The sequence below is a fragment of the Tachypleus tridentatus genome, chromosome 10 (genome assembly GCF_004210375.1).
Source record: "Tachypleus tridentatus isolate NWPU-2018 chromosome 10, ASM421037v1, whole genome shotgun sequence".
Lineage (NCBI taxonomy): Eukaryota > Metazoa > Arthropoda > Merostomata > Xiphosura > Limulidae > Tachypleus > Tachypleus tridentatus.
In genome coordinates, this window is record NC_134834.1 from 70,665,009 (window position 1) to 70,809,187 (window position 144,179).

Sequence of the window (144,179 nt, forward strand, 5' to 3'; positions counted from 1 at the left end):
CTTCAACAGGAACCCGCCATTTTTAAATGAAATTTGTTCATGTGTATTCAAACATCCGTAATCTTTCTGAAACGAAATATTTAGTTTCTAGATTTATATTCTGACTTTATTATGTTGTTTTATATAACTTCGACATCAAATGTGAGCTAGTTATCACCGATTTCTCCTAAAGCTGTAGAATGATAGACATCTTTGATCCTATTATCCAAAGCCTGAAGGCTCTTTCCACATCAACTTGAAGTAAACAATACCGTGTAAGATTTATAAAACCCTTGACTGGACAATATTGTAACAGATTAGAGTAATTTAAAATTATGCACGAGCAAAATCTTCACTATTATGCAAACAAAAGGTTTTGACATGCAGTGTTATATAAAGTACGGGTGGAGAAAGTTTGTTTGTTTTTGAATTTCGCACAAAGCTATACGAGGGGTGTCTGTGCTAGCCATCCCTAATTTTGCAGTGTAAGACTAGAGGGAAGGCAGCTAGTCATCACCACCCACAGCCAACTCGTGGGCTACTCTTTTACCAACAAATAGTGGGATTGACCGTACATTATAACGCCCCACAGCTGAAAGGGGGAGCATGTTTGGCGCGACCGGGATTCGAACCCGCGACCCTCAGATGACAAGTCGCATGCCTTAACACGCTTGGCCATGTCGGGCCGTGTGTGAAGGAAAACAACAGTAGAAGACACAAAACAATAATACATATTATACTGTTCTGGTCGTCCACGTATAATGCTTCAAGTAAACTGCAGTGTACTGTACTACTCTAAACCACACACAGGGAACAGAACATTACTCAAAATCTGCTGTATTGTCCATTTACTACATTTCATTACGCTACGTCTTTCAATAGCGCCCTGTTCTCTTTTCACTGAGAAATGATAATCAAGGTGGATGCGTCATGAATTGTTCAATTGTTCAAATTCGTTACGCTACAAAATATAGTTCTAAAAAACAAACTATCTTATTCCTTCTGGGAAACTGATATCCTATCAAACCTCTGATTAAGAAAGATTTAGGTTTTAGAAAATGAAAATAAAACAAACCATCATTGTTCGTCACGAAAAGCTTTAATTTCAAGCAAGTCTACGTTTTTCATCTCGCCACGCGATGAGCTTTTTAAATTACTTCCTTTGGTAAGTTGAAAAATAAGGCCAAGAAAAACTCCTGCATTTCTGTAGAAAATACGTATTGCTTTTTGTATAAACCACGTGGTGCCTGCCGCGTGGCTGTTTGCTCCTTTAAACTTGCCTGCTAAGAACTGGCTCTGAAGCTCGAGTATGCCTGACGTTGGGCTCGTGTCGACCGTCTCAGAACGCGCACAGTGTCAGCTTGTACTAGTCACGTTATCTGTGGACTCAGCAAGTGTCAGCTCTGTTGGAAAACTTAAATTGTTAAGTGCTGCGTGATAAAGGCTAGAGACTCTACTGGGACTTGCGAAGAAAACATGCTTGTTTGTATTACATTGTGCTGTTTGGTCTGGGGAGAGCTGACCTCTGGGTTGTCAAGTAAGTAGTGAAAACAATGTAGATTAATCCACTGTGAAAGAGGCCAAACACGCAGACCTTTTCAAAAAAGGTCACTCAACTAAAGGCTTGGTTAGTTATGATTTGTCTCTTTCGATGTTTTTTTTCAGCTAAATTTGTTTCAATGAAAGTCGTTTAACCCGAATTTTTATTATAAGTTATTTCGTTCATAAAACGTATTTTTCTCACATTCAGTCACTTATGCATAACATTAATTAGCCTCATTGAGCTATCTGCTATGTCCACAGCGGGGAATCGAACCTCATATTTTAGCGTTGTAAGTACCACTGATCAAATGAGGGACATATTTAGCTGAACTAGAACCTGAAAGAGCTAAAAATTATCTCTCAAGATAAGTTTAAGTAGTAGAGAATGATAAGCCATAAGTAAATTCTAACAGTGAGGTTTTAAAATAATATGAGCAAATAAAAAATAACATTTACATGAAAGTGATTGTAAAAACACTAAATTGCTAGTTATTTATAATGAATGGAAAAGGATAATCTAAGTTTTATTAACTGCGCTTCCAACAGAGTTGGGCCTGGCATGGCCTAGCGCACGCTTCGTAATCTAAGGGTCGCGGGTTCGCGCTCGAGTCGCGCCAAACATGCTCGCCCTCCCAGCCGTGAGGGCGTTATAATGTGACGGTCAATCCCACTATTCGTTGGTAAAAGAGTAGCCCAAGAGTTGGCGGTGGGTGGTGATGACTAGCTGTCTTCCCTCTAGTCTTACACTGCTAAATTAGGGACGGCTAGCACAGATAGCCCTCGAGTAGCTTTGTGCGAAATTCCAAAAAAAAACAAACAAAAAAACCAATCCAACAGAGTTTTAATACGTAGTAGAATACACACAAGTATATTGAATTAAGCTGTATTGTGTTTTTCATACGGCTTAAACAAAAGTTTTGAAAACTTCTACCACGTAAGTTTGCACTGTAATCACAATATAAGGCGTTTGTCGAGCGCATCGTAATTTTGTATAGATGTAGATAACAATATATTTTCAAAAACACCAACAAAATGTCCTAGTGGGACATCGGTAAGTCTTCGGATTTACATAACTAACTTAAGGAGTTCGATTTCCGTCGGTGGACACAGTAGATAGCCCGTTTTGGCTGTACTAAAATAAAACACACAATTTGAAAAAAAAACAACATCATTATCTCATAAGTTGTTTCTTTACTGATCCAATAAAAAATCGAAATGCAAGTCGTCTAGCGTCTATAAGACAAGGATATTTACATGATTCTAGAGCACAGATAACCCATTGTTTAACTACAAATAAATACATTTAATGATGAGAAGTGAACAGGAATATTAATTTTATGTGTGTTATAGGCTGTGTTACTTGTAAGATATGGGTGTGAAAATGAAAAGAAGTTGGTTGTGGTTACGTTTTTATTTTTGTTTCTTGAAAAAGAGTAAAAAAATGTTAAAATTACATAACTTGATTCTTACGTCTTTTTACCATTTGCTTATTCTAAAGAGAATGAGCAACCGAACCATACAATAAATTAATATATTTATATAAGAATCTCCGTCTTTAAGCAAATTTTAATATATATGATTGAACTGTATCACACAGTTGCTCAAAAACTGTATTTACTCCAACAATTCTCGAAGAAGAAGGATTCAGGTTCGAAGCTGTAATATTTAACACAGTTTTTTGCCGTAATATATTTAGAGATTATAATATAGGTCAATGTCATAAGAATAAAGATTTACATTCTTTAAATCGTGAGCAAAGCAAACAACGTCCATATTGAGGAGTGAAGTGCAATGTTCCAAGAAATGTGTCGCCAATGAGAGGTAAAGTTGATATAAAGATTGTCTTATTGAGTAATCTTAAAAGCTTGTTTGAGAACCAGTTGTTCCTTTACATTCACATTCTTTGCGCTGAAAACATTTTTGTTCGTGTCAAGAAATCTTAAGAAAAAAAACATTTTCCATCTTCGACTCATCTGGGTCCTTTATCTGATTGTGCGCGTTGTGCATAACGAACCGTGCCCTTACTAGAATATGTGGCTGGTGTGTCGTGAAATAATAATAGCTCACCGTGGGCTTCCTTAAGATGCATACAGCACCATTAGAAAGGATTTTGCAGAAAACCAGTACCCTACTAGAAATAACCTCGTCTTGCCCAATCGATGTGAAACCATCTTCTCGCTTGTAACTTCTTATGACAAAAAAAATTGTCTTTGTGAAGGTTTCCCGGGTGTGGAGATCTCCGAGAAATCTCCAGCTACATTAACTAACTTTCAACTTAGAAGTACAAATTCCCTTTTTCAGTTTTCAGACCCTTCTTGAAGTTCTTTTCAGAATTTTTTTTGGGAGCTTGAGTGGTTCATATGTTTGGCTATTTCTTCTATCTAAGGTCTTGGTTAACACTAGAAGTTAAAAAGGTGTATTTTTTAGTCAAATTCTTTCAAAATCGAATCATCCACGAATCTGAAGTTCTGAATTTAAAATAGTTCAGTATAAAGAGCTTTCTTACGCGTAAGAATACTTAAGATAATAAATCATAGCTAAAAATAATTCCGCTTGAAAAACTAGTAAGACAAATACATTCCTGCTAAACTAAGTACTTTATTTTACGTATATAGATGTAACATGCTCGAGTAACTTTTAAACTTTGTTTGTTCATAAACAGCTCATATTTTGAGTGGAATTTTTACCTTCATGATTTCTGTTAGTATTTAGACATATTTTACAAAAACTGAAACATTTAAAGAGACAAAATAACAACTACAGTGTTTAACAACTGCATTAACTAAATCATATGGGGCCAAGTCTTGATCTGTTTATGGAAATAATCGTATTGAAACATCACAATTGGATTTAAAATATTTGTAGCACTTAACTACTAGGAGGCCTTATGCAGTTTTAGTAAAAGTATTTTCTTCACGAGACCTGTCGCGCGATATCAGAAATAATCTAGCTCGTCTATAACTTGGAGTCTTATGTACAATGGCGGTTTGAAAGTCTACATTGTAACTCAGTTAATCTGATAAACTACTATACTGAGGGGCACACCACTCCATCAGCAACTTAGCTACAAAACACAAAGTGTAACAGAAGTCAAGTTATATCTTCTTCTTCATAAAAATACGTAATACCTTGGTTTCAAGTTAGTTAGTTTTGAAGATGTGTAACCTATCTGTTTTATTTTTCTAAAAATAATTAATACATATAAAACAGGTTCATCAGAGTGACATGATGATTAATTTTTAAGCTACTGTGTCAGTGTGTACAAGAAAGCCCAATGTCACTCTCAACAAATAGATAAATATTTTATCTCTATTTTATAAAACAAAAATATATATATATATAGCTTAGCACAAAATGAAAACGTAGTACACACACGCACACATGTATATATTATTTAAAAATAATACAGAACACATGTACAAATATCATAATTGACAAGTACAAAATTTGACAGAATATAACAGTTCGACTATATCATAGCTTTTAATCTGCACAAGTGACGATTAGAACACAAACTGTTACATTAAAATAAACGACTATTTACTTCTTTCTTAACGTTAGACCTTAGTACTCCATGTATCCTCCGGCAGGCGTATTCTCGGAAAGGTCGTATTTTGTACGCCCGTAACATGGTACTCCTCTTCTTCCAACTGATACTGACACCTAGTACTTATAAATGTTTATTTTGGCAATCGCACAATGTTACATATGGGTTATCAGCACTAGGTGCCTTTAATTATGAATATATTGTCAGTTAATGAACATCACCTACCGCCCGGTCTCAAGGTACTGTAATCGAATAATGTGATCTAACGGTTACTCTTATAGTGCACCGTGTGGAACTCGATTGTTATTTTCTTGTAGGCAAGGGGACGCGAAACACGAGCTATCAGATTTACAACCCGGCACACTAACCATTAAGCTATCCTAAACCATAATCGTCAATGAAACCTTTCCACTAATAATGAATAATTTTTTTAGCATCTTTACAACTTGCATAAAACCTTTTTACGTGTAACTTACTAACGAATATAAAGAAATAAATCTATATATCCGATCCATTAACATATATGTTTTTACATATGTAGATATAGAGATTGATTATTAAAAGGTACTATCTATGCAGTACAGAACTGAAATAAACCCAAGCTGATTTATATTGATTCACTTAATTCTGCGAAAACGCTAAAATTTCCGTGAAAGGAATCTTTCAGATTTAAGCTTCGAGGTTTAGCGACTGAAGCTTTTGTGTTATTTCAACCAGTCGTTCAAACTCATTCAATTCATCTCTTTCAAGTTATCAAAGGAAGCTTTCTTTTGTAAAAATCTGAAGAGCACAACGCCTAGAACACGAACGATGATCGTGGCTCATTGACACTGCATAACTATCAAGAATCTAGGATCGAAAAAGTTCCTAATTAAGTGTTTTCAATGGCTTTTCTCCCGGAAGGCTGTAGTCTATCCATCCTTTAGAAATGTAATTTTTCTTTTATCTTAGTTGTGTAACGTATGAAGGAGACTTGATTACGAGTTTAGCAGGTCAATTTTCGCTCATCCGCTTCTTTTCTGTAGCAGGTCAATTTTCGCTCATCCGCTTCTTTTCTGTAATCAACGAAACGTCGAGACCGAAACATCACTCCGAGCATTTCATGCGGGTGATATACTATCATTATAAAGTTGTAGTGGGTGATCCCCACGTATGCACGGACATCGATCCCTGCCTTGCAGGTGTCGGCTACCTTTCTTGGTTGCCCTTAAACACCGGTCGAGATTGAGTAGAATTAGATGACGTCATTGATCAGGAAGGTTCATCAAACAAACCTGAAACGATTATACTGGATATTCCTAGCATAAAAGTCTCACAACAAATTAAGTAATCAGTTAAACCTCGTTAAACACAGAGCTGAACAATGGGCTGTCTGTGCTCTCCCATCGCGAGTATCGAAACCCGATTATTAGCGTTGTAAGTTAGGCTTACCACTGAGCCATCGGGGACAGCTGATGCTGAAGAAGTACTTGCTAAGCCTAAACCTGAAGCTGCATATGTGCCGTTTCTTGCTTTTAGATAATTTGTGAAAACTTTGGAGTTCTTTTGTTCATTTATTTCACTCTAAAATGTTATTCTGTAGCAAAACTAGTGATATTAACTTTATTTTAGTCTAACACAAAATCGTTCTAACTGAAATAACATAGATGATGCTGTAAAATTGTTTGAATTACAAGGCTGATGAAGCAAAACTGTTTAATTCACAGAATTGATTAAACATAATTGGTTTAATCAAAATGCCTAGGAATACAATCGTTCTTAATTATGCAAACAGTCCCCATTCTTTCATCTTCGATTCATTTAATGTTGTCGAAATAGGATTATGTAAGTTCAACCTGAAGAAAATAACAACTAATTTTATAACCTTGAGAAGCTATTAGTACAAGAATCATCCACCATAAGTTATCTGGATTGCTTAATCTCACAAGAATAACTTGAAAAATATGGATAATCAGTTTTAATTGCAAGCCTGCTGTCACTCTACGTTCTGTTTTCAAGAATACCACGACCACAGTACAAATATGTCATGCTATATGTATTTGAAAATCTATTTCTAAATATTCGAACTGTACCAGAAGCCTTCTAAAGATACTTACAGAAATACAATAACCATACATCGACACTGTGAGAAACTCAACAGAGTTAAAGTTCGCACTAAAGGCTTATTATTGTGTGAATGTTGCGTTTAGAAGAATAAAAAACTCAGTCAAACCTCATGCACTCGAAATAAGATCCTCTTGCAGAGAATAGGACGTGTAATAAGAGCTCTATCTTTCTCTCCAACGGTAAATGGCACATTCTCAACTGCTATTATGAAAGTGTCAAAAACTTTGGGATAGCATGTCATGGGCGCGTGGACTCTTTTAAAGTAAAGACACACGTGGAAATAGATCATCTCTTTATTATAACGTCACTCATTAGAACAAGTTTTGTTTTTATCGTGAAGTCACACATCAGGTAACGTCTTTCGTGCAAACAGCTTTCCCTATATATTGTAACGTCACAGATGAGGACAAGTCCTCCATTTATTGTAAAGTAATACATGAGGACAGACCTTATCCCTATTTTAACGTCTCTCACGAGTACACAATTTTCTCTATATTGTAACGTCACAGATGAGGACACGTCCTCCATTTATTGTAAAGTTGTACATTAGAACAGATGCTTTGTTTATTGTAATGTCATACTTAAAACATATTTTGTCTTCATTGTAATTGGGGAAGATGAGGACAAGCTCTTTCTCTGTTATATGGTAACACAAGGGGTAGCAAGTTCTGTCTTTACATGTATGAGGGCAAATTTACTGTTTACTTTTCACAGGATATCAATTAAAAGAAGAACATCTGCACAGAGTATCTTTCTTGAAAAGTATTTATGAATATACTAAATAAAGATATATCCTTTTATAATTACAAAAGAGTAAAGTGACTTTTACTGTGCATGCAGGCCCAGCATCCAGTAAATTAAACAAATTAAAACTACAAATATAATGCAAATGAAACAAATACTAAACTAGATGATATAAAACTAAGTTCTAAGAATAACGTAAGTAAATAGATAACATAAAATAAAAGTAAGATGAGGATAATCAAATAAAAATAAAATGTTGTTTAAAGCAGCATAAACAAGTTCATTTGTTAAGAACAACACAATGGAATATCTGTGTTCTTCCCATCACGGGAATGAACCCCGAATTTTAGCATTATTATACCCCATACATATCATTGAGCTACCAGAGGACATTTATTCTTGCTTGCTTGTTTTACTGCAAAACTGTACAATAGACTATTAGTGCTGTGCCCGCCATTGAAATCTAACCCTGAATTCTAGCGTTGTAATTATGTAAAATTATTACTGAGCTGTTGAGAGACAAAATAGTTTGTTTTTTTTTCTAATCAGAAAGATACACAATAGGCTGTCCATGCTGTGCTTATTCCAGTTATAGGAACCCAGTTTTTAGCGTTATAAACTATCAGATTTACCACCGAACCACAAAGTGGCTAAATTAATTTGAAACTGGTTACATCTAGGGTCAAATAAAATATGTACAATAACTGAGAAAAAATTTCAAAATTAAAATTCAAGTCGAACTCAAGTTAAAAATGAAACTAGACTGATACGAAAACCAAAACCTAAATCAAACTAAAATCGGACTAACATGCATACATATTTATAAAGTATCTCGAGAGAGATGAAAAAAAAGATTTCTAGGCCCCCTTAGCATTTTTCCATTTGATTAGAAATTTTCAAGGGTTCTTTTTGGCCTTCTGTAAATCTTATATGAGTTTGGCGTTATTATCGCAAAGCCAGTAATTATCCCGGGTGACTTTTACCACCATATTCATTCATCTTAGAACTTATCTGCTTATAGTGGCTTAATCTCGAAGCAATACTTTCATTGGTCAATGAAATATCCCGAATCACTAGAGTTGTGGAACAAGACATTAATGTTTTAGGTATGCTGTACGAAAGCAATTGACAGCGGTTAATATTTTTTGAGGATGTGAAATAACAGGTTTTTGTAGAAGAAAAGGTGCAGATTATTTCCTTTTCTACTTTTTATATTGGCTTTCATGATCATGAAAAACCTTTTAAGAATGTCGATTTCAATGTTTCAAGATTTTTTTGTTTGCTTTGGACAACAGTCCTCAATTTTTTCAGTCAGGTATAGGATCTTTTAGTTTTTATATCAGATAAAAATATGGTAAAAGGGAACCAAGTAGTGACGTTAAGACTGGGGTGGTCGTGATTCGGTTCTCCTCCTAAAACCCAATAGTCTATGATGACCCATTTAGAATTGTCGGGTTAAATGCCAGTGAGGCTTTGCCACAAGCTTTCCCAAAAACACTTCACTTATCGAGGGGTTACGTAAATACTATACTTAACTGTAGGAGTGGTGAGTGTAAAAATGCACTCCCTTTGAGACACTGCACATACTGCTATATTATACAAATCCCCTAAATACTGTGTGTTTGACAGTGATCCTACCAATCAATGCTATAAACTGTTTTCAGTTGCAGAGATTTTCTTTCACTGCTTAGTTGCTAAGGCAAAGTTTTAATTCTAATACAGAAGCGGAGGTAAGACCAGCAAGTTGATTTCCTACATCAGATAGCGAAAATACGTCCACTACTTTATGAGCAGTAACCAGTTCATTTAACTACCAATAAGTAGTGCATGTTCTGTATCTTCTACAGTCTCTTTTAAGTTCATCCACACATTTATAATGTTACATAAAATTTTCTGCTACTGTCCAGTTCTTGCATTATGGGACTCTCCTGTCTTAAAACGTATCCTAACATACAAGTTTCATGTTGTGTGTGAGTGCGGATATCAATATTGCACTTGCAAGTTATGTCCGTGTCGTTCACTTGCTCTTCTAAATACTCTTGAATAATTACATTTCGTGGTTCACCACAAGTTGAATTGTCATTACAAATACATATTTTGCCATCTCTGCTAATATAATGGCTTTAACTAGTATTCAGTACTTGGACATTCAATGAAAATACGTGGTGTTTGTTTGTAACTGATTTACCGTATACGTTTATTATAATACCTACGCTTGTTTCTGCATAGTTTTCTTTTTTGCCTATAAAGTATATTGTTGGCTGTGTGTTGCGCAAATTTGGTCTGTTCTTGGAATTTCTAGAAGGTTCTTGAAAGTAAAAATCAACAATGTACTAGGTGCGTGTGTATACTAATGACTGACAGTATTATTTCCAAGTAAACTTTCGACAAACTCGAGTGATTTGTATTAAAGCAATGCGCCAAGACAAGAGATTATTATTATTATTATTCGTCAGCTATAACCAGTATGCGATAAGCCTAGGAAGTTACAATTGTGAGTAACACCTATTTATCGAAAAACTACAAAATTTGAACAGGAACGTTATAGATTTCGAACAGTACAAACCGTTTAACTTTAATTAATTACTTCGGACGTTAGTATTTCTACCACGATATTAAATATCTTTGCTGGAAGGAGTCAGCTTGTACTCGGTGTGAGACCAGGCAAGATAAAGACAGCGTTAGCTTAGGCGAGGCTTAAAAATATCAGCTCAAAACTAATTTGTTCGTCGCGGACCTGGACCATCGATAAAATATTCAGTTCTAGACCGGATATAAAACTCAATATAGCTTGTAAGTTTGTAAAACTCTTGCATATAAACCATCATCTGTAATAATTATTAGCAGTAACAGCTTTTTATAAATTATATTATTTTTGTGTTTGTATATTAAGGTGAATTTGTGTTAGAAAAAAGAAATTGTCTCTATTAGTCTTGTTGGTAAATAATATAAATTTGATACATATAATTCTGATTATTTTGAGATAGTAATACGTAAGATACATAACATAATAAATTGGGGATTCGTCCGAAATAAATTATAACACGTACCGTGATTTAAAATAATGTTACACTCTTATAGGATCATTATTTAACGTGAATCATAAATATACTTAATTACATTAAACATTTCAATGGCGTGTGATGGTTCACTCAGATAATAAATCTTCTACATGAAAATGAAGTTCTTATTTTGTCGTACAATGTTAATGATCAGAAATTGTTAGTATATAATGTACCAACACGGTTACATACTTCAGATTATGCTATATCTGTAACCATGTTGTTACAATTTCAATGTTATTTATATCGTTAACACAGATGAGAATAATCTAACAACAGTGCCTCAACGAAAAATGCTTCAAGTATTGGAATACTTTCTCAACTTGATACATCTACCTGAGACGTTTATAAGCCAGTGCAGACAGTGTTGTAGTTACCGGAAAGAAATTTGTCACGAAATATTGATAGCATGATGCTAAACCTAGAATGAAGTGATCTCTTAATTTTTTCTCAAACTGCTGCAGTTCTTAAAGAATCAACGTACTCTCCGTCTTTATAAACTTTATTTCGTTTCAATTCGCGTTAACTTTATCATGCCCAAATGCATCATATTGATCCACCTGTAATATAGTTTGGTTTATTGCACTGAAAATAAACGAATGAAAAAGACAGTTACTAGATAAAATATTTTGAAATTTCCGATGAACTTGCTACATATTATGTGGCTTTACCAAACAAAATATTTTATGTTCATCTATAATATTTGTACCTATTCACAACTTTAAAAATTCGTAAATACTTCATGGTAAAACATGTTTCTTTTAAGAAACATTTACAGATGTTTATCTTTATCGAAGATTTTGACTGTTCATTTTGAGTAAAATATAAAACTGTATTTTTAGTTTTGTCTGGATTAAAACAATACCATAAACAGTTTCACTCTGTTTACCATCATTGCCATAAAATAGCTCTTTCACAATAGCAAACTCTCTCAATAGTACAGCGCTATATTTTCGGACTTCGATACCCGTTGGGGGAAGCACAGATAGCCCATAGCGTAGTTTTGTGCTTAACTTCAAACAGGCAAACACAAGAGCAAAATCATAAGCAGTATGACTTTTTAGATTGCCAGTCAGAAGGATTATTTTAATATAGTAATATGTTTAAGCCTGTTATATATATACATATATATGTTTACATTTATTTTTAGTGTCTTTCTTTTTCCGTTCAAGCATTTACTTAAGCCAATAAAACCTAATGCAGTAGTCTTGTTGACAAAAGGATTTAACTAACACTATCATGAAAACATTTCCTTTCTAATCATACGAAAACATTATAATTCAAAAGATTTATATAACGATAAAGCAAGTTTTGTTTGTTAGCTTAAATAAAAGATCAAAACTTTCTTCTAACAAAATACTACCGTTGTGTTGGAAGTTGCCAGGGTTTGTACAGTTGCAACTAACAGAAAAGAAGTTTGTAATACGTGTTCAGGGCACTATACTATGGAAGTTTGTAATACGTGTTCAGGGCACTATACTATGGAAGTTTTAATACGTGTTCAGGGCTCTATACTATGGAAGTTTGTAATACGTGTTACTATGGAAGTTTGTAATACGTGTTCAGGGCACTATACTATGGAAGTTTGTAATACGTGTTCAGGGCTCTATACTATGGAAGTAATACGTGTTAATTGTAATACGTGTTCAGGGCACTATACTATGGAAGTTTGTAATACGTGTTCAGGGCTCTATACTATGGAAGTTTGTAATACGTGTTCAGGGCACTATACTATGGAAGTTTGTAATACGTGTTCAGGGCTCTATACTATGGAAGTTTGTAATACGTGTTCAGGGCACTATACTATGGAAGTTTGTAATACGTGTTCAGGGTATACTATGGAAGTTTGGTTCAGGGCTCTATACTATGGAAGTTTGTAATACGTGTTCAGGGCTCTATACTATGGAAGTTTGTAATACGTGTTCAGGGCACTATACTATGGAAGTTTGTAATACGTGTTCAGGGCTCTATACTATGGAAGTTTGTAATACGTGTTCAGGGCACTATACTATGGAAGTTTGTAATACGTGTTCAGGGCACTATACTATGGAAGTTTGTAATACGTGTTCAGGGCACTATACTATGGAAGTTTGTAATACGTGTTCAGGGCACTATACTATGGAAGTTTGTAATACGTGTTCAGGGCACTATACTATGGAAGTTTGTAATACGTGTTCAGGGCACTATACTATGGAAGTTTGTAATACGTGTTCAGGGCTCTATACTATGGAAGTTTGTAATACGTGTTCAGGGCACTATACTATGGAAGTTTGTAATACGTGTTCAGGGCTCTATACTATGGCTTCTCAAAACTGAGATGTAGGCAGTTGCATCACACCAGAACAGCCAAGGTTGAGAAACAGTTATTGGCTAAAATCGATAACATACACTACACCTGTATTGAAATTATAAGATTTAACTTGACGGTAATTTCTCCTAGCGGGCTACAAGTGTTGTATTATGACCAGAAAAGTTTTTAAAATTCAAACTTTTTTTTTTCATTCAGAGCTCGCTGAAATCAATATTCCCCCTCCCCCCAAATGTTTGTTTGAGGAATAGCTACCCGAGAGCTATCAGTGCTAAGGAAGGCAGCTAGCCAACATTACCCACCTACAACTCTGGTGCTACAGTTTTAGCAACGAAAAGTGAGATTGACTGTTACATTATAACGCCCCATGGTTGAAAGAATGAGAAATTTCAGCGACGATATTCAGTGGATCAGTCACACTAATAAATTTTTTTATTTATCTACTTTTCTGGTTAATGTTTATTTTCTATTTTTCTTTTAAATTCAATGGTGCAATTTTGTTTTCGTCCTTGAGTGAAAGAGCTAATTCACGTTACCCTAATTTCGATTTTTAGCAACTTTGTTTTTCTGAAATATTATTCTCAAATTTTCAGTAAAAGTCTAAAATGTGCAACAAATACTAAAATGTTATCTATATAGATGAGACAACGTTTCCATTGCACAACCCCATGAGTAGACATCACTCTCGAAATAATGAATTGCATGATATGGAATTCATACCATCCTTCCTGAAATGTAGTCTCAGGGCTACATTTATTGCTCAGATCGAGGTTTTAATACCTGGAAGCCAGATGTGATGTATTAAACCATTGAGTACTTTATAAATATCCATATTTTACCACTTGCAGCTAAATGAATAGAATAATATAATCGCTACGTATATTTGCTTACCAATTTTTTATGTAGAACTTTGGCAGGCCCTTTTTTTTCTTATTTGTGACAACTATTATATTAGACCAAGTACTCTCCAAAGGATGTTCTTTCACATCTTGAAGATGTGTTCAATCTCAGCACTGAAAAGAGTAGCGTTCATTGTGTGCCAAAGAAACGTGTATGAGAGATGATTTATCATGTACATATAACATACCTCTACGTAATGATGTATTACTGTTGTTCTGCTAGACGGATAACTGATCCTATAAACACATAAGCAAGCCTCACGAGCAAATCATCAGTTTCTATGTGCTATATAGTGTTTTCTGGCTGGTGTTAAGATTGTCAGTCATGAGCCTTCGATGCTCAGGTCGACATGTATTTGATTTTGAACATGGTATAATAAAAGTGATGCCAAATGCATGACTGGCCTGCATAATTCTTGAATCTGTTACCATGCCAACGACTATTCGAGTTGGAAAATAAATAGCCAATGCTGTTTGTTACCGATAAGTTCTGGAAAAATACAACCACTTGAATAGGTAACTGTTCGAGAAAGAATGGACTAATGGAAATATTGAAAACCTCTATGACCCTTTTCTCAATATATGTCATTGCAGACCATTTTACTTGGTCCCCATCTGGTTAGCGGTAAATGTTTTTTTCTACAAAACTGTAGATCGTCAACTTTGAAAGGTGTACCCCCAAAAAGAAAACCCCCAACAAAGTCTGAGTCAAGATTATAGATAATTACCTCTGCTTAGTGATTAAAAATAACAAGATAAATATGGATCTTCATCTCTCCATCTAGTTTATCACTATTTGCTAGCTTGCGTATGGCTTTCTTTGAATTATCTGATGCATGGTAATTTCAAGTAAGGTCTTGGTTGATCTAGTGCTTACTAGAAATTCAACTTCCCATTTATATATGTATCAAACTGATGTATATCAGATGAAACAACGTTCATTACTGTATGAACTAGCCAAGCCACCATTTCCATAAATAAAAATTGAGTGATGCACCTAGACAAACTGAAGGTGGACTCAGATTCGTTTCCGCTTATTTAATCTATACAAACAGTCAATCAACGACCTTTATGTATTAACTACAACTAAATCATTTCAATAGGAAAAACGATTCCATTATTCTCTTCTTTGTCAATCTGAACAAAGCGATCATACTAGCAATCCGAAGAAAGAACAAAATATTCCATCTCTCAAAGATCGCAGGAATAGTTCTAATCATGTCAACACAGTAAGCAAATAAAAGCCACATTAATAAAAAGTGCATACTTTAATAAATAAAACTGAAAATCAGCGACATTTAAAGATGCCACTACTTACTAGAGGGCTTAAAAATTTCTTGAATAAGAAAGCTGTAATATCATTAATATATTTGGTCCAGACGTGGCCCTAATGTTGGCATACAGGACTGTGATTTGAGAGCTCATGGTTTGCTCAGCATTTTGGAAACATGTTGTTCGTTATAAGAGCGTATTTACATTCAGGTATTCTATTAGCGTAACCTAAGAGTGGGAGCAAACGCTGCTGACAATTTGTTTTCCCACTAGTCCAGCCCTCCAGTGGCACAGTGGTATGTCTGCGAGGAATTTTATTACTAGAAAACGGGTTTCAATACCCGTGATGGGCAGAGCACAGATAGCCCTTTGTGTAGTTTTGTGCATAATAACAAACAAACAGTCCCTCTTGTCTATGAATCCAAAATTAAAGACGGCTAGTTCAAATAGTAGTTGTGCAGTTTTGCGCAAATATATGAAACAAAAATACAAAGTAATATAAGTGGTTACTAATTAGTAATCAAAGCTGTGACATCAATTGAAAGTCAGAGTGGTATTACTTCTAGTTTCCCTATGTCTGCAGACTCACATCACTAGAAACAGGGTTTCGATACCCGTGATGAGAAGAACACCAATAGCTCATTGTGTAGTTTTGTGCTTAGCTTCAAATAAATACAAAAAATTACTTGCAATGGTAATTATGTTATTATGTTTATTGATAAACAAAGCCGTAAAAGTGGGACTTAGTGGGAATTTCCTGGGTAAGAAAATATCGTGATTTCTAGAACAAACAATTTTTATTATTTCTATCTGGTAAACCTTCGTGTAAAACTAAGCAATGCTTTCTATTTGCGATTGAATTGCTTTAAAGCGTTCAACTAATACGAGTGGTTGAATATCTTATGTGAAGTAATTTTGGAACCTCACAACTTCGTTTGAGTAAATGTTGTCACGTCCGGCCATGATCTAAATGAAAACCGTACATAGTGAGAACAGCAGTGCTTGCAGTATGCAATGGTTGAACGAATATACGACAAGAAGTCTAATCTTGTTGACCTCATTTCCAAAATGACATTCTTCTTAATTATGCGATATACTGTTTCATGGATCATGTGGATATCTTTTGCTAATGAATTTAGTGCTCAAGCATGCTCACCTGTGACAAGGCACTGCTTTTTACTTACCACGACTATTTTGTATACAGTTTGTTGTACTTCCCTTTCTGGATAATTCCAGTTGATCCATATGCTTTTATTTTAATTCTATTAAGTTTAAGACTATCTCTGTCTTAGAAATAAGAACATATTTATGAAGTCAGTATAAAAATATTTTGTGTTGGATCATAAAAACAACTAGTTTTCCGTCGTAGCACTCTACCTAAGAAACGCAAAACAAGCCCAAAATGTAGTATTAATACATTTCATTCCACTGCGATTTCATATCAGTTGTTGTTGTCACGTGACTTGATGGTGTGCATATTCAAGATCGTTTTAATATAACGTATTTAGCCTACGTATAATCGAATGTGCAAAAAAAGTGTTATTTGCACTACCTGTGTTAATGTAACCAACATTGTGGCATTTAATAGATAAAATAGTAGATCACTAAGAACAGTAACCAAAAGCAAAAGTTGCTACACTCGATGGTTTAGAGAGAACTTACATATACTTGAAAATCCTGAGTTCGATCACTGTGATGGGTATAGTAGATTTGTGCTTAGCAACAAACAAACAAAGAAAATATTAGTAGCTTTGAATCATATTTTGGAAAAATGTTCATCATATAGCCGAGAAACACGTATCATCGATACAAAATAAGTTGCCACAATCGTAAACCTGCAAGAGAGAGTTTTGTTTTATGAGTTATTAAACAAGTGCAAACCTTATACAGGTAAACATTTATAGTACAAATATTTTGCTCAGAGAAATATGGTCGAGCGTAACCTACTAGTTAGAGTGCCGAACTGTGAATACAAAGGCTCGCGGGGTGTATTTTGTTGTCTTGAAATCCCACTATGTATATTAGAGCCGTGGGTACGTGACAAAAGTGACGGTCAAATCAAACTATTTGAGTGCAGTAAGTTGGTAGTGAGTGCTTTTGACCAGTTGTTTCTCTTTATTATGAGGACATTTTGCAAGAAACAAGAATCCAACTAAAACTTAATTTAAGATGTCAACAATCCACCATCCATTGACCTCGCAATTAAAGTAAGAACTTTGTCTCTTATGCTCTTGGCATGTTTTAAATAACCTATTTCATTGTAAAGGTGGTATTTTCATGTGGACCTAAAAAATTCTGTTGTTCCGTTGTAATTTGAAATACCGCCAATCTGATTTGTCAGTCTAGATTTCCGTTGAGCCTTTATGGTTGTTGCCACTCTTGAGATTATTCTAGAACAGAATCAGCTAAAATTGCCAACACTATCTGGTATTTTTTCTTTTACTTTCGCATCTAGTTTAATGAAATCATTCTATACTATGTCTTAATAGAAACAATTTATATAAGGGATGAAAGGCACATGGGTTGGTTCAGCAACTCTTATATGAATTTGTTGATAAGCAAAGTACTATAAATCGTCAAAATTGAAATATCCAAGCCAATCATCATCTGTTACAGAAACTTTACCTGAATCCATCTTCTCTGGAAGTCAACTTATTGCTAATGTTCAAGGAAAAAGCCAAAATCCTCCTCTATCTAGTTATTTGTTTCACTTCACCATCATTGTAAAAAGTGATTCAAATATACCTGTCGTCTAATTTCAAACATTGAGATAGATCATACTATTGTTATTAAAAAGAAAACTTTGCTCAGAAGAGGATTTTTTCTATACCATTATGTAACGTGGATACCTCAAGTTTAGCTTTCTCGTTTCCACTCTGTTTCGGAAAGTACTTTCTACAAATTACAATACAGATTAAACAATAAGTACAATAAAGTTACAATAAACCAAAGAGTCTTTAGCTCATCCAGGTCAATAACATTAATTTTTTTAATATTTTAGTTAATCAAAATTATCTTAAAAGTACCAAAAATTCATTTTACTGCCTTAAAAATCTATTGTTTAGAGTCAACCAAACATTCTTTTATTGGCACCTTAAATTTAGCTATTGTATTTTCATGTCTTACAATTTTTGGCGCCAAATAACAAAAATGATTATATGAGATTTTCTTTCTAGCTATTTGAATACTATATTTTAATCTCTGTATTATTAGGATACACATAAGTATTTATTTATAAGAAATAACTTTTATTCCTTTTAACCAATAAGATTATTTTTATTAATAAATATTTCATAAGAAATGCTCTTATTAACATACAACTTTGATAAATTGTTTCATTTTTATCACTATACGATTTGTTTTCATAATATTATTTCGTGATGAAAAAGTTTGCTTTAATGTATTTGGATAAGCCCCCTTCCCGTATCAAAATTTCAACTGTACGCGTGTGTGTTTTTCTTACAGCAAAGCCACATCAGGCTATCTGCTGAGCTTACCCAGGAGAATTGAACCCCGCTGATTTTAGTGTTATAAATCCGTAAACTTACCGCTGTACCAGTGGGGTGCAGATTTTAGTGAACTTCGTGTTTTTCCAAAATCCTTAGCATGCTGTTTCCAGCTAAAATTTTTATCATTTCGTAAACCTAAATATTTTGTGAAATTCATTCCCTCAAATTGTAAACATTTAGAATTATCATAATTTTTGTCCTTAATACTATGAATATACAACTCAAAGTTATTTTTATTCATAATCATTTTATATTTCTATTCAAAATATATAAATTTTAGCTAATAATAATAAATAATTTTCCAAAACGTATTTCCCACTATATGCAACTCGTACTTAATTTAAAAGTTTGTTTTATATTACTAAAAGTAAATATAATAATTTCGCAGTTTAACTTTATTCAGCATAAATTATTCATGTATAAAGTAAAAATTGGTTCAAGTACATAACCCTGTGTAACACCACATGTTTTCGTCACTAAACATTACATTAGTTTTATAGTCTGTATTTTTCTATATAAATAAGATTTAAAGCATATTGATGTAGTGCTTCCTATCCCAAAAAAAATTATATTTTATTTAATAATACCTGAAAAGCTCGCCCATGGCAAGTTTCGTTACCCATGGTAGGCAGAGCAGAGATAGCCTACTGTGTAGCTTTGTGCTTAATTACAAAAAAAAAAAAAGATAAACAATTTAAATAGAAAAAAATAGGAAGTACGAATGGGAACACCAAAAATTAGGTAGGGCGGGATAACATTGTAACACTTCATAGTTTTAGATAGGTTGTGCCCACTCCTTCTTCGTATGTTTTTATAACTTGGTAATTGTTCAGAATAAAAGCAAAGTTTATATTGCTAACTTTTTATGTTGGAAACTTTGTTTCAGCAATCAGGTACAGAAGCATTTAAGTAATTAAATCAGTGATCCTGATAAAATGCGTAACATCATAAGGAGGTGTTTGATGCTGGAAGTGGGACAGAAAGCTTCAATACTCACACTTTGCTTATGAAAGACATTATATCTATCATACTACTAAGAAATTGGCCAAAAGAATAGTTTCAAAAATATTGATTTTTGAATGTTTTAAATTTGTTAAGTATTTAGAAAGGAATAGCCACTGATAAAATTCAATTCAAGTCTATAACTGCAGCAAAGTTCAAAGTTCAAAGTAGAAACGAGTGGAACGATGGCCACACTCACTTTGAGCTTGCAGAGTGTCAAAAATCAAATGTTATATGTATAAAAACGGCTGGTTTGGGTTGAGAAAATATTTTATGTAGAGGAGCGAACAACGTTTCGACCTTCTTCGGTCATCGTTAGGTTCACAAAGAAAGAAAGAGGTAACTGACCTATAGCTGACCACATATTTGAAGGGGGTTGTGTAATTGAGTGTAGGATTGTACAGGGCGTGCTTAGATGTTTGATTATATTTATTAATATAGGTATAAAGGTGTTCCTTTGTATTGGTTTATTTTGAGCTTGAGTTGTTGTATAAGTAAGGCTTCTTTAATTTTACGTTTGTTTATGATAGTTTCTTTATTTAATATTTGGGTGTTTTCTGTGGTTATGTTGTGTTTATTTGATTTGCACTGTTCGAAAACGTGTGATGGTGACTTTTTGTTTTCTTTGAATCTGGTTTCCATTTTTCTACTTGTTTCTTCAATATAGAAGTCGTGGCAGTTATCACATTATATTTTATAAATAATGTTAGTGTGGTGTTTGTCAGTGTAGTTTTTACACAGTTTTACATAGACACAGTTTTTTTACATAGACCTTAGTTTTGTGCCTGGTTTTTGAATAAATTTGGTATTAACTGGAATGTCATATTTTGTTACTAGTTTTTGGTATAAAGATAAGAAGAAACAGTCAAACATTTATGGCATAAACAGAAAATGAAACAATCAAAACTTATATAAAAACATTTTTTATTCTATACATAAATTAAAATAATGTACAGATATTTTACTTCAGTGATGGTCAGTTTCATTATAATTCTAAAGCAATCTGGTTTTTACATGATTATGATTAAAGATGACAATGTTTTGTTTATACAACACTCTGAAGTTTGATCAAAGTCTAACTGCAGTATCTAACAATTCTAGATGACCTAATTCATAGATCATTCTTACTGCGCATATTCAGAGAAAGACCAGCACATATTAACTTGAACAAACTTCTGTACCACCCTTTAACTGGGTATGTCTCTCATCAAGATGAGAGATGGAACAAAAACATGGTCAAATAAGCTTAAAATCCATGGAATGGCCACTGTGGAATGTAATCTCAGTCCGAGTTGAAAGTTAAAAGAAGTTTACAACTCTTTACTTGAACTAAATACAGATAATTTTCACTCTAAAAATGTTGAAAGATAATTTTTGAATATATTACAAGCATATTGATACATTCATGTTAATTATAAAAGGATAAAATTTGCCAGCTTAAATTGCTAAAACTGACAAGTAAAACTGGTAATAGTAAGTTCATTGCAAAATTGTTAATCCATATAAATAAAGCTCAATGATAGTGTATATATATGTCACTGTAGTAACTCACTTAGTCTGCTTCTTATATCAGTTGTTAAGAACTTCTTTTAAATTGTCTTCACTGAACTGTTTTTTTAGCATAGCTGCTTTTGGAACGTTTGCTTGAAATAAGAAATTATTTATAACTTCTTACTGTACAACTGACATCCCTATCATCTATTATATCTTATCATTATTTAATTTTTATTTGTTGATTAAACTTTAAAATATAATTAGTTTCTGTATCTCAGAACGGCTGGTATGGGTATCAACACTTGTATTGATAAGCAGAGAACAACGTTTCGACCTTCCTAGGTCATCTTAAGGTTAACTTTCTCTTTGTTAACCTGAAGATGACCTAGGAAGGTTGAAACGTTGTTCTCTGCTTATCAATAAACTTGTTAATACCCATACTAGCTGTTCTGAGATACATTTTTATTTCAAGTGGGTTTCTCGTCATCAAGAATAATTAGTTTCTGCTTATCATCTAGGTCATGATATGTTTCATTCAGAAAGTTTTGACCACTGGACACCAGTAGAACAATCACTTCGATTCTTTTGGAGGCATTTGTGCTTTACAAAGAGAGTTAATATTCTAAGAACAGTAAAGGAAAATACGTTAAGACATTTAGATCAAGAACCAACAACAGAAAAATATAACTATCGATGGAAGATTTATTCTTTTGTCAATAAATCTCTTCGGGCCATCAATAAAAATGGCGATTTTATGTTTAACTCTAATGATCAGAAGTCCAAAAGAAGACATGTACGTCACGTTGTTGCCAGAAATAGACGTCATACCCAGGACATGCGTAAAGACACAGCGGTTCAAGGAAAAACAGCTAAACTTCAATGTCCCAATTACGAAATGTCCAAAGAAAAAGTAACTTGGTTAAAGGGTAAGACAAAACAAAGTTATATATTATGGACAAACATTTCTTATCTATTTACATTAAAATATTTTAAGATTATATTCAACTTCTTTTCTACACAGTTGTTCAGAAAGTGTAAAATCATGCTATAATTTTTTCTTCAGTGGGTGTGTTTATATTATGTTTAAAAAATGCTTTGAGGTAAAATTCAAAATACAAGCTTTAATTGTTAGTCTCTATTAATACCACAATTCTTTTAAGGAAAAGCAATTCTTTTTATTAAGTTAAAGGATATATTATGATTATTGAAGCAATGGAAGGTTAGTTTGTTTGTTTTTTAATTTCGCGAGAAGCCACACGACGGCTATCTGCACTAACCGTCCCTAAGTTAGCAGTGTAAGAGTAGATTGAAGGCAACTAGTCAAAACCAGCCACCACCAACTCTTGAGCTGCTCTTTTATCAATGAATAGGTGGGATTGACCGTTACAATATAACGACCTCACGGCCTTTAGATTATGAGTCCAGCGCCTTAACCACCTGGCCATCTCGAGCCTCCACTGTAACTTCGAGTGCGGTTTTTACTGATTATGATAAACTATTATTTATAGTGTCATTTTTTTTAGTTAAAATAGAGATTTGGTATGGACATTTCACATACTGAAAAATTAATGTTTGAGGGGTTGAGGCCATTTTTACTTACAAATTTGGGTAAAACGAATCTCTAAGATAGGGTAAAATGGTCCAACCCAATTCTCAGCTGCAATTCAAAATAAATTCTGCACAGCAGCTGCATGCAAATTGCCACTTAAATAAACCCTGTAGAGATCGAAAAGGTCATGCATTATGCGCAAGTTGCGCACTTTTTAGAACAAAGATGCAAGAAAACAGGGATATAGTACGAGGTAAGACGGCTTCATGCGAAGACTGTCTTACTCATAGCTATTCAGCGTTGAACAATCGCATGTCATAAAAAATCAAAGAACTTAAACTTCTTTTGGCACATTCAGTTGTTGAAAATTCCTCGTTATTCGAAGCCAACAAAACAAAATTTCCTGAAATATCTACTGCAAAATGTTAACCTTAGATACAGTTACTGAAAATCAAAAAATTTGAATCGGGTTTTGACCTTTTATATTCTTACCCATATATTTATGTACATGTCTGTTTTACATTGCTTTATTTTACGTGCTTAAGTTTACAAGATGTAGTTTTATTAAAGGAGTTGGATATTCAAAGATTTTTGTCCCTTCAATTTCCTGGTAACTCGAAAAGTGGAGATTAATCTATGTTTTTTAGATGGAGCTGTCCTTCCAGTCAGTCACCGACAAACAGTTGAGGTCGACGGAACCCTCATTTTGCAGGATGTGTCGAAAAAGGTTGACGAAGGACTGTACAGATGTCAATACAAGGTAGCAATAGACCAAGAAGTCAGTCACTTAATTCAGCTTAAAATCGTGGGTGAGTTTAAATATCAGATGTGATTTACCATCATAGATAGTACGTTTACTAAAAGTGAAGTCACCAAGTAATAAAAGCGTATCCTATTGTAAAAATCGCTTTCACTGGTTACACTTGTCAAATTAGAACATGGGTGATGTAACACCTATTGTGACAAAAGTCAGTTTCATTCGTATAGGTTGGTAAGTTTTAGAACACGAACGATATAATTACATCATACAACAAAGATCTGTTTCATTTGTTAACCTTTGGTAAGTTTTAGGACCTGAGGGATATAATACATCATATCGGAAATGCTAGTTTTATTATGTATCATTTTAAATTATAGATTACAAGTGAAATACCACATTAATGAATAAATAATATAGCATTTAACAATTAATGAGTTAGAATGCACAGATACCACAGCATACAAAACTATAGAAAGGTCAGTCATTGTCAATTATATTTTAAGAAGTTCGGATTATAAGTTACATTGATATGTAGTATTATAAAACCAATAGGTAACCTTACACAATTGGAAAAAATAACGAAATGGTCCATAATATTTTACAACTATTTTAGTAAACTTGAACTTCAGTTGAAAGAGTATATAACTGTTTTAAAAATTATTAGTAGTGAGTTTTCTCTTTAGTGAACTATCGATCAATAATGATTCGTATACAAGATTGATTAGAATGCTTTAGGACGTACACATATGAAAAGCAATAAAGCAATACATGCATGTATTGGGTCAATATCTGTGGTTTCCAATATTTTCAAGGCAAAGAATAGTACTATTCTGAAGCTTTAATCTATGAAGTCTGTGGATAAACCATGAGAAAATATGTACTTGACAATTACTTGCTACAGGGCTACTTATCTATGCATACAGACATTCAGAGTGAACTACTCTTCAATTAACTCTTCACAGTTGAGTGCCCGAATCCTCATAAAATTCAACTGAAGGCGTTCTACACGTTCAACTTCTCCAATTTACAGAATATCCACAGGGCAGAAATTGTGGAGAAGGTACACGTTCTATATACGTTAGATTCTTAAACTGTCGAACAATAAAAAGGTTTAGGGACGTATATACATAAAAATTATGATTATGGAAATGTGTCTACATGTACATGATGTGAACATATCACTTTTAAAGACACGAACTTGGTTATAATAACAAGGTATTTCTTTCTTCAGTTTGATATTATATTGATATATTTTCACACCCCCTCAGGTCTGATTACATAGGATGAGTGATTGGTAACGTGAGGATAAAAGTAGTTTTAATGTTGCATAGTACACTGTATATTTTTTCTTGAAGATATATGAATGTAGTTGTATTTCTCAACTTGAAAGGAGCAGATAGTGAGCACAACAATGGTGCTCAGATAGTTATAATATAGGATTTGTTTCTGTGCTGAGAAGGTTTTATAATACAATCTAAAATAGTCGTGATAAGACTTTTGTTGCTCAATGTAGACTAAGATGTTTCATGCTTAAACTTGACATACTCTAAGTTAATCCTGATACATGTTTTTCCATGTAATGTGGGCTGAATGCCTTCGTAAATACAAATTAAAATACTCTTGAGTTACAGTGTTCAGTTAGTTATAAAAAAGCTTTTGTTATATACAAATATATACTCTTGTTCTTCATTTGACCCTAATCCCATCTATATTTGGGGTCAGCCATTCATCAAGCCTAAAAGGTGAGGACGTTCGGTGACAGGATTCGAACCAGCGACCCCCAGACTGCAGATCAAAAGCTCTAGCCACCATTTCAAGCTTTTACAAAAGTTATCACTCTTTAATAAATCACATTCTTTTCATGTGTTTCATAATCTCAAACTGTACAAGTTTTATTTTTACTTTTTTTAAGCTTAATAAGAAGTTCTGATTTTTCTGTTACGTTATTTGTTTTCTAATCTAATTTTTGATTTAATAGGGAGAAGAAAAAGTGTATAGTGAACGTGTTTCTGTTTAGTAAACCACGAATATATATGGTTTAGCTCTTGGATAGGACTCTCTTATTGAAAACTAACAACTTGACACAAATTCATCTTAATTATCGTACATTGGTTGACGAGCTAACCTCACAACCCAGAGTCGATACTCTCATTATGCACAAGCTACCTTGTACAACTAAAGTGTATTATTTAAATTTCCTTATTCAAAATGAAGCACTTATTGATTCTGACAAGTACACTAGCAATAAAACTAAAACATTTGTAGGCTTGAAGTTGAAATGAGAAGAAAATTAAATAGAACAGCAGACTAAAACCTTCATTAAAAAAGAAAATCAAACTGAATCCTCTGAAACATCCTCACACATCTTTAGTAAGTGAGCGTGAACTGATTCTGTATTAGAGCTCCCGATTTCGCAGCGGGCGAAGTACTGAAGTAGTACTTAGTACTTATGTAAGCTATAAGATAGAAGTTTGTAGACTTAATACACATTCTTATACATTATACAAACTTAGTACACCTCTTTAGGTAAGATAGATACAGCATTATACAAACTTAGTACACCTCTTTAGGTAAGATAGATACAGCATTATACAAACTTAGTACACCTCTTTAGATAAGATAGATACAGCATTATACAAACTTAGTACACCTCTTTAGGTAAGATACATACAGCATCATACAAACTTAGTACAACTCTTTATGTAAGATAGATACAGCATTATACAAACTTAGTACACCTCTTTAGGTAAGATAGATACAACATTATGCAAACTTAGTACAGCTCTTTATGTAAGATAGATACAGTATAAAACAAACTTAGTACACCTCTTTATATAAGATAGATACAGTATAAAACAAACTTAGTACAGCTCTTTATGTAAGCTATAAGATAGAAGTTTGTAGACTTAATACATATTCTTATGTAAGCTAGCAAGTAAAGATACGGCTATGCTAACCGAATATTGTACATATATTTATATTCTGTCTTCTAGAACCCCCGGCTGTTTCAGAGTTTCACTTCTCGACCGACTCGGAAGTTGGCATGAGAATGAAAGTGATATGTGCCGCCAGTCGGGGTGATCCACCTTTCGATTTCACGTGGCTCAAGGACAGCGCTCAGTTAACAACGTCGTTAGGGTTAAGTATCCAGTTCTTCAGAGATTACAGTATGTTGTCCACTGACAACCTTCAACTGAAACACAGTGGCAACTACACGTGTCAGGTCACCAACCAAGGAGGAACTGCCAGCTACAGCTCTCTCTTGAAAGTCAACGGTAAGCACACTTTATGGTCATTTTAAGAGATAATGCAGATAGAGTTTCGTGATAAAAGTCAACACTATTTACAAACTAAGTTACAGTCGGCTACAGTTCTCTGCTGAAACCTAATGAATAACTGTATTGTGATTTAAATCTAGGGTCGTTTAGAGAGTAAATTTCCAATTCATGACTTAACTCCATTTCGTACTTTATATTTCCTATGTAGACCCTATATTACTATGTATACCACAAATAAAAATCATTTTCTTTGTATTCTCAAGACGACTGGTTAACCTGAAGATGACCTAAGAAGGTCGAAAGGTTGATCTGTACTTTATTTTAATTAAAGTTTTAATACCCATACCAACTGTCTTGAGAATACATTTTTACTTTAAGTGGGTTTCTCGTCATCACGATGCATTTCCTTTGTTCGTGGTCACACTGTTGTACTAAGTTGCGTTAATAAACTAAAAGCATTGAACTGAAAAGTAAGTGAGTCACCTCCATTACACTGCAGGAAACACAAACATATTTAATATAAACGTTGTTTTTCGGTAACTACAACCTTCTCACTTGTCGTTTTTGTTGTAAAATAATAAAAACATACAATTTACAAAAACTTCAACCTTTAATCTTATTGCTTTCTTGTACAGTAACAACGGAAGTTTTTCAGTGTGATTGTTACATTACCAGAACCACAACCTTTGTCTTCTTTGTGTACTGTAAATAAGAAAATTATTTTCATCACTGTGGTTGTTGTGTCACTTTTTTCTTGTTGTGTTTTATATTTTTATGTTTATTTTTTAAAAGAACGACAACCCTCTTATTGTTATAATACAGTAATAATATTTTTAAAACAATGTGTTTAAGGTGTTCATAACTTTTCTTATGTTGCTGTTGCACAAATATTAATGTTTTCAACCTAATTATTATTGTACGATAACAATATTTTTTGTTTATCGTTTTTGTTATTCTACAATAATAATAAAAAATGTTTATCATTATTATTGTTTTAAATAACCAAACCTATATTTTAAAGACGGCTGATGCGGGTATTAAAACTTTAATTAAAATAAAGTACAGAACACTGTTTCGACTTACTTACGTTATCTTCAGATTAAAAAGAGAGGATTTCTCATCATCATGAATAATTAAGTCTTATGTTTTTCCTTTGTTATGCTCTAATTGCATTATTTTTAATACGATTGTTCTTTTCGCAGTAACAACAGACTTTCAGTTTGCTCAAAAGCCACAGCGAAGTACGAAACTTTTGATATTTCCAAATCACAAAAGAATCCTAGAAGAGAGTCGATTTTAAAATAAACAAAACCTAATTTGTGATAAAAGTTTCATAAAAATGTACGGAGTTGAAACGTGAATAATTTTCATCCCAAGTCCAGCATTTGTAGTGCATTTTTACACGTAGAATTAAATAGGCGTTCTATTAGATTACTTCGCATTTTAGTTGATTGAGAGGTCACGTTCCGTTAGCATGGAAATAACCGGTATTAAAGCTAATGTGATTTTTCGATCAACGCTGGTCTTTCCTCAAGCGGGTGTAAGTGGGGATTGAACGTTTTAGTTTGACAGTAACAGTATCCCTGTGTGATATATCACCTAAAAAAAATGTATTTTACTCATTTATCTCTGTCCATCTCCAAAATCGATTGTTTGAAGAGTACTTTAATTACTTTTTGAAGATTTTATTCGTCAACTGGGTATGTAACTCTCTGAGAGTACCACCTTTATCTTACTGCATAATATTGGAATAATTTGAGAATATACAATGAGGATATATAGAATAAGTAAAGAAAAACCAGACTCTTTCTTACCATATCCTTCGTGTGGCTAGATGGCAAAGTTAAAGGATTATAAGGCTAAAATTCGGGGCTCGATCTCTACACTGGGCACAGCGCCGATAGTCTATTCTGCATTTTTGCGCTTAACAAACTAACAACCAAAATTCTTAAATCTGTTGCCTGATGATGCTTATTCTTACAATCTTATTAACTATCTTTAATAGGATCATATCATCTTTCAACAAGTATGATTAGAACCTGAGTAAGGCGGAAAAAATGCTTTTGATTCAATATTAGTTTCTTATTTAATTAATAATTTCTTTAAATATTAATACATTATTGTTTATTAATAATTTGTTTAAATATTAATACATTATTGTTTATTAATAATTTGTTTAAATATTAATACATTATTGTTTATTAATAATTTGTTTAAATATTAATACATTATTGTTTATTAATAATTTGTTTAAATATTAATACATTATTGTTTATTAATAAATTGTTTAAATATTAATACATTATTGTTTATTAATAATTTGTTTAAATATTAATAAATCCTCGGACATTTTGTTACAGTAAGTATTGGTTAAATATATTCTGTTCTTTTTTCTGCCGTCATTATTCCGGAGAACGATTCATTGTACTTTTGGTCGCATTTGCTGAGATGGAAAACTAGAGAAACCATGGGTAATAGGTAAAAGTGAAAATCCATGCTGTTTCAAAAATTTAAGGAACAATCAACTTCCTGTGGAATGGAAAGCAAATAATAAAGCATCGAAAACTAGTGCCATATTCGAGAAGTTTTTGAACAAATTAAACAAAAGAATGGAAAAAGAAAATAGGAATATTCTACTTTTCCTATGTAATGCAACTTGTCACCCAAAAGATCAAATTTCAAATGTTCGTTTAGTCTTTCTACCTCCATGTAAAACATCAGTTCTACAGCCACTAGATAATGGAATTATACAGTGTATAAAATTGAAATACAGAAAATTGATGCTTCAACATATTATTGCAAACATGGACGACTATAAGAGAGCATCTGAAATTACCACGAAAATTGACGTGTCAGATGCAATTGCAATTTTAAGTCATTCAGTCATATTAATACGTAGTAAAGTGTTTAAATATTAATAAATATTCGGACATTTTGTTACAGTAAATATTAGTTAAATATATTATGTTCTTTTTCTGCCGTCATTATTTTTGCAGTTAAATTAGATTCGTGATTTGTAGAAATATATTTTTCTTTTAAGTACAAAATTCAACTCTTTAAATAATTCTTTCGACAAAAATAAATTCTTATCTTCCATAATTTTAAAATTTAGGGAAAATTTACTAAATATCCTTATTTTTTAAGAAAAGCTACTAAATACCCTTATTTTTTAAAAAGTTGTTTGTTATGACGATTATAGTAAAATCCAGACTCTGATTGAGAAGATTGATGCAGATGATTTTGTGAACGCAGAAAGTTTTGTGAACGTTGAGAAGAATGTTTTAACAGAAACTGATGAAATTGATTTAAAATCTATAAGAGAGAGAGATTCAGAAGATGAACAAAATTGAAAAGATGGTGAGGAAATATAAATTCCTACTTAATCGCAAGTGTCAAGTTATATTAACGCTATCAAATTGTATGCAAAAATGAAGGGAGAAAATAAGCTTTATAAAAGGGCCGTAGAATTGGCGTTCTCTTTTAACCGCATGAGAAAGTCCATTAAAAACGAAACAGTTGAAATTGGACACTTTCTTGAAATAAATTTAAGATTTTGTGTACTTATGTATATTTTGAATGTCTACTTTGTTATTATTCTAATAAATATAAACAGTACAATAACTTTATTCACAAACGTCTTACTTCCCTTGAGTCAAGCAAGTATAAGGTTCTGCTCAAAAATTATATATAATTAAGGAAATACACGTTCACTGTCTAAGCCGGAAATTTTACACGGTGCGATTTCGCCTTAGACAGGTTGTACTGTATAACATCACTGAAAATTAGACGCTGTTCGTTTTCCATAAAAACATCCACGATTCATCAAATTTACAGAAACTTGTAGTATTTAGGTTACACACACATACATACATACACACACATATACATACAGAAAGAGGGAGGAGAGAAAAGTGAATTTTTAATTTTAATTCGATCTTGCTTCACAGTGTTACCATATTGTTTGCAGGGAGAAAAAAATTATGTTTAGAATTGTATAGTTACAATAATACACCCGTTGCGTTGTTCGGCGCTTAGGCTTGCAAACTTTGAATTATTTTAGCAAAAAAAAGTGATAAAAGTATGATGAGTTTTATTGTGATGTAATATTAAACAAAAGTTATGGTTAGTTCGCCACATTTACTTTTTCCTGTGTTAGATCTTGCTTTAAGTGTTTAACGCATTGGCGCCTGTTGTACAAAAAATAATAATAAGCGAAGAACCATATGCGTGACAAATAATATTATTAAATACAATCTTTCTTTTATTTTCTCCAGATATGTGAAGTATCACTTTAAATTTAAACATGTCAAGTATAACCGTATCATTCCTCTTTCAATCAGTTTAAGCATCAGCCAACTTTTTATCTAGTGAAAGAAATGTCATTCTATATTAAACGCAAAGCTCCAAAAACGACTATATACGCTTTACCCACTATAAGGATCGAACTCCAAATCGTAAAGCTATAAGTCTTCAAATTTCATGGGCTGCTATTGAAAGGAAAATTCTTTTCAATGTGATCTACACACTTGTACTCTCCGTTTTCGAATTCACACCAAAACGTGAGTAACGAAACCAAAAAAATGAAATGCTGCGATTTGTCTTTAGTGGTCAGGAAATTGTAAAAAAAAACTTCCCATTTGGTACACAAGAAAACAATAAAATGGATGTTTAATTGAATTTTTTATACACTGTACTATCACCAGATGCCACTGTGACAGTAACATTTTAAAAAGCTGGGGTTTCTGATTATTTTTCAGTTTAGTAACAAGTCGTTGTGACGTAACAACGTTTATTGTATTGTATATATTATTACACTGTCATACGATAATGTAACATCCATGAAATTTAATTTCATATTTTTGCAATGAGTGTGTGTGTTTTGCTATAGCAAAGCCACATCGGGTTATCTACCGAGTCCACCGAGAGGAAATTTACAATGCATTGAATACTGACCGTAATAAGGACGTAAGTTGAAGGGGTAGAAAATGTACTTGAACGTTAATGACAGAAATACAGAAACATAAATTTATTTCTTTATGAAGTAATAATTTTGAGTGGAAAAGCCAAGAAAAAGTATAGTAAGTTTCCTGTTATTTTTTTAGTAATTCTTCTTGAGAGATGGAGTAAAGAAACATATAAATGAAATTATTTACGTTTTAATCACACTAACGTTCTTGAAAAGAGGAACTAAGAAACACTTAAATAAACGTTCTACTCTTTCTTTCAGTTTAACTAAATTGAGAGAAACAGTCATGAGATACGTAAATGAAATTCATTCTCATTTATTTAGATCAATCCACGTGAGTGGAAGAGCCCAGGATTGTGGAAACAAACTTATATTTATTTTATTTACATTTATCTACTTCAGTGTAAGGAGCAACGAATCAAGCAGACACGTTGTCTTCTGTTTTATTTAGCACCTCCAAGTTGGTCTGTGGAACCACAGGACACGGACGTTTCGGAAGGAGGGTTAGTGAGAATCGACTGCAGCGCCAAAGGTTTTCCATCACCAACAATCAAATGGATAAGTGAGAATTTTGGTCTTCAAATGATAATTTGGCAGACGTACTTTACGACAATTGTAAAATGCAAAGTGCTGTAGCTGTTAAGACTAATGATTCTAACTAAAATGGTATCTTTAAAATATTTATAGTTAAAAAATTGGCAATAAACAGGCTATGAACTTTACAAACAGAATTTATTTCTTTGTTTTTAAATTTCGCGCAAAGCTACACAAGAGCTATTTGCGCTAGACGTTCCTAATTTACAAGTGTAAGACTAGAGGGAAGGCAGCTAGTCATCACCATCCACCGCCAACTCTTGCGCTACTAGTTTACTAAAGAATAATGGGATTAACCGTCACATTATAACGGCATCACGGCTTAAAAGGCAATATGTTTAGTGCGACGGGGATTTGAACCTAAGACCTTCAGATTACGAGTCGAGTTCCTTAACCACCTAGCCATGCCGAGCCTAGAAACAGAATTAAGTAGTTAAGAAAAAATTATTTTTTTATATTGATCTCTTAATAATTTAAGAACTCAAAACTGAGAGCTGTATCGTTTCATACGAGGTAATCAAAACTACGAGTACAAATCTCAGTTTTCACTGCTTTAGAAAAATAACTATAACGTAATAACACTTTACGAAAACTTCCCACTTTTGGATATCTGGGTTTACATTTAATGATATTTAAAACAATACACTAGCGGATACCTGGGTTTACATTTAATGATATTTAAAACAATACACTAGCGGATACCTGGGTTTACATTTAATGATATTTAAAACAATACACTAGCGGATACCTGGGTTTACATTTAATGATATTTAAAACAATACACTAACGGATACCTGGGTTTACATTTAATGATATTTAAAACAATACACTAGCGGATACCTGGGTTTACATTTAATGATATTTAAAACAATACACTAGCGGATAACTGGGCTTACATTTAATGATATTTAAAACAATACACTAGCAGATAACTGGGCTTACATTTAATGATATTTAAAAACAATACACTAGCGGATATCTGGGTTTACATTTAATGATATTTAAAAACAAGAAAATTAATTGCTACAAATTACAATAAATATGACTTTTTCAACATATAGTAAGTTTAGAAGCCAATTTTCTCCGATCATATTGTATATTTTCTTACTTAAGCATCTGTTAACATTCAAACATGAATCATTTCTTTCAGGAAAGATTGGCAGCAACCCAACTCAGCCACGAAGACATATATTATTTTACGTTTCAATGTATTTTTTCTATCACAATTAGTAATTCTTTAATATTTTTGCTACAAAGAATATCAAAATGTATCCTCGTTCTTGTCTTTAAGCCATTCACAAAACCTTGTCTTAAAGAAACGCCGATTTTACAGAGTCTTCCTCAGCGGATTACATCCCGATCTATAACAGCCATAAATACAACATCTTTTCCAATGGATCGCTACAAATCCGTCGAGCTAGTGACCGTGAAAAAGGATTCTATATTTGTGAAGCTGGTAATGGCATTGGCACAGACCTCAGAAAACTTATATATCTTACTGTTCACCGTAAGTAAACGATATTTTCTCGTTGGTTGGTATTGTATTTTATCGCCCTCTTCTTTTATTCTGTTTGGTGTTTTTTTCATGGTATATTTTATTATACTGGCAAAACACTTGATTGGCTGTTTTAAAATAAAATTCCTTTACGTAAACGGAGAGTAATCTGAATAACTTACAAAATGTTATTAATTACAAGCTTAATCTTATCAGGAAAACATAATATTATAATTTGCCTTTATTAATATTCATACAATAACATCTTTTTACATATTCATCTCATTATCATGCTAAGTCAATACAAAAGGAACTGGTCTTTGTTGTATTAAGTATTCATGGGTAAGACTGTACATCTTAATTGCTATTCTTAAGTTATATATATTCATTTCTGGTTTCTAATTTAAGGTATATACAACTTTTACGTTAGGTAATGAATCTACCGTAATTGTAAGATAGTTTATTGAAAGTACCATAACAATAAACAATGTTGTTAACCCGTTACAGTTAAATGTTCGTAGCGAACCAACCAAACAGTGAAGTTAATCTGCTGAAGTCATTCACAGTATAGCTAACTTATCACAGTTATAAAACACACAGAGAACGTATCGCATTTCTGAAAACAGTGCAGTGAACCAACCAAAATTATAAAACTATCTTGTGAGTCTACCTACCATAAACAACATGCGACGTTAGCATGTAAATCAGAAAGGCAAACCCAACATATAACCGCTACAAAATATTGTAGTGAACGTAAAATAGCTGTGAAATAGTGTTGTCAACCCAGCACAGCTGTAAAATACTATAACGATCGTAGCAAAACTGTAAAACAATGTACTTAACCCAACTACCCAACCTAGCCCAACTACCACGTGTTGCGACGATAGTAACACATTTATAACAAGATATAGTAAAGCAGAACAGATACAGGTAAATATAGTGTAGCTATAAACCAATGTAACCAACCTAAAACAGCTACAACATAGTGTAGTGAACGTTGCACAAATGTAAACAGAGCATGCAACATATCTTACGTGCAAAATAGTAAAATGCATTTATTCGAACTGATAAGCGTCGTATCCTTCCAAACGTAAGAAACAGTTTTATTTTGCTTTTGTTTTGTTCAGTTAGAGTTTCGTATACAAAATGGGTTTTTCTACTACTACTACGTCATAATGTTCTGATAACTCATACACAACTTATAAAAAATATGTGAAGACTTACAGCTAGTTTGGAATGTTTATCTGGTTTCATTCTCCTGTTAGGAATTAGTTTAATGACACTGTTTTCTTATGAAGCACAGAGCTGGCACAGGGAAACATTATTTTCTACCAAAGTATAAACAGGTGCTTTGTTTCCTTTTATGACAAAACTATTAATATTGTTTAATGCCATCCATAATTTGAACTTCCGATCAAAGGTAAGGTAAACCAGCCGGTAGCACCCTCTTTCAACTTTTTAGCTACTATTTTACCCATGTATAATGGGATTTACCATGACCTCATAATGTCTTTATAGCTGAAAGGACGAGCATGTTCGCCACTGGGTGTTTGTTCTCACGACCCATAGCTTGCGAGCCAAGCACTCAAACCATCGGACTATGTGAGGTCTCAAATAATGAAATGAAGTGTATTAAAATTTGTCAGATAAATATGGTAGAAGGAAACAACTACTAAGTTGCACATCTCCGGATAAAACGTTACAACCCATTTCTATAACTTTGTGTATACTTTAATCATATGGTACGTTGAATTAATAACAATATTGTACTTTGACATCACAGTGCAAGTGAGAAATAGAAATTGTTCTCTTTTCGAGTATTGACTTTTTTGTGAATAAAGTTATAGGAGTTTGTTATTCGACTAATTTCGAAGCATTTTAACTTTGATGACAAAATATTTTATCAAAAAAGGACGACACTTCAATAGCGATAAGCTGTTCATTCATTTTAATCTTAAGCCTCCATGTTGTTGAACTTACAAAACATTATTTTCTTAAAAATTTATTAACGATATTTTATAACTGATGATGTCTTGATTCCCGATTATCCTTTCATCTAGACAAACCAAGGTTCGACATTAAATTTAAGTCCCATGCTGCCAAAAAAGGAGACAGAGTAGTACTAAGTGTTACCGCTAGAGGAGACCTGCCTATTCAGTTTGTTTGGAAGAAAGATGGAGTGAAACTTGAAAATGATACGAGATATTTGTAAGATATCTTGCATTTAATTTTCTAATATCGGAATCAAAATACGTAGTTTTATTTAAACTTAAACTATAACATCATTAATTTTTGTATTTCTTTAAACAATTAATAATATTTCCATCTGTCTCATTTAAAATAATAACACTGTTAAAGATAAGCTGTTATGACGCAGTTTCTTCAAATTTAAATTTTCAATAATAATGTAATTAACCAACAGTTTAATTACTTTTAAATTTTATCCGTGCGATTTTAATTCATACTACTGGGGCACACTTAACCGAAACGCCTTGAATAAGGTCTTGTTCACACAGTGTGCCTTCTGAAAATGACATATAAAGCACTACAAAAGGATTACTATTCTGTGGTGAGTGTGGTATCTTGTATCAAAAGAAAAGAAAATTAGTATTCGTAGTGACGTTTCTTATAAAACATCATTAATCGCGACATCTTATGCAAAGCGGTAAACAGAATGTTTACACTGAATGACACCTCATATAAAGCACAAGACAGATTCATCAGGGTTAACAGAATAACTACACTGAATGACATCTCTTATAAGCAAAAACAGAATCATTAATCTTATTGAAATCTGTTATAAAGTAGAAAATAAAATGATTAAACTTAATAAATCTCTTATAATGTGATAAACAGAGTAACTACACTGAATGCGTTTCATATAAAGCAGAAGATAGAATCATTAATCTTAGTGGCATTTCTTATGAGCAGTAAACAGAATAACTGCATTTAATGACATCTCATATAAAGAATTATCAGAATCACTAATCTTAATAGAATCTCTTATAAATCAAAAAACAGAATTACTGCTCTGATACGGCATTTTCTAAAATGTGAGTGATTTCCTGAATGACATCTCACATACAGAGAAAAACAGATTCACACATTTTAAAGACCAATTCATATAAAGCAAAAAAACATCATTCATCTCAAATGACATCTCACATAAAAAAAAAGGAAAAAGAATCATTTCTCTGAATGCTGTCTCATATAAAATGAAAACAGATTCACTGTTTTGAAGTAACATTCATGTAGAATAGAAAACAGAAACACTACTGGGAAGTAACATCTCACAAAAAATAGAAAAATAGAATCACAGCTCTCATGTTGAATATAAACAGAAATACTGATTTACTATCCTAAAGTGACATTTTGTATGAAGCAAAAACATTGATATTTGAAATTTTATAATTTACTTAATATTAGAATTAAAAAGGCCAAATGAAAAGATGCAATTTTTTATATACTGCTGGCCAAAATATTAAGGCCAATGAATATAAGGAAAAAATATGCATTTTGCGTTGTTAGACTCAATCATTTATTTGAGTAGAGCTTCAAAAGATGACAATAAGAAAAGAGAAAATAAAAATAAAAAACTTTTTTAGCATTTAATAAGGAAAATGTGAACACTATGAAATTAGCCTAAATACTAGTTGGTCAAAAGTTTAAGATAATACTGAAACGAAGCGTTAATCGGTAAACACGTAACGAAATTTAGTCATTTGTGTTCAAGCATTAGCATTGTCAAAATCTCCTGTGTTACATTGGGTAAAAACATAGCAAAGGCTAAAAAGTTAACAGAGTTTGAACGTGGCAGAATTGTCGAGCTGCAACAGCAAGGTCTCTCTCAACGTGCCATCGCTGGTGAGATTAGGCGTAGTAAAACTGCTGTTGCAAATTTCTTAAAAGACCCTGAGGGATACGGACGAGAATTTCAAGTGGTCGGCCCAAGAAAATTTCGCCGGCGTTGAGCAGGAAGATTCGAAGGGTTGTCCGGCAAGACACCAGCCGATCGTCGAACCGGATTAAAGCCCTTACGGACGCAGAATGCAGCTCAAGAACAATAAGACGGTATCTACGCGAGAAAGGCTTTAAAAACCGTAAACGTATTCAAAGGCTACGCCTCCTACCACACCACGAAACAGCTCGGTTAAACTTTACTGAGAAGCACCAAACATGGGACGTAGAAAAGTAGAAGAAGGTTTTGTCCTCTGTTAAGAAAAAAATTAACCTGCATGGTCCAGATGGCTTCCAACGTTACTGGCACGATAAGGATATCCCACCAGAGACATTTTCTACACGACACAGTAGAGAAGGTTCCATCACGATCTGGGGTGCTTACTCCTTCCATGGAACAATGGAGCTTCAGGTTATACAGGGTCGTCAAACAGCAGCTGGCTACATTGGCATGTTGGAGAGAGCATCCTCGTTGACTGAAGGCTCTCGCTTGTGTGGAAATGACTGGATCTTTCAGCAGGACAACGCTGCAATCCACAACGCCCGCAGGACAAATGACTTTTTCATGGCGAATAACGTGATTCTTTTGGACCATTCAGCGTGTTCGCCCGAACTGAACCCCATTGAAAATGTTTGGGGTGGTTGGAAAAGGAAGTCTATAGGAATGGACGTCAATTCTAAACAGTGTATGATCTTCGTGAAGTCATCTTCACCACTTGGAATAACATTCCAGCCAGCCTTCTGCAAACGCTTATGTCGACCATGCCAAAGCGAATGTTTGCAGTTATTCGCAATGACGGCCGTGCAACTCACTACTGAAATATCTTGTTGTGGCACTTCCTACCCTGTTTAGGACTTCTTTTTGGTTTGGTCTTAAACTTTTGACCAGCTAGTATTTCGGCTAATTTCATAGTGTTCACATTTTCCCTATTAAATGCTAAAAAAGTTTTTTATTTTTATTTTCCCTTTTCTTATTTTCATCGTTCGAAGCTCTACTCAAATAAGCGGTTGAGTTTAACAATGCAAAATGCATATTTTTTCTTTATGTTCATTGGCCTTAAGATTTCGGCCAGCAGTGTATAACTGCTTGGAATGTGTGTTTTCTTATAGCACAGCCACATCGGGTTATCTGCTGAGCCCACCAAGGGAAATCGAACCCCTGATTTTAGCGTTGTAAATCCGTAGACTTACCGCTGTATTAGCGAAGACAACTGCTTGGGACGTGCAAAAGATACCGTTGTACCAAATCCAATGTAAGTTGGTTGGTATACACATGAATAGTTTACGAAAACCCTAAATTGTTTTCCCCCTGAAAAATTTACCAAAAGGCAGAAATTACAAAATTGTCCATATCTCTATTTGGGGCCCGCAAAGAGTATCTTTGCCCTAAATCCCACACATGCTGCTCGAAATATGGCTAAGTAATTAACCAAAACCTTTAAAATTACGAGCTTATTTAACCTTTTGACGTTCCTAAAATGACCAAAAATGGACATATCTCACAATTTTGTATGTATATAGGACGTATAAAAAAAGTACCTTTGTAATAAATTTCATATTAACTGGCTGAAATACGGCGGAGTAACTGTCAAAAAAAAACCTACAATCATCCTTTTTTGTGGCAGTTTGATCCCCTATAATTAATAAAAATTAGCAAGTCCACCATACTTGTTTGTCAATGAGTAAGACCTGTAAAAAAGGATCTTTGTGCTAAATCCCATCTAAATTGTTCAAAACGTGGTCGATTAAAGGACCATAAACCCCAAAATTATGCTTTTTTTGTTAGCTAAGAAAGACTCAAAATGAGTACATCTGACTTTTTTATGCCAATGTGTTGGGCACACATATGAAACTGTATCAATTTTCAACTTGACTACTGTGAATATGACCGCACAGAAGCCCAAACATACATTTATAAATTAATGAATGACCCTACAGAATTATTGAAAGGACCGAAATCAAAATAAATTGAAAAAAAAACAAAACGAGTCTAGGCTTAGTGGACCAAGGTATAACTTTACCAAATGTCAAGTAAATCCGCTGAGAAATGAAAGAATATCTGTCGATTGAAAAGTGTTTCGAAGGCGAACAAACAACAGCATAAAACAAGAAGAACATGTCTATCTCTGGAGACATAATGACAGCATGCATACGTGAACTGTCTCACAGTTAACGCCTTCTCTTTACCTTAAGAAACTCGTTCAAAACACATCAACGCATTCAAGTCTTCTAATCAAAATAACAAGGAAAACATTTTCATTAATATTTATTTTATGTAGTTTCATTACGACGAACCTATTCAAGAGTAAAACCAACTGTGAATCTAGCATGTTTCTGAGACGTAAGTCATATTTCCAAAATAAAATTTCTGCTCTTGCTCAAGCTTAATAATTAACAGTCGAATAAACCTTTATCACATCTATGTACATTCCTTCGTTGGCGATATAATGTTAATTTTGGCCTTGGTTATATAGCATTAAAATTATCACCAAAAATCAATTTTTGAGTTTAATTACGGCTCATTTCTGTCAGAAACCCGTTTTTTATTAATATAGGTGAATCTTCTGTTTAAAAATGTTTATTCTAAAAAGGAAATTTTGAAAATAAACCATGTAAAAGTAGGTGAAGTTTCTTCTGAAAATGACTCGGAGATAAATGATGCAAGATCTAACAATAATGATATGATAGAACAATGATGTAACTACTTATTTATGAAAGTCACTGTTCTGACGTGTTTGAAGTCGAACACATCAAAAGTGACTAGTATTTGTTGATTGACGGTTGTAATTTTAATAAATAAAGTTTCTTTAACTTTTCTATACGTTTTGTCGTTACCTTTGGGGATGATTTCTGTGCCTAAAACACTTAGGTTTTTAATAGTTTAGTTTATATGTTCAAATAATGGGGGGAAAATGTACTTTTAATCATGTTCTGAATTTCGTTACGTACAGATTTCTCTCTGTAGAAGTGTTTGCGACATTTACAATGTATTTTCTAAAACTAGAACCATGATAACTACAATTTGGTTTCTTTTTGGAAAAGTATAGATAGTTTCTTACCTTGTTATACGAGTAAAATGTAAACATTTTAGGAATTTATTTTGCCTCGCTAAGTTAAAACAATTATTTTTATGGCGTTATAAGCATAAGGAATGTTTTAAGGCATGGAGCGATAAATAGGTTTATTTTGGTTTAAGCAGAAATTTTTGGTTGGATAAGTACGATTTCATTAATTACTGTATATAATAAATAAAGGTTCGGAGAAGCCATTATCTAGTAAGAGAGGTTTAATTTGGTTGATTTCACGCATTAAAGAATTATTAGATATTACACTAATATTACGTAGTATAGTTTTAATAAAAACTCATGTTTTAGCAGGGGGACTGAGTTGAATCCCAACCAAGAATCAGATTTGTATGGTTTGGTTTCCGGAATAACGTGGTTAAAGATTATTGTTTTCAGAAGTAACAATAACTAGAAAATAAAGTTCTTTATTTATTTTTTCCGTAAATTTAATGCTTGAATGAATAAAACTGATGTGGTTAAAGAATAATCGTCTAAATTATTATCAATAATACTAAAACAGACATAATCAATATGACTAATTCATAGTGTTGGGACAAAATAAATATATTAAACATAATATTTTCAATAACTATCACAAATAAATTAGTAAGCACAGCAGAAAGTAGACTCCTCTCCACTAGCCCTTGAATACGTTCCAAGTTGAGATTGTTAAATTAATTTTAGCTAAATGAAACAATTTAAACAAAACAGAATTTGATAAGAGCTTGCAATACTGTATATCTGAAAGCAAGAATTCTAGTCAATCTGCGTAAGTTCCACAACAGTAACGCTGGTGTGTTAATTGGTCTGTTTGTTTAAAGTTAAGCACGAAGCTTCACAATGGGGTACCTGTGCTCTACCCACCACAGGTATCAAAACTCGGTTTCTAGCGTTGTAAGTCCGCCGGCATACCACTGTTCCACTGGAGTGGTGTTTTACTTGATAGTTGAACGAAAATTCTAGAAGTTGTGTTGACAGTTCTTACATTGTAGGGGGGATAGCTTCTATGGAGGTAGAAAATAGTTCTGTTGTTGATGTTACTGTCTTATTAATTCACCGTCTCTTACTTTTTCTAGCTACACCATATGTTACTTTGTTCTCCATTGTTTCATATCCTCCTAATGTTGATGAAGCTCTTTCATAGTTGCCATTTTTGCTCTTCTTGTACAGAATAGCTTGACGTCCTTCAGTTAAACTTGTGTCATATTTGATATAGGGATTCTCTTATTAAAATATAAGTTTTCTTGCTTAGCGATACCTGTGAGTTAGTTTTTTTTTAACATATTATGTTAGTGACATTGTCTATTTGTAGTTCGTTGACTTAAGTAATCCAGAGAAGTTTCCTTTATGGCTTCTAGCTCCATTCTTGTGCGACTTGTGGAAAGACTGTGTGCTCCACTAGCCTTAAACAGAATATTGTCATTCCAAAATACATCAAATGTTTAATCCGTTTTCTCACTACCAATGGTGTAGGAACCATGTATGGTTACGATATTAGGCAAATGTCTACCATGATCTTTAAAAACATGCTGGCAGATTTTTTCTGCTTCACCCTCTAACAAATCTCTACATTTTCTGTCTAGTCCACAGATTCTAACGGTGCAAGATGTTTATTTCACATGAAGTTGTCTGATATAATGTGGTGACCAATTATCTCACTGTTGGACTCATAACACCCATCGTTTAAGCAATTTTCTGCTTGATTATGTCTGCGGGATCATTGAGGAGCTGGAAAGTTCCAGTTGGAAATGGTAGTGGTTTAGTGATGGAATACATAAACTTTACACTGTATGACCTTATTACCTCTTTCAGCAGCATCACACTTACAAGCGAATTATTCCATAAGGAATGGTTAATGTATGTGTCGTGATCAATCTTAAACAGATGTTTTATGTCTTGAATTTAGGCCTAGGTTTCCCTGTTATACTCCTTCTCATACTGATCAGTCGAGATTTCCCACTGAATTCACGAACTCCATTGCTTCCTCTGACATCATTCTGGGCGCCGTTTTTTAAAGCATCGTTGATTGGAAGCAATACATTAAACATTCACTGTTCAGAACTCTCCTTTCTAGTCCAATCCACCCTAATGAAGTGACGAGGGGCTAGTAGCGTATTAACATGGAGTTGTACAAAGTTACGCAAAAACTTACAGAAAGGGCTATTTGTGATCTGTTCACCACGGGTGTAAAATTCCATTTTCTAGCAGTACAAGTCCACAGATATACCGCTTTGCCACTGGGGGTGACATATTCTGTTCTTAGTTCATACACAAAGTCTGCTCAAACATTTGCATTTCCTTCGATAGTTTTAATGCACAACTTGTAGTTCTGAAGGTAGAACGTTCACTTCATGATACCCGCAATGTCGATCTTGCACCTCTGAACGTAATGAACTTCTTTCTGGTTGGATAGTTCTGGAACTTCTATACGGTAAATGTGATAATCAGACACTCTCGTTCAATCATAGGATAGTTTTTCTCACTATCTAACAGCTTTATACTTGCATACGTTAACAGAAACATTCCGCTTTCATGTTATTGTAAAAGTACTGCCAATATCTGAAGCATCACACTTGACAAAGAATGGTTTGTTGAAGTTTAACATTCTAAGAACTGACGAGATTCCCAGCATGTTTTTAAATTTCTGGAATGCCACCTTGTGTGGTTGTTCCCACTTCATCTTTTTGGGCAATCCTTTCTTGGTCAGGTTAGCCAATGATGCAGTAATTTCAGCATAATTTAAGGTGAATTTCTTGTAATATCCTGTTAACCCCAGGAAATATCAGACTTGCTTCTTGGTCGTCAAAACTGGTGTATCTTATATGTGAACCATCTTTTCCTTTTCAATGGCTATTTGTTGGTACCCCACTTTATGTTCAATAAGTTAAAGCACAGAATATCCAATGTAGCACTTGGATGGCCTGATGATGAAGCATGCGGCCCTCTCGCCAGAACAGCTCTCTAAGACACTTCAGGTGGTCTTCCCATCTTTCAGTGTACGTTAGAATGTCATTCATGTACTGCTCAATGTTGGTGAGGTTGCACAGTATGCTCCTCATTGTGCAGTTGAATATTGCTGCTGAGGTAATTAATTTTAATGGCACCTGCTTAAATTAGTAACATCCACCTGGTGTCACAAATACTGTCTTCTCTTTAGATCACGACTCCATCGAGATTTGGCAATAGCCTTTACTTATTTTGATCTTTGAAAGAAACCTGGCTCCATCTAATTTTGTCCTGATGACCTTCAGATTGCCCATCAGTTCAGACTAAACCTTCGTCACAAGATTTAGCATAAACAATTTGATCCATCCCCCTTCTTCACGAATGCAATTGAACAGTATGCTGAATTTGTAGACTCAATGATACCATCTTCCAACCTTGCCTGAACTTCATGTTTTGTCAGATCTCTCATTGTGAAATGCATCTGACAGGGCTTCTCTTTGACTGGCTTCCTGGACGTGGTCTCAACTTTGTGTTGTACGCTTATTCCTTTCCTTATTGCCAGTCAATTATTCACTGAAAACTACGACTTTCTGCTTGACCTCGAAACGTCGATCCTTGCTGTTTTTAGTCAGATGAGACCTTCTGACTGCCTGGAGCTGTATATAAGCTCTTTCGAGCAACTTGACAGGTCTTTTCCAGTTGGTTTCTGAGATCTACACATACTGGTGTGTGTTTCTATGTCTGACTCTTCTTTTCCCGTCCATAACCGTTTTATTTGCATCAGACCTTCCACTGTTCTTCCATACAGTAACATGAAGGGTGAAAATCCTGTACTTGCTTATGGGACTTCTCGATAAGCAAAGAATGTGGCTGCAAACACCTTTCCCAATCATGTTGTTTCTCTTGACACATCTTTTTAATACGTTCTTCAAAACTGCATTGACCCTCTCACAAAGTCCAATACATTTAGGGTTGTATGGAATGGTAAAGAGATACCAAGTAATGATGAGTCTACACACTTCTTGCCTCACTTTTCAAGTAAACTGGGTTCCTCTGTCACTCAGAATTCCTCTCAAAAAACCTACTCTGCAAAATATCTCCAGGAGAACTTCTGATATTCTCAACGTCTATCTTCACCAGTGCTATTGTTTTTGGATAGTGTGTCACATAGTCAACTACTGTCAGTACATACTGATTGCTTTCGTCAGGTAGAGGTATTAGTGGTCTGATCAAGTTCAGAGCTCTTCTATGAGAAACATATCCCCTAATGGCGCTTTGGCTACCTTTCTTCCATGTATTGTTCTTTGGCAGATGCCACATGACCTGCATAATCCACTTACACCTCCAATTACTCTTGGCCAATGGAAGTTACTGGTCATTTTGTCTGTCATTTTATTTGTTCTTATATGTTATTAATTATTCCATTGATTTATGAGTCGACTTCATCACTTGAGACCAGTATTCTGTTGGTATTATGATTTGTTTAACTTACCAAGTAAGTTACCTTGATAAAGTGAGTATAGTACTCCCACTATTCTATAATTATCTTTCGCCTTTTTCATGTGCTCGACTTTCTCTCAGGTAGTATTTCAAAGTTTCTACAGTGAAGGGTATTTCTTCCGCGCTTCCTTCACTTTCTGCAAACCTACATTCGGGTTGTCGCCTTTTTACACTTACAGGAGCTTATGTCTTGTTTGCTCTTCTTTTCTTGAGATATTGTGGTTATAGTAAATATTTCATCAATCTTCTTTCTGTCAGATTTCTACAACCTTGTATGTTCCTATCACCAAGTAGTGTATTGGTTGCTTGATACATATGGCTTCAAGATCTCCTACGTAATATGAGTATCCACATTTATTTTTGCTAGGAAAACTTTCTCACTATCCCATCAATTAGCACACTCAAGCATATCTTACTTCTTGTTTGAGCATTGGATGCTAGACGTGTTTTCCAAGCTGTGCAACTGCACTCAGTATTTCGATGAGCCTCCACTTTCTTGTCCCCAACATAACCTTCACATATTACGATGTTTTAACACCTCTATAATTGTCACATACTCCATTTTAATCCATTTGCTAACTTGAGCCGACTATATTCGTGCACTGGTCAATCATACTTTCTTGTATCGAATCTGACGAGTAATCTTTATTCTTTTTCTCCTAGTAGCAGCATCTTTAGGCCCAGTCACGTTTTCTTGTTTCTTACCAGCACTATTTTTATAAGTAACTAAATAGCTTCAGCTGCTTTATGTTGAGGTTTCTGGTGTTGTTTTTACTGGTAATGGATTCACACTCTTTTATAATATATCCCATTTTATAACAAACATATAATCTCTTCTTCCTTCTAAATATTTACCTCTTGTCACCTCTGAATGACTCTTGCTACTGGTCAGCTTTCACTGAATTCGAATTGGATATTCTTGAACATGTTAGTTACGTTACCTCTTCGGACTTCCATAAGCTTCCCTGTTAGCTTGATCATCTTCTCTACGTCTTTTAGTGCTCTCTCCTTTAAGAACAGTGACATGTTGGTTGAAACATGATCACGAACAGTTCTCACACTAATAAGTCTGATAGTCTCTCAAAATTATTTTCGTACAGGTCTTGTTAGTCCATCTGGTGAAATATCACCACAAATATGCCACCACAAACTGAAAAACAGTTTCTCCAGTATTGGGTTTGACTCTGTTAAACTTCTCCAAAAACTTTCTTCAGTGAGCTCATACTATTTCAGTAAAACTACTTTAATTCGTCATAATCCATGGCATCTTCCGACGTCATGTCTCCAAGTTTAGCATCCATCCCATCTTTATGTTCATTAAATTTTGGGGGCTTGGATCAGCTGGCTCTGATTCCTTTGTTATTCTTGAGTCCTTCTTCCACCAGCCAAATGAGTTTTACCATTTTAGTTTGTGTTATTATTCTTCCTATTTCTAGTCTTTTTCTGTCGTTTGCTTATTTCTCTCTTTGTCCTCTCATTCTTTTTTTTAGTATTTCCTTTTGGGCCTGGCATGACCTAGTGCGTTAAGGCGTGCAGTTCGTAATCTGAGGGTCGCGGGTTCGCGCCCGAGTCGCGCCAAAATATGCTCGCCCTCCCAGCCGTGGGGGCGTTATAATGTGACGGTCAATCCCACTTTTCGTTGGTAAAAAAGTAGCCCAAGAGTTGGCGGTGGGTGGTGATGACTAGCTGCCTTCCATCTAGTCTTACACTGCTAAATTAGGGACGGCTAGCACAGATAGCCCTCGAGTAGCTTTGTACTAGCTTTGTGTAGTATTTCCTTTCATATTCTTCTCTCTCCTTTTCATTTTCTCATTTCTGTCTACGCTTTTCTCTCTCTAGATTTTGTTGTTGTTTAACAAATTTTCGTAGTCCATTGTCTTTTAACTTATAATGAGATCTTATTTATATCCATTTATCGAAATATGTTGGCATGGTTATACAGAATAATTGTAATCTTTACGGTATTTACGTTACTACTAAAGATGTACGCATATAGGTCGACTTGTTTCCGCTGTCGGTTACGTTTTCTTCTATCGCCATTTACCACTGTATATTCCTGAATGCGGCTCGGCAATTTTTAGATCTTAAGTTTTGTTTGCCAAATGTCAATTAAAGGCTTTTACTTATTTCTTAATACTATAAACATATAATGTGTTTTATTGCTGAGCTTAAGATTCTTGTACAATAGGTTTTTGTGTAGTGTAGGTGGTAAATTCGAAAAAAATAAACAATCACTTGTTTTTAAAATAATATTTATATTTGAAGCTAGTTAAATGTATGCATAACTATTTTTTACGTTAGAGATGATCATGCGCGTTATCATAAACACTGTATAGTTCTCTTAATTTTATCAAAAGTCCACTTAGGCCTATTCAATTGATTTACAATTTATTTTATTCGGTTTATTACTTAATCGTTTGCTCGCCTTATTCTAGGTATTAATAACTTTTACGCGACTTTCTGTGATCTCGACATCAATGAGTTACAAACATAAAGTTCGACTCTTACCAACTTTCCTAATAAACCTATTATAAAATTTACTTTGAAATAATTGTTTCTTACTCTCTTATGATCAAAACTAAATAATAATAAAATATTCACTTACACAATAAATTAATTGGTAATATCTATATTAAACAGTCTTTCATATTATGACAATCCCATATGCCATCCTCCTTGTTGCACACCAGCTGTGGTTTAACACTGGGACTGATCTCACCAGTAAGCTAGTCCCTGTATCAGATATGATCGCTTGTATATATATTAAAACTAAACTCATACTCAATCTAGTATTAGATCTATAACGTATCAAGTTGTATTTGTTACATTACTTTCAATTCAATTCCCACGAACTATAATTGTAATTAAAATGAAATATTAGATCTATAAATAACACACAGTAACATGATGCTTATGACTATGACTGAACAAGTAGTAACACTATACTTGAAATTAATTCACATCTTTTGTTAAACGTACCTAATGGTAAATCTACAATCTACTTAAACGAAGTATATGAATTTCTAAGTATTTGCTTTCCACATCTTTTTTTTCCTTTTCTTTTCAGCAGTGATCTCTGTTTATATTTATTTTGGAAATTATATAAACAAATATCTTTATATATATCATAATGTGATAAATTAGTACTTTTTAACAGAGCTAAAACTTTCATTCGCAGAATGTAGTAAACCATTGTAAGAGGTTTAATTCTTGTTTTCCTTTTCTCTTTCTTTCCCTCCTTCTTCCTCCCCTTTTTCTATTTATTTTCAGAATATGCGTAATTCACAACAGTCGCAATTAACTAGATACTATGATTCACTATCTTTCCTCATTCATTGTTGATTCTAGAAGTATAATATGCCAAGCCTTAGTTTAAATTTAAAGCCTACTTGATCATTTTGTGAAAATTACAATACGTGATATTTTGAGAGCTTATAAGTTGTACACAGCTACAAAAGAATTTCGGTCAGTTTTTTTTTTTTTTTATGTCTAATGTATTGAAGAGGAGATAATGTATTTTATATAGAGAATTTGGGTTTAACGAATGCTAGTGTTACTCACTCTACGATATTATACTCAAAAATAATGATGAAGCTATATGATTTTACTTATGTTAGTGACAGTAATAATCGCTAAGCCTAACCTAGTAATAACAGTTTAAGAAAAATTATATAATATAACCAAAATAACATAAGTTATTCATTACGTTCTAAAATTAAATTGATATTAAGTGAAACGATTATAACAAATTAATCAAAATATTAATCCGATTTTTGACAGCTCAAGAAAGTACTTTCCCACATTTAGTGTTTTACAGCTTTGTGCTTAACTTCATACAAACAGGTAGTGTTAGTTGCTAACATCGTGGCGTTTGTGTGCTTTCTAACAGCAAAGCCACATCAGGCTAACTGTTGAGACCACCGAAGGGAATCGCACCCCTGCTTTTAGCGTTGCAAATCCATAGACTGCACTAGCGGGGAGCAACATCGTGGCAATTATTAAAATCTTTACATAAAGCAAACTAACTTTTGAAATAACTAGGTATTTAAATCACATGTTGGCTTTAACCGAGCAAGCAACTTGCTTAAATTGAAAGTGAAGACATCAAAACTGGATATCACAGGTAATATAAGACAATGCGTTTTATGGATTTTGAGAATACCATAAAACGTAACGCGGGTATATGAGAATTCCAAGATTTGAAATAGGTGCACCTTGTACAAGATGTTCTTTTTTTATTTGTTCTAACAGCAGTTATTTGGGGAATTTTCTGTGCTTTGGGTAGGATTATACATAAAAGTTTGAAGTGGTTAGTTATTTAATAACTCAGACAATTGTTTTATGCTTTAATCAGATCGAATCATAACAAGCAACTATAGTTATGTAGAAAATATAAAAAAATATTTAAATTTTGCTTTAAATTTCCAAGGACTTACATATCGATTTTTATGACATCTAATTTAATTGATTTAAGTTTTATATTTTTGAGTATCTGAAACTTCGCTTTGAGCATTTGATAAATAAACAAGCAAGATTAATTTTTTTTAGGATTTTCATGGGAGTAAGTTACATATTCATTGGAATGAAAAACACCAACTGTGTCAGTACATGTAGTAAGAAAGGCGTAATTTAGATGCCTTTGGAATCACTGCTTGCATTTCATGTGGGTGAGCAGTAAATTTAGGGACTTGCAGCACCAAAATGACTGGTTCGATTTCCCCAATTGGAAAGAGTGCATATAGTCTATTATGTAGTTTTGCGCTAAAACAAACAAACAAACATTATGCTCACTACTAATATTTGTTACACTGAGCATTTGGCGAAAGTATTTTAGGTAATCTTTAGAATCTAAAGTAAGTATTTTTTTAGGAATGATAGCAAAATTGAAATCTCACTTAAAGATGTAAAGTTAAATATATGATGGGATAAACTGAGCACCGTATTAAAAGCATTTTTTTTGAGGGTATTACATGACTAAATCGCATGGGAATATAAAGCTTAAAATTAGGATTCCTCTCTGGCGTATACAATGTTTTTGGAGTATTGTTTACAACCACTTAATGATTTAGCGGTAAATATCCAGGCTTATAACGCTAAAATCAGGTTTCGATACCCGCTGTTAGCGGAGCACAGATAGCCATTGAATAATTTATGCTTTACAACAAAGCAATAACAAATATCTTTATTCAAAGTTTATGGCTCCATTTGTAAATTTATTATGAATTTCCAAGTGCATTAACGCGGTCCCCCCGCTAGTGCAGCGGTATGTCTCGGGATTTACAACCCTAAAATCAGGGGTTCAATTCCCCTCGGTGGGCTGAAAATTTGTCCTCCAAGTTGGGGTTGTGCTGTAGGCTAACAACCTACTCACTTAAAAACCAGCCTGTTCATGAAACCACAGCGTATGCGGCCCTATGTTCCTTACGGAATAGGGTGGCATTTGATTTTTTTATTAGCGCGTAACTTCCAAGCCTATTTTGTCGATACTTTCCAGGGTTCCATTAGTTATTTTACAATTAACTTTTTTTATGAAGAGTGTATGTGTAGCCATTGTGTCCCAGCCAATAAGTGGCCCTTTAAATAGAAAATAGAACACAATTTACCAGTGGGTCGTATGGGAGCCAACGTGTTAAAGAGAAGAGCTGATTCATAACTCAAATGCTTACTGTTCTTATTCGGGAAAACCCGAGTCATCTTCGAATAAAATGTCCCTTGCTTTTATATGGTGTTTTCCTATTTAAACTGTTTTACTATTTAAACAAGTGTATTACGGGAACTATGGTCATTTTGTTTCAAATACTTCTACTAATAACCTAACTGCAATTATTTTAATAAAACATTGCTTAATAAAATATTTTTCCGTGGATCATACCTAACTAGTTGTACAATACCTCACTATCCCAACAATTTGTTCATTATTGAACTGTAAGCTTAGTAAAAGATCAACCGCTGAAACCTTCACTAAAACTCTTTTAAGTGCTACAACAAACAGTCGAAATAGCAATGATTTTTTTTTATATAGAAAGAGTCATAAAATTAAAAGCCAAACTGCATTTATTTAGATAGAATAGTTCTATTATAGTCTGCCCATTATGATTTTAGTGATGGAGATGCAAGGGGCTGTGAAACCTTATAAGTGTATTGAGTATAATAAGCCTGAAGCAAAGACGTAATGTGAGGTCACCTGGCCTAGAGCCAAGGGCTTAAATTTTATAATGAAATTAAAAACATCGATTCAGTTTTAAGTTTAATTCGTTTTTGAAATAAGATATATTTCTTTTATATCACAAACGTTTTACATACGAAACAAACCTTATTAATCAACCGATACTCTAAATTAAAAAAATCAACAATTATTTTCCAGTTTTTGTCTATACATTTCATTTTATACTTTCTGTGCATAAAGAATCAACAATATTAGGTTATGCTTTTGTTGTGTGTGTAAGTAACAGAACATTAAAACCATCGTTGGAGGATACTGTTATAAAACACACTGGTTTTTTTACGTATTAGAAGTTGTTAATCTGACTTTTTACCAATAATTATACTATGAATACACTACGAATTCATACAATGAATTTGTTTAATTTTCGTTGGCTTATAAAGGAATTTGCCGACGTTTGACTGTCTCAGATGCACTTTTCTAGGGTGTGTTGTTTAAGCGTGATTTCGCAACATTTATTTGGGTTAGGTATGACGTCAGGTATGGTTACTTTTGTGGGTGGTAGTTCTTACTCGTCACTCTTTGACAAGTTATACGCTAGTAATGATATACATAATAGAAGATTCGTTAAGGCCAATCAACATTTGCAAAAGTATTGTATCTGGTAGACCAAAACTGTTGCTTTAAAATTATTGATTTTTAGATAATATTAAGTGTACATTTTAAAGAATAATCATGGTAATTTGCCTTTATTCTGCATACGGAGAGTCATCTTGTTCAAATATCGTATCTTTGCTGAAGGTTAAAAACATTAGAAAGCCAGAGTTCATCACATGAGTCGATGCTTATAATTAAACATGCAGTTCGGGAAGATTCGGGGGTTTATGTGTGCACTGCTACTAATGACTACGGAAAAGATGAAACGAGGTTGCAACTACTGATTCAAGGTAGGCCTAGTATAAGGGAAAACTTTCAAGGTTTTTAGTGAAAGTGTGTAACTAAGTTCTTCAGATCATCAGAATTTCTGTTGACTATGCTTCCAAAACATTTTGTTAGCCAGTAAACTCTTAAATATTCTTCTGTTAATAAATGCCGAATATTTTGAACAGTAAATGCTGTGACAGACAAACACAGAGCTGAATTGCTGTTCCCATACAATCATCCAAATTCAAATTACTATAGAGCTAACGGCTTAATTTTAACTTGTTTGTTAATACTAAACCTTTTTTAAAGTACTAGTTTCCGAAGCACCTTCGAGCTTTGTTGTTACTCTTATTATATTTTAATATTTACAAATTCTGTATTACTGCGTTTTAGTGCCTTTTTCCAATAAATGTATTAATAGCAAAATCTAACCAATTCACGAATCCTAATTTACAGAAGGCACCAAATACCGAACAACGAAATATGCTCATCCTGTTTTTTTATTAATTTCTGCTTCAGTAGTTTTCTAGAAAAGAACTGTTCATTCTTTAAAAGGTAAAGCTAGTAGTAATGTGGTGCCTTTGTTTTTATTTGTGATCACGCTCTGTTCATTGAGTCGATTGACTAGAAACTTTATTTTAATAATTTTGAAATTCTACTCGTCGTATCGTCATTGCGTATATTTCTATTAAGAAGGATAAAATTAATCTAGATCAAAAATTACTAGAGAAAAAAGCAGTTAACAATACATTCCTAGAATGACAGTCAATATAGTATTTTCCTAGAGGCCCCGGGTCCTCCACTCAATTTCACCGTGACCAACATTTCCGCAAGAACTTCCTCTTTGACGTGGACTGAACCGTTCAGTGGGAACAGTGCCATTATACGGTATCTAATCACATACTACAAAATTGATGACGGTAAGTTTTAACGAAGTTAGTTTTCATAAATTACTTTATAAAATAGTTACTTATGCTAATTTTGTTATTCCAGTGTACACTTTTATATAATCTAAATAATTAAAACATCCATCTGCTGTAGTTTGTATTTCAGGTCCTGGCATGGCCAGGTGGGTCAAGGTGTTCGATTCGTAATCTGAGGGTCGCGGGTTCGAATTCCGGTTGCACCAAACATGTTCGCCCTTTCAGCCGTGGGGACGTTATAATGTGACGCTCAATCCCACTATTCGTTGATAAAAGAGTAGCCCAGGAGTTGGCGGTGGGTGGTGATGACTAGCTGCCTTCCCTTTACTTACACTGCTAAATTAGGGACGGCTAGCGCAGATAACCCTTGAGTAGCTTTGCACGGAATTCAAAAAACAAACTGTATTTCAGCTTTTTATTGTCACGTGCACAAACGAAAAACTGAATGCGTGTCAAAACTTCTCTACAATAAATAAAATAGCAAGTATGTGCGTGTGTGTTTTTCTTATAGCAAAGCCACATCGGGCTATCTACTCAGCCCACCGAGGGGAATCGAACCGCTGATTTCAGCGTTGTAAATCCGGAGACATACCGCTGTACCAGTGGGGGCAAAATAGCAAGTAACTTTGTAACTTCCCGAGCTTTGAACTTAATATTCTGTTACAGCTAGCATTAAACGAAAAATTAAGATTAGTGGAATACTGAAAAAAGATATTTTATGTCTTTTTCATTTGAGTTTTTCTTAGTTATTAGTTTGACATGTTCTTGTATTAGGAGAAGAAAGCTCAAACGTTTCGGTAGACGGATCCATAACAACAACTATTATTAGTAAACTACGACCTGCTACCCTCTTCAGAGCAAGTATTAGAGCTCAAAACGGATTCGGATGGAGCAATTTCAGCAACTTTGTGGAGTTCACAACATCGGAAGAAGGTAACTTTGATGATACACTCTCATAAGGTGATATGAAACTTTCATTAGAATAAAATCCTTTAGTTTCAATCATGTATTTTTTCAAGAACACTTTGGTGGCTAATCCTTAAAAATGAGAAATTTTTGTTGTGATCCTAACGTTGTTTCCAAGGCTGATTTTTATGAAATATTTAGGTGAATCCATTTTTACTTGATTGTAGACACTACACAGTTATGTTATTTAACATTATACTAACGATGCAATTTAAAGTTGTAACGGATTATTTTAACCCTTACAGGTGTGTATTTAAAACATATGGTGAAAACAATATATTGTGTCTTGCAAAAATCTTCACGCACATCCACCCACCCACCATGTGGTGGCAATAACTTTTAGGTATTTTATTGTGAAAGATGTCTCAAATATCCAAAAATATTTATTGTACTAATCTCAGAATATTTATCATATTAATCTCAGAACAATTTTTAAAGATTACAAATAATGAAAGGTATATTGTTACCTACTTTAGTGATATAACACAGAAAACCTTAAACACATGTTCCAAAAGGCTTTACCTCCTCACCTTATACCATCGTTGATTAAATTTTGCATCAGTATTCTGATAAAGTAAATGCAAGTGGCTCTGCACAGCTATATCATGTACTAAAGTATATCATAGAGTCATGTGCAAAAAATAGGTTAGGTTATATAGAGCTATCAGTGTTGTTTTAACAGAGTATTTTGAAAGTTAAAGTTTGATTTACTGTTACGTATTAAGAATAATGAAAAAAGAACTCTCTACAAACCTAAGATTGTTCAGAAACATAATTCTTGAGAAGGCTATAAATCTCTTTCAGGGGTTTTCAATTTGCCATTAAGTACTGTAAAATACGTTATGAAAAATTAGTGTGTCACATAACCTCAACCTTGTCAAGATTAGGTGTCCCTTAAAACGTCCGAGCTCAAACAAGCAGAAAGATCATCAGAGAAGCGAATGTCAAGACAACAGTGACACTGAGGAAGATGCAGGCTTTAATACCAGCAAATGGAGTTACTGTTCACACCTTGACAATGTCGCGTACTTCACATCAAAGAGGCTTAGATGGATGACAATAAAGAAACCACTACTAATGAAGCTGCATCTTATATTGCAAACGGACTGTGTCTGTAAACATTTCAATAATCCTACAACAATAAGGAAGAAAGCTCTAGATCAGAAAAGATCAAAATAGGACTTTTTTGGGTTAAATGACAAACAATATGCATGGTGGAAATCCAACATTGCTCAAGGCGCGGCAAATACAGTCGAAACTGTCCAGCATGGTGGTGGGTTCATAATACTGTAGGGGCGTTTTTCTGCAGCTGGCACTGGAGAATTTATACACATTCAAGAGATCATGTGGAAGTAAACCTGGAGAAGTTAGATGAAAAAACTAAAACTCTGTCGAAGATTTACATTTCAACAGGATAATGATCCCAAACACAGACCAAAGGGAGACTCAAGAAAATGTTTCAAAGAAACTAAATTACAGTCATTGACTGGCTAAGTCAAAATACAGACCTAAATCCACTCGAAAATCTGTAGAGAGATTTAAATTGTTATGAATCGAATACATCCTAACTTACATGAACTGAAGTAAGCACGAGTGGTAAAAATTATCTCTAGCGTACTGTGTAAAGATTGTGAAGAGTTATCCAAAACGATTTGCGGTTGTCATTGGTATCAAAGGATCGAAACACTTGTTTATTTTCAAAAGCGGACTTTAATTTGTCTATAGTATGTATGATATTTATTGTTACTGATTCTCAAAGATGACGTTTCGTCTGTCAATGATACGTTTGATATTCGTTTTCGGTGATACGTAAAGACAATGTATCCTTTATCTATACTTTCGAAAACACCTTTGATATTAATTTTGGGCAATTATGGTGTATACAATTTTGCTTGTCGACAATACTTCAATATTCATTCTTGTTGATTCTCAAAAATGTCATTTGTTTATAATATATCTGATATTCATTCTGACTGATTCTCAAATAAAACGAACTGTTTGTCGGTAATACATCTGATATTTGTTCTGATTTATTCTTAAGGTTGACGTATCGCTCATTGATGACGTGTGATATTCGTACTGAGTGATTCATCAAGAATAACGTGAAGCGCACTAGTGATACAGCGGCAAGTTTCATAGCCAGAAACGTAAAAATTCGGGTTTAAATACTCTCGACAGGAAGAACACAAATAGCAAGATGTGTCGCTCTATGCTTAATAAGAAAGAAACAATAATTCATGTATAATGTGTTTAGTATGTTTTCGGATGGCGATTCTACATGTTTCGTTTGTCGATAGTACGTTTGGTGTTTGTTTCAGATGAATTAGAAAAATAATCTATCTTTTGTCGATATGCTTGATATATTTTTTTTCATTATAAGTAAAAAAGTTTATTCTCGACTTGCCACTTATTTGTAAATAAGATATAATGGCGAAGGTGTATGTGAAAGCGTTTGCATTTAAAAGTTTTTTGTGTGTGTGTGTTTAACCCTTTTTTAATAATTTCATTTTTTGTTACAGCTCGAAACGTGCTAAGTTTGATTTTATGGTTGGTTTTAAGATAGCCACTCAACTTCTCACTCAATTGAATATTATCTAAAAAGTAAATTATTTTATCTAGCACCAAGTGGACCACCAGAGGCCGTAAAAGGTGTAGCAACAGGTCCAAACTCTGTCAAGGTGTCGTGGAAGGTAAGCTTCATGATAATATAGAAGATATCTTAGGCCTTTAAAATATAAATATCTAAAAAAAAGCTTACATTCAAGAATACACCTGTTTAAATTGATGGGATATATATAGACGAAACGACCGAAAAGTTCAAGTGATTTCTACTTGGTTCTGTTTAATGTATATCCGACTCTTAAAACCAAGTGCTTGTTAAAATCAATAACTGTCGTTGAAAGTATTGTTTTCGTGCTAAAAGAACGTATTTCTCCTAAGTAATGGTCATGTTGTTGAATCATGCCTGAAATAGATATACATCATCCAATAAATCACACAAACATTGCTTTCATCATGTTGTTGTTTTTATTCAGCCACCAGAACAAAAGGATTGGAACGGGAAGATTCGAGGTTATTACGTGGGTTACCGATCAATAGGAGCTGACAACTTGTATCAATACAAGAAAATTGACATCACCTACCTAAATACGGAAGAGGAAACTCATCTCACCAACCTCAAGAGGTCGACTGTGTATCTTGTATCTGTTCAGGCGTTCAACACAGAGGGTGTCGGACCTCGTTCGGATGAAGTTGAGGTCAAAACTCTAGAAGATGGTAAGTTGCTAACAAATTTTGTCAGGTCAGTTTCCTAAATTTCCTGCTAGTGAGACGACAAAGCTGTGTTTTTGTTGAAGTTTGACAACTTGTATTTATTTCTTTTTTGTACTTTTTGTTTCAGACACTTATTTCACATCACTAAAGATGTACAATTGGTTATCTAATTCACATGTCTCTAGAGGCATATTTTGTTTTTATCTAAAGATATGTCTTTGATGTATTCAAACGTTTCTTCAGAGATAATTTCTGGAAATCTGGTCTGGGCACGGTATCTAGAAAGCTGCTTGTCTGTTCCAGTCGTGGTGTTTAAACATCAGACATGTAGTGTGTCAAAACATCTGTTAATATGTCTGGAGATTTATTTCAAGCGCACTTGGTAATCTACTTTGCTACGATGTTTGAAGTTCTTTCCACGATACCTTCTAGATACTGTATGTGGAGTTGTACTCTGGCATGCCATCTGGGTTTCTACTCTAGGCACAGCTTCTGGCACTAGTATTTGGAGCTCTAATAACACGTCTGAAGCTGTTGCCATGATGGCCGGAGAACTGTTTTAGTTACCTGCTTTAGGTGCATTAAAACATCTGCTTTGGGCACATTTCGTAATCTCTTTTTCTGAATCTCTCCTGTAGCCACTGTGTATAAACATCTGTTTTAATACTCCTACGAAAAGTGGGGCCTAATAGGCCCCAGAGCAACTTGGAAGGTTATTAATATTAGGCTAATAAATTTGTATTTAAATGAAATTTTCACAGCTTTGATTTCATTTCATTAAATGAAATGGCAATTTCATTTAAATACAAAATTATTAGCCTAATATTAATAACCTTTCAAGTTGCTCTGGGGCCTATTAGGCCCCACTTTTCGTAGAAGTGTTAAGTGCAATATCTTGGATCCTTCTTTAGAGGTGTTTAACAGACCTAGCTTTAAAGTGTCTAGAGATTACAACCTATCGGTATACATGCCTCGGGTAGCTTAGAGATTTCCCTTAAGCACAGCGTTTGAAGATTTACTTAAGATGTGTTTGGAGAACTACTATAAATGAAACTGATTTAGGTGTGACTGGATATGTACATTAGATGCTTCTCATGATGAACTTTTATGTCTGTACAGACAACAAGCACTTTAAATGTTTTTAGAGATCTCTTTAAAGCAAAGGGAGTGCCTGGAGATGTATTTGAGATTTGTTTGTTTGTTTTTGAATTTCGCACAAAGCTAGTCATCACCATCCACCGCCGACTCTTGGGCTACTCTTTTACCAACGAATAGTGGGATTGACCGTAACTATATAACGCCCTCACGGCTGAAAGGGCGAGCATGTTTGGCGCAATGGGGATGCGAACCCGCGACCCTCAGATTACGAGTCGCATGCCTTAACACGCTTGGCCATGCCGGGCCGACGTATTTTAGATACTTCTTTCAGTTGTGTTTGAAACTTCAAGACTTGGAAGGTACGTTATCTAGGAGGCATGTCAGAGATGTAACTGGACTTCAAAGGCTTGCCTTGAGTTCAGAAACTTATTTTAAACGTTTTAGGAGTTTCAGTGCTCTGGTTTCACTCACGGATGGGGTGACGGAATAAGAAAAGGGCAACGTTTATTAGTAAATATGTATTTGTTCTTTAAAATTTCATACTTTCACCTACGGGTTGGGTTTCTGTTTTTTAATAATTGGATGTTCCATTTGAAATAACATACTTTTCATGAAGAGATGAAATTTCTAAGAATTATATGTTTAATTTCCAATACCCTGGTTTCATTCAAGAGGTAACGTTTGTTAAGAAATATGTTTATATTTTAAATCTGTAATCTTAATTATCAGGGGAAATTTCATTTTTTTTTAAGAACACAAATGTTTCTGTTTAAATGCAAATACGAAATACAGTTTCAAAATTAAACCTCGGTTATTGATGTATTTCTTACAGTTTTGATTATTTCAAAAACTTTCCGTATTAATCTTAATAAATTCTCACTCGTTCGCTAAATTTTGCTTAATTTGTGTTTGGCATCACTTTTTGTTAGTGTTCTCAACGATAAACTACATAATGGGCGCATCCAAGCAATTCTTTGTTTAATAATAGTTTCAGTCTTTAAGTTTATCTCCACCTTAATATCGTAAACAGTGGTACCGTATAATAGATCTTGATTCTTCAATGATTTTACCACTGCAAAAGAAGGTATCGTAACTATAATTTGTGATCACCAGTGACACGTGACGAATCTGTGGAGGAATTGTTCTATGTAAATTTATCTGATAATTGGTGAAGAAAGGGCGTGTTAAATGTAACTTGTAATGAAAAGAGGAAAAAAAAAATTTCATTTATTGATCGACTGACCTTCGAGTAAAGAGGAAACATGTTACTTTGTCTTTGGTCTATTTTATCTATAATACGTATCGTCACCTTGTGAGCCATTTGAAGAAAGGTCACACTTTAATTTCTGTTCTTCTAAATAAGAAGAGAAAAGGGAGTCTTGGCCATTTTGTTGAATAAATGTACAATTCAGCTTCCAGAGATAGTTTTAATGGCTGAACACAATGAACAAGGTTTTCTAGGAGCAAACAGTTTGACATAAAGTGGACTTAAGTAACCATTATTGTCTGTTTGAAAGCCCAAGCTTCACATAAACTCTGGTTACAGGTGACAGTAGTGGGTAAAGGTTCTTGGATAACGACTTATCAACGTACCATGCTATAACGAATGTAATTTTCTTATATTATACTTACACTAGAGGTTTACACCGCATGGTCTGTCCAAAAACCTGCTTTTAAAGACAATGATAATAAAACCAGATAGTTTAATTATAAGTTGTTTGTAGCTGCTCTTTTTATTGCATATTCATCTAGTATTCAAACTATCGTAAGACTAGAATTAAACCACCTTACATACATATGTTGATTTAAAGCAAGCCTTAGGAAAACAAGAGACGGTAATATACTGATATATAGCAAGCCTCACGAAATCACGGAGAGTAGTATAACAATTCTCACTTAAACAAGGACAGGAATGTGTTCATATGAGAGCAGACTTCATTTAAACAAGGACAGTAATATACCGACGTAGAAAAAGTTTGACTAAGAGACGGAGATCCAATTTGTAGATAGAGGAAAAATTCTGAACAAACTGTTCTTTCTAAATAAACTCTTTTCTTCTGCTACAGTTGTCAAGTTAGTGTAGATTCAATGAGTATTAGATTTACACAAAAGAATGAACTGTAAGTAATTTTTAACTCGGTGTTGTGTGAATTAGTAGAACGTCCAGCAGTGGAAATGTATATAAACAAATACCCCTCCCCCACAAAGTATATAAACAAATACCCCTCCCCCACAAAGTATATAAACAAATACCCCTCCCCCACAAAAAGTGTCAAGTTTTAAGAAACGAAATATGGTGTTTAATAACGGAAAGAGAAATATTTAAATGTGTAATCAAACTAAACAAATAAAATAAATATCAACTTTTTTTTATGAGAGAATTGAACAATTACAATGAATCAGAATGCATCTTCTTTACGAAGTATGTTTTTGTAAAGGAATTTATCTATTACCATTGAATCAGTACTCGTTACTATATTTTAACGGATTGTTTGAGATTATCAATTCATAGAGTATGCAGAGAATATTTACAAGATCTGGAAGTTTGTTTCCATTCATCACAAAGCTGCACCATGGAATATCTGCCAAAATGAATCGTGAATACAAATCCTATAAGTCGTCAAACTTACCGATGACCCACACCAGGAAGGAAGGGGAGGACATGTATTTAAAAATTTTAAAACTGGTGATGAAATGAATTGACAGAGTCTAGAGTAAGAGCGTTCATTTTTGTAATCATTAAGATAACCAGTCGAAATGAGTTAAGACATTTTATTAGCAGGAGCCGAACGCGGCTCTGTGACTCACACTGTGAATCTGAAGGCTCGGGGTACATGACTTCTTGTCGTAAGAACGTGATTGGTCCTTACTTTGGCACCGTTGTTTCGCTCTGATAGTTACGGTTAAATTATACTATTTTGTTAAACAAGTTTTGACGATAAATGGTGTTGACTAACAGTCTTCCTAGAGAGAGTGCCAAAGTTTATTATTCAACATTACGCTGACTTTTGCTGCGGAGTTGCAAAAACTTTACGTGTTAACATTTAATCAACGTAATTTTGCTCATTGATTAAACGTTAACATGCAAACATTTCATGTGACTGAATGTTATAAAATATACATATATGCATTGGCTAACGCTACCATACATTTATGTATATGTGTGTGTGTGTGTATGTAATATCGCCTTTCTCAACCAGTTGTAATATATATGTGTGTTTGTGTCTTAATTTTTCCAGCTTTAAGTTATACTTGCCTACTTATTTATTCAACGCAGATATACGCACCGTTCACGCGCTTTCATAATAAATTAAATCGACACAATAAAGAACTATGTAAGGGGAGATTTGTATCATCAGTCTATCATTTAATATTACCTTTTTTTTCAAATAATTATTAGTTTGGTTTGTTTTTAATTTAGCGCTAGCCGTTCCTAATTTAATAATGTAAGACTAGAGGGAAGGCAGCCAGTTATCACCACCCACCGCCAACTCTTGGGCTACTTTTTTACCAATGAATAATGGGATTGACCGTCACATTATAACACCCCCACGGCTGAAAGGGCGAGAATGTTTGGTGTGACGGGGATTCGAACCCGCGACCCTCGGATTATGAGTTGAGCACTTTAACCTATCTGGCCATGCCGGGCCTACCAATAATTATTAATCACTTCTAGTCTTCTTGTCTTCCTTTGTGCTAAATGTGTGAAATAAAGAATCTTTTATGCCGTATATTATTTATTTCAAATGGCAAATAAATTAATACTTTTTATACATTTTTTTCTTCTGTTATATTTTAAAATATTTTATCTGTCTCCATAGTTCCACCTACCGCGCCGGATGTGAAGGTTTTCTCTTCTACAGTATCTTCTGTTACACTCGGATGGTCACAAAAAGTAACTTTTGGCAAAGCTGTAACAGGCAAGTCAAAATACCTTTTTTGTTGCATGTGTTTTGACTCTGAAACTTTTCATCATAAAATAAAATGCATTTTTGTGTGAGGTTAACCGAAGAGTGTGACGTGTGTTCAAGATGTTTGCTTGATTAAAGGTTTAATTTTCAGTAAATGTGAAGACTTGACATATTCATATTTTGATCCTAATTAGAATACTGTCTTGGAAAGCAAAACAAAACTGTATAATAGTCATAAAAATCTGTATAAAGTTCAGCGTAATTGAAAATTAAAGTATCTGCTTGGCTAAGAGTTTAAACTTAATTGGATCGATCATAATATTTCACACGAATTTGGTTATCTTTATTCTCGATGATAACCTTAACCAACTTGCCTAAAAGAAAATCCAAAATTAAACGAAGATCAAACAGTGCTGCTCTTAAAGAGTTCGAAACTATTTCCATGCAGATTACGTTCTCCATTCTCGCAAAAACGAAGACCCTTGGGAGGAAACTCCCATTAAAACAAACAAGAAGCAGTACACGGTAACTAATCTGAAATGTGGCTCCAATTATCAGTTTTTTTTCACCGCCCACAACAGCGTCGGCAAAAGTGAACCGAGCAATGTGGTCCATGCCCGAACAGAAGGAGCAGGTATGTTTATTGGTCAGAATAGAAGCGACGAGTTACCACTTGAAACAAGATTGTAATTTTTTCTAGTCATAGAGGATTGTATAATATCCAATCACTAAGCATTAATTATTTAAATCAAAACGAAGTGACATTCCGATGTTAATATCAGCACTCCCTGTAGTATGTCTTTTCTCTGAATTTTAACTACTGCATAAAATCAGTGATATCGTTATATTAACCATAAAATAGCTTAACATTTCCAGACACTAACTAGAACAGTTGCTCGTGTAAGCCACTGAAATGTTTTTCATTCCTAGTGTTATGAAATCGTTAACCCTATTGAATAACATACTAAACCTGCATTAATCTGATAATGTGAATAGTTTATTAAACCAAACTAGTTTACGTAAAGTAGTGTAACGTTATATCGTGCATAATTATATTATTTAAATCAACGCTACATACTGCACAGTTTGTATACATTAAAATTGACGCTATGTGATGAATCAGTCTCAAAATCACTGTCAGGTCATATACTTGTTAGTTTGGATCAGTTCCTACACAACTGATTCGTGTTTTTTAAGCACTAGAACTTTGGTTCTGTTTGGGCCGTTACCCTAACAGACTTTTTCCCCCTTTAGCACCATTATCTCCTACTCACGAAGAATTTGTCAGTATTCAACAAACGCAAGCTGTTCTACACTTATCCAAATGGGAAGATGGCGGTTGTCCTATCTCATCCTTTACCGTCCGACTTAGAGAAAAGTTCCGCAACAGGTGGCGGACAGTAGCAGATAAAATTCCAGCGAACAAACCCAATTTTGCTATTTCTCGCCTAGTTCCATCAACGTGGTATAAAGTTTTGGTAATAGCACGAAACTCTGCAGGGGCAACGGAGGCTATATACGACTTCAAAACCCACAATTTAACACGAGGTAAACGTTGACCTTCACTACAATGTATAATTAATCTGAGTTGGTTTGGTTTCATTTGAATTTCGCGCAAAGCTACTCGAGTTCTATACGAGAGCTATACGAGGGGTGTCTGTGCTAGCCATCCCTAATTTAGCAGTGTAAGACGACAGGGAAGGCGGCTAGTCATCACCCCTTACCGCCAATTCTTGAGCTACTCTTTTACCAACGAATAGTGGGATTGACTGTAACATTATAACGGCCCCACAACTCAAAGGGCGATAATGTTTGGTGTGACGGGGATTCGAACCCGCGACCCTTAGAGTACGAGTCGAGTGCCTTAACCTCTAGTGGATAAAAATGCATAATTTTTACCCAAAAATTTGAAGACCGAAATGGAAATGCATGAAATTTGTATTCATAACAAAATCAGTTAAGAAAATAATTGTCTAATATAATAAATATACTGACGTCAACAGCATGTATTTATTAAACTAATAAAAGCTAGAGATTAAGGGTTAAATTGCTAAAACATGCTTCTCGGTTTTGTAGCAATTTGATGAGGCTTTTCTAACTTTTTATTGTAGTGACCCTCGAAATGAAGAGTTTAAAAATGTCAATCAAGTGCTTCTACTGCCTGTAAACTTAATAAATACATGAAAAATATAAAAACAAGAGACTTTAATGAATCGTAGTAAAACTTATACCTCGGCTGAGAATTTTTCCACCTCAGACAGACTGTACATTTTAACAAGGGATGTGACTTTACCCAAATTATTTATATAAAGCAAGGTTTTATAAAGTAACTTATTGGCTCTGCCATGAGTTATTTTAAAAGAACCAATGCGTGGTTGGCTTCATAAGGAACTCAACAGTACAACGTTGAAATACGAGCAACTTTACAATTATGTTTGATGATTTAAAACAGAAGACATTACGATTTTTTAAATTGGTTGATGAATAAATTTTGAAATGTAATATTTTTTTCATTAACGTTCTGAAATTGAAGAAAACGATTTTCAGTTGCTACACAACACGTGGTGTTTCTGTTTAAATGAACACTACTTGTTTATCTAATTAACACAAATTTAATAAATACTGTATAATGCATAATGAAATTGCAACAATATGTCATGCAGAGTGTGTGTAAGCTTCCGTCATATCTTAAATTACCGAGTTGTTTTCTGTAGCTTACTTTCGGTGCGATACATGCACTAAATCGTATTGAGTAGTTTTGTATTTTAGTTGTTATAAATCCCACCGCAAGGAAGTGATAAAACTTGTTGGTTGAAATCACGCATTTCCTATGTGAAATAAATGGGTGACCGCAACAGTAATTAGTGGGATAAATTACATGTTAATTGCATTTTTATTTAAATTTCCTTGTGACTCGTATTTTGTCAGAAACTATGACCAACAAGGTTACGAATCAATAAGTAATTTGGTGCATATATTATTTAGGAAAACGCTTTTAAAAAGCCAGTATATCCCATCGATAATTCTAGGGTTAAAATAATGTAAAAAGTGGAATGAAAATAACTTTCCAATCGATCTTCTAATACAAACTAAACCAACTTTATAAAATTATCGGCCTAAGTGTGTTAGTTTTGTTTTGAGTTTTTTTTTTTTTAATGTAGGGTTTTCGCTATAACACTTTCCTTGTGAATTTTGTAGATGTGATAATTCACGAGGAAGCGACAGTCACTAGGTCAACATCTTTGATTACAGACTTGGAGATCCTGATACCAGTAATTGTGTCGAGCTTCGTCGTCCTTGTTGTTCTTGTCGTCGGCTGTGTCTTATGTTTCAGAGAACAAAACACGCGGAATAGAACTGGAGGTACTTCATTCGAACCTTAGTTTCTGTCGCAGGTGTATTTGATATATATTCTATTCAAATTGTTTATTTTTTATCTTGTATAATAAGTTAAGCGTACATAAATCATGTTTTTTTATGTCAGGTCATTGAGTGTAACATAAAGGACAGTGGAATACTGAGATCCATTTCCTATAATTTAAAATCAATTAAAGCTTAATTTGGAATGTTAATTTTTAACAAGAATACTAAAAAATAAACGCATTTTTGCAAACGCAGTACTAGTACAATTTTGAATAATAATTAAATATAAGACGCTAAAGATAAAAATATGATAATGTTTGAAAGTTAGCTGTATCGTAGTGATTTAGTGTGCTCTAGTCAACCATGCGTTTCTTCACACAACCTGTGTTGTGAAATAAAATATCTTCTGACATATTTCATATTCGTACGTTTTTTCTTGAATGTAGCGGCAATTTTCTTCGGGCGCGAGTTTAACATACAGAATTCTAGATATTGGCGTGCAGCGTTTATATACTATGTATGTATTTCAAGTAACTGCCCTTAACTAATATTTCTTCACTATCCACATAAGTACAGTAATTTTCCTTGGTGTATTTTTGTTTATATACCCTCTATGAAGGTGGATTAATAAAGAAAGAAAATCTGGATTTCGGTACTGGTGAGGCGAATTTGAATCTATGCGATTGTGTGTTATGCTGTGAATGCGTTACAGAGAGCAACAATAAATCTTTAGTGTGGGTGGTAGAGTGCTACTGTGTGTCTTCCTTCCCTTGCTATAAATAGTTTTGTTTGTTATATTAGGTATAACTCTAGCAAAATGTCGCTGAACAGTCATGCTTAGATAAGAGTTCAGAAAGTTTTATAAAAACTATTTATTCAATAAATAAGATTTTTTTTTTTGTATTATGGTGATCGAAAAACTGGAATACAAAATGAAGTTTATCATTATGGTGGAAGTGCATTGTTATCCCACAATAGTTAGTATTTTGTTACTAGAATGTTACCATGATGTTTATGAAGTACAAGTTCATATTCTGTTACGAAACATTTAAAGTTAATCATAAGAATCATGTTTTAAATGATTTATAAAATAGCCTATATCTCGGTGTTTTCCGGATATATGGCCAGGTGGATAAGGCACTCGACTTGTAATCTGAAGGTCGCGGGGTCGAATCTCCGTCACACCAAACATGCTTGCCCTTTCAGCCGTGGGGGCGTTATAATGTGACGGTCAATCTCACTGTTCGTTGGTAAAAGAGTAGCCCAAGAGTTGGCAGTGAGTGGTTATGACTAGTTGACTTTCCTCTAGTCTTACACTGCAAAATTAGAGACGGCTAGCACAGTTAGCCCTCGTGCAGCTTTGCGTGAAATTCAAAACTAACCAAACCGAATATTTGAGAGGCTCGTTATATTCATACGGCCCAGCATGGCGAGGTGGCTAAGGTAATCGACTCGTAATCTGAAGGTCGTGGGGTCGAATCTCCGTCACACCAAATATGCTTGCCCTTTCAGCCGTGGGGGCGTTACATTGTGACGATCAATCCCACTATTCGTTGGTAAAAGAGTAGCCCAAGAGTTGGCGGTGGGTGGTTGATGACTAGCTGCCTTCCCTCCAGTCTTACACCGCTAACTCAGAGATGGCTAGCGCAGATGACCCTCGAGTAGCTTTGCGCGAAATTCAAAACAAACTATATTCATATGTTTTTAGTGTTACCTAGTGTACATAATGGGAATTATGTTAACATATGTAATATTCTAATGCAATAGTTATATTTGTGCTGGTGAGGTTTAACGTAATATATTTATGGTAATCTTCAAGATAACAAAGTCAGCGTTACGATTAAAATATTATATATTACTTTCTGATTTTTTTGATATATTAATTGATAGATTGCTAAACGTTTTTCGTAGATTCTGGGGACACGTTTTACTTTTTTCCGTTTTCAAAAAACCTTTTCCTGATTCTAATGTTTTATGTCATTTAGGTTATATTACATCGTTAGTTAATGATAACAGAGATTTTGTTAAGTTCTGTAATATAGGTGGTCAAACGGATTTTGTTCGTATAGCTATACCCTATGACGACACGTGTGGCTCCTTTAATGTGTATATAATATACACGTATAATCATCTGATTATTGCAAACGTCAGAAAACTTTATCTTTTGTCTGAAAGTCCGTGGAATTGCGGTTGTTTAAGAAATGACCTTTATGTATATTTATGAGTGTGTTGGTTAATTATTTCTTAAATCTGGGGTGGGGGTGGATGTGAATATTTCTGGAAGTTCAATTTTTTAATATGGAAATTTCCTGATTAATATGGAAATCATGTTTAAGAAAAGTTATACTACCTTCTTTACACTTTTTTTTGCACTGGTTTTCTGTGTAGCGGGTTTCATATATTATCACCATAAATATTCCTTCTTTTATATTTTTCATAATATCTCTAAGACAACTTAGTCACATGATCCGAACAAAATAAAACTATTTTATGATTATTATTTTTAAATTATCACTTTTCATAAGAAATTGATTTTCAGTAAACAGATGTGATTGTTAGCTGTAATATGTCTTGCCAGCGCAAACTTTGGTTTTATAGGCATGCCTCAGAGACCCACGGGAAAAGTGTTACAAGACACCGTCCAACTAAAAGAACTTGGAAGTCCGCCTGCTTTGGACACCATGTCCAGCGAAGAGGGAACTCAACGGTCGTCCTCCCAATCTCAGTCAACAAACCACTATCCAGGTGGTCAGACTGTGTATAGCCCTCGACCAGGTAGAGATGTGAGCTTGGCTTTATATTGGTGCAATTTAAAATTGTGTATGTGTGTAATTCAATGACTATTAATTACAATTATTGATGACAGGCGGATTAGATCAGAGCTCTTAAAGAATATATAATTTATAATAATTTAATGCATTTATTTCCATTCCTGGTTAGTCACATATAGTCATAACGGATAAAGCTTATGGTTGTAGCATCCAAAAGGCTTTGGGGATATTCCATATATCAAGCAAAATCCAAAACAAGTTGACCATCATGGAAAATTAAAACAAGGGTGAGGAAACAAGTGTTAAACCCACAAAGTATCAGCTCCTATTGCCTTTTGCTGTGGGCGGCCGATGTGGGAAGGCAGGTACCATTAAAGGTATTTAAGTTTTAAAAGTAGATACCGAATCATTCAAAATTTCTACAGTATAGAACTTCCAACCACCACTTTTATAAAGGTCTTACAATTGAAAGCAAGAAACTTACTTGCAAACTGTCAAAGATTTATTCAAATATAACGCGTGAAAGCTGAGGCACCTCTAGCTATGTGAAGTTGGTCTTTCCAGTTTCGGCTTACTGAATAAAAACAACTACTGTTTTTTAAACTATATTCAGCATCACCCTTAATAAACTTATGACCTTTAAATAGGGAATTTTCCATAATTGAAAGTGTATCATTTAAATAAAATTTACATTTATTATACAGTAAAATAGTAAAGATTGTTTTTAGTTGTATATCTCTGTAAGTGCGGCAAAAGAAGGTAAGAAATACAATGACAATTCCTGTTAAGAGTTAATAAACTGCACTATTCATTATTTGGATAAATAACATCTATTTATATTCCTACTATTTATAAACAATTAACATTACTTGTAAGCATTATTTTCCTGCTATTAGTTTTGTCCCCCTCACTTTCTTGTAGCCTCACAATAACGCGGAAGTAAGTCTGGGGGCTTATAATAATAAAATGAGTTTCATTGCTCGCGATGGGTAAAGCATAACTAGCAACCCATCGTGTACCTTTGTGTTTAGCAAGTAATTCGATATCTTATCTCTGCTGAGCTTATGTAGCCGCACATCAAGATGTGAATGCACAGTGCACCATTTTTGCCAAGCAGAACTGGCGCTGTTGGACTGCCATCTAGCGAAAGGAGAGCCAATAAAACTAATATGTTTGGAAAAATCAGTGGGTTTGAGAAGTAACACAGAAAAGATCAAAGCGTCATTATTATGAAACACCCAAGACTTGAAGACTAAATCCGTTAAAATAATCAGCTTACCCTGTTAAAATGTATTATACCTGAAATATTTTACTGTAATAGATTGTGATCACTGTAATAAAGGTAACAAGATGTACGACAAAGGTAGGAAACTGAGTAATGTTTATTCATTAGTCTAAAATACTCTTCTATCACCAGATGTCTACATCTGCAAGTCGCTAACAAGAGGTAGGTTTAACAAGCAAGTCAACGCTTTGTTGTTATCAATGAAAAGCCCGATACTGTTCAAACTTGACCATAAAATAATTACTTTTATTCGGTGGCTAACGATTACTTTCACCAGGAAAACAATAAATACTAAACTGTATACAGTAAACCAATAATTACTAATAACGCTAACTAAAGCTTTAAACTAACTCGATGAAAACCCGCAATAAGAAGGTTATTAAGCAGCATCTAAATTCAAACAGATAAAGTTGTTAACCTACATGAAATAAGCAGAATAGTAGTAATATCACTACTAGAGTAGACGTGCAACTAACATTAGTAGTTATGTAGTATCTAAACTGTATTCATAATAAGCAGGATAGGAGTAATATCACTATGTATAGTAGACATGCAATTAATAGTAGTAGATATCTAGTATCTAAACCGTATCTAAATATCACTCATACTGAGCAGGATGCTAGAAATATCACTTTGTTGAGTGGACGTGCAACTCACCTTAGTATTTATTTAGTATCTAAATAATATCCATAATCAATAGAAACAACTGACAATTTGTAGGTATGTAAGTTATGTTTGAATATTTTAAATGGTACAACAGTCGACTGTTAGAGTAGTATCTTATTTATCTAATTTATTGTGATATAAAAAATACTTTAATCAAACAATCTAATGGTGCGACAGATTATTAGTAGGTCTAAGAAATGTAAAACTATATATTCCTACTATTTATAAACAATTAACATTACTTGTTCTGTTATCACTAGAGGAGGGCCATCCATACGCCACTCCTTATGATACACTCCCGGTGCCACCTGTCGGAGATTCCCAACAGCCATCTTCGTCCGGCATTCACACACTCAATAGAAGAGGATTAGACAAGCGAATCAATAATATCTACTATAGTAGGCAGGTAACTAGGTTATATTTATAAAGTTGGACAATTTTTTACAGTGTAGGTAAAATTAAAACATTAACCTTTTCAAGATAGAGAGAGAGAAAAAATTATTTAGGGCATCTTTTCACCATTGGGAATCCATCATGACTAATAGACTGCGAGATATTATTTTTAACGTTTGAACTATAATATATTTCTCGTAGTGTAAGTAATCACTTAAATTTGATCACTGAATAGTTCAATTGAACGTAATGCAATGCATATTTAACTTGACATATTGCAGTTTTTACAATCTATGTAATATTAAATTTGTTATACGTGAGATGCTTGACTGAAGAGTAGGGTGTAACCATTGTAGCAAAGGTAATAAATATCTCGCTATAGTAAGACGTGGTGAAATGAAATATTCTTTAATTAAGAATGTAATAAATATTTGATATTAGTATGCAGAGGCGTCGCTAAGCGCTGGCACGTGGGGTCCGTGCCCCGATTGTATGTAACAGTGTTGGCCAATCAATCATCGGGATTTACGTCTTTTGACGATCTGGGCTTTAGTAGACTTTTTCCTTCCTCCTGAACTTGTTAGATGTACTAAACTTAGTTCTAATTTGAACGTCGATCGGTTTTTATTACAATTTTTCAGGGCTGTATCCATTTTATGATATTAGGTTATGCGTCTTTCTTGACTTGTATTTGTAAAAACCGCTCGTTTGGGTTGAGAAAATATTTTACGTAGAGGAGCGAACAACGTTTCGACCTTCTTCGGTCATCGTCAGGTTCACAAAGAAAGAAAAAACTGACCGGAAGCTGACCACATGTTTTAAAGGGGTTGTGTAACTGAGTGTCGGAATGTAGAGGGCGTGATTAGATGTTTCAATATATAATTTTATATTATTTATTTTATTATTTTTGATATAGGTGTAAAGGTGTTCCTTTGTATTGGTTTATTTTAGGCTTAAGTTGTTGTATAAGTAAGGCTTCTTTAATTTTAATTCAACCCAAACGAGCCGTTTTTACATATATATTTTTCTCTACAAGTGGGTTTTCTCGACATCACATATTGTGTGATGTATTGTTTGTGAAGTATCAGTAATTAAGTGATTTGTGGTAATAATGGTGTTAGTTGTTCAATAGCAGTTTTAGTGATTAGTGCTCTACTGTCGTCTTGGTTTTGAGGTTTCTGTTTTGTGATAGGAATTCGTTAAATATATTTTTGGTTGCTTCTGTTATTGTTTTGTGATGTTGTGTTTGAGCAGTTGTGTCGTGAGTTTCAGAGTGTTTCTACTGCCTATGCGAATTTGTGCTGGTGATCCATTGTGTTTGTGGGTGTTGGTAACAAAGGTGTACTGTGCCAGTACCGCGAATCCCTGATAAAAGCTGATGCTTTTCAAAAATTGGAATAGAAACTCTGAATATTCCCTAAACAGTAGGCCCAAGCTCCGAAAGTTAAATATTTAGCGACTCTTTTGCTAGTATGCTATTTGTGCATTCTCATAATACCATTAGATTGGCCCACCCCGCTGGTACAGCGGTAAGTATACGGATTTACAACGCTAAAATCAGGAGTTCGATTCCCCTCGGTAAGCTCAGCAGATAGCCCGATGTGGCTTTGCTATAAGAAAACACACACACACACACGTTAGATTAAGTACAGTAAATTCTAGCATATTGTTGAAGCGCTTCAAATAAAGCTACGAAACAAGTTAGGCAGTGGAGATGGCAATCCTGTTAAAAAATTATCTTTTAATTACTACTTTCAGGTTGTTAAGGGATATTAGTATCAGATGATAAACTATCTCCAACGCAGTAGAATGACAATGAATAATAACACTAATTGTATATTGACACTAAAAGAAACTGCTAAATTATGGTTTACAATTCAGGATAAACAAACTACAAAACACTAGAATAGACGTATATCTTAACACTAGTAATTGTTATGCAGTTAAACTATTCCTATAATAAGTAGACTACGAAATACAATGTACGGTGTATGTGTAACTCAATACCAGTAACAAGAAGCACACTGTAAACACTATGTAGAATCGTCGTGTAACTCAACTTTAGTTTTTAAATAGAGAAACAATCGTCTCGATCAGTAAACCGCTGACACTCTCTAAGCACCTTGTCTTAGTTGTTGTGATGTTGTCAAACAATAACACTATGTAACACAAGTTTTGTTCCTGGATAGTATGTGTTATTTCTTACTTGCTTATATTGTAAAAGTACAGAAAATGATCATTATTCCCTTCAAACTTTGCTTTTGTGATCTGGATAATGAAATTTAGAATTAACCTATTTTCTATGTAAAATGGACAAATTTGCACATTTTTGTTTACATAAGGCCTGAATTGAACAACATATGAATCAAGATTTACATCTGTTTATACTAACGTTATATAAAAACGTTTAGAAGTGAGTAGTTTTTCGAAATTTGCGGCTATAATGTAAATCACTTTCACGTATCAGCCCCCAAATATAGTTTCCTATCATGTTTTCGTTAGATGCTCCTTAGTAGCAGCGTCCAAAGTCCAGTATATCTTGGTGGAAGCGCTCGCCTTGCTCCTATGTTCTCCTTGAATTTATCAAAATGAGCTTCAAGGATATGGACTTTGAAAGACATCCTGCAGTCCATTTTGCCGTAGTTCTTCACCAGAGCCTCAACCATTTCCACATAATTTTCGGCCTTGTGATTGCTCAAGAAGCCTCGAACCACTGCGACAAAGCTGCCCCAAGCTATTTTTCCCTTCCTACTGAGCTTCTTGGAAAATTATGTGCAATCCAGGATCTTTATCTGTGGTCCAATGAAGACACCAGCTTTGACCTTTGCCTCAGACAGCTTAGGGAAGAAGTCTCGAAGGTACTTGAAGGCTGCAGACTCCTTATCAAGAACTGTGATAAATTGTTTCATAAGACCCAATTCTATGTGCAGTGGCGGGAACACCTTATGGCTCACACTTGACACTGTACCTCCCCACAGAGAACTCAGTCCGTTGTGGCCAGTGCTTCCTGTTGTAGTGAGCTGCGGTGGCCCTGCTGTCCCAAAGGCAAAGATAACAGGGAAACTTGGTATAGTTTCCTTGGAGACCCATCAGGAACGCCACCATTTTAAAGACTCTGATAACTTCCCAACCATACTCATCATACTTCTAGGCAGATGCTGTCACAGAGTACTTTTTCGCTCTTGTCTTGATAAATTGGCCACATGCACAGCAGAATGCGTCTGGAAAATGCTTTCAGCTTCTTGATGCCATCTCTGATAAAATTAGACAGGTCTATGTGTTTACTTAGGCAGCTAGAACTAAACTGTATATGATTGTTCCCACCACTGCACATAGAATTGGGTCTTATGAAACAATTTATCACAGTTCTTGATAAATGAAGTTTATCTGTGGGGTATAATTAGCAACTGTGGTGCATATACTATATATATAATTTTATATAGTGTCATATAAAACTATGGAAAGTTCTTGAAAATTGTCGTAAGTTCTACAACATTCTAGAAAGTTCGAGAAAATTCTCTATCAGCTACTCAGCACTGAATCTACCTGGAATGTTTTGGAAAATGGGTAAATTTGAAATTCTCATTACCCAGGTCAAAAAAGTGAAGTTTGAAGAGAGAAGTAGGTCTTTTCCATTTATTTTAGGCATAAGCAATTGGGAAATAACACTTTCTCTCCAGGAACAAGAAAAAGTAAAAATTTTATTACATAGTGTCATGTAAGCACTCTGTCGTACGTTTCACAGAACAATAATTAATAAAACTCATTTGGATGTATGTGTAGTACCTGTCTTTTTCTTCTTGGGACGAATTACTAGAGAACAAAACATATAACCTCGGTTTCGTCGATATAGCATTATCACATGAGTGATTACTCTGACCATAAGATTGTTTTTAGGTAACATAAAAGATTATAGTTTGTGGTCTGATAACTAATTCTGTTTCCTGCGTAAAGCTTTAACTTGAACTATAATTCATAAATAAAATTAAAACTTGGGTTCTAACAAAAAATAAACTAGTTTATAAGGGTATTATTACGATTGAATATATATCTAAATTTTAATGATAAATAACTTGTTGATGGATGTTAGTAACGTAGTACAATACTTTACACTGAAAAAAAAAAATCCGTTTACTGATATTTTATTTAGTTTAATCGTGATCTGTATACTGTCATACTTCCTGATGGTGTTTCAATTCATATTGTCTGCAATTATTGCATGTTTATAGTCTACTTATGACTAGTTAATTAAGTTATATGAAGTTAAATGTACAAGATTAAACAAAACCTTTTAGTAGAACTACATTTTCCATGTGACAAAAGTTTCTTTTTCGCCAAAATTTACTTCATAATTTATTACTATCACAACTGAATTTTCTGTCCATAAAATGAGCTTAACAAATGTTTATCCTACCTTCTTGAGGAAGGCTTTTCAAACAGATTAGCCCCTTGAACTTCTGAAGAAGGCCTCAGTGAAATCAAGACTTTCAAACTCACCAGGTGGCTTCTGCCAAATGAAATCACATTATTTACCAAAGAAGCAAGATACCGCATGTGAAAATGCAAATTAGGCCTAATTTGACTTATGCCTACTAGTGCAATTTTATTTTCTGTGGTGCATATATATGTGGATGTTTTTCTCATTTCAGACCAGGCTTTTTCTGTCACATAAAAAATATCCTAAATCTTTATATAATGCACATTCATTTTATCTGCTACATGTACATACTGTCACCTAATAAATCTAAAATACAATTTTGGGAAACTATATAGTAATATGTCAATGAATCTTATTTGTACCTACACTGCTTCTTTGGAAAGTACTTGTATGGTTAGACTCTACTAAATTATAAAAGAAAAAAAAGTAAACTTTTGCCTGTTGTTTTAACTAATGTTATTTTGATTATGATAATATAGAACTGTCCCCGTATTTTTTAAAGTTCACTTGTAATCGGTATACACCTGATGCAGTTAGCGTAAGTAATGGCTCACAAACACATTTCTGGGACCAGAAGCACTTTATTCTCTTTCTACTTTATCATTTCATTTATTCACCAAATATATAACAAAACAATTTCTTATCAAATAGAACGATTATTGTGACTGTAATGAATTAGAAGTATGAATATTTCTATTTAAAACAACAGTCGGTATTAAATAATGACACCAGCAGCTCTCCTGGGTGTTCATTTACCTCCTGTTCCAGGTAAAACAAAATTTCAAAATATATCTTAAGAGTTTTGTCCAGTTTTGTTAAATTAATTGTAACACATACTTAACATATAACAAATATTTTTTAGAAATTTTGACTGTTATATTCCAATTCCACCAAATACTGCTATCAATTTGATATAACACAACCTTCAACAAGTTCTAATTCATTTGCTCTTTTATAAACTAACAGATTATGTGACAGCTATTTCATTAGTTAGGTAGATAGCGCTATTATTGAGGATACTGAAGTTTTAAGAAAACTCCATTATGCAAGTTATTTGATACATAGACTCGGAACGTATTTTACCTTTCTCACCATGTATGAAATTAGCTGGTAATAGTAATACAGCTGAAAGTTTTAGTATCAGTTTTGGAAAATGAGACGTTTACAATTACTATCAAATAGCACTTTCCATTTAGCAACTTCATGTAACTATCATCAACTACAATGTTTTACTAATTTAGTATTCAGTTTTAATTCATAGTTTGTCGTGTACGAAAGAAACTATGGCAACAGGCTGAGCACAGGAATTACTTGAACATATGTGTAGCCACGCACGTACTTTATATATTGTCATATTTGGTAAAGTTGTCCTGTGTCCAAAAATTTTTTTCATTTATTACTTGCACTTTCTCAAAAAATAATGTAGACTTGCTGGATCATGTAAGAAATCAGTGTAGGTAATGAAAACAGTCAGTATGCTCTTGTATAAATGAATCTTTTTTTAAAATAATATCTACCAGTTTTTGATGCACTGATTTCTTAAAGCATTCTTACTTATTTTGTCATTAACGTTTATGCTACTGGAAAGTTTTGTTTTTCATAACTAATTTGAGATAATAATGCAAACCTTATTTTAATTGAAACTGTAAGTGTGTAATGAACTTAAACCATACATACTTCTGTATGATTTGCTTCTCAACATGTGGAATTCCACATTACCAGATATCTTCTGGTACATGTTTAAATAGTGACAGCGTTCATATGTATTTGAATACAATTATTTGTCTTACTTGTTTTCAAATGTTTCTTAGTATCATCCAAGATTCCCTTCTGTAATTTTGTAAATTATCCATTATAACTATGCATTTCAATAATGAATAGGACCAGAAGAAATAAGACCATATGTGGAACTTGCAGCAATGTAATCACCAAGTTTTATACTGTGTTAGGATCTCTACCAGTATACCTTCAAATTGAAATTCTTTTTAGGCAGGATTAGAGTAAATTTATCTACACCCTTGTGCAAATTAATTGAAACAAGACGGAAAATTACGATTTTTTTCAATTTTTTGCATTTTATTTCTGAGAATCCAAAATTACTCGCAAATTAATACATGATATGACCGCCTTTATATTTCAGAAGATCATTAATCCGCTTTGGCATAGAGTCCACGAGTTGACTGCAATCTTTATTAATTTTTGGATTGCGGTGCCACACCTCAATTGGCTTATCTTTTGTAGTACAGTCTTTTCCCCGAAGTCTTTCTTTAGAAATCGCCCAAAGATTTTCAATAGGATTTAAGTCCGGAGAGTTTCCAGGTCAGTCCAGCACCTTTATTCGCATTATAGTAAAAAAATTCTTCACAAGTTTCGATGTGTGGCATGAAGCCAGATCTTGCTGAAAAATGCCAGATCCATCTGGAAATCTTTTTCAATTCTGGAACGACTCTTGTGTGCAAATCTTTGATGTACTGTGGTCCTCGCATCATACCTTCTACGATATGTAAGCCTCCGACGCCATAATAGCTGAAAAAGCCCCACAACATCTTCTTCAAGGGTTGTTTTACAAATTGATGGATGTGAGATTCTCGAAGCTTCTCACCTGGAGATCTGCAAACATGCAGACTTCTTTGATCCTGTACGAAGAAACGAGTCTCGTCACTGAATAACACCTTCCATTGGTCTTGCGTCCAGTTCTTGTATTTCAGACCCCATTGATACCGTTTTTTCTTCATTGAGTTGGTAAATTGTTTTTTAACTGGTCTCCTTGCCCTTCTAACGCAATTTCGAATGACGTAATATTCCTCAAAATTTCGTCATATATCCCAAAAATAGATTGACCGTACTACAAAACACAGCTAATGACGCCGTGTGTGTGAAAAAATGACTATTAAAGGAAATCAGCGGCTCCAGCGAGCCTACACCGGCCGCCATGCTGAAAATATTGTAAAATGACCATTTGTTTCAATTAATTTGCACAAGGGTGTATGAGACCCTGGGCAAATACATCATTTGAAAGGGTTTGACCTCTCAGACTCAAAACTCTAAATAGATCTCAACTTTATTAAGAGAAGATGTTAGTCATTCTAGAATTAAGTATGCCACAGTTAATAAAATCTTGTACATGTTAAAGATTCTTTGCTGGTAGAGGTAGAAAATAGCTTTTTTCAGAGGGTACTTGTGGCAATGTATTGAGTACTAGGCTAATCCAAAACAGTCTTTCAATTAATTCTTATTTATTGTATGCATTCTACAGTTTTATGGACATCAGACTCTGCATTAGAGAGAATCAGGATCAAGGAATTTCAAAATGTTTTAGTAGGTTGTACAGTTATCTAAAGAGCTTGAATGATTGCCTGAAAAGCTTGTTACTCATAATAAGAAACAAATAACATTAAGCATGAACAGAAGTTCATAAATCGTTCCAGAATTTCTTCAAAAGGTGAAATTTTAAGAAAACTGTTTGAGCATCATGCACTGAACTAATTTTTTAGTTCTACAATCACACAGCTATTTTCACTAAAAGAAATATGCAGCTGAAACATTTTTGCTATTTAACAGTTTTAGTAAAAGTTCTGTAAACTGTAAATAGGAACAACAAAACAGGGTTACATTTTTGGAAATTATTCACATGCATGACTTTCACAGTTTAAATATGGGGAATGTGTAACTGAAAAGCCATTGTTCTTATGTCCCAGCTACTATTTATGGAAAGGTTATAATATAAATTATAAGATAAGAGTAATGCACTCAAAGTTTGTTTACCACCAGTCCTGTATAAACCTGTATCAAGACAAATATAACCAAACAGACTAACTTAAACCCTTTTCAATGGAAGGCATTATTACTGTTTTGATTGACTTCAAAAAGATAACTTTTAATCGAATAGTATGTCTTTAACATTACTTTCAGCAATAGCAACAAAATGCTAACTTTTCATAGTGATGTGTGCAATATACTAAAGATAAGACAAAAGTCTATGTTAGTTATACTCCACAGTTGTATGTTATTTTCATAATTGTGTTAACACTGATACTATTTATCACTACGACTGTTATATTACTTACCTTCCACTGTTTGCTGTCTGTCATAATTGTTGTTACTGTTGTATTTACATTCCAGTTTTGTCTCTCCTCACCATGAGTGTTGTATTAATTACATTCTATTAGTCTGTTATATTAATGACTGGTTATTGACACTACTACTTTTGTGAACTATTGTCATAAATTTTGTGGTACTTTTTTGTGGTACCAGTTTTTGATATTTACTAACAATACAAAAATATGGGACATCACACTTTTAAAATATTTTATTTAACTTGAAACTAAATTAATAATGATTGAGAAATATTTAGTAAAACGTACAGGGAAGTATTTTAAAGACTAGACCAAAAACAAATTATACAAATTATCAGATATTAGCATACTCCACAGTTTGTGCTAGGAAAATGTGCAGAAAAACAACAACAACAAAAAAGATAAAGATTGATGAGGGAAGGAGGGTACAGAAAAGTTGGCAAGCTCTATGTAACATACACTTAATGATTGTCTGCACAACTTTTTCTGAACATTTAATGTAACTTACATAGTATGTAAATAAATCTCACTTATATAAAAATAAATGAGTGCAACATTTATGTATTCACAAGTTCAGCACAGACTAAATTCATGGTATGATAAATATTAAATTCCTCTAACTGTAAAAAGAGTAGAAATGAAACAAAGAATGATGGCTAGACCATGTAAATGAAAAATTACAAAAATAAGAATGAATGAACTGACAGATACCTGCCATTGGGGGAAAATGGATGGTGAAATTTACGTACCTTTCAGTTTTACTCTTTTTCTTGTTGGTCTAGCACTTTCGAATCCTCTTACGAGTGTTTCATTACTCTTTGAAACACATTTTTTAAAAGTATATATATAATATCAAGTAAAGAATGCATTCATCTCCATTAAACATATAAATGTTTAGTAATTCAAGTCCTTGTATGATAAACTTGCACAAAAGGCCATGCAGGCAAACATGTCAAACAACTTTGGGAGTAAACACTTTCTAGCAAGACAATGTTTCAAGGGATACACTATAATAAAGTATTTCGATAAAATAGTTAAACCTCAGGTTTCAATAACTTCTACAGTAAAAATAATAATAAAAAAAAACAAGCAGAAAACCTAATCATCCCTTAAAGAAGCAAGAGACAGTGCTTAGTGAATTCACAATTTCAATACCCTATACACCTTCATATTTACAAATTATCTGAACACATAGTGGCATAATAAACTAAAAATTTACTAAATGGCTGCCAACAGTTCTGACCCAACAATCAAAATATTATACAATAAGCATCACAGCAGTCATAATAAAATTTGAAGCCATGTATGTACAGATGAATGAAAAAATATTTAGTTTGATTTATTTAAAATAAAATCTGATAAGCAATAAAAGTTAACCACCCATAGAACATGTGAAACAGTTTGATATTTTCAAGTGAAGGGTGAGAACCTGATTACACAAATACTAGCCAACCACAAGACAGAGTTGTGTAAAGTGCACCAATATAGAAAAAACAAAAACAGATAAGATAGTCTTGCTATTGTCAAAAGACTTTTCACAAGTCGAGTCATTATTTTATACCACTTTTTAAAAAATAAAATCCTTAAAGATTTTTGATAACTAACAAAAGCTAAGACACAGTTTATAAAAATGTATGCAACTTGACAGATTAACATACAAATAGAGCATAAATTTAAAATAACATTTATCACTCAAAATCAACTAATACTGAATATACATATATTTATTAGTGTTGACTAGTAACATACGAGGTATTCTTCTATCATTTATAAGGGTGCAGTATACTTTAAATTTTACATAATTAAGCCATGAAAAAAAAAACATTTGAAAACATAACTGAAGAAGCACAGTTATGTACATCAAATTTAGTTTTAATTCTGACAGAAAATTATTTTTTGATATCTATGTTAGAAGAAGAAGAAAAAAATATTTTGAAAAATGAAGACATATTGGTGGCAATGACTTGTTATAAAATGCATGTGAGGTGTTTCTACATTTCACCTAGAAAAATTTAATACTGATTCTATCAATAACAAATGAACATACCTTTACCAAAATATTGTACTTTTCGAAGCTGTGAAATTAATTACAATAAAAAAATCAAGTAGCTTGCTTAAATAATTGTATTAATGTAAACAAGCAAATGAAAGAAAAAATTCAACTTTGCTTTGGTAACACAATACCATGATATCAGTCATACCTGTTTTAGATACTTGGAAGAAAAACAGGTACACTTTTAGGAGAATTTACAAGTAGTTAATTAACTTTACAGTTAATGATAAGTTGAAAGGTAAATGACCCAAAGGTGAGGTCAAACATCATATGAGGATATGCAACACACCTGATTAGTTTTTTTCTCAGTGAAAAACACTGACTTTTAACCTCTAAAATACCAGATAGATTTTCTCCAGAAAAATGTAGTCTGCCTTTCAGCCTTGTCCAAACCAGACAAAATGAATGTTATCCTATAAAATTGGAATGCACTTGTTTGATAACTCTATGTCAGTAAGTACTATGAATCAGTTATCAGTTTGCAGCCAAAAATACAGATAATGGCAAAGATATCAAACTGATGAATCAGTGTATTTAAATCACTATAAAATTAGGATGCTGTATATCTCTAGTTATGGTAGGATATACACGTTAGATATATTATTTTTTGGGTTAATTTTACGAAATTAAGTTCTAATTTACGAAGTCAGCTTGATTTTAAGTTACTGATAATGCAAATAATTCTTAGTTTAGTAGTAGTTTTACACTAAAAACTTTAGTCATTAAGTAAGACCAGGAGAGGAAGTGCTTCTGCTGACTTCACTTTTATAATACACACACCAAACTTGTTTGAAATATAACTGTATGAGAATTGGTCTCATTATAGGTGTAAAGATTTCTTATTTAATAATATATACAAAATTCAAGATTAATAGACTAATAACAGCATGTCTAGTGCTACAAAGGCTCAAATAATCAGGGTTATCAGACAAAGATGAGTTTGACATCATCCCTGACAGAACACTAGTCAGTACATTTCAAAACTCAACTTGAAAATGTTGATGTTCATAATAATCTACTCAGAAAAAGACTTTTTGTTATTAAAACATAGGAGGAATTTGAGCTGTTTCACAGCTACTAAGTTTAAAGTGGTTCTTTCCTATCTGTTTGGTTAGAACACTTTTTATGATCACACTACATATACAATACATTCACAAAGTATGAAGTCCTAAAAATGCATCTTATAGTCTAAAATAAAAATATAAAAACCAAACACTTCATACTACAGAAATAATATGCTCATTTTATCAAACTAAAAAATTTGGTCACTATCCTTCTATGCTAACATTTAGCAGCTGTAAATGATGAATATTGATTTTAGTGGCTTAAAAATTTTAATTTTTCTAAGACATTTCAGAACCCATTTAGATATTTTCAACCTTTTTAAGAAATTGTGTACAATTCATTATCAATATTTAATAATCCCACAACGAAAGGTATATTTAAATTCATCCAAACTAACAACTATATTTCATTTAAACAGACTATACAAGTCTGCTTAGCAAATTGTTCAGAATGGTGAAAAGTAATAAATATATTACATCATTTGCTTGAGGTCACTTCTTTTGAAGATAAGTTGTTTTAATGATAATATTGTTTTACTGTATATAAGTTAAACTCCTGCTAAATGTTTACTTAAACTAAAATTCCAGCATACTAAAAAATACCTTCATATATATTTAAAAGTTAACGTCTTACATGATTACCTTACTTAGTTCTTCAAACAGCAAAGTTAATTGAATAATATCACTGAAACAGAACTAATCTGTAGAAAAACAGCAATGCATGAATTAATAGTGGAGCTATTTTTGGGCTGTAGAGAAATGGGAAGATCCAGAATTGGAACGATGAAAATGCACATTTTGCCATTTTCCATCCTTTTTCTGCCATATTCGTGTTTCTTCAGACTGTCGTGTATGAACAATTCCTTTGCTGTAAAGTAATAAAAGTACTGAATGTAATGAACACTTATCTTTCCCACAAAAGCAACAGGAGGTTTTATTATATAGAACTTTTAAAAATTATTATCTGGAACACAGAAACAGAAACCTAATTAACCAACATTCTGTGCATGTCATGGGGTTATGCAGTTACATTAAAAATTTTGTTTAAACAATTTGACTATCAATGTTTGTCAATGAAAGCAGTATTACAATGTAGTTAATACTTCCTTTATTTCAATAAAATCTTTAAAAAATATATTAAACTTCACTTTTGTTGTACAACATGCAAGCATTCACATAATTAATTTTTAGTTTCTATAAGCCTAGACTATATGTATGTCTAGACACAATCTACATTTATCATATTATTTACAAGTTCTTGTTTAAAAGTTCCAGTTTAATTCACTGAACACAAGAAATAAATATTGCTAACTCATGACAGAAACTGTGCCCAACCTTTGATAACTTAAGATGCAAAATTATCAAAATGTGTACTTCTATATTATACATATTTATAATAAATAGAAAGACCTTTCAGAGTAAAAGCCCCCAATAGCCATTTCAACACAGTATTTGTTACTAAGTACAAATAACTTTTTATAGTTGTGAAGTTGTTTTGTGTCTATAGCATTTTTTTTTCTTTTTAACTTAGATATTATATACAGTTAAATTACATTTAGGTTCTATTTTTATATTTTAATGAATTAGATATTTCATGTTATGATTAAAAAAAATATTCTTTGTCCCAAAAATTTCTTATTTGTGTAATCCCTAAAATTTCCTGAATACATTTCAAAAGCTTGTTTTCAGTAAGACTTTATATTTTGATTGTTATTTTCTCTCTCGCAACTGTTAGAGGTCAGTCAAATTGAAAAACCTTGTAACCACCATAAAATATTAGGAAATAAATATAAATTGTTTTTTTTTGTTCTACAATGACTACTCAGAGACACAAATGTCTAGACTAAATAGATTAAATCTCATGACATTATATTTTTATCATAGTGACCTTCCAGACATACCTGGCTAACATTAAATAACTTGCAATCATGTGGTGCATGTGCACTTGTGTTATTGGACCCAGTAATATAAAACTGACCTTTAGTTTTTGCAAAGTGACCCTGTCTTGGCTCTGTTTTAGTGGACTAGTAATATTTTGTAATGTAAAGTCACATTTAAATTATTATAAATTATATATGTATATATATTATTATTATTTAGAAATAAGTTATTAAACTTATTTTTCTTTAAATATAGAACAGTAAATACAGAAGTAAAACAAATAATTATATCTTCTAGCTACAACCTTTGAACTTAGTCTGCTTGATGTAGGTTGCTAAGCCTTTTAAAATTTTGTGCATAGAAAATATAAAAAAAAATTTTTTTAGGTTTTATATATACAATTGAATAAATAAAAAAATAATAAATTTCTATATTGGTAGTAATTACTATATTTCACAATTTATCAAGCTTAGTAACTAAGTTGTATCTAGGTAAAAAAAAAAAAAAAAAGCCAGGAAGCTTTCTACTGGATTACAATGGCTGAGAAAACCACTAAAGCACATTCTAAAGTGTCAATTGATTATGTATGTCATATTGAAGTAAGTGTATGTAAGGGACTGTTTCCACAAATGGAAAGAGGTGAATGGGGCCACTGTTTGGTTCAGTAGTACATAACCCGTATCTCAGCAAAAAGTTCTTATTTTATATTCTAGCTTGTCAATATTGATAATGTGAGTTCCTAATTGATACAAAAATATAAATATAGTATTTTGACATCAAAAATAACCTAAACCAGTGCTGCATTCAACGTACCACAGGACACACAAAAACTGATATTTATATATGTTCTCTTAATTTACTTTTAAATTAAGAAGTAGTGTATCATACTAAAATTTGAATTATAATATACAATTTGATACCAGTGTATTAGCATAACTTCATAAAATAGTAGTTCAATAAAATTTTAAATGCAAGTTAAGAAATGAGAAGACATGTTCTGTAGCCTGTAAACCTATCACAATAGAGTTGTGGATGCTCATACACAAAAGGATTAGTTCTCAGTGAACTCTAAAGCAAAATAATTAATTTTAAAAAGTGTCACAAACACTTCCTATCCAGTAAAAGTCAAAATAAGTGGAAATTTATGTATTATGTATTTTTTTCCCAGGAAAATTAAGAATATTTTAATAATTTTATATATTAATTGACATGGCTGGAGTTACACGTGCATTTAAAAAAATCATAGCTTACTTGTCCATATACTGTACTAGTCTTACATATGCAATACAAGCAGCATCATCTCCAAGGAGGTGAACTGTTGGATTAAGGAGAGTGGTATTAAGAGCCCTGCAGTTTTTCACTGAAGCTACAAAACACACACACAAAAAAAATATTAACATACAATAATGGTGAGAAGTATTAACAAACAGTAAAATAAACTGCTACAGTTCAAAACTTTGTGCCAAAATCAAAATTAATGGTCTTATACAAGTCAGTGATATACTATGGATGTAACCAACTGTTTTTATTACTTTTATTATAAACCAATTGATAATGATTTAGAAATAAAGTTTTTTAACTGAAACTAAAATCAAAAATAATTTTAACTTGTATTAAACAGTTAAATTCAGTGGATAAGTATGACTATGAATGAAATATGAACTAATATATGACAATAACAGTCACTAATTATATAAAACATTTATGACTGGCTATACAGCATACAATGCTATTTCTCAATTGCTTATTCCTAAAGTAAATGGAAAAATCCTATTTTTCTCTATAAACTTTGCTTTTGTAAGCTGGGAGCATATAACGAAAACAGGATGGGAGACTACATTTGGGGGCTGAAATGTGAAAGTGATTTACATTAGTCACAAATCTCAAAAAACTACTCACTTCTAAACATTTTTGTTTGTTTTTGTATAACATTGATATATATACATGTAAATCTTGATTAATATGTTGTTTTATTCAGACCTTATGTAAATGTAAATGTGCAAATTTGCTCATTTTTACATTAAAAATAGGTTAATTTCTAAATTTCATTATCCAGATCACAAAAGCAAAGTTTGAAGGGAATAATGACCATTTTCTGTACTTTTAAAATATAAGCAATTGAGAAATAACACATACTATCCAGGAACAAAATTTATGTTACTTAGTGTTATACAAACCTTAACTAAATAGACAGTCAAGACAGCACTTGTTCACTTTCTGAATGTACTATCTATTTTTTAGATAGAAGCTGAGGAAATTACAAGTGAGTTTTGTATTCCACTGAACAAGTCATCTTGACTGGTGAAAAAAAAATCAACCAAACTAACAACTTGCTTATAAAAGCTTCCCATGACATATCTGAATGTGTCTGCCACTTCTTTAACCAACAAGTTTTCAAAAGCAGATTTAATATTGACAACAGCTTCAGACTGAACATGTGAATGCATTTTTAATGAAAGTAAACATGAGTATTATTCAGACTTCCATAATTATCAGTTACACATTTATTTCTTCATTATTTCTTGGATGCGAGATAAACATTTTTGTTTCATTTACATGTTCAATATGTCAAAAACAACATAAAAAGTAACAAAACAAGTCATTGCATTTATTGAAGTATGTATTTACTTAAAACTCAGGCAAGTAGCATACTTTTAAATGATGAATAAAGGTAACTGATACTGAAATAACTATACATCTGGTGAGGAAAAAAGGAGGAACTGGCAAAACGATGACTAAAAGTCAGAATCAATATTTTACTGAAATACACAGAACAAAACTGAAGTTTTTAACACAAATTTCAAGAGAATTTTATTAACAGAAATCAAATGGTGAATATTTACATTTTCTCTAGACAGAGGTATATACCTAAAGATTTGGCATTTACAAATAAGATTAATACAAGAAGATATCTAAACATGTAATATATTGTAATTTATAATTCTATACAAATATTCAAGACTTTTACAGTACTACATATAGAAGAAACAATCTATACCAAAAGTTAAAAAGAAGCTAGAATATTTTCATTGTTTAACATAATTGAAAATCTAGTTTGAGTGTTTGTACTGTTTAAACAGAAAAAATATTTTCAAACCATACTCTATTACATAAAGATATTTAATGCAATGGAAGTGCAGGAGTAACTGAAATACAGGGTCAAAGGTTAAATTAAAAAACCAATGAAAGAATAATGAAGGAAAAAATATATAGTACTGTGAATATAATTGAGATTTGTTTTATTCTTGTTGTGTGTCATATAATACATGAAATGAACCTCACTGGGAATATGTTTGGGGTCATAAAGGCCATTTTGAATAACCACGTTTTTATGTTTGTCTTGATCTAATGTTTTATTTTTTTTGTATTTGTTATATCAATTATACATATTTTAAAGATAATAACAATAGGAACATTTGCATACTTTGACATAAACAGTTTCACTTGGTAGATTTCTTATGCAATTTATAATAATATAAACAGCAACCACAAAGTAACCAAGACAAGTGCAATAATGATGAGATCATTCAAAGATTCATGAATCCAAACCTGTTCCAGATAAAGTCAAATTCATTTTATGAATTATATTACATGTTGCAAGAAAAAAACCAAAACAATGTACATGAAAATTTCGTAAAACTGTTTCCAAACAGCTGATATATTGACCCATTCAAGAATAGGAGAATTTTGAAGAATGCCTACATCCTGAAAAGAGAGAGAATCCTCCATGTTAGTAAGAGCTCAACTGCCACTCCAACACCCATTTGGCTGTGCCTAGTTTAAAACATATTGAAAAAGAGATCCAGAAGGACAACATTGGCTCTGGTAAGAATATTAGCCTTGGTGTCTTCTGAAATGAGAATCTAGGTGTGTTGTCCTGCCAACTGATGAGATGGTGGAAGAAGTAACCATTGGTTTAGACTGTGGAGTGTATACAGTTTCAAAGTATTAAGGTGACAAGAAAAATTCACATGGCTTTGCAGAAGACATATGGTACAGATGATAAGTCAAAGGGTAGATTTCTGAACTGCAGAAACAGACCCCTGTGCATGAAATGTAGTTAGTGGTAGGATAACTTCACTATCAGAATGTAGAGATATGCAGAGCTGATGAAGAGTGCTGACATAGGATGAGCAAAGACTATTGTGAACCTGGGAGGATCTAAGAATTGGTTGAAATGAGAAAGATAGATGATTGGCTGCCAATCTCCTGTCCTCTTGAACACAATAAATCAAGAATAAAATCCCAGAAGAAAAGGATCAACTCTACAATTCCCTGACTAATAACTATCCGATAGCCTTGGAACAAAGATCCACACTTCACAAATCTATTGGGGTGGAAACACCACAGATTGAGAGGATTTTGAAAGTGGAGAAGTTAACAGAATGATCACCCTCAACACCATAGTCTGAAATACTCATGGGTCCATGGTGAAAGAATTCCAAATGTCTTTCAGTTGTGGTAATCTCAAACTCACAGCTCTCAACCAAATAGGGTTGTCACTGATGCCATTAGTGACATTCTGCCCAAGTGGAGGAACCTTGAAATTGAGGACAGTATCTACTTTAAGTAGCTACAGAACTAGAAACAGAAGTCAGGGGTCAGGACACCTGATAAGCAGTCACACCATGACTTCCAGCAGGAGTGAAAGGATGAACAACAAGGAAAAAACCAGATGGGTGACATCAGTTCATGTTACAATGCTTCTTGGACATCTGTGAATATCAAGGGATGAAAAAAGGAGCCTTATGTCACTCAAGGAGGGCTACTCCCTTGAACAAGACACCTCTATCCAATAATTGCTAACAACGTACAAGCCAGAAAACCACAGAAAGAGCAGAAGCTGACAATATTATCAAGGTAGAAGTTAGAAAAAGACCAAGTCACCTCAAATTGAAAATAAATAATTGTTTGCTTTACGTCTTGATTTCTTGTTCTATGTTTTAAGAAAGTTTAATAATTTATTTTTAAATAGTAATAGTCTATACACACATACATAACATATAATTATTGAAACCTGACAGTATATTACAAAATACTAGTTCACTAAAACACAGCCAAGACATGAAAAAAGTATAATTTATATTTCATTTTTTTTGTTGAATAATAGCTGGCCATCCCCCTAATGCAGAAAATTTAAATTTAATTCTTACATGAAAAATTGCTTCTATTAAGAATAGCAGTTATTTGCATCCATTAATAACTATATAAACATTCTATACTAAATGATCCTCACTAATTACTCCATAACATTATTAATAGAGTAATTATAGATGGAACTGGTTACACTTATTGTCGCTGGACAAAATTCAGATAAGCTACACTTAAAGTATTAAAATAAAATATTAAATGCATAAACAGGCAGCTTTAACAATATCCTGATAACTATTTTATGTTAATAGTTTTAAAATTCAGATACAAAGCAAATACAGCATGTCCCAGAAGTCAGGAAAAATAGACATTACATTCTTAATGTTAAACACATTTCTAAATAAAATACTCTGATGACACAGTATACTGAGAACAGATATGCACAAGACTGTTAATGGCATGCAATTTGAATAAATAAATAAATAATATATTGTGTATTTTTCCCAATTCATCCAGGCTTCTGAGATACTCTTTATATTTAAATGATATATATAAAACATGATGCACAACACAAGATAAACAGAGGCTGAAATTACCAGTATCAAAATAAAACCTGTGAAAATCCATTCCTTCCACCAAATTACCTAAAGCTTCAGGTTCAAAGGCTGTCATGTGAGGGTCACAATTTTTCCTGAAAAAAACAGAACAAAAGACATGCCACTTCTTATTTTCTGGGTTTCAGATAAACAACTTATTTCATTTAAAACTTCATGGACTGAGGCATAATTTTACAGGATAATAAATGTCTGATCTTTGCAATTGGGTGTCTTCAATAAAGTGACTACTTTTCATTGTTTACTTCTTTCATCTTTGAACTTTATAACCATACAACTATGAAATCTAAGCCTTTTTCATATGTAAGTTTGTTTTTCTAATACAACAAACAAAGAACAATACAAGGGAGATTACCTTTGCTAGTGTACAAAGATAATACAACAATCTAAGCTAGGAGTAATAATTCTACGAAGAACATGGAAAAAGTCTTCTTCAAGAGTTAAAGACAAGTTATTAACATACTTTCAGACAAAGCTAGACTGTCATACTTTACAACAATCATTGAGCATGTCATAAACATAAATCAAAAGGAGGAATATTACAAAGATGCCAACTATTTCAAATGCTGAGTGTAATGATTGTAGACAGAGCCCTTTATCATTTGCAGCTACTAGGCCTGACCAATGTCTCAAAGCTGTTTATTATTATATTATTGTAACTATTATTATTTATTACTGCTATAGATTGCTTGTTTATGACTGTGTTTTGTGTATTTAATAAATAAATTTTAAAAAATTCTTTTGAAATTATTTTTCATATTCTGAATTCTTACTCACAAATGTCGTTATCTGCATCGTTTTTGTCTTCGCCTCAGCCTTTTGTTGGTGAGATGCCGATTTTATATGTCTGGAAGAATCGTTTATCCCGCCATGCGCCACAGAAAAATCAATGTGACAAACTGTACAAAATGCATGACTGTCACTGACTTTTGATGCAATGACTGGATATTTTGCACTATACTCTTTCCTATATTTTTGATTCACAGTTTTAGTCCTTTTAGATTTGCAAGAAACAAGACAATCTGGTGAATGAGGCCTCTTTTTTTCATCTTGTGAACGATCACATTGGTGTTTCTATGCCGCTTAGAAAATGAGAAATACCCATCTATGCGAGCAATGATTGGCTGACAAGCACTGATGACGTAACTATGGATTCCCCCACGTACCCAGTATGGAGAAGCACAGCACTCAAACTATTGGTAGATGTCGGAGATACAAATATTTTTTATTATTTCAAGCACTAACATGATTATCGCAAGTAACCATTTAGACTGTCTTTTATTTATTATCAAAATTTATTTGTATCTCACTAGTAATTTTCTTTTTACCCCTTTCAAGCCCTGGGGGAAAAATTAATCACTTTATTGTATAGGCCTATATAATATATAATAATTTGGGAGTTGCAAAAAGCCGTAATATTTGTCTGTATAAGCATATAGTCGTGATGTATACACCAAAATCGTAATGATTATGCTCAAATCGTAATGGTTGACATCTTGATATTAGTATAATTAGCCAAATATACTATTTAAATCTGAGAAGCATTACTGTAAGACATCCAGAAACATTCTGTGAGCAAAGACTTACTGATACAATTTGCTGGATAATGTCTTCTTTGTTATGGTAAAGCATTTTCTAACAGATTTTATATCATTTATTCAGTATTTCAGTCAAGAATATTATGAATAATAATAATAAAAAAATAATTGCAAAAATTAAATATGAAAGGGATGGCAATTCCAAAAAATACAGAAACAATGCAGTGATGAATACACAAAACCATACAAAACAGTACTACATAGGTAGTTTAATCTTTCCAAGAATAATTTTTTATCTACAACTACATGTTTAATTCTGGTCAGTTGCATGAATTCAGGTTTGAATAAAAGCATTTAAACTGAATATATTTATGTATATAGTCTTACGACAGTTGATGACCATAAACTTGTAAGACTAATTCAGTAATTACTAGTTAGTTACGTAGGAAGTTTTGTATATTCATACTAACTTATTTCTGTACTTTTTGCAATTGTCATCCCATTACACTGCGAGCCTTAAACTAAAGCAAGAATGATTCCTCCATAATAGTAGAAATACCCTGAAGCATTGGACCAATTTTAAGTAAATATTTACAGAACCCAAGCCTTTCAACATCACCCCAACTCACTGCATGTGCATACAATCAACTCCATCACATGCTAAGGTCACATCAATTAACAGGAAGGACATCATACATATCCCAGGCTATGCAGTATGGTACCTTGTATATGCATACAGCTGCCACTGAAAATGTGAAGAAATGTAGACTGCTATGTAATGTACTGTTCTGATAAATAAGAAACTGGTGTTTTTAAACTCAGACATTAATAACACAGATATGTCAGTTTCATAGACACTTGATTTTGTTGATACCTTTAATATTAATTTAGATCATTCTTTCTTCACTTATTTTTACAAAAATTATTTTGACAGTTATGTTCACAAAATTAAAAGTCACAAATCATCATAATATGTATTTGTACTGCCATTTAACAAGTAATATGGGAATAATATATGCTTATAAACTGAACTCACTGTTAAGTAGTTTTTATCACTTCTCCTGTACAAATGTGTGGTAGATGAACTAATATATTGTTATTCAAGTTTTCAAATACTATAATGACAATTAGGTGCTCAAATAAGGCTATAATCTAACTTCAGCAGTTGTATGAAAGCATCACAGAGTGACAGAAAGTACATGGTAGTTACTATTTTCTTTGCCCATCTCTACTTACTAAGCACCACTATGCTTAATGATAGCCTGTTCCCAGGTACTCTCTTAAGATGCTTTTTTGTCATACTAAAACCATAGTAAAAACTTCACTTATTTTCTATAATAAACACTTGGGTTCTTTAGCTAGTTTCCAGTTTTCCACTCTAATAATATTTTTCAATGATACTGGAAACTTCAAAAGCCAAGAAACATTCTGTTATGCCAATTATGTGCTCTACTATAACTCAACTTTAGGAGTTATTTGTAAGCATCACAGAGTAATAGAATGAATGTGGCAGTTCTCTTTTTCTTGGCCCATTTCTAAGTACCATGCACTACCATACTTAGTGATATAAAAATTTACACAAAGAAATAAATAAATTAGTATAAAATCACCATTAACAGAGATGTAACTAAACTTGTTAACCCATTTACTGTGGCTGAAAAGTATATTTCCCAGTACTCCCACCCCCTGACACTATGACTGGTACAACTGTTTCCAACTGTTGATGCTGTTTACACCTTCCTCTGCTGTGTCCAGCTTCATCTTAACTATCATCACCAGATGGAGAGTTAGCATTCCCTTATGAACTCATTGCCTCTTCATCATTGCACATTTGAACACCACTTGATTTTCTAAGATACCCGAGCCATGATTTACATAATAATCAGGGTTACTACTTGCAGCTCTAGTTACAAGGGCACAGTCAAAATGCAGTTTTCATACATTCTGCTCAGATACCTTGTTTGTTACTGAATGTCTGGGTGTAAAACACTGAGGGATACCATATATCAACATTAGTTTGGATCCCAATAACTACCTTCCAACTCATTTTACTCCTATATGTCATGTATAGCAATTTTGAATGACAACAGAAAACATTTGTTCCAGATGCAGCATGAAGAGAGGAAACACTGAAACACATGTCCCAGCAACAGTTGAGTTAATCTTCAACTTATATTCCTAGAAATATGAACAAGGTAATATAAAATCAGCTATATATAGATCTAAGCAAAAGTGACTAAAGTTTGTCACCTACTGAAGCTACTATTAGTTACTGTTAATAACAATTACCACTAGAACAAACATGTTACAATATCTACTTTGATAGCCACATTTAATTGACACTTTAAGCACCAATTAAAAATGTATAACTTTGTTCTTCATTGATTCATAAACCATAAAAGATTTTTTATAACATTAAAGTTCAAACTTAGACTTATCTGTACTGACTGGCTTCCCTATCACCCAAAAACACATGCAGATATACAAAATAATAAACATTACTTGTCAGAAAAAACAGCATTAAAAATGCAGCATCCTTAATATGTAATGACTACTTTTACAGTCAAAATAACATGTATATATAACATTGCACATGCACTAAATGACTGCACTGTCAAAATAACATGTAGATACATTAGACAGACAAACACACAAATATATATTTGTATAATATAAAACAGTACTCATAAAGCACACTTAGTACACACAATTACAGAATGTATTACCATCAAAATCCTGTGTATCTGTGTCAACTTACGTATAAATGTCAAAATCATTAATGTTGATTGCCTCAAGGAGCTGTTCAGTAACTTTGATGACTTCAGCTTTTCGTGCTGGAATCACAAAATAAATTTCATCAGTTACACAATCTTCTTCCTCACTAGTTTCAGAAATATAAGAATGAATGTTCCTATAAAATCAACTATGGATGCAAGCTTAATCTATATTAAATTCTCACAAACAATTTCAACATGGTATTCATATGCAACTATATATCCTACACACTTTTACAACCACTTTAAACATTATTCATTATTTGGTTAGTCATGTCCTCTACAGGAATACAAATAAAATGTATCTATAGTATTAATAGGAGCAAAACTTTTATTTAAAATTCCTTTACACTTTATCAGTGGTTCCCTCTGATAAGGAAATATAGAAATTTCAGTAAAACCTGTCTACGCGGAATCGCATGGGACTGAGTAAAATTTTAGGCTTAGACATAGTGAACTTGGATTTCCTTAAATGTATATAGTTTTTGAGCAGAACGTTATACCAACTTGACTCAAGGGAAGTAAGACATTTGTGAATAAAGTTATACTGTTTCGTTTTTTAATGGGCTTTCTCATGCAGTTAAAAGAGAACATCAATTCTATGGCCTTTTCATGAAGTTCATTTTCCCCCTTTATTTTTGCATTCAATTTAATAGTGTTAATATAACTAAACACTTGCAATGAAGTAGGAATTTCTATTTCCTTATTATCTTTTCCATTTTGTTCATCTTCTGAATCTCTCACACTGTTACCATCTTACAATTCTATTACAGATTCTACATCAATTTCATCAGTTTCTGTTAAACAATTCTTGCCATTGTTCACAAAACTTTCCACATTCACAGAATCATCTGCATCAATCTTTTCAATCAGAGTTTGCATTTCACTAGAATCGTCATAACAAACAACTTCTACACAATCTCTGCCATTATCAAGAATAAATCCACAGTTTTGAAAGCACTTTTATGTATTTGATTGAATGACTTAAAAATGCAACTGCATCTAACACATCAATTTTCATGGTCATTTCAGATACTCTCTTACAGTTGTCCATGCTTGAAATATGTTGAAGCATCAATTTTCTGTATTTCAATGTTATACACTGTATAATTCCATTATCTAGTGGCTGTAGAACTGATGTTGGAGGTAGAAAGACTAAATGAACATTTCATAGTTGAACTTTTGGGTGACAAAATGCATTATCTAGGAAAAGTAGAATATTCATATTTTCTTGTTCCATTCTTTTGTTTAATTTGTTCAAAAATTCCTCGAATATAGCAATTGTCTTTGATGCTTTATTATTTGCTTTCCATTCCACAGGAAGTTGATTCTTCCTTAAAATTTTGAAACAGCATGGATTTTCACTTTTACCTACTACCCATGGTTTCTCTAGTCTTCCCATTAGCAATTGTGACCAAAAGAACAGTCAATCGTTCTTTCGAATAGTGATCTCTGGGACACTTTTCTCCTTTATTCTGCAATGCTTTATTGGGAAGAGTTTAGAAAAACAAAGCTGTTTCATCTGCATTTGCAATATCCTTTGGGTTGTATGACGAATAATTTATTTTCACTTTTTGTGCCAGTTTTCCACTGCATTGTTGTCAACATCATTTGCTTCCCCACAGGAAACATTAAATGCAATTCCATGTCTTCTCCTAAAACTTTCCAACAACCCATTTGATGCAGAGGAGTAATCTAAATGAAGGATCTCTGCAGTTTCCTTTGCTTTTCCTTGCAGAATTGGACCAGATATGGGAAAGTTCTTTGTTTTTGCTGCTGAAAACCACTCAAACACGATGCAATTTAGCTCATTGTACTTAGTACCCTTTTGTTTTCTTTTGACAAAATCGGTTTTTTTGCTCATTAAATTTTTTTTCCTTATTTTATCATTTTCCTTAATAATGTTGTAAACCTGTGTCTTTCCACATATGAAATGAGCAGTGACTTCCTGAATGCTCTTTTTTTTCCTCACAGACCATTTTAATGATATGAAACTTTTCCTTGAGATTTAAGATTTTCAATTTATTCTCCAAGGGTCTGAAAAATAAAACATTCAAAATAAAATTACTACTACTTCATTTTATTATTATTTTCTTCTTTCCTACTTTTACTGGCAGCCTATTATTAAAATTAGAATTATAAATTTTAGGTTCAAGGAACTTAATACCCTCATTTCTTACAATTCTACTAAATTCCCTATTTTTTAAAAAAGGTTTTAAATGCCCTCATTTTATTAAAAAACTACTAAATACCTCATTTTCATAAATACATACTTAAGTCCTATGTTTTACATAAAAATAAATTCATGAGTTATATTTATTCTGATGTAACCTTTATTGAAATAAAAATCATTTGACTATCCAATATAATTTATCCAAAGCATTATCAAATACCTTTATCCAATTGAATATCAAACACCCCAACCCTAACTTTGACCCTAAACCTAATCTTAAATTCATTAAAAGATTACATGCATATTTAATAGCTTTTTTTTTAATGAGGGTATTTAATAACTCTTTTTTTAAAATAAGGGTATTAAGTAAATTTTTCTTAAATTTTAAAATTAGGGAAGATGTGAATTTATTTTTTTTTCATGAGAATTATTTAAAGAGTAGAATTTTACACTTAAAAGACAAATGTTATACAAATCATGAATCTAATTTAACTGCAAAATAATGGCAGCAGAAAAAAGAACAGAATATATTTAACCAATACTTACCATGAAAAAATGTCTGAGAATTTATTAATATTTAAATGATTTATTAATTAAACAAGAATATATTAATATTTACAGAAATTATTAAGAAATTTATATTTAATCAAAAACATTTTTTCCACATTACTCAGGTTCTAATTTTACTTGTTGATAGATGAGATAGGTGAAAGTGAAAGATAATTTTCTGTCTGTGTTATGCAGGTTCTGCCATATAAAGGGCCTTTTATGAGAGGAATCTTACAATGCTGCTGCAAAATTTTGATATTTCTGGCTCATACAGGTTTCTGCCCTATGCAGTTTCCAGCTGAGACAGGTTTTACTATATTAAATTCATAATTATAAAGAAGGTACCTTGCTGTATGCAATAATCCTGGTTTTTCAAGTTTATCTTACTGAAAAGTTACACCTTAAAATTAATTTTTTTTAATATTACATTTTAAAATAATCAGCCGTTCCATATATTTATAATAATTAGTGAAGATGTTAATATGTATTTAAGGGATATTCCAGTATTTAGTGGTTAAGTGGCCCTTCAAATCTTCTGGAAGTGGCTCGTTGAAGACTCAAATGTCACACCAATTAGCTTATGTATACAGGTTGTGAATCAATAAGGGCAAATTCACTTTTCCATGCACTCATCCTATAAACAAGTACATTATTCATTGGTTAAAATTAACTCATTTGTAGAGTAATTGCAGCACTAAAAATAAATTGTCCAACTTCAATAACTATGTTATTTTATTTTTACTTATTATTTAATTGCCAATTGCTACGTCAGTATGTGCGTTTTGGTACTGTTGATCCTAATTCTTTCACCATACAAATACAATGGAGCAGCATTAGGGCAATGATACAGAAAAATTTTAATTTTACATACAAATTTAACTTGACATTTTGTAAAAGTAATTCTTGGTTTACCTCTAACTACAAATTTCCTGTACTGGAGTATTTTCTTAACGTAATATCTCAACTTTGTTTTTGACAGCTGAGGGCACATTTTGAGCATCTCATGGTTTCATACATTCCCCGATTTTAGTATACATATTTCTTATGGTTTCTTTGTGTAATTATTTACTGGTTTGCTGTGCATGAAGTAGATGTCATTCAAAGCTACAACAATCATTTGTTAGTGTAGAGGTTAAAGGACCAATACTATAAACAGGCAATTCATTTATTGAGCAATTGCTGGGACCCCTTTAGCAAATAATTCTTAGTCACAATGAGACAAAAATATTTAAAACAAAAAAAGATATTTACCATGACCATTGGAGATAATATTGTTTCTAAATACCTTGGAGGATAAGAACACTTTGTCATTTGACTTACATGATCAGTGGACATTCTGAAACATTCAAAGTTCTGCCATAGTAACTTGTTTTCAATAAGTAATCAGAATAGCTTTTAATGGATAAGTGACTTACAGTACTAAAGGTTTAGGTTATTAAGAAACCAACCGTAGGTTGTCCTTAGATGACCATCCATAATAGCTTTAAAGACCCATTACATTACAGATTTTTGGTGATAAAGTGATCCATAATATCTTTAATGATGGTTTATTCAAGCTTTTAGCAGTTAAGTGATTCACCATAAATTTAAGCCATTATGTATCATGTTATAACTTCTACTAACAATGTGACCTACAAAAGTTAAATAATTTAGTGAAATAAAATTACTTTTAATGATTCAATATAACAAAAACCAGAATACTGTGAGATTCCTTGTATGTAAAATTAAGTAAGTTCATCAATAGAACCTTGAAAAGTCTTACTGTAATAACTAACTTAGTATCAATAAATGAAAATAAACTGAAGCCTATAATGGAATTGTAATTGGTCCTAGCCATTATTTCAAAGCCTATGCATGTAAGCAAAAATAATTTTGTGTTGAATATAGGCAATAAATATTGAATTGTCCGTAATTTCACTAATCTATACGTGCTAACTGTGCGTGTAAGAAAATTATTTGGTACACTGAAGTGTTTTAGGCCCATTAGTGACACTTCTCTACAATTATCCACTTTTATAGTAGTAATTATATTGATACATTGAATTTTTATTCAGAATTTCAAGTAAAGCTTATTTTTAATGTTTTTCCTACAATCACTAAATACAAGAATAGACCTGTATGAATTCATGATTCCAGCTTAACATAATAACAACAAAAGAAAATTCCAAATTCACAAATTAGGTCAATACAAGAAGTTTCCTAAACTTGATGTGCTATTAAATAAGTTAAAATCTAGCTGATACTCAGATATCATAAAGATTTAGTGGCATATGAACAACAGTGAACCCAGTGACAGTATATTATGTCAAAGGACATATGTTTGACTGGACAAGTTGTTGAAAAATCAACTTGTTGACAGCAGATTGTCAACAGTTGTGTCACGAGATGGATTTGTTATAATATCAACGTTTACTTAGGGGAATGTATGCATGTTTACATGTACATGAATCAGGTTTACAAATTATGAGTAATTTGTTGTATTTGAATAGATAAATATGAAATACAATGATTTGATAGAGATGTGACAAGTTTGCAAAGTATTGAATTCATGCTCCAAAAATGAACTGATTAAGAAATGAATATAAAAAATATTGAAAATTAACGTATTACTGATGCCTTATACCAAACACTAAAAATGATGCAATAATGATTTATACAGTAAAAAAGCTACAGTTTTGCCACACAGTCTATAATATTGTAGCCAAATGGGTTGTCACAGAGTTGTCTGTTGCCCAGTAACTCTGTTGCTGTATTGTCCTGTCATCCACTTGATTCTGAATCATCATAACATACCAGCATGAGCGCATTTCAGACACATTAAGAACAACAAATGTATATAAGACAAAATAGTTTGATTGCCACATCATGCTACTTAAAAACTTATAAAAGTAAAATCAACTGGTTTAATCACTATGGTAAAGACCATCTGTGTGAAGTGTAAACTGCTAAAAGACTACTTTCAATTTTACTATACTTAAAACATACATAATGCTCAATGCTAAAGTATGATTTATTAAAGAAAAAAAAAGATTGAAAGGAGTTGAAAGACATTTGAAAGAATATTTAAATAGAACTGAAGAAAAAAAGCTAAGAAAAACATCAGATGTTACAAACAAGGAGCTTTTATATGAAATGAAAAACAAGGTAAGTGAAGTATTAACTGCACACAGCTATACGTTTCATATTAGATTACACGTAATAAAAGGCATTATGGAAATAAATAAAATTTGACCTTTGGTTTTCAACTTAAATAGTATAATGTAAAACACATTACTCATTTTCTTAATACACTCATGCAAGACTGTCTCCAACATAATACTCACGGTTCGATGTGTTGCCATTACTGAACCTTATGGCTACAGTGACAGAAAAGACAAGCAACTTTACAAAAAGACATCACAAGAAATATCTTGCATGTAATAAATTTTCCAGCAGTTAATGTTAGACTCACAATAATACAGTAAAAAAAAAACAAAACCAACCACTAGATTTTCACAATAACAATAAAATTTTAAGACTACATTCAAACTAACTGGTCACAAAATAAATTTAACTAAAACAAAGAGAATAATTTTGTCTCATATAACATTTAGTCAGACTAATAATACTGCTTAAAATTAGACAAAATTTTGTTACACATGAAAAGTATTTTAAAATATTCTGACATTACATTTGTTATTCACTATGAATTTCATTGACATGGTCAATATATTTATTTAATGAAGCTAAAATTGCCAGTAAAAGTTTGAATGTAAAAAAAATCTCACATGATTTTACTGTTTAATGACTGTATCTGTTGATGAAATTTATTTTTTCTTTAAACCTCATACAAATGATAGAAAATCCCACTCTTAACCATAAAAGTACAAGATTGCCCTTTATCACACAGCTCCACTTCTGGAATATTTATGTAAATGAAACACCAGAAGTTTGATTATTTTAGCATATTTTAATAATACAGTAAAAAGAATAAAAACTGCATCTAATAAAATGTAATTGTGTTAAGATTTTAGTGTATGTTAGGTTTCAAAAAGTAAGGTGTTTTTTTAAATGTGTATCACTATTACCATAATCTTCTCATCTCTCATGTAGTGGTAGATAAATATAACTGTGGTAAATTATGTTTCTCACTCTTACCTTGTACTCAATAATAACAGCTAATAGTAGTTTTGGACACTATTATTTCACTTACTTCCTGCTGGAGTTGCGTATATCTATTCTCAATCACAATTTTCTCATCTACTGCTTGCCAATAGTTGCAGCAAATTAATATTTGCTAAAATACTTCCTGTTTGTTGTTCTTTATGACCATGGACAATCATAATAATTTACTATTACAAGTGGGTAACAATGACTACAGTCAACCATGACTTTCTCTAATTTACACATACCTTTAATTGTTATGTACAAAGGAAAGTTCACAATCTATGGCAATAACTTGCATCTTCAGTTTGCCACTAGCAAATGACTACACAAATTAAAAGCCCTGACGTCCTTGCAATTCAGTTGCTATGATGATTTATAAGTGCAGATAGTGTCTAACATTGACTTGTATAAAGTTTTCTAACACAATGTTTTCTTATTTTACAATTGTAAAAGCATACAAGGAATCAAACTTCACCATTTTAAAGAAGGAGAAACTGTATTATTTGAACCATACACAAAAGTTCCAAAATGGTACAGATAATATTACAGAAGCTATTCCTGGGGATTTATGGAGGTTACAGTAATAATGGTCAGTAAAGTATATGGAAAGTCAAAATAAATTCAAAGGTGTGCTTTACATACTATCAGGCTAAAGGGCTAACACCACTTATACCTCATGAAAATATCATCTTTATAGAATATAAATGTCAATAAGATAAAGTATCTACTAACATATAACTGTTATACCATTTCTAAACATACTAGCTAAATTATCAAATAGGTTTCTGTGCCTTTAGGTGACTCAAATAGGATCTTTAAAGTTGTCATCCACTCACAGTTCTTGGACTTTTGAAAAAGTGCAACAAAGAAGGGAAAACATATTTCAAAAATTTTCCTTCAGCAGATCAACAGTCAATAACCACAGCCACACAGAGAAGCCCCTCAATGATAAAGAGGGGCTGTAACTCCTGTGATCTAATCCTTTTATTATTACTATATATACATCACTGTGGCTTATTTTATGATATATTTATTAATCTCTTAATGGTAATTGCTACTTAGCAGTGCCAATAATTTATCTCTTCTACCTTCTGCCTAACACAAGTAGTTGTATGGTTGTATGTATGAAGGTTCATTCTAACAACTTACTATTGGTGACCTACAGAGTAGCTAGCCTTTTACCTACCTATTGCTTGTGGTTGTTTTTTTTTTTTATCTGATCTCTTGACAAACTTGAAAACAAGGTTACTGTCAGGAGTTGAAGTTTTAACTTTGAGAAGAGAAACAGGTTGAAAAACAAAACGCACAAGACTAAAACCTTTAGAAAAGAAATCTAGGAAATCTCAAAGAAACAAAATTAATCTTCATTCATCATTATGTTTGAAGCGTAATATCCAATTAAAATAAAACAGAGGAACAGAAATAAAGTAGGAAACAAGAAGATATGTTTTGTACAGTATAATAAAAATAATAATAATGTAGAAAAAGAAGTGTACTAGAAACAGTTAAGTAAACAGCTCATCCTACTGTTGAAATATTTATAAAAATAAAAGGATTTCATTTACAGACAAGGATTAGATTTATTTGTACAAATAAAATAAAAAACGTGTAGATTTTTTGCCCATCTAGCAAGTAACATTTTATAAGTTACAAAGCCTATTAGATCAAATGTTAATCAAAGTTTTACAATGTTGGAGAATTTTTTTGTTTTCTGTCAAGTCTAGGATATTACTTAAATTTCATATATTACAAAACTCTGTCTATTACATGTTAATCATAAACTTGTACATTGTTTAAAGTAGAAATTAAAGGGCTCAGGAAAGAAAGAGCTTATGCCAGGTTGGTACATACCTGAATCAACTTGTATAACAGTTTTACTTCTTTGAGGCCCTGAGGGACCATCTAAGAATAGGAGAAGGAAAAAAAGGCAGAAAATCTTGAAGCAAAGATAGACCAAAGGCCCAAAGCTAAGAAAAAGATTAGATAGTTAAACATAAGATAGTTCTTGAAGGATAATCCAATAAGACTAAATTTTCAAATTCTTTAAATAATAACAATTTTCTTCCAGTCAGAAGAATCAATTTTCTTGAAATACAATAAAAAGCTTTTTTTAATATGAAGTCATTCATAATTACTTTCACATAAAAAAGGTGGAAAATTCACACATACAATATATAGGTCATACAACTAGCAATAAAAACTAAACAAAGTGAAAAAATACATTTCTAAACCCAGAATTAAAACTTTATTAATATGTAAATCTAAACCAATAGGGGGGGGGAACCCCTTACAAATTATAATAGCAGCTTCTCATTCAAAACTTCTATGAACACATACACACACACATTCCAAAATCTGGTAAACAAAAATAAAAAATATACAGTATCTCTTCACACTCCATCCAGATTTTCCCTTTTTCAGTTATTAATATTTTTAACTTCATGTAAAATTCAATGTGCACCACAAACTGTATTCAATAAATCATTGAATTTTGACTAATACACAAAATTGCTGAGAGTGAATTTTAGGTGTCATAAAATGTAGTCTAAAGTTTTTAACAAATCAGAAAAAAAAATCAAACTATCAATATTGACTAAAATATAAAATAAGAACCTCCACACTCTTCTATTTACTGAGATGTGGAAATCCACCACAGTGGTTCTGCTCACCTCTTCCACACTTGAAAATACTTCTCTCAATAACAAATTTACAACCAATCATCTTGCACTTTACATTTCTGTCAGTCTTCTTAAAGTACTTACATTGATAAAGCTATTATTACCATTTGAGTTTGAAAAAGGTGAATAGGGTGATATACTGGTTGGAAATGAGATTTTTAAGACTCAAATATAGCTTAGTTCAAAAGCCAGATAAAATAGTGGTGTTTTATAATATTGGTACATTAATTATTTTTTTTATTTCAATGTGCAAATATAAAACCTACAAAAACAACATTTTGTTACATCCTCCATGTGTGAAATTTGACAAGGTTTAGCAAGTATGACATGCAACTACAAGAGAGTTTATAACATTGCAAGTAGTAGAGATTCATCGTCTTCTATATTTGTTTTATTTACTATTTTATGTTTTAAGAAAGATAATTGAAACTGAAAAATTTATTTCTAACTAGTAATAATATACACATATAATGTATGGTAACTGAAATGTGATTGTATTTTACATACTACTGCTGGACTAGTTCAAAGACTATGAAGTGTGAGTGATTTGTACTTTGTAAGACCAGTTCTAGGTTGTTCAATTTAGTATTGAGAGCCGCATGTGCACTGAGTGATTTGTAACTTGTGCGGTGGTATTGACAAATATGCACAGTTTTTGAGGGCAATAAAACAGAAAATTAATAAATACATGCATATTGTTATGAAATTTAAGCCATTTAGAATATAACATTCATGGTTTCCTATCATAACCCAGGTGATTCAGAACAAAAAAGAGTAATTTAGGTTTATTTCCCATTTTTTATAGCAGTTATGAAATAATTCAATCGGTGAATTCAAAAGGGGCCCAAGTCCAAGAAATATGTTTTTGCAGGAAATCAACTTAATTGCATATCTTAAAGGGAGGCTATGCCAAATGATTCATACGTTACCCAGATATAGCACCAGTTCACAGCTTACAAATGCTATAATATAAAGCACTTCACTCTTTTAATTTCGGACTATTGGCAAACTAAAGTCTCTGGACTTGGGCCCTTCTTGAATTAAACAATAGTAAAATCTGAAGAAAAGGGACATACCACATATTTCTCATCTGAGGAAATCTTTATTTCTTATTCTGTCATATTTTTAACACTTCTTAAGATCCATTTATATCCAAACTATTGTTCTAATACATGATAACTGCCAGTAAAATGAGTTTTTCATTCTGAAAGAGGACAGGTTATCAATGAGTTACATCATTCTAATGGTATCTAATCTTCAAAGTCAGACTCGTCTTCACCCCTAGTATCACAAACTGTTATATTATTGAGGAACTGCTGAGACTCTGGTGAAAGATATTTTGCCAATTTTTGAACATCCTTTACTTTTGCTGCCTTTACACCAAGTTGCTTACTGTAGAGTGGCTTCTGTGGGTATGTAACAACCCTGACTGAGGGCTTTAGAAGGCAGAATCTGGTTGTGACCTGAGCAGACATATTTTCGGAAACCTCTATGTCATTTCTGAAATCTGCACTGAATATGAACACCTTGTATTTGCTGACTGACTGTGTACTTCTCTCCATCCTTTCTGACTGACTTTTATAAAACTGACCAAGGTGGAATTTGAAATCAAACATATCTGTACCTTTCATCGAGACAACCTCAAACGTTTTACCGATGATTTCATCCTATTTTTGATACGTCTCGACTGTGTCATATCTTTGCTGTACATTTTCTATGACCCCAAACTGCCTGTCACAGGCATTAAGCTAAATCTATGCAAGAGAGGCCCAAGTCCTGGAGTTGGGCCCCTCTTGTAATCAATGCATTTTAAATGCTGTGAATAGTCAATACATTATTGTGACCTTGGGACCTTTATGCACACAATCAGATAGCTTGTCTCTTAAAGATCATTAAACACATAATATCTCAATTTTGAAAAATTGTGCACTTGGGCCCCTTTTGAATTCACCAATTCAATTTTAACTGACAAACTCCATATAAAGTTAAGTTAGAAAAAATAACATAAAATGTAAAGTATTTCTGAAAAAACAATAACTGATAATTACTTTGGAGGTTACAGAGATTATGCAAATAAAATTTGACAATTTTCAGATTGAGAAAAGTATTTTTTGGTTTGCGACAGTTGGTTATACTATAAACCTTGAAAGCTAGAACTATGATTAACTATGATGAATAGAGCTAGTTAACATCCTTGTCGAGTGAAGTATATCTGTGTACGAACATAAAAACAGTTTGTGCCTTGTGAACCTGGACTATCAATAAAGTATTGAGTTCTAGACCAGACAGGAGACTCAGTATGGTGTGTAAACATTTGTATAAAAACCATCATTTGTAATACCCATTTGTAACAATCATTATTAATAATTGGTATTGTTTTTGTATATTAAAATATATTTGTGTCAAAAAAGAAAATCGTGTGTTCCAATCTTGTTGCCAAATATTAAAAATTTTGATACATGCTAACATTTAAATAACTTCTAGATTCAAATTAAAATTTCAGGCTTTTTGAAATCTTAATACCCAGCATATTTTAACATGATGAACTAAAACTCATATGGGATAAATTATAATACATAACATAATAAATTTGGGGATTGTATCTGAGATCTGAATCATTCTGTAAACTAATTAAACATAATTCTCTAATTTGAAAATGTGGTTTCCTTCAGGAAATATAGATTTTATTATTACACTTAAAAAATGGGATTTTCTTCAGGATAATTCTCCATGTTGATAAGTTCTATTTAACGTAATGTGAATACCAACATCAGAGTAATTTTGTTCAACTTACATTATTATGTAAACTTCTTAGTTTTCAATTACTGAATTTTTATAATTACATGTCATAAAAGAAATGTAAATTAATTTTTGATAATGCTTTATCTAATAAATTACAATGGTCATAATTTGAAATAACAGACTAATCAATAGCATATAATGCCAGCTTTTAGGATACTCTACTGTGGTCAAATAACAATTGAACCTACAACTCCTAAATGCAAAGCATGGTTTTACAGCAATGAAAAGCTATAAATTCTTAGACATGAATTTGAATACACTAACCATTAAGCAGCACTTATCTCTTTGTATAATCAAACAGATAGAGTGGTAATAAGATCAAAGCTAACTTATTGCTTTTTTTAAATTAAAGAGAAGATGAGCTGATAATGTCCTAAACTTTCAAGCCTCTGGATATTTTGGAAATGTAATAAGGACAAAAACCAATATTTTTTTTTACATGACAAAATTTAAAAATAAAAGCTTGTGATGAACTAAAAAACTTTAAGTGCACCTTAAAAAAAAACAATAGCCTGCCAGTTATTTATTTAAGATGTTTGTAAGTAAATAGTGAAACACACCTGATAGAATGCTAGAATATAGTTTACTTTACAAAAATGGTTGGTAAAAAGAGAAAACTGTTTGTTGGAAATGCTAGAATGCAAGACTGATTTTAAAGAACTGTTGTCGAGACTGCTAAAATAATGTAGAATTAATTACTTAAAAATGTTGTTGGCAATATAAAATACTAAAGAAACAAAGGACCAACTTTTACTGAAAAGGAGAGAACAATGTTTCGACCTTCCTAACATCATCTTCAGGTTAACCTTTGTTTTCTTTTTATAAGTAAGAATGTTTTTCCCATACAAGCTGTTCTGAGATACATTTTTATTTCAAGTGGGTTTCTCATCCTCAAGAAAGGACTAACTCATTTGAAAGAACTGTTGAAAATTGGATAGAATGCTAGAAAGAAGGATTTAATTATCTGAAACAGAACTAAAACACCTGAAAATAAACCAGAACTTAAAATTTACTTACTTCTCCCAAACAGTACATTTTGCTACTTCAGAGTTTTATCACTTAACTTCCTTACCATGAGGTGTTTTATCACTATTTTTAACCAAATGTCAATGTGCATGTTACATCAAATATTTTGACAACTGTGCACAGTTGAGGAATCTATCATTCTTTCACTCACCTTTAACATCATCATCTTCCAATGTTGTGCTGCTGTCGGTTGAATTTTTTACTTGTGAACTCTCTCCTTTTCTTGCTATAATACTTCGACCTATTAAGCACAAAAGGTGAAAATCAAAAGTCTTGTTTACTGAAAACTGGCTACATTCAACTTTCCATTTATTTTGAAAAAAAACAAAAAACCTTTCTCTTGAAAAGCACACATCAAAAGCTTTTCTTAATCATCCTCAGATAACTCTAAATGAACACCATTGTTTTGACAGTTTTTGTGGATATCTATCCTCTTGAATCACAAATAATTTAAATAGCAAACCTATATTAATACCACAAATGTTTAACCACACTGGAAGAAAAAACATTAATTTCAGTCTCGAAATGCTCGCACTTTAAAAACATTCAGGGAAAAACAGTAAAGGAATGAACAAAAGTCAGTGTGAACATACTGAAAAAAATACACTAAGGCTTCTACAGCCGTATTACACTGCACAACAATTTTTTTTGAAAAGTTTTTGCTGATTGTGACAGGTACCTGGTGGGTATACACAAATATTGTTTTGGTTTTGCTTCATCATGTGGGAACTCCGAGAAATAGACAGTTAACTGTTTATTGGCAATAATGTATTTAATTGTGTTTATGTTTCTAATACACTATTAAGTTCAACATAATTAAAAGTGTTTTGCTCCTGATTTTCATTTGTATTCAATGTCCAGTGCATCATGTTGCAGTGTCCAACAGTAGTCAGCAAGCATTAACGGATTCCAGTTGTTCTGATATCATTTTTCCATTGTAGCAATATCCTGGTGGAACCTTTCACTGTGTTCGTCACTGACAGCACCGAGATTTGTGGGGAAGAAGTCTAAGTGTGAGTGGAGGAAATGAATCTTGAGTGACATGTTGCACTTCATTGTTTTGTATGCTTTGAGAAATTTGTCTACCAGCTGAATGTAATGTGGGGCTCTGTAATTGCCAAGAAAACTGTCAACAACGTCTCTGAAGGATTTCCAGGCAATCTTTTCCAACCCAACTAACAGATCTTCGAACTGCTCGTCACTCATAACATGTCTGATGTGAGGGCCAACAAAAATGCCTTCTTTGATCTTGGCCTCAGTTATTCTTGGGAACATCTGTCTTAAATAACAAAAACCTTTGCCTTCTTTGTTCATTACTTTCACAAAATTCTTCTTAAGTCCTAATTTTATGTGAAGAGGAGGCAAAAAAACTTTGCTGGGTAGACAAGCGGTTCATGCGCCACATTTTTCTGTCCTGGAACTAACTTTTTACGGAGTGGCCAGCTCTGTCTAGAATAATGCGACTCTTTGGCACGACTGTCTATTCACAGATGAAACGAAACAACAGTACTTTGCATAGCCGAGCTGCAGCCCAGTAACAGAGCAACGACTTTCAGATCTCCACAAATATTCCAGTTGTACTTGCTGTACTGGATGTGTTTCAGCAACATTTCCATGTTCTTGTAGGTTTCTTTCACGTGTGCTGGATAGCCAACAGGTATTGAAGGGTGAACATTGTCATTGTGTAACAGAACAACTTTGAGGCTCAACATTGATGAATCAATAAAGAGACACCACTCTTGCAGGACATGGTCACAACCCAAAGCAGAGAACAATCCTTTGATGTCAACACAGAAACAGAGACTGTCAACTTGTGCAAAGAATTTGGTTATATCATCTTGGCGGTTTTGAAAAACAAATTTTTGTACCTGGTGACAGCAAACACCATTCCTGCAGTCTCAAACCCAGCAATTCAGCTTTTGCTTTTGACAGACCCAAATCTCTGACCAGATCGTCTAATTCTGACTGTTATGAGATATGGATCGCCTGAGGAGCATGGTTCAAAATATGGATCAATGTCACTGCCAGTTCCCTGCATTACAGTTCGTTCATCTGGTTCTGTTACAGTTACTGAGGTTATTTAAAAACAAGGAATTGAAAGTGTTAGTATGATCCATAAGGAATAGTCAGTGAATAGTACTGTTCACATAAAAGTACATAAACTGTAATGAGAGAGAACTAACAAATAATCATAAATATACATGTATTAAGTTATAAGTAATAATATAAGTAATAATAATAAGTTATAATATAATAATATAAGTTATAAGTAATAATATAAGTAATAATAATAAGTAATAATATAATAATATAAGTTATAAGTAATAATATAAGTTATAAGTAATAATATAATTATAAGTAATAATCACTTAACATTTAGAGGAAAATAAAAAGAATATAAAAATGCACTAAAATAGCATCATATGAGTATTAGGGTAATGATGAAACATCACATTAAGCTGTATATAATTTTTCACAATGATCTTAACCACTCCATTATGGATTCCACACTGTAAGAGTAACAACCATGTTTCAGATATCCCTACTACAGCAAGTATGTTCCAAAACAAACATGTTTTAGTGATGTGCTATTTTTACATACTTTTCATTTTTGGAATCTTTAATGGACTGATGAATAAAATTGTGAGAAACAAACTAGGCATTTTTACACATTTCATAAAATACTTCATTAATTTAGTGTATCACAAAACATCTTACACTTACTAATATTCATTAGTTTCAAAATATCTGATGTTCTGTTTCCTAAAAAATTATGATACTACCACTCTTAGTGTCAATCTTCCCTTAAATTTCAATGAAAAATACAACCAATTTCATGTTTACTGAAATTTATTCAGAGTACAGACAAAACATGAAAAGATTTTAAAGTCTATTAAATAATCAAACAACTAAATTTTAAAAAATAAAAGTGTGCTTTATTTGAACAGATTGAACCTATACTTTCATGCATAAATTCTGAGCACCTATTAATGAACATAAAAAGGAATATGCATCAACCACACTACATCTGCTTTATCCACCACTGACAAAGCTTTCTACCCAATACCAGGGCTCATCTGGCTGCCTAGAATAGGAATGATAATGTATGTCCAATAATACGTATCTCTCTTTGTTTCTAGCTATTGCTCAATTTCCAGGGATTCTTTTTTTGTCCATCTAAGCATTGGTCTATTTCTTCTCACTTGCTCCAGTCTTTTTTACATCACTTAATTGCCCTTAGTAATATTTGTCTCATAATATACTCTCCACCTGGGTCAATGCATCTTCCATCCTGTTATTATACATAAATAAGAGCCTCATTCTAATAATGTTACCACTTTTTTCAGACTAACCCAATCTCACTCTCTAACACTGGCTTTTAGTGGTGAGGAAGGGCTGAAGTGTTTTAAAGGATGTATATACATACCTCTATTCCCACTTATAGTTAGAATCCCATATTGAGAAGGTGGAGGGTCCAGTGAGACTATTATTCATACAGAAAGCACCTGCATGCATCATGAGTGTGTCAAAAGAAGATTGGCACCCTAATGGCGCAGCTGCACTACATCCAGAACAGGTGTGATCTTCATCACAAACTTAGTTCCTATATCATGGGTGGAATTATATAGAAGTGATCATCACTGTATGCCAGCCCCAACCAGACAGCATAGGTTCCACTACTGGGGGGTTTAAATCAAGGGGTCTTAATTTCAACCCCTTATAGTGGAACTAAGAGGTCATGGATCCTATATCCTACACTGGTGACTATAACAACTGGACTGTAACATCTATATACATATAAGTGAAATTAAATAATTGCATTTAAATGAGGTTAAATAAAAAAAAGTAAACAAAATCATGAGGAAGGACTGTGTTAAAAACAGCAAATCCCAACCTCGGATTAATTATATTGTAACCAAAAATTTTTAAGCCATAAGCAAAAGACATTAAAATTAAACAAAATATGCTGCATATTTTTAAAAAGATCCAAGGGTACAAGCTACAAAGTGGGATTATAAAATATATCCTAAGTTTTGGAGGTGACTGCAGAAATAGGATCCACACTGTGGTGGGGATACTCCGTCTATCAATCTTAAACTCCAATTCACTAGTCTCACGTATGAAGATTAGAAATTAGGAGAGCAAGATGTGGATACTAATAATTATTTTTAGTTAAAAATAAGGTCATTTAAGAACTTGGCACTACTTTATGGTGATGTACACCTTGAGCTGCATATAAAATCATGATAGTCACAGTATACGTAGTATAATGATGTGGTTCAATGTTGTGTTAATTAGTGCCTCTACCATATTGGGGGCAGGAATGCTAACTTCAAGAGGTAATTACATTTTATCTTACCCCCAAATGGTAGTATCTTATTTTTTTATTTTATTTTTTATCTTTTTCTTATTCTTATTTTAACATGGACAAACAGTCACCTTCCCACAATTGTCTGCATGCAATAAAGGGCAATATAGACATGGGACATTATGAGCTTGATCAGCCACATCTCGCTCTCCTAATTTCTGACCTTCTTTTGTGAGATTAGCAAATTGGAGGTTAAGACTGACAAATGGTGTATCCTCACCATGATGTGGGTCCCACTTCAGCAATCACCTCCAAAACCAAGGATACATTTTATAATTTCTTATTGTAGGTTGTACCTTAGCATATTTTTAAAAATATACAGCATATTTTGTTTAATTTTAATATATTTTGTTTATGGCTTAAAAATTTATGGTTATATATATATAAAATTATGAGTGGATCAGTAACCACAGAATGATGCACCCTGAGCCACCAGAATCACAACGTGAAAGTAAGTAACATCAAAGTGGATAAAAACCTTCTCCTTCCCCTGAAGAAGCCTGAAAGACAACACCTCTGGCTCAAAATGACAGGTTCACATATGCCTTACTTAATCAAAGGAAACAGAACTTATCTAGACTGGAGTTATGAGCATTCATCCTTGCTCCCCAACCATAAAGCCAAGGTACACTTCAAGTAGAGTAGAATTATGGAAAGGATGTGGAACAACTATGCTCAATCAAGGATCTAGGATGTGACCACTCCACATTCAAAATTATGAAGAGGTAGTGGACCTTCTTCCATGAACAATGTGCTGAATCTGTATTGACCAAGCAGAAAGGCCAACTACATAAAAGTTTCAAACCTGAACCTGTATTATGAGTAGACTTCTGCACAGGCTGGTGGTGCCAACTCCTACTGACATCTATGCAAAACATGTAGTGACCTGGGTAGGATGGCTTCTAACCTTCTTCTCCAAGAATGCAGGAACACGTTCTAACACTGGAGGAAAAAGCCTCTGTCTACCATCCCTGTTACTGGAAATTGGATGTGGTAAGGGCTCCCTGGTTCCACTAGTAAAATCTGGGAGGTAATGTTCATTTGGGAGGCCTGAGGAACAGTGCTCTAAAAACAGTAAAAAAGGTGAAACAAGTTTGGTAATTTTTTAAAGCAAACCAACTATGATTTAGTCAATCCCATAATCAGCAGGAATGGATAGGATACCCTTATGCTTTACTCAAGATAATCCACGAGTGGCAGTCAATCCAGCATAGTACAATACCACCTGGTCAGCTCCGAGGTGGTCTCATTATCACAAAGCCTGTTGAAACTGGTAGTAAGTATAGTGAAATTGGTTGTCTGTGAAGAATTGAGCTGATAAAAGCACAGTTATCTGGGCAACACATGCCACAGAGTGGGACTTTGTAAAAACAAATTAAAGGACCCCAAAAGGTAGCAATGAAAAGACTTCACCACTCTGTATAATCTAGCTGAAATGGTTACAATAGCTATAGTGGGTATGTGAAAACCATCATATGAAAAAACTGCCAGATTATATAAATAATGTGAGATAAAAGCATTGGGGGTCCTCATACTGGTCCACAGAATGACCTCCCATGGGCAACTATACAAGGTCACTAAGGGCATGTGACAAATTTGATTAAACATGATTCACAGAAGAATTCTTACATTCAAAGAAAGTCCAAGGAAAAAAAAAGTCATTGTTTAGCATCTCTAAAGGTATTATAGCAGGCAACAAAACCTTCAAGACCCTCACTGAACATAACCATGATCAAAAGTACTTTGGAAACAAATAAAGAAATAATGGTGAGATGAGTAGGTGAAAAGGACTTTAGCCACTTTACTGGCTGACAGTGCCTTGGGTAAGAAGAACTGGTCTGAGGACAAACAATGCAAATCACTACAACTGGTGATGTTTGTATGTCAGCAATCACAAAACAATAAGCCATCAGGTAATGAGAATACATGGCATACAAAAGTCAGGGAACAAACAAATATTTAGAAAAAGCCTGGACTGTAATCTTAATATACCTATCAGGTAACTAGAATGGTCATTTGGGACCAAGGGTTCAAAGCTACTTGAGAAATCTTGAAAGTACTGGGGACTCAAAAATTATGCAGTTGTGATAATTGAATGGTAGCCAATATGGCTGCTCTAAACAGGGTGACTGTAGAAGATGTAAAAAACTCTGCCAAAGAGCCAAGTTATGTTCACACTTTTGACTGAAATTAGTTCAACCTCCTCTAAAAACACCAATGCCAGCATGTGTGTAATTTTACATTGACAAATGTTAATCTTAGTAAGCAAAATCTGAGACATACATGGCAACCTAAAAAGCCTGTTGCTGTGCAAAATATTGCATTATCTCCATGCCTGAAACTTTAGCTTCTGAATAGCTGAGTGTACCAAGGCAGATCAGTGCGGTCTCTACAGAGATGGCCAAAAAAGAAGTGGAAAAGGTGAACAACTCTGTAGGTATTGCAGAACTAAAAACAAGGGTGTAGAAGCCAATCTGGTGCTATCAACAGTAACTGACACTGGGTTTGAACAGTGTCAAACTACTACCCTACATAACATATGAAGGTAAGAGAAGGCCTAGAGCTGTAATCCCATTCCACACTGATGGAATGCATCCACTGCCAAAACCTGAAGATGAGGTACTGGAGACCAAACTTCCAGTAGTTGGGTGAACCAGTGAGTGGTCAGCCCACCAATCACAGCTGCAAAATTAGAGCTTATCAAACAGAATCTTACATTGCAGCATCTATTCTTTCAGGAGAATTAATAAGAACTGAAACACTTGACCTGCTACCACATACATCACCTGTGGAACATGGCAAGCTCATAGGGTAATATGATGGGAATGGTCCCAAAAATGAAAGTTAAAATAGTTAAAACAAGTTGTTCTGAAACAAGTTTCCTAGATGAGAAAAACAAAACATCACAATGAAAATGGAAAAGTGAAGCCTGATATTTTCCCCTTAAGCCCAGACCAAGGCATTCAATGCTTGTTGAAGAGCAGGTAGGACTAAAACACTGTGTAGGGAAAATTATTGTCTATCCATAGACCCTAGAATTCCTGACTGTTAGTATATGCACCCCCCATCAGTAAAGTAAGGCACAGATAAAAAGATGGAACTCTAGATAAGGTGGCAGTAGAGGAACTTGTATCATAGTAGTGTCCTGACTTAACCCCTCAGGACCAAAGAATAATCCTGACTAAGAAAACTGAGGAAATAAGTGAATTGATATTACTGATCACATGGTTGCATAAAAACAACCATTAAAAAAATTTCTTGTGCTCTTGTCCCAAAGGTATAAATGATTCAAGCGATGCCCACATTTCTAGAAGAGAAAGGACTATCAATGTTGTGGGAAGAAAGAGGTCAGTGTTTTACATCCTGTTCAAAAGCATTGAACCAGATGGGAATCAAATGAGCTCGTCTGAAAGACGAGAAAAAATTAAAAAGTACCCAGACTAATGACACATGGAACTGGGGTAAGGAGAAATGTCTCAGCCCTGAAAATGAAACCTGCATTGGTCATTTCTGAAAGTAGAATTAGGAGGTGATGTTCCAACAATTGAAAAGATAATGCCAGCAGAAACCAGTTATCCATGGAATAAATAGTGTATGCACTGTGCAAAGGAATGGAAATGATGAGAAAATTCATAAAACATGATGAAAACCATGTAAAGCCAATGCAAGTCCTAAGGTGAAAATCTGAAACAGCAATACCTTACTCTTGTGCATAGCAACTGCCGATAGTGGTGGAAAGTTTCCACCATGGCAATGTGCAGCTTAGATATAGACATGAAAGATTGATGCCTGAATCCCAATCTTCTGTTTGTATAGGCCCAACAACTGAAAGGAATAAAACCTTGGAAAGACTAGCATCACACATTCATTACCTCCAGACCAATCAAACCCTGACAGCTCTAGAGTTAAGTTCCAAATCCTGATATATTTACAAGGCAGAAACCTCATTTGTTCAGTGAACAATAAATGTGAAGATACTAAATTAATGATGAATCCTGATTCATGGATTTGCATTGCTTCTGGAACCATGATTAAGGTTGTCACAAGTCCATAAATTCTCAGATATGCTCCCACAGACCCCAAAGGTATACAATTACAACTGACACAGCTGGTGATCCAACTGAGCAACAGAGCCCTTGGATATTGATAGAATATATAAAAAGCTGGTATGCTGGGAGGGGGAAATCCAAAACATCATACTGTAAAAAAATAACAAAGGAATACAAATAAAAGGGAACTTATCCCAAAAATGGCCTTTTTGTTTTGTCATTTTCTCATTCTTTTAAAGACTGTATTGTTTGAAACAACTTATTGCAAGATAAATTTGTTTCATTAGAGAAAAGCAATGTTGGGCTATCCTCTATGTACACCTGAAAAAATCAAATCCTGGATCCCAGCATTACCAGTCTGCAAACACCACAGCCCCACAAGGGGACTAAGAAGCCAACAAACTAAAAGAAGACAGACGAAAAATGAACCTAAGTCCTCTTTTGAATGTGGAAAATTGCCCTCAGTTGCAACCTCACAGCTCCACAGAGGACCACTACAGATCCAAATATAAGTCTCCATCTCACTATGAATAAAACGACCAATATTTATTTTAATAATATAAACTAGGTAACAATGATAGCAGTCAAAGTATCTTCAAACAATAGCAAAACTAGGTATCTGCTAGCGACACTTTTTCAAAAATAAGTAATAAAGTTATATGAATGAGGTACTTGTATACAATACCAGGATAGAGAGTACATTATTTAAGGTGGAGAGTGACATGAGACAAACATTGCCAAGGACGATTAAGTGGAGTATAAAAAAAACACTGAGAAGTGAGAAGAAAGTTATACAAAGAGCAAAGGAATAAACCTTAGCAGTCAGATATAGCTACAAGTGGTAAGTGTTAGAATTGTTAAATCACTTATAGATTACATTTTCATAGTACGAGTTAAAACACAACATTGTTTAAATTTTAACACTGATTATCTATTTATTTAAAATTGAATAAAGAAATGTGTTGTGCTTAAGATTTTAGATTGAGACCTACTGTTCCATGCATAACATTTCCAACTGAATAGCTCTAAACCTACAGTTTTATTCTTAATACTGGCAATTAGAGAATATAATGTTGTAATTAAAAACAGACACTACAACCTACAAATATTGGACACAGGAACCTGCAATACTATTCTTAAACTTGGAAACTGAAATCTACAGCACCAAACTTAAGACTATGCTGGAACCCAGACTTCTATACTTAAGGATAAACATTGGAATCTATAGCCTCAATACAAATGCTGGAAACTTACATCTACACTGCCAAATTCAGAATGGACAATGAAATATGTAATGTTATGCTAATGACTGGACACTATAACCTATAATATTCATCTTCAACTGGAATATTGTAACTCATTAGACTAAGATCCTGACTGTGTGCTTAAACCAAGATGACTAAACGTTTGATACTGAAACCTACATTACCATGCTTTAGGTTTGATACACAGAACCCCAATCTACTATGATTAAGATTAATTATTAGAATCTATAACTTAATCTCTACTAATACACTTCTTGTACTTAAAGAAGTGAGATTCTTTTCCCACAATTACTCAAGTCATTGGGTTTTACTCTATTAAGTATATGTTCAAATGCATGGTTAAACCATCAGTAATTCTAACTCAATTTTAAAATTTGGAGATTAAAAAGAAAGCTGAACTGTTAAAATCAGTTTTCTTGGCTTTAAGCAATAATGATGTTAATTAAAAAATGGTAAATACACGTTAATATATTTTACACTCAATATGGAAAACAATTCTTAAGAAACACAAATGTCACAGAGAACTTACTTGAGAAGTTTCTTGTAGCTAACATAGTGGTTAAAATGGCTCCCTTAAAGAAATACAAGAATTGTTTTAAAATTATAAAACTTTTAATTACTATTTAATACTTTTTAATAAACTTATCTTTCAAGTAATTTACATGTTCTTTTGATGAGTAGTCTACTTACCACACAAAGTAAATTTATGTACTACTATTTAGTTTTTACAAAAATAAAAGTGTTCTTTTAATTCTATAAAAATTTCATTTCACAACGTCAAATACATGAACTTTTCATAATTAATACAACATAATAAAATCACTTCTTTCATTATCTTACAACTTAAAATGCTCAAGTTATTACATACCTGTGTACTTTTTTGTTTAAAAGTGTACACTTTAAAACATTACATTTTTTAATGAAGTTTTCTGTAAAATAGGAAACAGAAGTATTAGTTTCATCCTGAAGTAATTTAGCACACAGCCCACCTAGGTATCCACAGTTTTTCAAGCACAAAGTATATCTAGATGCCCCAAGTATCTTAGCATACAATATATAATTATTATAGTTTCAAAAAAAAAACTTAAAAATTCTACAAAGAATACATAAAAAGTGTACTTCTAAAACAAACATAACTGCAGTGCAATATTAATAAAAAAAACCCATCTACCTCTTCTATTGGTATGCTTGTAAGTTCAGCACAAGAAAACAATTGTTTGAATCTCATCCAACATTCTGACATTATGGACTTACATGTTACCCCACCTGTACTGAGAGAAAGTTACTATCTATAGTTACTGATTTACATCTCCACTGACTCGGCTGATAAACAACACCCTCTGGTGACCTAAATTTCCAGTGTAGATGGGATAATTTTTACCTTAAGTTTACGACGAGCATTAAACTTCTTGAGACATTCAACAGTTTCTTGACGGTGCAGTGTTGACGCAACTCTGTCACGTTGCTGGAAAAAAAAAAATTGTTATACTTACATTAAACTAAATGTATACACAAAAAAGATTTACTCTTGAAACTGTATCAATACATTAATATTAAGATTGACAGTTGTAAAGTTCATATATTCAATATAGAACTGATAAATTTAGAGTGTAACCTAAAAGCGAGATAGATAAATAGAAATTGATAAAGCACTTACACATTTAAGTTAGACATGTACATAAATGAATACTGTTAAACAAATCACTGATTATTAAAACAGTAAAACTTCATCATCAGCAAATATATAAGTTACTGAATTACATTCAACACACACTCAAACTTCAGCTTACTGTTCCAAATATTGTTTTAAACACTTTATTTAAAGCTTGATTACATATTAAATACATTATCTACAACATACAAAACTCTGTATACCAAGAATAAATTGTATTTATGTGGTGTAAAAGTCTAGTCACCTTGTCTTGATGCAAACACATTACCTTTGATATTAATCACATTACAAGTTCACAGGCAACTAAACTGGGTTTATATTTCACATATCAAGATTCATAGATAACTAAGAGTTAAATGACTCACAAAAGAAATATTCCAATGATACTGAGCATAAGTAACAAACTTAATTCATCCAGTTCAATCAACTAAATGCAAGAAATTGAAAAGATTTGAATCAGTTTCATCACATCAAATCTCAGTTTTGGTGGGGTTCCACATGGTTACATTACAAAGGTAATTAGAAAGCTAAAGTACTGCACAGCAAATAATCACCAATTTAGGTGTGGTTTAGCTTAGTTACACACTACATAGGTAGTCAGAAAGCTAAAGTACTGCACATCAACTAATCACCAATTTAGGTGTGGTTTAGCTTAGTTACACACTACATAGGTAGTCAGAAAGCTATGGTATTGCATAGCAAACAAACCCACAAAATAAAAAAACTAGATGTAGTTCAAAATGGCTACACCACACAGATAATCTAAAAGTTAAAGCGTTGCATGGAAAATAAATTTAGAAAATAAGCTTCAATTTAAGTGTGGTTTAACTTGGCTACACCACATAGATAATGAAAAACCTACAGTATTGTACAACAAACAAACTTACACAAATCCATGGATGTTTTAGGGCTTCTGCTGCTGTGATTCTCTTTGCTGGATTAAGAGTCAACATGCTATTTATGAGATTCTTTGCTTCTGGAGTTACAGTATCCCATTCAGGTGATGGATACTGAAAACAACTCTTTCTCAATTTACAGTTTAACCAGTATTTTAAAAAAATAATCCCAATTACTATTAGAACTTAATTTACATAGATAAATACAGTTTTTCAACAGATTCCATGTATGTATATTCACAAATTGAGTCCTAACCTTGGGCAGTAAGGCATTCTTATTCTTAATAAGATCAATTTCTTATGTTTTAACAATAGTTTGTCTTTTTCCTTTTTTTTTTTTAAATGAAGTTTTGCATCAATGCCCTCAATCAAATCTAAAATGTTTCTGTACTGCTACAAAAAATATTCTATAGACAAACTTCAAGTCCTATACTAAAGTAAGTAAATATTTAATATTTTTCTTTTTTTTAGTATTATTTTTCTGAAATATTTTGATACTGTGAACTAGTATGCATCTGAATTTTTGAGCTGGATCATATTTCAGTCTTTGTGATGTGATGATTGTCTCTGCATAAAGACCCAATCAAGATTAGTTTTAATCTTCAGACAGATACAGTTCATGGAAAATGAAATGTCAAGACACCATACTGAAATCAAAATGTTTCTCACAATGTATGAAAAAAACATTGTATGATATAGGATTTAAATCTTAAAGGATATACAGATTTTTTCCAGTTTGTTAACTATATATTAAAAACACTCTTCTTGAGTTTCTTGAGCATGACAAAAATCATAAGTGACATTTTATCTTTGCTACTGTCAATTAACAAACTATTGGAAAAAATATGTTATCAAAATAGTTGATAACAAGAGCTTGAATAGCGGGAAAGTGTGCAATACTCAAGTGATAAACTATGACATACACAAACACGCATGTACATTTATCAATAAATTAAAAGAAAAAGTACAATTATGCTTAACAATATACTATTGCATTAGTTTTTGCTTATCAAAATATCTGAATATATTTAAAGTATCTACTGTTTGTAAATCTCATGGTATACACGAGTCAGGATCAGCTGTTTCACTTTATATGTTTTTAAATTTTTTTACTGTATTTACCTGTGTGGCAAAACCATAAAAATTTACTCCTTACAGTAACAAGTGGTTATTATGAATTTCTGACTTATCTAAGAGCAGTAATACTTTAAAATAGATAATTCACAAAGCTTAATTTAAAATAAAAACAGTCCTTATTGGATTTAAGTCTCGGTATTTAAAGGTATAAATATATATTCATGATATTTCACCCATCATTCTATTACATGAACTCAACGTGCATTACTATCTATAATTTAATTCTCTGTTGCCCTTTAGATGCACACTACTACATACAAAAAAATCATAACTTTCTTGAGGATTACGACAAAACTTGGATATAAAATTAATGTAATGCACATTTCTCAATACACATCACATTGATTAAATCTATCTTACACATATTACTTTATGTTCATTACTCTTAACACATTTTAAATTTATAACTTTGTAATCATTACTAGTAACTGTTCTATATATCACTTAATACTCATTTACTTACACCTTTGTTATACAAATTACTATATAGCTAGTTTACTTACATCGTATGCACCAGCTTTAATCTGAGCATAAAGCCTATGCTGGTCTTCATCCCAAAATGGAGGATAACCCACTAACAAGATATACAGGATCACACCTGTAAGGTATAAGTGCAAATTTAACATGCTAATGATCAATAAGAACTGACTGAATAATAAGGTGTAAATGTTATACTATATTTACTTCTTCAGTGTCCCTAAAACTGTATGTACACATTTTACTGATGTCAGAACTGTTAAAATTGCAATGGTGAGCATTTCTTATGTGACATTATTTGTGTCTGTTAACTGACCGACAGACAAAGAGCACACACTATTAAAAAGTGGTGTGAGTAGTTAAAACAGGAGACCCTTCCAGGTAGTTTTCAATAAATTTTTGGAGAAATTCTGACCAGAAGCTATCCCCATGCCAATTTAGAAACATTACACATGCAAGACATTAATTTCTCACATTATATGCCTTTGAATGCTTATATATGATTTAATAAATATATCAACACAATTTTCTGGTATTCAAAGATCACCAATAAGGTTAAGAAAGTTAAACTAACTTCTTTAAATAGAAATTTGAAATATTTAATATTTTTCAGTGGACCACAATACCATATTTGAAATAAATTTGTATCTTAATACTTACATATATTATTATAACAAGATCATGTTTATTTGTGAAGATTTTTAAATGATTAATTATTTAAACAAATGGTTATTTAACCCTTTCAGTGCTGAATAACAACTTTTAATGTTTGGCATGGCACTAAATGTATATGTTTGATACTTCAACAAATTATGGTATCAGTACTAAAAGCATGATATCTCGCCAATAACTCAACAAAAGTCCCTGAAATATTCAGTGATTGTACCCAATACTATATATGTTAAATTCAATACATAAGAATAACAGGAATAAAGGAAGGTTGTCTGCTGCGCTGAGCCTTCAAGTTAACTGTGGTCGCCAAACACACTGAAAGGGTTAACAAGAAACAATTGTATTAGAGAAGTGAAAGAAAAAATATAAATGAACACTATTTTCTCTGTTCTTCTACCATTTTGTCCTCAAAAGCTCACAGTCAATACTTAATCTAATGTACAATAACAGATGGGATGTTACTCACCACATGCCCATATATCAACTGGTTTTCCATAAGGATCTTTCTTGAGAACCTCTGGTGACAGGTATCCTGGGGTTCCAGCAAAACCTAATAAATACAAAACAATGAGATACTGTAGATTAATTTTAAATCACATAATATACTTTGTTTTTCTGTAAATGGTAAGAGAAATTTCTGTTTTTGTACCAATCTGATGAAATGTTACTTATAAATTCTTTAAGCCTATATACTGTCACATTTATTGTAACTCCAGGTTTTGGATCTAATAAATAGACTTTCACTCATTTAAATAATTTAAATTGATCCACATGCAAACATACTCATTGACAATGAGACACTTGGATCATTGCTACACTATCAAACAATCACTCAACACTGAAGTTCATGAATTCTTTTATATTTATAGTACAAGCTTAAAGGTTACACTCCTAAAAAAATGTTTTAAGTTGAACAAATGAATGTGCACAATACAAAAGGTTGTTATTTAAGTAATCATGTTTTTTTTTTGTTCATAAAATGACTTAGCATTTCTAAATTTCCAGCATAAGATAAACAGTGAAAACAGTTACAAGCAGAATTTTAAATAAAAGCACTTAGAAATTCTCTAAGTAACCTTAAATATAGACTAACTTTCATATGAAACAAAATATTACACTTTCATATTTATATAATGATTGTTATTCTTTACAAAATATCATGTATAAAATACAAACCGTGTTTTCAACCTACTCTCAACAGAATCAGTTGAAAATTTTGAATTCAGTGATGAATACATGTAAAACGGCACAAAAATTCAACCTTTTGTTTAACCTTTTTACCATGGGTGGATAAATTACACCCATTACATATTTTCAAAAGTAACCATAAAGCAGCTATACCATAAAATTGTTAAATGTACACATCTATACAGAACTTTGCTGATTATCATTAAACATTACAAGACTTTAGACACAAAATAATATTTTTAGATCAAGTTTTAAATATTTTTATGCATCAGAAAATTGTCATATTTTACATGCATACTTTCTATAACCTCTAGATAATTAACAAATTTATTTTTTAAAAGTTCTAGGGATAGAATATGAGAAAGCAAGTGAAAACTGTGTTTATGAAACACCTATGGAAACCCTTATGTTACAGTACTTGTCCACAACATGCTGGAATATTTTCTATGTATCAGTGACCTCTTGACATTTAATTCATCACCTTCAAAAGTTAATCAGATTTATAATTTAGTATTTTGTATATAAACCATACAAATTTGCTCAAAATTCATCCATTCAGTTTTGAAATATCCTGCTCACAAGATTAGGACAATGAATGGATGGACAGAGGTAAACCAATATGCCCCACTGCAATGCAGAAAGCATAAAACTTTAATAAATATTATCATGGAAAAAGCCTTGTCTCCATTTCTTCTAAGGCAATTTATGTTAAATGATTTAACAAACAGATAATTCAGCTCTATAGTTTGTTTTACAGTCTTGGATATTTAAATCTTGGAAGCATAAGAACTGTACTGTATTATCTATCTATGTAATTTTTATTTTCCAATATACTTACCATACCAAGCTTGCTGGTCTCCCTGTACTTCAATAGCAAGACCAAAATCAGCAAGTTTTACAGCTGCTCCTTTAGCTTTGCTTGCAAGGAGTAAATTTTCTGGCTAAAAGGTCAATAAGAGGGTAAAAAACAACCAATGTACTCACTAACTATATAATAGCAGCTGCATGTATTTATTTAATATATGTGATGGTATACAAATAAAAAACAAAGCACTGCAAAATCACAAATGTTGTTAGGGTTGTGACTAACAGCTCTAGCTTAAAGAGGGAGAATATTTCTTTAATATACAGATAAGGTTTAAAACTAGTAAGTTAAGGTGTTTTGCGTTTTTGTTTTATATCAATAGTATAATTACTTTTAATTATATTTGCAAGTTCTCTATTTATAGAAAAGTGCTGACTGATTTAGACCAGAGTTATCAAGTAGTGATTATATCATTGTAGTTTGAATAATTTGGAAATATGACAATTTCATGTGGATTAACCAAAGGTTTATCAATAATGTCTTCCTTCACATTATCATCAAGTTTTAAGTGACTAACTTGTCCAGTAATGATGACAGAACAGTTATATTAAACCTCTCTCATTCTCTTGTGCTACTAATTTTATTACTTGGAAATAATTATTGTTAACACAATAAGTGTAACAACAAACATCATTCGACAAGTTATCTAACAAGGTAACAGAGAAATTAAGGGATAAACAAAAAAAAATGCATAATTAAAACTTACACTCAGTCAAGAACATCTAATTTGAAAACTTTTGCTCCTTAAGCAATGCAACTCAATAAAGAGCATTTCTGGAAAGCCAGGTAATTGAGACAGACTAATTACTTAAAGCTAACTACAGACCTTAGTAATATATTAAATTCAAACTGAAAAAAAAAGCTTTGTTTTTCTTGACTATTTGCCAGTCAACTGAACAGCAGTTTCCTTACATAATAACCAAAACTAAAGGAACAATATCTCACCTAGAAAGTACAATATAACTTGATTTTGAGTAATAAACCAACCATACAATTTCAATTCAACATGTCTTGTTTGATAAATCTCATTTGACTATGTCCGACAAAAGACATATTAAGTTTTATTCTGTGATAAAATCCTTCAAAAAATCAAGAAAAAAAATTCTATTTAGCAACACAAATAACATCTACAAATAATGCACACTGTCAAATCAGGGGAATCTGCTGATACTGAGAAACAGAACTTATTTTTAAAGGTAGTACTGGCAACAGGTCTTATATTAGCTGCTTTCTCACATGTGTCTGCATTCCATTATTTCAACACATTAAAACTGTTTTTTTTACATGTAATTTTTTTTTCTTTTTCAAAAACAGGTTCTTTTCACCCAACTGAGTATCTCTATTTTTTGAGAATTTCACCCCTGTAGATGTCCAAAAATCAACATATATAATTTGTAACTCGTACATATACAACATCAAAATTCAATGATCAACTTTTAGTTAATGCATGTAGTGCTATTTCCTCCTATTTAGTTTTGCCAAACAAGACTTCTTTAAACAAACCTATTCTGATGAAAAAGAAAATATTAACCTTTTTTTTTTGTGTTAAAGAGATCCATATGCAATATAGTTTTATATTTCACTGAACATTTTAAGAAAACTTTTAAGGAATTAAAGCTAACACAGTACATGGACAAAGAGAATGATGAAAGTTTTAAGCTAAAAAAACAAATCCCTCTTTAGGACTAAATAAGGACACAACATTCATGTTTTCCTGAAGATGTAATCATTAAAATAACATTTATTAAACACAAAGTGAAATAAAATGAACTGTATTAAACACTTCATTCAAAGCATAAAGCAATACATATACATCTACAGACCTTGAGATCTCTATGTACAACACAGTTTTGATGACAGTGGTTTACACTCTCCAAAATCTGCTGAATACAGTGACTGAAAATTTAAAAAATTATTATTTATATTAATAATCAAATAAATGCATAATAGTCATGTTTCTTTACACCTATATTAGGATATCTAGGTATACCTACAGCATTACAAAAACATATAGATATATATTTATTTATTATGATAAACAGATATATTTTATCTTGTCATGAAGTTCAAATAAATAATGAAAATTTAATTTTGAAAGAGTAGTAAAGCTAACAATACATTTTATATAGAAGACTGTCAATTCTTCTATAAACATTTTGAAAAGATAAAAAATTCAATACATGCACATACAGATCAACATTGTAAGTATTAAACATTTAGTAACAAACAGGATATAAACTTTTACATTCCATTTAACATTAGCAAACAGTTAAAACATCATAATGTGAGACATCTTAGATCTTTAAGCCAGAAGACAACACTTTGTTTGTCTGGATTCAAGATACAACAGCAATTACCTTCTCAATTCTATCTTTAATAACTCCTGCTATCATTCTTTCTGGCTATGATTATTTCTTCACTAATCATGTTAAATGTTATATCTTCCATCTGTAATTCATTCCTTCACAACTACATTATATGAGCACTTAAATATCAGCAATAATATTGTCATTTCATCTCCCTTTTGTCTTAATATCCCCATGCCCAACAATAATACAAGGACTAATACCTAACACATCACTCTCACTATATTACTCTATGTCTACTATAATTTAAAGAAATTTCTCCCTCCTGGGACTCTAATACAGTTAGGCATTATTACCTGGCATCACTCTCACTATAATACTCTCTGGCTACAATATCTTCAAATAACTCTCCACCTGTAACTCTAAAAATAAAAATATACAAGTAAACAGTTTATAAATCCAAACCTCTTAGGAATAAGAACTAATATGTGTGAATAACATTAGGTCAACTGTCTTCAGTTAAATATGTGATATCAAGAAATTAAAAAAAGATTAAAAAATTAATACAGTAATGAAAGAAATTCAAATAATTCAGCAGTCATATAATTAAAAAAAACTTCTTAATCCTGAAGTTGGGTCATTAGCTTAATCTACTGATATGGAGTATACAAGCAAACATATGTACATAAACTGTAACAACTACTCAACAACATCTACATTATATTTTTTTACAAAAAATACCAAATTTTATTTTAATAAGATGTAACTCTGGTCTGACACAAACTGTAATTCAGATGGGAAAACATGCACAGCTACAGCATATACCACAATACTTTTAAAAAAGTGAATTTAACCATTATATTGAAAACATTATAACAATACTGATTTACTACCAAAGCAGTATATTGCTTAGGAAGCTAGCACAGCAATATTTCAAATGAAAATTAGAAAAGAATGATGTTTCTTAATATGAAGAAGACCAGTAGCAGGAAATGCAAAAGTGAGGAAAAGAAGGTTCCTTGAAAAGTCTCATTTGAAATATTTAGCCAAGTTATTTCTTCTGGCACAGACATCTATGCATGCAGTATCCTGCTTTACCTCCAGTTCTTGCATCTCTTTGTATTCTTGGTGTTTTGGTAAGCACTTACCACCACAAGCAAGAGTTCCTGGTGAAGTCAACAGCTGAGTATTCAGATTGTCCATTTCAAGGTGGTAGCTCTCAGTGAATGCATGACTTCAATGTATAATAGGGCCATGGACTGAAGACTTCTAATAGGTCTAGAAATTCAAACCCATTGAGAACATTTATGACAAAACAAACATTGACTTCAAGGTAGTTTCAGGTTGCTAATTTCAAAAATGTAATGTTCTAGATTTTAAAACTGCATTTTGATGCTTCAGAGGGTTTCACATTAACCATTTGTTTAATGCCAACTGGAGACTTAAAGACTTGCAGAGGCAATTTCAGAATACAGACTCACAAATGAACCATTCTAGAGCATTTTGAGTAAGATTAAAAACTTTGTTCCATCTTGTTTAACATTCTATTGTAAACGAAAATTGTACATCAAATGCAAAACAAGTGAAATTGACAATGCATTGTTATAATTCCTTTACTCAATATCATTTTGCAAATACTTTCATCCAGTTTTTAAATATCTAATTTTTTGTCTGACATTTATTGATTGTTAATGGCAATTAATTTACCAGTAAGTCATGCTGAAACTTGGTAGTTAGCCTTATGAATATGATAAATAGCTGCATCCACATATGGAGGTTGCACGACATGAATGATGTAGCTGTATTTCATTATTTCACACCTCACATCATTCACAGTATATATGTACGTGGCCCTTATTACAGAACTTGTAGAAAAACATCTTCAGTGTTGGTAAGTGAATGTTCTCCAGCTGACAAATGCCCAAAATAGACTTTGGTAATTACTGCTTCCATTCACAAAATTGACAGCCTTTAAAAACAGCCTATGAAGCAGTTTTAAGAAAACCAGTGTATCATTACAAGCAGATAATCCAGTTTTTCTCAAGACTATGTTCAAATTAACAATTTATAATCTGAACACAGCCACATGAGCACATGCATGCACCCTTGTGCAAATTAATTGAAACAAGATGGAAAATTACGATTTTTTTATATTTTTGGCATTTTATTTCTGAGAATCCAAAAATTACTCACAAATTAATACATGATATGACCCCCTTTATTTTTCAAAAAATCATTAATCCTCTTTGGCATCGAGTCCATGAGTTGACTGCAATCTTTACTAATTTTTGGATCGCAGTACCACACCTCAATTATGGCCTTAATTAGCTTATCTTTCATAGTACAGTCTTTTCTCCAAAGTCTTTCTTTACAAATTGCCCAAAGATTTTCAATAGGATTTAAGTCTGGAAAGTTTCCAGGTCAATCCAGCACCTTTATTCGTGTTGTAGTCATAAAATTCTTCACAAGTTTCGACGTTTGCATGGAGCCAGATCTTACTGAAAAATGCCAGATCCATCCGGAAATCTCTTCTTCAATTCTAGAACGACTTTTCTCAGCAAAACTTCGATGTACTGTAGTCCTCGCATCATACCTTCTATGATATGCAAGCCTCCAATGCCATAGTAGCTGAAAAAGCCCCAAACATCTTCTTCAAGGGATGTTTTACAAACTGACTGATGTGAGATTCTCGAAGTTTCTCACCTGTAAATCTGTGAACATGCAGACTTCTTTGACCCTGTATGAAGAAATGAGTCTTGTCACTGAATAACACCTTCCTCCATTGTTTTTGCATCCAGTTCTTGTATTTCAGACCCGATTGATACAGTTTTTTCTTCATTGAGTTGGTAAGTTGTTTTTTAACTGGTTTCCTTGCCCTTCTAATGCAATTTCGAATGATGTAATGTTCCTCAAAATTTCGTCATATATCCCAAAAATAGATCGACCATACTGCAAAACACAGATAATGATGCCACCTGTGTGAAAATATTGTAAAATGACCATTTGTTTCATTTAATTTGCACAAGGGTGTACAGATTGTTGCTGATCTGCTTACTGAAAGCAGCAGCAAGGACAAAGACTTTGTATAATGATGTTGGCATACTCCTTCCCAACATGACTGGCATACAAACATACACGTTTGCTTTCTAATGCCTTGATATTCATCTTCCCACAACTAACCTTAAGCAGATGATATTGATGTTTGTATGCTGTTCTATGATGCTAAGTAGATGATGTCCTGGACTAATGAAAATGTTTACTTGGAAATTGGCAGAGGTTTCCCCATATTCAAAATTCACATCATCTGATTCCCCAAAACATCAAGCAGAAAGTTGAAATGATAGAATGGAACAAAGGTTTGAAGAACATCATCATCAAGCACATTTGCAGTTGTAGGTTATCAGCCAACGTTACTGGGGAGTTGTCAAAAGTTGTTTTTTTTCAGAAACAATGCAATTTTATACAAATTCATGTTCTCTTCTTAGTTGTATGGGTACTGATGCTTGTAGGAAATATATTACCCAAATTACTACCAGTATCATCAACGACTGTATGTTCCTCCTGAATAAATGGTGAAATTCTTTCAAAACCAGTTGACATCAATTTCACTGTTTTGATCCAACAAAGGTCAACTGTGGGTATTTACACTGTAGATGTCTCTTCTATTGGCAATTTCAACATTCTACATCATTTCCAAGGATATTTCTGACAGTCTCTTGGAAAAAGCCTTTGCCAGGGTGTTTATTCTATACATCTCTCCTGCCTTGATTGTTGTTTCTATGACTACCATTTTACACAAGTGAATAAATCCCTCCTCACAACACTTGTCTATCTCAGCAGGTGGTTTAGCAGACATTTTAGCCTGGTATAAGCTTTATAACATGATTTATAGTATTGAACTTCAACTGCTAGATCAGTAAGTCTAATTTTTCAAAAGTATCTCCTCCTGCTATTTTTTATATCTGTAGATCTTTTCAGGACATGTTCAGCTTCATATGCAACACAATGTCAAACACTTTGCTTTTCTCTTCCAGTATACCCTTCAGTCATAAACTTTCAAACACTCTTCAAGAAAGTCTCTATATTAGCAGCAAAATGGGTTTGCATTAGGAATAATTCCAGTAGACTGACTGTTTTAATCCCAGTACTGATTGGAGCAAAACTTTAGGGCTGGGCTACTCCAACCTTGTTATAGCAGAGCCATCAGTTATCTTTGTGAGACTGGCTGCATTCTTGGCTTTCTCCAACCATTTTTGTTGGAACTTGCCATTCTTGCTGTGTCTGTAAATTTAGCATAGCATTTATCCAAAGTCTAGTCTTTTAAGACTTTAAAAACATATAATATGTGATGAATTATCAGTCAAAGAACAGGAACACATGATCAGGGAACTGTACTGTTTCTGTAGGTAACTGCACATAAATATCTCTTTACCTGCTATCTAGATTAGACTACTCTTTAACACATTCACAGATTTTCTTGAAACTTGTGGGTGATAGCCTTGTAAAGTTACTTTCTTCTTGCACAACAGAGCATAAAGCGTGCTAAAACAATGTATCAAGTGACTCTTCAGTTGGTGATTCAAGGTAACTAAGGTGAAATACAAAACAAAAAAACTTTGGAAGGGGAAAAAAAATAAGTATTTTTCAAATGCCTATTACTAATTGGTGTGCAAATATCTTTTCCAGAACTTTATTTTTTTGCAATATCTAACAACAACTCTACTTATTCTAACTTAAAGATACTGGTCCCCTCAGCTGTCAAATGAAAGTTAAAAGACTAACTTGAGACACACGCCAATTACTTTTATTTCATCCAGGGGTATTTTTCACATCCTTCTTGCAGAACTGGTTCTCAACTTGATTACTCACTTACAAGCATTAATAACATTGATTATTGTTGTAAAAATAAGTAATCAACATCAATGTTTCCAATTTAGTACTGTTTTAGGTTATTGTGGAACACACATGCATTCTGCTCATGCACAACTCATGAATGTTGTTGCTGATTACATAACTAGCCATGGTAATGCCTGTAGTTCATTTTCACCATGTATAAATAAGTGTACTTTCAACTACATGTAGTGCTTATTCATCACACGTGACAAACATAACCAATGTTACTTAGGCTAGATATGCTTTGATAATAATAGAAAAGGTTATAACAAATTAATATTCACTATTATTTATTAGCTCAAAAAATATTGGCTACTAAATAAGTTGCTCATTTAACTGTGTATTACAAATTCTTAAATATGGACTTATAATATCCACCAATGTGTAATAAAATTAAATTGCTAAAATAGTCAAAGATGCACTTAATTCTGAACTTCCATCTATATCAAGACCTTATCTAAAACCTTATATTTCTGAATTTATAAAGTTGTTAATTACTGATTTCTTTAAGTTTTCACATTCATGATGGAAATGGAAAGAAAAACTGAAATAATTACAACTAAAGATTTCCAAATATTACTGTAATTTTTAGTATTTATTACGCTTCAATTTCCACCCTATGAAGCCAGTTAAAAGGTTACATAGTACCTTTTCTTGCCAAACAGTAAACTTTGAATGATCTGTTTTTTCAGAATCAGTGTGAATTTGTTTTCATCAGGGTATGTATTATGAATCACACTTAAACAAGGATCTTTGCTACTTTTATCACATGAAATTTATAAACAATAATTTTAGGTAAAACTAATTTTTTTTATTATAAAAATATGTTAGGAGAAACTCACAGAATTTATTACATATTTCAGTTATTTATGGGTTTTGTACAAAGTTGTGTGTATGATACATTTGCACATATCTGGGACAGCCTAGACCTTGCTCCCAATTTCAAAGTTATTAAATAAACTTATTTAATTCAGATTCAGTTTATTGAACTGGTACACAACATTTCAGATTCAGTTTACTGAACTGGTACACAACATTTCCAAATATATTAATATCAGCACTGTTTTTAATTTCAAATATCTTTTTTTATAACAGATACAAAACATGAGCAAAAAGTCAAGTTATACATTCAAGAAATGATTAGTTATACATTTTATTCAATTCATCTTAAAACAGGCTATTTCATACCTAGATTTATTTAATAACCTATAGTATTGTCAAGCATACAACTTTTAGGTTTCAGCATTACTTTGAAACTTTTTAGACATTTTTTGTGAAGAACAAATGAACAAATAGTCATAAAATTCAGTAATATGACTGTAAAGTGTTCCTTGATGATAAGAAACCCACTTGAAGTAAAAATGTATCTCAAGACAAAAAGCACAATGTAAATATTTATAACTTCATGAAAATTTAGTGTCTAACCACAAAAAGTGTTAAAGGTATGGAACAATTTACGAAACCACCATTTCTCCTTTAACTTGATTTTGATCTTTTGTTAAGTACTTCTATAGCCACAAACTTGCTTACAACTGTATCTTTGGGTTATGTTTGGTAATAAGTCTACCACATCTTAAAGTAATTTCTCGATTTAAATAGTCCAAAATATTTTGTCCAGTAGTTACAAAATACTTGACATAGTTCTATTGATAAAAACATACATTTGCTGATGTATGCACCATGGCATCTATCTAGACACTTAAATAAAGGCTTAATTAATTTTCACTTGAAACGAAAAAAAGAAATTGAAGCTGATCAATTTATTGCAATCCATCCTTAAATAAATTACCTTAAAATTATTGCCAGTAACAAAATTATTGCTCTCAAATTAAACTGCAAAAACCTTTTAATTAAAGAGTTCAAACAAATAAAAAGTATTCAAATGTTTTCACAAACTTACAAGTCAAATATCAAATAGTGAAACCCTTCTTCTTGTATGCTATCATGTAGTCGTACTGAAAATAAATCAGTGAGCATAAGATACAATTACAACATTATACCCAATATTCAAAACATCATACTCTAATGAAGTTACTTAAGTGTTTCAGAACACATCTCTAAATGTTTCTTAAATTGGACTTGCACATTTTTATCAAAAACATCACACTTAATTTAACTCGTTTTGATTATTTTAAAAGATTTTCACCCACTTTTACATTATGGAGCCATATAAAAGCCATATATTGATATATATCAGAATCATGATATAGCATATTCCTTTATCTTTTAAACATTCATATTTGATATTTGGTTTCAGGCCAAAGCATCATCTTCAATGCTTTTATATGGCTCCATAACGTAAAAGTGGGTAAAAATCTTTCAAAATAATCAAAATGAGTTAAATTAAGTATGATGTTTTTGATAAAATTGTTTCAGAACACATCTCCAAATGTTTCTTAAATTGGACTTGCACATTTTTATCAAAAACATCATACTTAATTTAACTCGTTTTGATTATTTTAAAAGATTTTCACCCACTTTTACATTATAGAGCCATATAAAAGCATTGAAGATGCTTTGGCCTGAAACCAGATATCAAATATGAATGTTTAAAAGATAAAGGAATATGCTATATTCTATATATCATGATTCTGATATATATCAATATATATATGTATATATCATACAGCTGAACACAGAATGCAAAAGAAAGATATAAAGCTATATTTCTCTTCCAATTTCTACACAACATGAACAATTTGTTTATGTGGATATATAATATTTAAAGATAGCATTGTGCTTGATCTTTAAAAATGTTTATTTTCGGAAAAAGACAACAAAAACTACAGTATGAGCTTTATTAACTCAATTTCAAAATAACATTGATTTTAATTTATAAATATATAAATTTATTTTTGGGAGGGAGGGAGAAGTAATTCTGATGTCTTTATTAAAACCAACTTCAAGAGAAAATATCTTAATGTTTGCAGTACATTTTTTGTACACAAATAATTTTCTACATTACCATCTCTTAAATTTTTCATATTAGAGCCTACCATACACCTTAATAAATATGTACCTTCATTATCACTATACACACTCAAAAAACAACTACTAGCTGCTTGCTCAGACGAAAAAACATTTATCACGATGAGTGATAATGAAAACAAGACTTTGAACTCAGCTGACTTATTACAACTGCATAAATGCTGGATTTACACCTTACAAGTTTCTTAACGTATACTTTTTCTTCAATCTTTTACATATTAATGAGACTTTTTTTAACCCTTTTTTTTATTTTCACTATAAATATTTATTCTACAAAAATTTCAATATTATCTGGCCATTCATTTTATTAAAAGTGGTAATTCAGTACAACTTTTATCACTGTTTTATCTGAAAGTGGTAGGGCTCTTGTATTTAATGTGCATTTCCTTAAGATCAGGATAAGTAAATATTAAGTCATGTTTATCACATACATCACCATTAGAAGTGAACTCAAACACCTCTAATCAGCCAACAACCAGATGAAACTGTTCTCAACCATCCCAACTCAAATAACTGTAAAAAGTAATACTAATACTAATAATAATAATAATAATAATTCAGACACTAACAACACTGCACAACAATTGTTTTGAAAAGTTTTGCTTCCTGAAATGTTTTTGCTGATTGTGACAGGTACCTGTTAGGTATGCACAAATATAGTTTTGGTTTTGCTTCATCATGTCGGAACTCTGAGAAATAGACAGCTAACTCTTTATGGCAATAACATATTTAACTGTTTATGTTTCTAATACGCTATTAAGTTCAACATAATTAAAAATGTTTTGCTCCCGATTTTCGTTTATATTTAATGTCCGGTGCATCACGTTGCAGTGTCCAACAGTAGTCAGCAAGCATTGACGGATTCCAGTTGCCCTGATATAGTTTTTCCATTGTAGCAATGTCCTGGTGAAACTGAAGATTTCGATAAAATGTAATGGGCAAAATTAGATGTGATTTTCATGATCAGCAGCCAAAAATCTATAAGGAACACCCAACAGTGTTCAAGAAGTAAAAACTTTGTTGTGCAGTGTTATTATTACTGTTTAGTCATCTGTCTGGCATTAATCCAAAGGTGGCCTGGAGGGGTTTTTCAATTTGCTATATATGCAACATTACACATTGTAATTAATATCACACTTCCAAGAATATAAAAAAAGTTAATCCATAAATAATTTTCATACTCAATTCTTTTACAGTAATAGTAGACAAAACATCACATGGACACTTCTATAATATATTCTTAAAATGAAACTAAGAAATCTGATTGCAAAAACAGATGCTGTTCAATAGGTGTTTTTCTTTTAGTTACATTATAAAATGTTTTACTTCAGTTGATATGGAGCAGATGTCCAATACACATTTCAAAACCTTGAAGTTGATTTCCAATACAAGTCAACAATATACCATGAACAACAAGTACAGTATCTATTTAATATACCAGTCTATGATTAAAGAGCTCAAGATTGATTTGTTACAGTTTTTCATATATATCATTAAAAAATCAATTCACTAACAGTCAACTTACTCTTTCTCACTGTCATTTATAACCATCTTTAAACTATGTAGTCAGAGGTTATGAGTAATGCTGGTAACTATATAGGATCACCACCATATTCTAACATTGGAAATAAAGATGAAATATGTTTTATGCTAAAATTCAAGTACAAAAAAATGATCTGTTACATTGTTTTATAATTAGAATTTTTCTGTACAAGTGCCTTGTGAATTTTATAACTGAATCAAGATTATGAAAGCATGAATTTCTCTATGTTCACACAATATCAGAGAACATTATCATTGAATTGCCAAGAACAAAAGGTAAATTACCTATATTAGGATGGTTCAATTTACGGCATATCCTTGCCTCTCGCTCCAATTTCTGAAAGTCTGAAAATACAAAAACAAAAAATCAAAATATATTCTCATAATTATTTGTTACTTGCAATTTTGAGAAAAGTTACAAAAAAAAAACGACACAAAAATTTACGTAAAATCATTATATGAATGAGTGTTAGCAAAATTTAGTTTTCTAATTCCAATATACTAGTTTTACTATTTGAAATACTACCCAGCTAGAGAAATAAAACCAGTTTACTATCAACTTGATTTATGTTTTTTTTTAAACCAATTGACAAAGTGATGTAAAACCAAAAATACAAGGTGAATATCTTAATTAATTTTAAATCATATACAACTTGTCTTTACTGTTTCCAATGATTATTTACTGTTAATTTCTAATCCAATGCTGTATTAGATACAAAGTCATTAATTTTTTTATAATAACTTCTTTATAAAGTGGAATATAAGGCTCTTTAGTTTTGTTTTCTAGCATTGGTAAGGTGTTACGTGTCATTCAAGGTCAAAAATGGGCTCAAAGTTCTCATATAGCTATCTTCAAAATTCAAGAAAATGGCTAAGTTTCATTATAACTATACAGGGTTTTAAAATTTTCCAGAGACTAGGGTCAATGAATGGTATATTTGATACCCAGGTTTTCATACACAAATCTTCCCTACAAATACAAAAAGGTGAAACTGTGTATAGCCTACAGTCTGTGTCTTTGAAATTCTGCAATTATCAAAAATATCAGTAGTAGGTACCAAGCATTAACAATAAAACTCAGAGGCATAATAAATACATTATGTTTCTTCTAACAAAAGCAGACTCGTATTTTCAATAAATGATCACAACTTTACTCATTTATTAAAGAACAATATCTGCATACGTTTAACAATCGAACCATCGCCATGGTAACAAAAATACCAAATGGTTACACAATATGAAATACTCTAAAAAGTATGCCAAATTTAAACAAAGTTCTGAAGTGATGAGTTGAAACTTGTATACATTCACTTTTCATTAAACATTACATGGATGTGTTTACTTCTACTGATTAATTTTCAAATGGATACAGTTAACAGAATATCATTTACTTAAACATTTTAATCTATTTTAGATTTATTATATATATAACTTTAAAAAGTTTCACTTGTGTGGTAACATTACAACATTGAAAACTTATCAAAATCTGCTTCTTATCAAATGAGTTTAAATGATGTTTTTTAGTTTCATATAAAAAAAGCACATTTTTAGATAAGAAATATAAAATCACTATACAAAAATATTTAACTACCAGTTAACAATGGTAACAAATTAAGAAGTTTCCACCCTACACTAAACTTCATATTAGAATAACAGTTTAAACTACTCACAAGAAGGTTAATCTGGCATTGATTTACAACTAATATTTTTTTTGCATAAGTAACGTTTAAATAATCTTATCTATTTCTTGTAAAATATACAAACCCTTCTAAGGAATGATATGAGTGCAACAATACATATTAAAACTCAAAGATTTCTTAACATATCTTCACAAAAACTGTTAAGATTTTGTTTAAATATAAATATCTTGTATACATAAAATTACATTATTTGAATTAAGTATTTATTGTAGCTATTTGCACTCAAACTCTAATAGCTCACATGCAAGGTTATTTTCACTTTAAGTTTACTTTTATTTGTCTTGTAGTTTTAATATTACATTTGAATAACCTGTAAAACCTCCTAAATGAATAAATAGTTTTTAAAGGTAAATGTTTATAATTTCATTTTCTACACTACAGTACTAACTGCAGATATTATCATCTAAAGTGCAATGAAAAGTTTAAAATTAAGAAACAGAAATATGTAAACACCTTATTACATATTTTAAAAGGTTATATTTTGATTACATTTATAATTTTAGGTTTTTCCTTTTCAAAAATGGTTAGTTTTTTTTATGTTTTCTTTCTTTTCCTGTCTTTTACCTTATATTACTCATCTTGGCACAAGTCAACAGTGCCCTCAGAGCATAATTATAGTATCTTCAGCAGAGATGTCCAAGCCTTTGGCAAATTTATCTTGACCTCATGAAAGATCTTAAGCCTTAACAACCAACACAAAGTATGATGTGCCTTTAAAAGGTTAACCTTTAAGTTATGCATTTTAAAACCAAAACAGACAATTAACTAAGGTATAAAAGTAAAACCTAAATACAATTCACTCTCTCTCTAACAATAACACACTTAACTAAGAAAAAATACTGCCATCAGGAATCAAATACACAAAATAGCACAGGCAGTTGTATCTACCATGTAACAATTGCACACCAGTTTCAAAATAACTGTCATTGAATTATATTGTAAAATGACCTCTTTCTAATGACTATATACATGTATATCTAGCAACTATATGTATGCTATAAAACTCAAGCTAAAGTACAGAAAACAGATGTGGCACCCATCAGAGGCTCACAAAATTTATTACTTGTTTTCAATTCATTCTGCCAGAGAACTTTGAAACTTGTGTGACAACTGGTAAACATACTTAACTGTCTAGGTTTACACCTATAGGACTTCTGTTATCCTAGTCAAAATAGAAAGTATAAAAATAGATATTTTTTTTATAGCTCATGTGTCATGTGACCACAAAAACAAAGTATGAGTATTTTTTAAAAGTTTCATTTCAAATAAAGGAATTAAGACTTAGATAACTTTGTTTGAATTCATGCTACAAGTCTTGAATCCTCTCTGTTGGAATCCAAAGTTCTAACATCTCTCATGTCAATCACTATACATCATCACTTCAACAATATGGAAACACTACTATCATGTAACTTCTACTACTACCAAACTATCACTTCAATGTTTGGCAGAAAACGATGCAGGCACTGGATGGAAGATAGTGATGAGAAAAAGTGAAACGTGTAAGTAAAGGGTAATGCCTATCAGAAATATACAATTTTCCTATAGGAAAATTACTTCCAATATGGTAGTTTCCTTCCACTCACAAGAATCCCACAATGAATTGGTGGGATTCGGGTAAGGGAAGTACAGGCGTATTTTCCAGAAGTGTCCATACAATATCCTTTAATTGAAAGGAAGAGATCCAGAGATGTGAAAAGTGGAATTGCAACATATCTAAGCCAGGTATCTCTCCCTCGTGAATTGATAAGGTCAAGAGGACCAGGCACAACAGAAAAAGAAGAGCACATCTGATGGTGTTATCTGTGCCAAACATCCAGTAAAAAGTTAAAATTAAAGTAATATCAGTAAATTTAGTAAAAGTTCATAGAAGGAAATTAAGGTAAAACAAAACAAAGTTTAAAAAAAACATAAATAGCATTAAAATCAATGTTTACATCTAGTCTACAACGTTATGAGAAAACTACAGTAATACAAGTTGTAAAGGACTTTCTGAAGCATTATTGTAATTTTCATAACTCACCAGGAAGACTAACAGGTAAGTACAAAAACCACCATCAGTCACCTGAAGTTGGCCTTTCCAGTCCTAGTTCCAAGTTATTTGACATAATGGCCATTTTCAAAAAGTAATGTAACAAAAGTTTAAAAGACTTGAAGCAAAATTTTAGTTATAACTCGCCAGGATGACTAACGGGTAGTTCAAACAGCAGGGTTAGTTACCTAAAGTTGGCCTTTCCAGTCCTGGTTTTGAGTTATTTGATGTTATGGCCATTTTCTAATTTCAAATCGAACTAGATGGACTGTGATTCTTAAAAGAGAACCACATTAAAAACAGTCTAATGTATAAATTAAAAAACTTAAATGGCACTAAAAAGATTAATGGCCTTTAAAAACTAAAAACATTACCAAGGTGGACAGTGTCACCATCACCAATAACACTGTCTAATGTAATGGACAAACCTTGGGATAGAACATGTTTAAAATAATGCCATCATTGAGAGTCGTAATGATGCATGAAAGTAAAATGTGGCTTATTGTGATCTAAGTGTTACACAAATTACATGCTGGTTCATCAGTTCCAGATAAAAGAAAACTATGAGGTCCAACCGATGTACTACCAGACCGATGAAGGGCCAGTTTGAGTTCCACCAGTGTAAAGGGATTATTATAGTCATAGAGGTAATCAGCTCGAAAGGAAAGAAGTGATTGCTCTGCCCAAATCTTGATGGCTAAGAAGGTGGAAGAAGCAGCAGAAGTGCTATATACCAAACAAAAGCTTTCACCAAGAGTGTCGGCAAATGCTCTGGGTGTCAGTTACTTCCTGGCCATCAGAGAGCAAGATCGAGAGGGGGACACAGTGATATTGCTCACTGACTTTTCGAATCTTGTCACAAATTACTTTGGAATTGGTGGTAGAGGATATGTTGGTTGTGAACATAATTCAAGATTCTTTCTGGCTTTGACGTCTTACCCATCGAGCATGTGCACGGGGCCGTGGGAAAGCAATGCGATTTGAGTGTGTGAGATATCTACAGAAACTATCCCAGGCTTGTTTTTGAGCCTTCCATGCCATATGGCAGGCAGGATTCCACCATGAACGAGGAAATAGTGGAAAACGTGTCGAAGCTTTAGAAATACATTGAGCAGCTGCTTGTATAATACAGTCAGTTACTGCTGCCACACAGTCGTTTATTGATGGTTTACAGACAATGGCAGGATCAAGTTCTGCGAGAGCAGTGAAAGAGGACCAGTTTGCCTGATCCAGCTTCCACCGCGGCACGCAAGTTGGGTGGCATCGACCACGGCCAGTCTCTCTTAAAATTATAGGAAGGATCACTGCCTTGTGAATTATTGTAAACCTTACATTAAAAATGGTAAAATAATGAAGGGGAGCAAATTGAAAAATTAATAGCAGTAAAGGACTGACTAGGTGCATGAAAATAAGTGGAAGAACCAGTATTGAAAAGAAAAAGGTTATTATTAGAGAGTATACTCTCTACAGAGCAACCCTTCCTACCAAAATCACCTCTGCCCCAGAGTGGATGATGACAATTAAAGACCCCCTGGATTAAAAAGGGAGACAGCAACTGTTTAATGAGAGCATCAAGGTCTGATTGATCATACGTCACTCCAGGCAACAGGTAGAGAGAAAAAACAGTGATAGTAGGACAAAAAGATGGCTACAATCTCCAAGGGTATGTTGAGTGGCAAAGACAGGGTGGGTACATGCTGATCAACCAACAGTGCCACCCCTCCATCACACAGCCTGCCATTTCTGTACAAAGAAAACTGCCGAAATGTGACTGTATCAGCAGATTTTAGACATTTTCCTGTAAGGAAAGACACACAGGATGGTAGGAAGCAATCAGCACTTTGATGTCATCCAGATTAGAATGTAAACCTTGATAGTTCCATTGTATCAAGGTGGCCATTTTTATTTATGTGTAGGCAAACTGGGTGGAAAACCCTTGTGTTTATGACCACGTCTTTTCTACTTACTGTCCTTATTCGAGAGAGGTCTATCGACCTCCATGGATACTGCCCTGGGTCAACTGGGCAGGTCTTTGCTGTTGGAAGGGGATTCCAGTAACTTAGGATGTGAATGAATGATCGTTTTGCATCTTGGAGTGGGAGGAAAAGATGTATCCGAGGAAATGCCTGTACCTGAAACCAAAGGAAGTGGATCTTGGGATTTGTAAGAATGTATGTAAAGGACAGAGATGGGTGTTGAAGTTGATTCATCAACTTTTATAACCATGGAGGTCAGAAGACTTTTCATTTGTTTTGAGAACAATTCTTTTGGAGGCACAGAGAGATCTGTCTGCACTCCCACTGTAGTTGTGGAATGAAGTGCAGCAGCATACATCTGAGATGAAGCTGTCAGCAGCAACTTTCGAGCCTCAGGATAGGTAATGTTATGAAACATTTTCTCAAATGCTGCACCTCTTTTTCTTCCAACCATTTAGGGCAAGAACGAAAGTGGGATGGGTGAAAGCCATTGCAACTGATGCAATGAGGGTCTGTTTCAAACTCATAGGAATCATGGTCCTTGCCACCTCAATAAGCACATATCAAGGAACCATGACATGATATCTTTAAGTGACTGGATTGCTGACACTGAAAACATTGGAGAGGGTTTAGAATGAATGGCCGTACCCTGCAATTAAGATAACCTGCCTTGATGGTGGCAGGTGGACCTGGTGATGTAAATGTAAGAATGAAGACATTGGTTGGCATTGTAATTCTATCTTTGCAAGTGGAGATACGCCTCATTGCAGAAATTCCTCGGGTGGAGAAACTAGCGAGAATCTCTGACTCGGGAATGTTCTTCAAATCTCTCTCAACAATAACTCCTTGTGATGAATTAAAAGTAGCATGAGGTGTAACCTCAATAGGTATATCCTCAATTGCCTTTGAATGCAAGAGGAGGTCACTGTGTTGAGGTGCAGATGTTTCCACCAATGTCACCAAATCAAAGCTTCTTTACTGACTTTGGAGAGCCAGCAAGTCTCTCTAGTCCCTTCTGAATGAAAAGAGACGTTTGCTCTACAGGTTTGTTTGAAAAAGAATGTAGGAGAAGAAAATGAGGTACGACAGGTGTTACAGTTGTTGAAGATTGCTGTTTAGAATCTTCAAGATGTGGTTGCTTACCTATTGACTTTTTTTCACTATTTTTTTATTTGGGGATCCATAATAAAAAAAAGGGAAATTACAGTGCCCACTGACCCCACCCACCATGGAGCCCTATGAGGGGTCGCACTACAATGTCAAACAAGAACACTGCAGCAATGCCAGGGTTTCATGAGCACTATACCCAAACACAAGCATCAGTTACAATGTCCAAAACACCTGTTGAGAGCATCCAACATTGATACTTGGTTGACCCTCATGCAAGTGGACCAGCCAAATGACCCAGGGGGAGCCACTCCTTGACAGTGACTGAATGATTATTTAAAAATGCAGATCCACAGGAAGAAACATTGAAATATGTAATATCTCATACTCTTATACCATATAAAAATTATGAACATAAGGGGCCTAATCCAGATATACATTTTCTTTTTTCATTAATTTTTCTGAACAATCTGAGCACCATTTTCAATTATAAGTACTCTTGGTTTTTAGTAATTTAAACACAAAAATGATAATTTACTGTTGTTGTTTTAAAATTATTTATATGGCAATAAATATTAGTGTTCAGATCTAAAAGACCTAAAGGTAAATAATTACGCTATGTAACACAAATTTTGTTCCTGGATAGTATGTGTTATTTCTTAATTGCTTATATTGTAAAAGTACAGAAAATGGCCATTATTCCTTCCAAACTTTGCTTCTGTGACCTGTATAATGAAATTTAGAAATTAACCTATTTTCTATGTAAAAACAGGCAACTTTGTACATTTTAATTTACATAAAGTCTCAATTAAACAACATATGAATTAAGATT

At 32.8% G+C, this 144,179-nt stretch overlaps 2 protein-coding genes across 7 annotated transcripts in view; one reads left to right on the plus strand and one right to left on the minus strand.

Annotated features, from left to right (window-relative positions):
* The first annotated feature begins 1,286 nt into the window (after window positions 1–1,286).
* Window positions 1,287–76,083, plus strand: LOC143228375 (cell adhesion molecule Dscam1-like). Its single transcript, XM_076459641.1, has 19 exons — window positions 1,287–1,516; window positions 21,983–22,390; window positions 23,661–23,822; window positions 26,767–27,048; window positions 32,469–32,579; window positions 33,945–34,118; window positions 36,167–36,314; window positions 52,539–52,684; window positions 53,447–53,581; window positions 54,359–54,517; window positions 57,170–57,240; window positions 57,586–57,826; window positions 62,743–62,841; window positions 63,281–63,466; window positions 64,087–64,380; window positions 66,031–66,195; window positions 68,794–68,970; window positions 71,178–71,323; window positions 75,734–76,083. Exons 1-19 carry the CDS (start codon window positions 1,456–1,458, stop codon window positions 75,761–75,763), a joined length of 3,195 nt encoding a protein of 1,064 aa, XP_076315756.1. The 5' UTR covers window positions 1,287–1,455; the 3' UTR covers window positions 75,764–76,083.
* A 3,961-nt stretch (window positions 76,084–80,044) lies between these two features.
* LOC143229528 (calcium/calmodulin-dependent protein kinase type II alpha chain-like) overlaps window positions 80,045–144,179 on the minus strand; it is a 68,625-nt gene continuing 4,490 nt past the window's right edge. Inside the window, exons 3-19 of one of the 6 annotated variants that reach the window (XM_076461996.1) lie at window positions 136,818–136,877; window positions 133,903–133,957; window positions 127,466–127,531; window positions 126,627–126,699; window positions 124,777–124,879; window positions 123,217–123,300; window positions 122,105–122,199; window positions 120,456–120,578; window positions 119,278–119,361; window positions 118,426–118,468; window positions 108,365–108,454; window positions 103,559–103,609; window positions 100,885–100,917; window positions 94,824–94,899; window positions 90,510–90,604; window positions 86,074–86,188; window positions 80,045–83,809 (exon numbers count right to left, since the gene is read on the minus strand). In XM_076461996.1, coding sequence (XP_076318111.1) covers window positions 83,680–83,809; window positions 86,074–86,188; window positions 90,510–90,604; window positions 94,824–94,899; window positions 100,885–100,917; window positions 103,559–103,609; window positions 108,365–108,454; window positions 118,426–118,468; window positions 119,278–119,361; window positions 120,456–120,578; window positions 122,105–122,199; window positions 123,217–123,300; window positions 124,777–124,879; window positions 126,627–126,699; window positions 127,466–127,531; window positions 133,903–133,957; window positions 136,818–136,877 — 1,376 coding nt within the window. In that variant the 3' untranslated portion in view covers window positions 80,045–83,679. The remainder of the gene's footprint in view (window positions 83,810–86,073; window positions 86,189–90,509; window positions 90,605–94,823; window positions 94,900–100,884; window positions 100,918–103,558; window positions 103,610–108,364; window positions 108,455–118,425; window positions 118,469–119,277; window positions 119,362–120,455; window positions 120,579–122,104; window positions 122,200–123,216; window positions 123,301–124,776; window positions 124,880–126,626; window positions 126,700–127,465; window positions 127,532–133,902; window positions 133,958–136,817; window positions 136,878–144,179) is intronic. The other 5 variants (XM_076462000.1, XM_076461997.1, XM_076461999.1 and 2 more) reach the window with 5 other exon arrangements.

What these genes read in the sequence shown, in the direction of transcription:
- LOC143228375 (XM_076459641.1), top strand. Translation starts at nt 1,456, where the DNA reads ATGCTTGTTTGTATTACATTGTGCTGTTTGGTCTGGGGAGAGCTGACC. An exon ending in GCTGACCTCTGGGTTGTCAA is followed by an intron (nt 1,517 to 21,982) that starts GTAAGTAGTGAA and finishes CTTATCATCTAG; the next exon opens with GTCATGATATGTTTCATTCA. An exon ending in GGTCAAAACTCTAGAAGATG is followed by an intron (nt 57,827 to 62,742) that starts GTAAGTTGCTAA and finishes CTGTCTCCATAG; the next exon opens with TTCCACCTACCGCGCCGGAT.